We start from the raw sequence: 117,747 nt of genomic DNA, 5'->3' as shown, positions 1-117,747 counted from the left end.
TAGCTCAAGTTTCTTCTATTCTTTTTTTTCTACGGCTGCTGCAATTACTGAGACACACTAAACACAATTTATCTTTTAGGGAGTTGTTCATCATTTCCTCCAGTTGAGGTTATGAAGCCACAACAGCACTCAAAAGCCTCAATTTTTATGAACATCACACATTTTCCTGAAATTAATCACAGGGATGACTGGCAAGTTAATTGCTTCAGTATTTTTCAAATGCAAATATTCAGTGCTGCAATTAAGACAAAGCATAATAGGGTTAGCATTAAGAGAGCAACAACAGGGTGAAGTATCTTACTGAAAATCCCTGTAAGCAGTTGGTGACCATCCAAAAACAGTGTCCCACCATCGATGTTCTGCAGGAATAGCTGCACCTTTCTTTCTGTTGTCAGATTTCCCCCCCCCAACACAAAGTCTGGCTCTGCTCATCCTCCAGAATGCAAAAAAAAGCATCTTTTAAATCCAAAGCAGTCAAATAATTATTTGTCCATGATTGTTTTACTGCTCTTAAATCCTGTACCAGCCTGTACTGCTGAGAATGAGGCTTCTTTTCTGGGCTCTGATTCAGACTGACCCTCTCCAAGCAGCATTCAGGATGCCATTCTCAGGTTCCTCTGAGCTCTGGTTAATTATTAAATGGATTCAAGCCTCCCGTGCCTTTTCTTGTGAAATACATAGAGGTTTTCTGAAAAAGGTTTTCAAGCATTTAACTTGCAGAGTACATCTTGTCCTAACAATTAGGGGACATCCTGGCATATAGAAACTCGTCAGTTAGTTTAGTGTCTCCAGCTGTGCATTCCATGGGTTCTAAGAATGGCTGTGAAGCTCATTTTCCCATTACCCCAACAATCAGAACTTTAACTTAGCAGGCCCTTGCAGAGAGTTATTACTGAATGTCTGGCTCTGCTATCCACCAGAAATGCCTGGTTTCAGCTGATGTATTATCTTAAATTTCTGTCTTCTACTCTTTGTTTTCTATAGCTGATGCAATTACTGAGACACGTTAAACATAAGTGCTCTGCTTGGGATCCGTGCATCAATACAAGTGATTAACTTATGAATTTTCAGCAGTGCCTTTGTTACGTGATCAGTTTTGTTTAATCACAGGACTATGTTTCAAAAAAAGGAGGAACTCTGAGCAGTATCACTTGCTGTGAAAGGTGAAATCAGGGTTCTCCTTTCTCCACACATCAAGTGCTTTGGTTCTCATATTTTGTCCTGAAACAGCAACATAAAAACTTGAGCCCCTTAGTGGGAAATGTTTTAGTGTAAGGCACTGAAAACAGTTTTCATGTTTATGTAATGATTTATAACAGCTTGTTTCACTGGCAATACAGTTCTACAGATTAACACAACACAACAGGGATGTTTAAAATAGACTAAGCAAAATTTAATTCAAATCTGAGAGCAGAGAGTATGTTTTGAAATAATTTTAATGGACAGAAAAAATGGGGCATGATGCAAAAGATGAATGACCAAGCATTTGTCAAAGCCATTTCACACCATAATTTAAAAAGAAATCAAAATATAGTGTAAATGCAGTAGTTGGCAGGATCCTTATGTGACATAAACAACTAGGCAAAATCCTTACTCATAAAATTATGCAGATATTATACAGGATGCTGTCTAGTCAAACCTTATAAATCAAAGTGGTTCAGACCATGTTGCCTCAGGCTTTATCCCAGTGAGTCTTGAAAACCCTCAGGTATAGAAATTCCACAGCCTCACAATGATATTCATTCAAATGACTTACTAATGACTTTTTTCCCTTCTTCAGATCCAGTTGGATGTACTCCCCATGTTGCTACCCCCTGTCTCTCATTCCCTCACTGAGCATCTCTGCACAGATCCCAGTGCCACCCCATCAGACAGGGGTGCTGGGGGGCTGCTACAACCCCACCCCCAGAACCACCCTTCCCCAGTGTCCTGAATATGGCTGGGACAGAGTTAATTTTCTTCCTGGTGGCTGGTGCAGAGTTGTGTTTTGGAGAATAGTGTTGATACCACACAGCTGTTTCATTGTTGCTAACTACTGTTTACCCTCAGTCAAGGACATTTCAGTTTCCAGTGCTCTGCCAGTGAGGAGAGGCACAAAAATCCAGGAGGGAGCAGAGCTGGAATGGCCAAAGCGATATTCCATACCATGGAATGCCATGCTCAGTGTTTAAATGGGTAGAGTTAGCCAGAGGGGTCCTACTGCTGATCAGGGACAGGCTGGGCATCAATCATGGGTGGTGAGCAACGCTACTGTGCATCACTTGGGCTTTATTTCTTTAAATTTCACTTAGTAATTATTACGATAATGTTTTACTTGTTCCAATTATTCAACTATTCTGATCCCAACTCACAAGGGTTTTTTGTGATTCTCCTCCCCATCCCACTTGGGGGGGATAGATGAGGGAGTCACAGCTCCTGCAGGAGCTTTGCAGCTCCAGTGCAAAGCTGGTTCAGCGCAAGCAAAAAGCAGCATGTCCCACGTGGTGGGAAGGAGTGGGTGGGGATTTGAAAGGCTTTAAAATAAACAGAGGAATGGAAAGATCAGAGAGAAAATATAACTGGCGGAGGGTGCATTCTTGGGGGGTGTGTGTGCATGAAAGGGTCTGAAAAATACAACATCAGTGGGTAGAATGCTCTCCCTGGTTTGGAGCAGAGAGAGACACTTAAAGCCGAGCCATTCTCTTTAGTTACGTGTTCCTGAGCCTTGTTCTTCTCTAGTAAGGGATGAGCTATAGGGAATTGGGTGATTTGCTGTGTATGAACTCTTCCACATCTTCCTGCAAATGTCTCAAGTGTATTTGTCTGCTGTTTGACTTGGCTGAAGTTTGGGTCACAGTGTTTGACATGCAGGTTTCATCCTTACAATGAGAAGGACAATCCTGAAAAGTGTGAAGGGTGGGATGAAACCAGTCCTTGTTCATGTGAGAATCCATCCCCGTGTGGCTTCCTGTCAGTCACAGAGAGGGAGCCAAGAGTGTCTTTGTCTGAGTGTGGTTTGGTGGGGTCTGACTGCCTTATGTAAATTGGATATTGTAATTAAGGGGATCTTTTGCCAGTACAAAAATACCTGAAATTTGAGAGATCCAAACTACTTGAAGCAGTCAGAGCTGCTGACATCACTAATACCAGGGTAATCCCATGTGCATTGGACTGTGCAGGTAATGAGTTTTCTGCAGTCTCAGGTCCTTCCTACCATCGCCTCATGGGCTGTGTTCTCTTCAGCTGCATGCAGAGACTTACGGCTCCCATTACCTACTCACTGTCTGGGGGCTTTCCCTTCTTCCAGCTTTCCTGCACATTTGTTAGGCATTTCTGGGCAGAGGGGGTGGTTCAAACTGGGCAGGGCAGACAGGTTAGACATAAAGAAGAATTTCTTCACTGAAAGGGTTGTTAAGCATTGGGAGGGACTGCCCAGGGAGGTGATGGTGGTGTTCAAGAGACAATTGGATGTGGCACTCAGTGCTGTGGTTTAGTTGATATTATGGTGTGTGGTCAAAGGTTGGACTTGATCTTGGAGGTCTTTTCCAACCTAATTGATTCTGTGATTCTGTGATTTGTTAGACTTCAAGCTTTCTGGGCAGAGGGGTGGTTCAGGCTGTGCAGGGCAGATAGTATCTCTCCTGTTTTTACTGCAGTGATCCTTCCTTCCGCCTGCCCTCCCTTCTGCCCCCTCCTCTCTTCCTCTTTCCCTTGTGTAATCCTTGCATGGCTCCCCCCACTTGGAACTTTCCACCCTGTGGCATGCTAGCTACTATCAAGGCAGACAAAGAACACCACAACAATGAGTTTTGATGTAAAAAGTCGTCGTCTTCGTCTGGCTTTATTGCAACATCAGCTACATTTATACTGGTTCAATATACATACTGTTCTAAAAATAGCATAGCATTATTTCCAAACATGGCATAACAATAACTCATTAATTAATTTCAGCATCTTACACAGTTGTCAGTTCTAACATCCTATCTTATCCCTTGCATCCTGTCCACAGCAATTATCCAACAGTCGACCTCCCTGCTTCTCTTGGCTTGCTTCTGCTTTCTAGTTCCTCCTCATGTCTCAGGGGTAGATGATGATCTGTTCATGGTCAGAGGACAACTCTGCAAGGTCATTGTTGGGGTTTCAGTTTAGTCCTAGTTTTTTTTTCTGTTAAAGGAATTTTTTCCCATAGCATGTTGCTAGGAGATAAATGGCCATACTTGAGAGGAGATAGCCATACTTAAGAAAGACAAAAGGGCCCGGCCAGGCTTTTGTTCTCACCTGGCGGGCAGTTCAGTTCGCTCTCAGCGTCTGGAGAGAGAAGCCGCGGAGAGAAGAGCTGCTGGTTCCCGTTTTCGGCGTCTTTCCTTCTGCTGGGAACAACACCGGGGATCCCAAAGCTGCTTTTCCCTGCCCTGCTGGAGGCTGGGCTGTGGCCGCCCGCCCCGCTGCTGCTTCGAGCCTTCGCTACGCTGTAGCCGTGCTTACCCTGCCTGCCTGGAGCCCCGGGGGGTTCCCCTTTTGGATACATCTCGTCTGCCGCCCGGGATTTGTGTTTGTGCCTGCCGCTCCAGCCTACCAGTCCAGCCTGCTGTTTCCGAGACTCCGGGACCAGCTGCCCACCGGTTTGTGAAGCTCTTTTGTTCCATCCTTCCCCGGGATCCCAGGGCATCAGAGCAGCCGCGTGCTTCCCGAGCTCGCTCCGGAGCGCCCCCTGCAGCCGCGGGGGAACCATCGCACCTGCCCTGCTCACCGGGAGCCGCCAGCAATCCCTGCCGGCTGCGAGCGGAACTGCACCCGAGGGGAAATAGCCTGACAGCCGAGAAGGCTGGGACTGGGTTTGTGTTTGCTGTTACTGTCATAGTTGTTGTTGTTTTGTTTGACTAGTTTTATATATATATATATATATATATATATATATATATAGTAAAGAACTGTTATTCCTATTTTCCCACATCTTTGCCTAAAGACCCTTGATTTCAAAATTATAATAACTCAGAGGGAAAGGGGTTACATCTGCCACTCCAAGGGAGGCTTCTGCCTTCCTTAGCAGACACCTGTCTTTCAAACCGAGACAGATCTTGGCGCCCAACGTGCGGCCTGAGGGCATTAAGAGAGAGAGGTGAAAAAGGAATAACAGTTCCTGGATAACTTAATTTGGTGTGTTGGATATAGGAACCTTGGTAGGCAGCACTATGTGGTCTACTTTGCCCTGGTTCGGGTGGCATGTGGCCGTGGCTATATTCTTCCCCTTTGCAGCTCCCTACTTGAATATGGGTCCTCTCACTAAGGCTACCATTGCTGTTATCCAGCTCGTGCTGTGGGTCGAGAAGGTGAGGAATTCATGGGTTTTTAACTTCCTCCGGAATGTGGGCACGTGGATAAATGGCTATCACACACTGAGCGCATGTTTTTGGGGTTATGTTAACAATGGTACCTTCTGTGAGGAAATGACACCAGGGGAAGTTTTCCCCCAACCCCTCAACCAGTTCTTTGGACCCACCCCATCAATTTTTGAAGGGTTTAGATTCCTTCTGAATACTAACCACCTGCTGCTGGTAGGCCTACTCTATTTAGCATTCAAGGATAAGTTGAGACTGGCTTGGATAACTACCCAGACACCAGCCCCAGAGACTAGAGATCCTGCCCCAGAGCCTGACCCTGCCCCAGAATCTGACATGGCCCCAGAGAGTAGAGTTCCTACCCCAGAGCCTGATCCTGCCCCGGAACCTGACACGGCCCCAGACACTAGAGATCCTACCCCAGAGCCTGATTCAGCCCCAGAGCCTGACACAGCCCCAGACACTAGAGACCTTGCCCCACAGCCTGATACCGCCCAACAGCCCACCTCAGAAATGGACTACCCGAAATGGGTGGGGGTACTGGCGAAAGGGATGCAGGAGATGTGCCAGGAGATGGGCCAGGTGCGCAAGGAGATATGCCAGGAGATGGGTCAGGTGCGCAAGGAGATGTGCCAGGAGATGGGCCAGGTGCGCCAGGAGATATGCCAATTGCTAAGGGAATACACCTCCTCAGCTAGTGAAAAAACCTCTCCCTGCCCCAAAGAGGGTGAGTCCGACGGTGCAGCAGCGGAACCCACGGATGTTACAACCGCCCAGGTTTCAGCTGAACCCCAAGGACAAGTACAGCCAGCAGCAGTCGCCCCTGTGCAAAGGAGGAAGTGTAAGACCAAATCAGTACGACCAGTTAATGATGATGGGGAACCAGGGCCCTCACAACCAGCAGGGGAGCCAGAGCCAGAAATCATCATTGAGTCCCTGTCGTACGACAGTCTCCGTGGTATGCGAGACGACATTGTGCGAAGGGGGCGTGAGCCTTATACCACCTGGCTGCTTCGGGTTTGGGACCTCATGGGCACAAGTGTGCAACTGGATAGTGGTGAGGCAAGGTATCTGGGATCGTTGACCCAGGACCCAGGTGTGAACCAGGTATTTGTGAGGGAGCCAGGACCCCTTTCTCTCTGGGACCGGCTCTTAATGAGTGTGAGAGAAAGGTTCATTCACAAAGAGAGAATGCAGGAGTACCATCATAGAATGCAGTGGAAGACACTTGAGGAAGGGATCCAACAGCTAAGAGAGGTGGCAGTATTAGAGGTACTCTTTGGGAGGGATGGACAGCACGGTAATGACCCCGATAAGGTCAGGTGCACAGGACAGATGATGTGGAACCTGGCAAGACTAGGGCCATCGCAATACACCACCTTCATTGCAACCATTGATGCTGACAATAACCGAGAAACAGTGGGCTCTGTTGCCAACAAGCTCAGGAATTATGACAGCATGGTCAATGGTCCACTGAAAGCTCATGTCTCTGCTGTGGTCCAGGACCTCAAAGAGGAGATGAAGGAGATGAGGAAGGAAATGAGGGAGGAGATGGAGGAGATGAGGAAGGTCAGTGTGGCACCAGTGCGAGTCACAGGCCCCCAGGTCAGAGCCCGTCGTCCCCCTGCGAGAGAGAGAGGGTACACCCCACGAGCTGAGCTCTGGTTTTTCCTGTGTGAGCATGGGGAAGACATGAGAAGGTGGGATGGGAAACCCACTTCTGTCCTGGCAGCGCGGGTGCGTGAACTCAAGGAGGGAGGCACTAACCGAGGGGGTTCCGCTAAGGTGAAAGTAGCCTCAGCCTCCCGTGACCGAGCTGCCAGGTATTACAGACAGGAGGATGATATGTCAGATCCCCTCGAAGGTACCTCTAGTATGTATGCCCAGGGAAAGAATGATAACCAGGGCTAGAGGGGCCCTGCCTCTAGCCAGGAAGAGGCACGGGAGAACCGGGTTTTCTGGACAGTGTGGATCCGATGGCCTGGCACATCAGAGCCACAAAAATATGATGCATTGGTTGATACTGGGGCACAGTGTACTTTAATGCCATCGGGACATGTGGGGGCAGAACCTGTATCCATTGCTGGGGTGACTGGGGGATCACAGCAGTTGACCCTTTTGGAAGCTGAGGTGAGCCTGACTGGGAAGGAGTGGCAAAAGCATCCGATTGTGACCGGCCCAGAGGCCCCGTGTATTCTGGGCATAGACTTCCTCCGGAATGGCTATTACAAAGACCCAAAGGGACTCAGGTGGGCGTTTGGGATTGCTGCTGTGGAGGCAGAGGGCATTAGGCAGTTGAACACCCTGTCCGGACTGTCTGAGAATCCTTCTGCAGTTGGGCTCCTGAAAGTGGAAGAGCAACGAGTGCCAATTGCCACCTCGACAGTGCACCGCCGGCAGTATCGGACAAATCGAGATGCTGTGATTCCCATCCACAAGATGATTCGTGAGCTGGAGAGCCAAGGGGTGGTCAGCAAGACCCACTCACCCTTCAACAGCCCCATTTGGCCTGTGCGCAAGTCTGATGGGGAATGGAGATTGACTGTGGACTATCGTGGCTTGAATGAAGTGACTCCACCGCTGAGCGCTGCTGTGCCCGACATGTTGGAGCTCCAGTATGAGCTGGAGTCCAAAGCAGCAAAGTGGTATGCCACCATTGACATTGCCAATGCATTTTTCTCCATTCCTCTGGCAGCAGAGTGCAGGCCCCAGTTTGCTTTCACCTGGAGGGGTGTGCAGTACACCTGGAACCGACTGCCCCAGGGGTGGAAGCACAGTCCCACCATCTGCCATGGACTGATCCAGGCTGCACTGGAAAAGGGTGAGGCCCCAGAACATCTGCAGTACATTGATGACATCATTGTGTGGGGGAACACCGCAACAGAAGTGTTTGAGAAAGGAGAGAGAATAATCCAAATTCTCCTAAAAGCTGGTTTCGCCATCAAGAAGAGCAAAGTCAAGGGGCCTGCCCGAGAGATCCAGTTCCTGGGAGTGAAGTGGCAAGATGGACGGCGTCAGATTCCCACTGAGGTCATCAATAAGATCACTGCGATGTCTCCACCAACCAACAAGAAGGAAACACAAGCTTTCCTAGGCGCCATAGGTTTCTGGAGGATGCACATTCCTGAGTACAGCCAGATTGTGAGCCCTCTCTACCTGGTTACCCGAAAGAAGAACGATTTCCACTGGGGCCCTGAACAGCAGCAAGCCTTTGCCCAGATCAAGCAGGAAATCGCTCACGCCGTAGCCCTTGGCCCAGTCAGGACAGGACCAGAGGTGAAGAACGTGCTCTACTCTGCAGCCGGGAACAATGGTCTGTCCTGGAGCCTCTGGCAGAAGGTGCCTGGTGAGACTCGGGGCCGACCGCTGGGATTCTGGAGCCGAAGCTACAGAGGGTCCGAAGCCAACTACACTCCCACAGAGAAAGAAATCTTGGCAGCTTATGAAGGAGTCCAAGCTGCCTCAGAGGTAATTGGAACTGAGGCACAACTCCTCCTGGCACCCCGACTACCGGTGCTGGGGTGGATGTTCAAAGGAAAGGTTCCCTCCACGCATCACGCCACCGATGCTACTTGGAGCAAATGGATCGCCCTCATCACGCAGCGCGCCCGAATTGGAAACCCAAGTCGCCCTGGGATCTTGGAAATAATTACGAACTGGCCAGAAGGTGAGACTTTTGGGTTATCTTCTGAAGAAGAAGAGGAGCAGGTGACGCGTGCCGAAGAAGCCCCACCGTATAACGAGCTACCAGAGAGTGAAAAACAATATGCCCTCTTCACTGATGGTTCCTGCCGAATTGTAGGCGCTAGCCGGAAATGGAAAGCCGCTGTATGGAGCCCCACACGACAAGTTGCACAGGCTACGGAAGGAGAAGGTGGATCGAGCCAATTTGCTGAACTCAAAGCCGTTCAATTAGCTCTGGACATTGCTGAAAGAGAGAAGTGGCCAAAGCTCTACCTTTACACTGATTCATGGATGGTAGCCAATGCTCTGTGGGGTTGGCTGGAAAGGTGGAATAAGGCAAAATGGCAGCGCAGAGGAAAACCAATCTGGGCTGCTGAGGAGTGGAAAGACATTGCCGCTCGAGTAGAGAAGCTATCTGTGAAGGCCCGTCATGTAGATGCTCACATTCCCAAGAGCCGGGCTAATGAAGAACATCGTAATAACAAGCAGGTAGATCAGGCTGCGAAAATAGAGGTGTCCCAGATAGACCTGGATTGGCAACATAAAGGAGAGTTGTTCCTAGCTCGATGGGCCCATGATGCCTCAGGCCATCAGGGCAGAGATGCCACCTATAAGTGGGCACGAGACCGAGGGGTGGATCTGACCATGGACAGTATCTCCCAGGTCATCCATGACTGTGAGACATGCGCTGCGATCAAGCAGGCCAAGCGGGTGAAGCCCCTGTGGTATGGTGGGCGGTGGTCCAAATACAAGTATGGGGAGGCCTGGCAGGTTGATTACATCACACTGCCTCAAACCCGCCAAGGCAAGCGCCATGTGCTCACAATGGTAGAAGCCACCACAGGATGGCTGGAGACCTACCCTGTGCCTCACGCTACTGCCCGGAACACCATCCTGAGCCTCGAAAAGCAAGTCCTTTGGAGGCATGGTACCCCTGAGAGGATTGAATCTGACAATGGGACTCACTTCAAGAACAGCCTTATAAACACCTGGGCTAGAGAACATGGCATTGAGTGGGTGTACCACATCCCTTACCATGCACCAGCAGCTGGGAAGGTTGAGCGGTGTAATGGACTGCTTAAAACCACCTTGAAGGCACTGGGTGGGGGGAGTTTCAAAAACTGGGAGGTGCATTTAGCAAAAGCCACCTGGTTAGTTAACACCCGAGGCTCCACCAGCCGAGCCGGCCCTGCCCAATCCAAACCCCTACAAACAACAGATGGGGATAAGGTTCCAGTGGTGCACATGAGAGGTATGCTTGGAAAAACTGTTTGGGTAAAGTCTGCCTTGAGCAAAGACAAACCCATCCGTGGGGTTGTTTTTGCTCAGGGACCAGGTTGTACCTGGTGGGTGATGCAAAGGGATGGAGAGACCCGATGCATACCGCAAGGGGACCTTGTTTTAGGGTGAACTACCCATGGCTCTGTACTTGTATCAGTATCAGCATGTACATATGTATATAATTTAGGTGATGCTTGTATTTATATGGTTAAAAAGTTAAGTTTCATGTAACATGTTAGTATGGAAAAAAAATTCGGGGTGGATAATGTTGGGGTTTCAGTTTAGTCCTAGTTTTTTTTTTCTGTTAAAGGAATTTTTTCCCATAGCATGTTGCTAGGAGATAAATGGCCATACTTGAGAGGAGATAGCCATACTTAAGAAAGACAAAAGGGCCCGGCCAGGCTTTTGTTCTCACCTGGCGGGCAGTTCAGTTCGCTCTCAGCGTCTGGAGAGAGAAGCCGCGGAGAGAAGAGCTGCTGGTTCCCGTTTTCGGCGTCTTTCCTTCTGCTGGGAACAACACCGGGGATCCCAAAGCTGCTTTTCCCTGCCCTGCTGGAGGCTGGGCTGTGGCCGCCCGCCCCGCTGCTGCTTCGAGCCTTCGCTACGCTGTAGCCGTGCTTACCCTGCCTGCCTGGAGCCCCGGGGGGTTCCCCTTTTGGATACATCTCGTCTGCCGCCCGGGATTTGTGTTTGTGCCTGCCGCTCCAGCCTACCAGTCCAGCCTGCTGTTTCCGAGACTCCGGGACCAGCTGCCCACCGGTTTGTGAAGCTCTTTTGTTCCATCCTTCCCCGGGATCCCAGGGCATCAGAGCAGCCGCGTGCTTCCCGAGCTCGCTCCGGAGCGCCCCCTGCAGCCGCGGGGGAACCATCGCACCTGCCCTGCTCACCGGGAGCCGCCAGCAATCCCTGCCGGCTGCGAGCGGAACTGCACCCGAGGGGAAATAGCCTGACAGCCGAGAAGGCTGGGACTGGGTTTGTGTTTGCTGTTACTGTCATAGTTGTTGTTGTTTTGTTTGACTAGTTTTATATATATATATATATATATATATATATATATATAGTAAAGAACTGTTATTCCTATTTTCCCACATCTTTGCCTAAAGACCCTTGATTTCAAAATTATAATAACTCAGAGGGAAAGGGGTTACATCTGCCACTCCAAGGGAGGCTTCTGCCTTCCTTAGCAGACACCTGTCTTTCAAACCGAGACAGTCATCAAGCCAGTTGACGGCCTTCACACCACCCCACCATGGAGCCAGGCACATGGAGCTCATCATCCTGGAGACCCTGACTCCTGAACACCAGAGGGGATCTGCAGGGAGCAAAGGGACCAGACCCAGCTGTCACACAAGGTTGGTGTGTGAGGACTCCAGTGGCTTCTGTGGTGGACAGAAGTGATTCCTATGTTTGAGTGTTGAGCAGTGGTTCATTCCATATGAACAGGACAGTTTGAAGAACATGTGGATCTTCTTGGGGTCCTTTACTGCAAATTTTGTGGTCATCGGAAGTGATTGCGGTAGTGGGTAAAGCAAAGTGAAATTCAGATGTTCTGCTTGAGAGGCATGGAAGAGACTGTGGTTCCAGTTGATTCTTTATCAGAATGTTGAGTAAATATACAAATCTAATGATGTAGAAACTTGGGTTCAACTTTTAAACAAAGAGATTTATGTTTCCTTTCTGCTTTAAACAAAATATTTCTTTATTTCTCATAAATATTTATGGAGAGTCCTGTAGCTAGTCCCAACTCCATGTGAACTCCCAGGCTGGTTACTCTTAGCCAGAGCTGGATTCATCAACCAGAACAATGATTTCACCTGAAAATGCTGTAACTGTTGGCTCTGTTTACAAATTGTCTATGCTGGTGTGTTTGCCAAAGCTATTTTGCCTGCCTGGACACTGAATATTGACCTAGGGCTTTTCTTTTTTACACTATGAAAACCTCCACTCCTGGCCCAGAAGTAGCTTAAAAAGAGAGTCTGAAGTCAGTCCAGGAACTAACATCTGAACTCCCTCTTAGTTGTTGTTGTCCAGGCTCCTGAGCTTGTTTTCAATTACATGTTGCATTTTTTTATCTCTTTCGAAAATGATGAAATTTCCTATTGTACAGGGAGTAGATGGTACAAACTTCACTGAATAAAGGAGTAAAGATTTGCTGAGAAGCAACAAAGAGCCTAATCCACCAACAGCTGATAAGGTGATGTATTTTTCTGTCTTCAAATTGCAAGGTAATCAGAAGTAAAAACTGAACTACTCTATCAAAAAAAGAAATAAGAGCTTTAACTGTGCAGTGGATTGGACACTCCCCCAAAGCAAATTCTACACAACAAGAGTCCCAAAATTAATTAAATAACCCCAATGAGTAGAAGCTATCAAAAATGGGGAAGAGGAAAAAATGAAGAAAAATATCCCCCCTCCAAGACAGGGACCATTTCTTCAATTTATATAGGACAGTGTGACTAAGAATTAAAACTTTGTTATCTAGAATATTAACCCTATTTGTTCAAGGGGTATTGAAATCTGTTAATGATCATTATGATGACAGTATTTAAACAGTTGCCACCAGGACATTTACAAGTGGTGATATTTTTCTCTAACCATTTTTCTACTTTCCTGGTTTCTGATAATGAAACAGGAATAGAAGAGTGCCATCTGTTACCCATAAGGCAAATAAAGGCAGTTCCTCACAGCTGTTTAGCATTAAAATATTGCAATTTGGGTGGGGCAGGGAGAGTCTGAAACCTAAAACACAGCACGTAGTGTGTTTGATTGTTCGTGAACCGCTCAGGTGCAACTGGCTTTGCATCACCTTCCTCCTGTCGGTCCCTTTAATCTTGTTACATTAAAAATTACAGAGATGAGCTCCTCCATTCATGTAAAATACTACTGTTAACAGGAAATTAAATGGTAACAAAGGATCCAGCAGAACAATTGTTGGGAGGCTTTTGTATCCCTCGAGGTGGATTAAGCACGTTTGTGCTTAAATGCAAAAAGATTTAATGAACAATGTCCAGAGCAGAGTCCTACTGCCATAACTGGTTCTACAAGGACAGTGCAAAGATGTGGCATGGGCTGATTCCTTACATTTGCCCTGGTATCCATCGTGTCAGTGTTGGCACAGGGCACCTCATCCCTGTGGTCCAGTCCCCAGCACCAGCTCTGCTTCCCAAAGGTGGCTCCTGAGTGCCCCCATTGCACCACTGCTACCAAAATGCTGCAGCGTTTCTTATCTCATCACCCAGTGGAAACTCCCTCCCTCCCTCACAGGGAGCAGCCCTGGCATCCCTGCCTCCAGCCAGGGTAACTCTTTCTTGCCCTCATTCTGTCCACACCAGAACATTCCTTGGTCAGGAATGACCATTGCTAGGCAGTTACAATTTGAATTATCCCTCCTATGCCGTACAAGAAAACATGTTATGGACTTAATTGATGCTCACTCTTTGCTATGAAATACGTCGGTATTTCCCTGACATATTCACTTCACTGCAGTAAAATACAATAGTGGTGCAGACACCAAGCAGTGGACTGTGAGAGAAGGAAAATGCTTTCCCCACAGCACAGAGTTGAGGAATACAATCAGTGCAGGTGGCTCAGGATGCAGCTGCAGGAGTTGCAGGTTGAGCTCTGGCGGGTGGGAGCCCCAGGCAAGAACTGGCACTGACCCTTTGCCCCTCAAAGGTCACAGGGACCTGTGGCACCAGCGAGGGGAATAAATTGCTTTAAGGATCCAGATGCCTGAGACTCTGCTATGGGAAACCTGGGCTTGAGCTGCCAAGTCCACAAGCAAGCCATGTTATCTCAGGAATAAACATGGGAAAAGAGCATCATGAAATGTGCAGGGTCATATCTGAATTGCACCAGTTCTGCCTTATAAATGTTCAAGAACACCAGAAACAGTCTTTTTCCAAGGAACAACGTGATCCCCGACTGATCACATACACGTTCCACTGATGTTTTCTGGCTAAACATATATATACATATATGTGAAACAAACCTTGTAAAACTCTAAATGCAAATTTCTCTGTGGGAAATCCCTGGGATGTTAGACATCAATATCAGCAGCATTAGAAAATGATGGTCATAGTGAAACATGCATAAACAAGGAGTATTTATGCTCTTCTGAGCAGGGTGAGGAAGCCTTCCTTTCATTAGTTTTACTGCATCCCTAAAGGAGTTAGAGCCAGCCCAGATAGATAAGGGATATGTTGCATTCCTGTTGAGGTGCCGTGCAACAAAAACTGTGGGAAATTGTATCTTAGGAAACTCTTGAGCCCTCATTTCTAGTACAGTGCTATGAAAGTTTTAAGGTAACAACAACAAAATAAAACCTCCCCTTTTTTGTCCATGGGATTGTTAGGCAAGGGATCAGAGGAGTGTACCATTGGACTGGGGTCCTATCTGACTGGAATGTTACATAATCCAGAAGGGAAGAGTTGGGAAATTTACTTTGTTGAAGTTCCCCGGGGTGTTTAGGAAAGTCCTTGGAGCTGTACATGGACATGGGGTTTGTGACAGGGAAGCCACGAACTTTCTGTGATCCTGGCCCACTTCCTGAAATGACACAAAAAAGCCCTCACAGTTCATCCATATGAGCTCTGAGAAGTGGGACTCAGTAAAGAAGAAGAGATTGCTCTAAATCAGTTGCTGGTTATGTGCAGAGCTGCTCTCAGGCCAGTGCTATAGTTGAAGTGAACAGGGATGCAGGGCGTTCTGGTGAGCTCTGAGCTCCACACATTTTACATATCACTAACAATCATCATTTGTTTATTTGTGCAGGAGCTGTAGCTGTGTCCCCCAATCCTGTCTGTCAAGATGAGCAAACAGTTCCTAAACCAGGTCTAACTATAATGTACTTGAACATGCACATATACGATGAGTTGTAAGTGAAGGAAATGAAAAGCTTGATCAGGAGATTCTCCATGGCAGGAGAAAGCAAGCACCACAATAAATGTCAGATTCCCTGTTCTTTAATATTGGGCAACTGCAGAACAATTATGGGGTGTGTCATAAAAAGATGAAAGATTTGTGATGAGTCACACAGCAGTGATCTCTGAAGGGCAGGTGAACATTTGTTTTTCATTCATCTGTAAAAAGGGATTGCTTTCATTTTCCTTTTAACACATCAGCTCCTGCAGCACAGTGAGGGAGAACTGATTTTCTGTTCTGATTTATTTTTGTAGCTCCTCTGAATAAATATTCCTGTAGATAGAGTGAGTATTTGGCCTCCTGTCTCTAGACCAGGATTTAATGGTTGCTAGTGGAAGGGCCTTAAAGATCATCTAGTCCCAACTGATTATCTTCTGCTCTGAGACCTCTTTCCTATTTCTTTCTATCTCTCTACCTCCCCTTTCTTGGTAAATAAAATCCATATTAAATAAAATCCATATGTTGTCCTCATATGGTCTCCTTTGCACTTTCATTCGGGCAGAGGCATCTCTCCCTCATGGGATCCTAACACCTGTGCAGGGTCCCTTCCAGCCACAAGCATTCCCGGATTCTGCCAGCTCCTCGCTTCCCTTTTCTTCCCTCTGCTTCGAGCTGGGGATGTGCTTGGGAATGTCCAGCAAAGAAGCCTTTGCTGTTTGCTCTGGGAGCCCACAGGGCTTCGGGACCTTGTCACCTGAACGTGTCTCTGTCACACCAGAACACCTCTCCTGGCCTACTCTCCCTAAGGAAAGTGCCCCTTTTTGCCCATCCTTGGCAGCACTCTTCTCGTCCCATTCTGCCCGTTCTGGATGGTGGGGCAGAGCCTGCCTTCAGCGAGTTTGCTGGTGACACAAAACTGGGAGGTGTGGCTGACACGCCAGAGGGTTGTGCTGCCATCCTGAGGGATGGGGACAGGCTGGAGAAATGGGCTGAACCTGGCAAAGTTCCACACAACAAAGTGCCAAGTCCTGCACCCGGGCAGGAACAACTGCAGGCACCGGCACATGCTGGGAGCAGCTGGCTGCAAAGGAGTTTTGTGGAAAGGACCTGGGGGTCTTGGTCCACAGCAAATTTCATACGAGCCAACAACATCTCCTTGCAGCAAAGAAGGCTAAGGGCAGCCTGGACCGTATTAGGAGCATTGCTGGCAGGCTGAGGGAAGGGCCTTGCCCTCTTCTCAGCCATGGTGAGGCCACTGCTGAAGTGCTGTGTCTCCACTGGAGAGGGGCCACTGAAAGGCCATGAAGATGATTCACAGGCTGGAGCATCTCTCAGAGGCAGAAAGGCTGAGGGAACTGGGGAGGAGAGGCTACAGAAGTCCACGGGGGTGTAATAAATGAATTGGTTTCAGGGTGTTGGTTATTACTGTTTAGATGAGATATAAAAGAGGGGAGTTGAGGGTGGAATAGATGGACATGTTAATTGAAGGGAAGTTGCGAGACTGTACGGGTGTAATGCTGGAATGTAACCACTGGATGGGGATATAACAAGGACCCAATGGGTTTAAGAGAAGGAACTTTCTAGTACATTGCTTCATAGGGTACAAGGGATGAGGACGATGCCCTGGACTGTGACTGGAGAACGAGCCAACCAATGAAGAGGACTTGTTTGAAAATGATTGGTGAGGGATGCACGGAGGTATAGATCAACCAGCAAGCAGGAAAGGGACCAATCAGCACGAGGATTGAGAAATGCACCAGTCCGGTGGCACCAGAGACTTTAAAAGCTGCGGAACTTGGAGTTCAAGGGACCTAGTGGGTCTCAGCGTCCTTTCTTTATGTATTGTTTTATTCTGGCTTGTCGCGCGGAGCCTGGCCTTATCCTGGGTTCGCGCTCTCAGCAGTTAATAAATAAAGGAGTTGACTTTTCTTTTCAAAAGTCTCAGCCTCATTTCACAACAGGGCGGCTTGATCAGGGTATAGAAATGCCTGAAGGGACGGTGCCAAGAGGACAGAGCCAGGCTCTTGGCTCTGGTGTCCAAGAGACAGAACAAGACCCAAAGGGCACAAACTGAAACGCAGGAGGTTCCCTCTGAGCAGGAGGAAAAGCAGCTCTTCACTGGGAGGGTGAGCAAGCACTGGAACGGGCTGCTCAGAGAGGCTGTAGAGCCCAAGGAGATGTTCAGAAGCCATCGGTGTGGCCGTGGTCCCGCACGAGCGGCTCTGGGTGGCCCTGCTCGAGCTGGGGGCCGGGACAAGGGGCCGGAGCGGGCGGCGGCCGCCCCTCAGCGCCGGCCCGGCCCCGGCGGGCGGGGAGCCCTGGGCAGCGCCCTTGGGGCAGCAGGGACCGAGCCCGGGCCGGGCTCTGGCCCCGGGACACAGCGGGAGGGGCCTCGGCCCATCGCCCTCAGCCCCAGCCCCCTTTGCCGTCCAGCGCGGGGCTCGCCCCCGCTGCTAGCAGCAAGTGCCGGGCTCCAGCTGTTGCTCAGCCCCGAACAGGCGGGGCCTGCAGGGCAGAGACTCTTCGGCCCTGGGCTTTCCCCGGCCCTTGGGGCTGCGGGGACATTCCCCACCGCAGCCCGCGGACAGCGGGCCCAGAGGGGCTGTGGGGCAGAGGCAAAGGCTGCGGGTGCTCCGCTCGGAGCAGCCCTGCTGGAAGCGGGGACGGGCAGGGCAAAGCCCCAGGGCCCAAGCAGGCGCTGGTCTGGAGGTGCTGGGAGCGGCCGGGGAGGCAGCGCTAAACGGAGGCATTTGAAGGTCTCTTCCGACCTGGATGAATCCGGGGCTCGGGGATTGCCCCAGGCCAGGTGCAGGACCTGGCCCCGGCCTCGTTGAACCTCGTGAGGTTCTCATGGTGCCTCTTGTGAAGCTTGTCCAGGTCCCTGTGCACGGCCCCCGCCTTTCGTGGTGCCCCTGCCCTGCTCAGCTTCCCGTGCCCTGCAAAGGTGCTGAGGATGAGCTGGATCCACTGTCTGTGTCCTTGGGGAGGCCAAGGCAGAGCCCTGAGGGACACCCCTTGTCCCCGGCCTGCAGCTGGACATGGAGCCAGTGCCCAGAACTCCCTGGCTGTGTCCATCTGGCCAGTGGCTCGTGCCCCGAATAGCCCAGCCTCCAAAGCCAGGGCTCTGCAGGGTGGGGCTCGGGCTGTCCTATGGGACCGTGTCCAAAGCCTCACAGGGCTCCGGGCACATCAGGGGCTACAAGTGCCCAAGTCTAGGGCTGCTCCATGCCACTTCAGTGGGGTCAGCTGTTGTTGGGGTGCCGGGGTGGCCCTTTGTGACACAGGTGTGTGGTGTGCCCTGGGGTGCCCAGTCCCAGGAGAGCTGCTCTCTCAGGAGGAAGCAGCTCCCGGCATCTCTCTGCACCAGAGCACAACAGAGATGGAGTAGGACAAAGTGAACCCCAACTCCCAGCCACCCAGCCCCTTGCCCAGCTGGCCAGAAGACCAGGCCCTCAGTGGGCACTTGGTGGGGGCAGTGGGTGGCTCAGTCCTGCCCCTGTCAGAGAGTGAGAAGAAGGGGGCCTTTGTCAAGGTGGAGGAAGAATGGGAATCAGAGAGGGATCACGAGCTTTCCCAGTGGGGGATGTTAGGAGCTACCAAGAGGTCTCCAACTGGGAAGAGTCTCTTGAGCAAGAGCTCTCCCAAGGAGATGTCAGTAGCTCTGAAGAACTCTCCAACTGGGACGAGCGCAGTGAGCAGGAGCTGTCCCAGGGAGAAGCCTTTAGCTACTGAGAACTCTCCAACTGGGAGGAATGCTTGGAGCAAGGGCTGTCCCAGGGAGAAGTCAGTAGCTCCCCAGAACTGTCTGACTGGGAGGACTCTGTTGGCCAAGAGTCGTCCCAAAGCAGTGATAGCAGACCCTCCATGCAGTCCAGTTGGGAAGATGACAGCGACAGAGAGCTCACACAGGACAAGTGGGAACATGTCAGTGTCCACAGCATCGGGGTCAAGCCCCTGCTGCAGGAGGAGGACGTGTGGGACAAACTGAGCTTTTTTGAGCTGAGTGAAGAAGACAGGGAGCAGAAACTGGGAGTTTTTGCAGAAGACGGGCTCCCAGTGCCTGTCCCTCAGGAGGCCTGGGCTGAGCGTGGGGCAGCTGAACTGTGCCACCAAGTGCTGCTCTGGGCCTCGCCTCCCCACCTGGCAGCCCAAGGGCTCCTCAGAGGACACGCAGCTTCTCCTGCCTTCGAGGAGCAGGTGCCAGAGGCAGGGACAGAGAGCCCGGTGCGTGCCTCGCTCAGCTGCTTTCTGTGCTTTTCCCAGCTGGGAGCCCTCGGGCAGCGGCCGGCTCCCCCCAAGGAACGCCCGTCCCGCTTCAGGCGGGCGCTGCGGGCGCTGCTCCACTGCCCCTGCCTGAGGCCACGGCCGGACAATCGGTGCCCGCTGCCCACGCCAGGCCGGGCCCCGCAGGTGGCGGCCGGCCCGGAGCCTGCCCGGTGTCCTGAGGGAGCCACACGGGCTGCCTTTGATGTCCAGCTGTCAAGGACATCAGCTCCTTGTCGGGAGAATCTCCTGGCTGAGGCTTAGGGCTTGACAGGCACCAGTGGTGTCAGAGCTAAGGGCAGGTGCCCAAAGCCTGGGGAGAAGGAGCTCCTGCTCAGAGGGGACACCAAGGATGCAGGAGGGACAGGCCACAAGGACATTCGGCAGAACTTCCCAGATGAGGAAGAAACTCATAAAGCCAACTCAGCAGCTGTGCTGAAATCGGCTCTGACCGGGGATAAAAGTACTTCAGGCACGGGGAGACGGCGACCACCGACCCCCAGCTCAGTGACCCCAGAAACCCAGCGAGAACAAAGGAAACTCTTCAAAAGAAGAGACAGACTGAGCACAGAGAAGGACTAGTTAGCATAAGGAGCGGGGAAACCTTCTAGCCAACAGAAAAATAGTAAGAAATTAATATTAAGATATTGATACTAAGGTATCAGTAAGTTATTGCAATTCCATATTAGTTAGTAAGAGAAAGCATTAATTTAATATTCAATAAACAGCAAAACTGGCTAAAGGGTCTATGTTCTCATCTTCTGAAGAAGGAGCTGCTAGTGTAAAGCCTGTATTTTTGAGGAGAAGCTACTAAAGAAGCTGCTAAAAACGTCTCCCAGAAAGAAAAACAAAACAAAAAACCAAACCAAAACAACCAAACAAAAAACCAAAGCAAAACAAAAAACCCAAATCTAAAGCAAAACAAAAACACAGCACAAAGAAAACCCCCAAAACAGAGCAGAGAATTGAAATCAAAACTTCAGAGTCCCCAGAAATGAGGAACTGCTGTCACTCAAATGTTATTAAAACCACCTATCTCAATCCCCTGAATTCTAGTCATTGTTCAGCATTTCACTGCAGCTAAGAAGAGATCACATAAATCACAGTCATATATTACTTCCCTCCCGCCAGGCACTACGTTTAAGTAAAAGCATCAGCTTCTCTTTGCTTGTCTGGGTGGATTGCACTTGGTCAGAGTTTTCCTTTAAGCACAGCCTGCCTCAAAATGAGCATCTTTCACCTTTCTTTCCTTTCTGTATTTTGCTTTTAAATATAGTGGAAACTTTCCACTTTGAGTTAGGTAACACTACACAAAGAACATGAAGAAATGGTTGCCACTGAGAAACTGAAAATGTTACCTATTATTTGATCAATATTTCCTACGGCTGCCATTGAATTGGACCGCCAGGGATCCATGGATTTTTAAGAGACATGTCAGGACCCGGAAACTCTTCCCATGCTCTTAAATGGAGAAATAAAAAAGGAACTCTGTCCAGGTACTTTGTTCTTTATAGGACTGATTGTCATGTTAACATAGGAGATAAAAATGGGAGCATCTAAAATGTGTTTCTACATGGCCAGGGGGTACGAGGGACCTCTTCGTGTGGAATGCTCTGCTACGGATATTTGAAATGGGAGCCTGCCCCTGGCAAAGTGTAGGAAAGGAAGGTCTGGCACATTAGGGACAAAGCTGCTGGTGTCCATCCAGGGTGACCGCCACCCATGTCTGTGGCTTCCATTGTCTGCCCAGGACAGGAAAGCACCGAAAGGTTGGGTATTTCTAGAAATGTAGAGGATCTGGAAGCCACTGCTGCCACCTGCTGTGCCATCCCGTCTTTAAATCCACAAACCCACGCCCTGAGTAGTGCCACAGCCTAAAGCTCATGGCTACCCATGGGATTTACCTACTGGGGTTAGAAGAAGATGGATTGCTGTGCAGGCTTTAACCTTATTGCATGGTGGTGACCCCACGTGTGTAATAAGCACCCAGAGTTATTTCCCAGCCCTTTCCTAGCTCAGGAGAACACAGGAAATCACTTCCTACCTGCTGCCTGTGGTTGGAAGCGTCACCTGGCATGGAGAACATTGACCTCCACCACTGCAGCTGTTTTTTTCCCCCCAGATTAGTTTTTCAGAATTAGGATTCCGTGAAAAAGCTTTTCACTTTTTCCTAGGAGGCAGTTCCCTTGAAAGTGTTCAAGTTGTGGGTGCAAAGTCAAAATCCCACTCCAAACCAACTCTGCAAGATTGCTTCTAATCTGAAAAGTGATTGAAAAAGTGGCAAGTGGTCACTTTTCCATGATTTCTTCAGATCAGAGGGTTACCAAAGTATTTGAGGGTCCTCTGCCTGCCATATTTAAGTACTGTGTCATGAACAAATGAAAACAAAGCTGATGATGGCTATTCAGCCCTGCAGATTATCAACACACTTCAGTCCAGTCCAGTCAGCTTCATCTCTGAAAAAGTGAAAACAGCATGGAGTTAAAGACCATTTTTCAGGAGTTTGTGCTGTGAAAGGTTCTCGGGGTGGTTTGATCTTTGATTCAGATGACTTGGATGATGATTGCTTTTACTGTTGCAAAGAGTGGAACACTTGCACAGAGCATGAAGAACAGAGCAAATGGAAAGCCATACGAATGTTGTACTTCATGGTAACTGCTCAACAGAAATTGAAGTAAAATTTAATTGTAATTGATGCGAGATTAATTGTGGCCTGGAGCAGAAGGCAGTGACTGCCAGACTGCACAAAGCTCGAGGGCTGTCTCAGAGCTTGGCACTCTGAGGACTGCCAGCCATTAGCACTGTAATTATGTTATTCTTATAATTCAGGCATGTAGCAGAGGGTGACTATGATGAAAAGGAATAAACGTCCTGCCAGTAACACAATCACCACCAAAAGAATTATTATTATTAAGAAGAATTACTTAATGTGGAAAAACATTGAGACAGCTATTGAAGTGCTCAGTTTGTATCCACCTCATCAGCAGCAAGGTGCTAAGGAGCAACCACTGAGTCTGCCAAAGTCAAATTGAGTCAAACTAATTTGTTTGTTTGGTAGTGCCCCTGGGCTATGGAGCAGTTTGCCAACCAGTAGCAGGAAACTTCAGGGACTGGTGAGGACACAACACCAGAAAGCTGCTGGGAACACAGCAGTGACCACAAGTGGCAGCCATGGTTGGAGACTTGAAGCTTTCAAGCTTCATTTGACGTTTCAAAGGCGGCTTCAAGCAGGAACCACAGAACTAATGTTTTAATGGTGAGAAAAATGTAAAGAAAGATTAAAACAGGTGGGTTCAGTCTAAGGAGGAGAGAGTAGATGAGGACAATCATCAGACACATAATGGACCGGTATAAAAAGAATAGCGATGAGTTATTCTCCTTGTAATGGGCTTGGTCCTTTTTGGCTAATTCCATATGTTTGGGGAATAACTAGAATAACAGTGGAATGCTGCAGGAAGCAACTTAAGTTAGGGAATCAGCCAAGTGGGAAACTTCTGAACAACAGGGACACCACTTAAGGCCAGTCCAGATGCTGTGCTTCAAAAAAAGGGAAATTGAATAAATGTTTCTACAGCTTCCTTTCAATCATGTGCTTGATTCTATAGCTAACAGGAACAACACTTAAGCTTGCATGAAGTCACTGCAGTTTTTAAAGTAAGTTAAACTTACAGGAAGAAAAAATAATTACATCAAACTATGTAGACTTGCAGCTTAAATTTGGCAAAATAATTCAGGTAACTGGCTCTTTACATGTTAGCACTGCTGTTCTGTGTTGTCAGCGTCACTAAAATCAGCTCAACAGATACAACTGCTCTTACCATACTTTCTCCAAAGAGATGTTATTAATAAACTGACATCAAAGTAATTTGCTGTATTGCTAGTGATCTTATATTACAATTTACATTAAGTTCCATTTGCATATTAGTATTTAAAGGGAACCAAAAGAAAAGACATACTAAAAAGAAACAAGTAAAACCAACCCCCTAAAAGTATTAGTGACAACGTACACTCACTTTCAAAAATCCCACCATTTTATGACTGACTTCCTGAACATTGTCATTTCAAACCAGTCTATTCCAATTCCAGACGATTTTATTTCCACTTATCAAAATACCTATTTCAGATTAGAATAAAACCACAGAGGGGAAAGAAAGGTTAAAAACTGTGCATTTGACCTGTTTTATGTGGATACTAAAAAGCTAGGAGCAGAGGAATTTTCCAGCTGCTGCAGCATCCTATGAAGTTCTTCTTTCTCATGCAAGCTAACTGAGAAACAGTTTGAGGTTTTTCTAAACCAAGGCTTTATCTCACAGGTGCAAACTTGTACACTGAATAAAATATTTTGAAATGGGTGTCAGAGCAGTTCACCAATTACCCTGAGAGGTGGATGGTCAAGTGACCAATGGCATCATGCCACCCTTGAGAACAAAGCTATATAAGCTGATTTCTATAATTAAATATAGCCACTTATCCTGAAACTGGACTCGTGTTGTCTTTTGCTGTTCTCGGTACAACAGCGACAGTTTTACAATTGGTGTTGGGATGCTTATTGAGTTCTGGAGGCAATTTAATAGAGCCATAGATATAAAAATATAGAATTGTCTTTATTAATGAGGTATGCGTTTGTTCAGATCAGGTTTCTTGGGATACAGCCTTCTATTTGGATTTCGGCTGGCCAGCCATTGTATCTGTTCTTCTTATGGTCAGAGTGGTTTATCTGTAAAAATAAAATAGTTTTTTAAAAAAATCAATATTTAGTTTTTTCTATTTACATACCAGTTTGTCAAACCTCATACAAGAAGAGGGGGTACTGAAGGAGGACTGGGAAGCTGAGGAGAATGTTGCACATTTTGCTTAATATAATGGGTGAAGATTCTGCCAGTTTCTCTCTTACACAGAGTGCTTTATTTATTTCCCTGATGGCTGTCATGATATACACTAAAATGAATATCTTTGTCCAGCAGAAGCTCTGGAATGTGAAGAATATTGCAACAATATTCTGCACCAGCACAAGCTGGGGGTGACCTGCTGGGGAAAAGCTCTGTGGAGAGGCACCTGGGGGTCCTGGTGGACAATGAGCTGTGCCTGACCAGCAGAGGCCAAAGAGGCCAGTGGTGCTCTGGGGTGCATTGGGAGAGCATTCCCAGTAGGTCAGGGTTATCCTGCCCCTGTGCCCAGCCCCGGAGGCACCTCTGGGGTGCCGTGCCCAGCTCTGGCTCCTCAGCCCAGCAGGGCCAGGGAGCTCCTGGAGCGGGGCCGGCGGAGGCTGCGCAGCTGAGGAAGGGCCTGGAGCAGCTCCGTGCCCAGCACAGGCTGAGGGAGCCGGGGCTGCTCAGCCTCGAGAGGAGCCCCAGCTGAGAGGGGCCCTCAGCCCTGGGTGTCCCTGGCTGCAGGGAGGGCTCAGGGCAGGGCCCGGGCTCTGCTCCGGGGCCCGGCAGCGGCACCAGAGCCACGGGCAGGGCCTGAGCCCGGCAATTGCCCTGCACAGGAGGCAGAACTGCTGCCCTGGGCAGGGCCAGCCCTGAGCAGATTGGCCACAGAGGCTCTGGGGTCTCCTCCCTGGGGACATTCCAGAGCTGTCTGGACACAATCCTGTGCTCTGGGATGGCCATGCTGGAGCCACCGTGGGAGGTGGCACCAGAAGACCCAGCGTGGTCCCTGCCTGCCTGACCCATTCTATGAGTCTGTGATATTCTGGGAAAAGAGCCCCATTGTGGAAGATTGACATGACTGTGCAGGGAATCAGCATCATCCGTGGACCTGACCTCTGTGTTGGGTTTTCTTGTTTGTGTCTGCCTCAGTCACACAGATGAATGTGACTGGGCTTACAGAAAGTGAACACAACAAGGGCACAGATGGAAACAGAAATCTCTGTGAAAAACAGTATCTTTAGTCCTCCTGAAACCTGCAGGCAAGTTATTCCTTAAGTTTTTGTTTTGGTATGCACACAAATATGAAATGAAAATAAACCAAATCTGACCTTTTCTTTTTGGATATTATCTGGCAGCTTGAAGCCTTTGGCAGCTATAAAAACCCAGCTTGACCTGAACTTTATATTCTTTATTTCTGTACTTCCCAGTTCTTCTACTAATGTTTTGGCGTCATCTTTCAACCTAGGAGAACATAGTGAAAAAAATAAGTGTTAAAAATTCAGGATGTGAAAAATGATGAAAAAGATCATGGCTGATTCATGCTTTACATTCAGCATTAAGCCTGCAGAAGCAAAAATGAGACTTAAATAGTCCTGAGAGCTGTGGTAGTAGCATGACATTGAATTCACAGAGAGAATTGAATTTATCAATGCTTTTCCTTCTCACTAAGTTCCTGATGTTAATACAACAGCATAGTAACAGCATAGCAGAAAGAAAAATGTATCTCAAAAACTATCTGATGTTTCAACAGAACGAAGGACAAGGGCATCAAACATGGATTAAGTCTTTTCCTGGACAATTATCATATCATGAGTTTAGCTAAAAACCCCTGAGATTCAAAAGCACCTGAATAATCAGGTTAAATGTAATAAGGAACCCAAACTAGAGACATCATAATTGGGGGTGTGGATAAATAACATTTCAGAATAAAGAAGGTTATAACCCAGAGGTAACAGCAGTGCTCTTTGGGGTGCTTTTAAACAATGTAATTTCTACCCATCCTAGGGAGCACCAACACACAGATATGTGCAATCATGGGAAAAGACATGGAATTAAAACTTTTAGAGACGAAATGAGAGAACAACTCTGAGTATAGAATGGAATTTACCATTCCTTTATACCAATTCACAACAGTAATTTCCCAGCTTTTAATTGCTCTGCACCTCAGCCTCCATAACCTCCTTACTTGGTGCTTCCGTCATCGTGAGTGGCCATCAGAAGTAGGGTCCCTTCTGGTGCATTCCTGACAAAATCCATCATCTCACTTGAGTGGTCTGTGGAATCAGTCACACAGCTGGTTATTCATGGCACACACACCACACTCCTGTTCATGCACCCATGGTCACGAGCATTTTTAGGGAGTCAGGGAATCAACTTCCAGTGCCTCGGAGCGTTCTGTTTCTCCTCACTAACAGGTGAGGAAACTTATTGTTCAAAGTTTAGAAAATGTGTTAAAAGCTATTCTTTAAGTAGATTATCTTTCCAGATATGTGGAAGGATGTTAAGAGACAGATTAGCAAATTTCCTATGATGATTTTGTAACTAAACTAGTACATCAGGAAAAGGAATTTTGCTGAGTGAAGTATCTGGATGTAGTATCTGGTTAAGTTCTATTCCTACCACAGTGAAATAAAGAAAAAGACAAAACAAAAAAAGGGAAAAGAACAAGATAGTTAATTTTTAAAAAAATTATCTCAGAGAGAAATTCAGCTTTTCAGGCAAAATTTGTCATCATAGCTGGCCAGAATATATTTTATGAAGACAGCAGCTGTTTGTTTCTAGCTGATCCCTATTGATAATACAATCAAAGTCAAGCAGGAAAGAGGAGGATAATGATGTGAATATAAGTCTTATTAATACTGAAACACTAACAGAAGCTCTATTACCCTCTTTTCCTTACCTCCTGTCCACATTTCAAAAAATTTTGTCGATATAACTTGTCCTGTTTTATCTGTAATTAAAAAAAAAAAAGTCTAAATATGAGGAAACATTATTTTATTCAATCTGCAAACATAGCATTTTCAGCTAAAGCTAAGCATCTCTACTTTTGTGTATTATTTGGCTTCTTTTGTTTCAGTTCTTAAATTGGAAGAAATACGAAATAGCACAAGTTTAAGATTTGGGGAGAATATATTTTGTTTCATGTAGTCTCCAAATCATCAAATGCAACTACAAAATTTGCATTACTTTTATTTTAAAGAAAAATTCATTTTTTGGTGCGTGCTTCCATGTTTTTATATCTAAAAGCACTATCCTAGGTCACAACAATAGATAGGAAAACTGGTTAAGCCAAAGACTATTTGAACGAGCTTAATTCTGTGCAGTGTTTGAGATGTCCAACCTTTCATCCCATTTGAATGCCACAAGACACTTATTGAGAACAGTCATTATCTTGCCTGATCTAATTAGTGGACATGTGAAAAAATACATTTTACTACAGACTGGTGCAGGATAGTGGACAGATTTACCTGCTCCTATTTGCCATCATTTTTCTTGTGCATTCAAGATGAGTATTTCTCCTCTTACTCTCATTTTTAACTCATTTTTATCTGTAATACCTGCCCAGTAAAGATTTTATGATTATTGGAAAAAAAGGCAGTAGTTAACTGGGAAAAAATTTGGAACAGATTCTTGTCCATGGTTAATTTAACCTTCAACAAAATCATGCAAGTTTAGACAAAGCCAAAAGCTTAGCAATAGTGAGACAAAAAAATTGGAATATAAGTATTTTGTAATCAAAGCCAACTTGACTGTGCCTGTGAACTCCCTTTCTTCCTCTTGCCCACAAGATTTAGGGATTCATTCTTCCCTGGATCTGTTGTTGAATACACTGCACTTCATCACCATTCCTATTCATCTAAATCAAAATTTAGGATTTAGGTGCCTCCAAACCTGGAATAAAGTACACCTGCTGCTTTCCAGTGGCTTTTACTATAAGCAAAGACATGTAACGACAGTTTAATATTAATTAAACTTTGAGTTTGTCTTTCTGTACCCTGACTAAGTCTGGAAAAGGAATTTGTGCCATGGCTACACCTTGAGGCAGAGCTGCAACTCTCAGTTCCTGCTTCCTCCTTCCTTATCAGTGGAGCAGCAGATGTATTTTATCAAGGACTGAAGCTGAAAGTTGAGTCCTACTGCTGGAGATCACAGATATTCTTGCTGTGCTACAATTCTTTTGTCTAATAAAATACACTTACACTACTTCTGTGGACACATTTTCTGTTCTGTTTTCCTATACTGATTATGGACATGTTTCTTTTGTTTACCCAGAAGACTGTTTTTATCACACAGATTTGTTTTTCTTACATTAATGTGAATTAAGTTTGCAGTATTTTCCCTTCCATACTAGCTATTAAAAAACCCCACAAAACAAAATATCCAACCCCCCAAGAACATTGTTAATTTATTGCACTACAAAAGTATGTCTTTCTCTAACATTTTTTTCTCGTACTTACAATTCACAATGGCAATGTTTATACCACTTCCAGCATCATCATTCCCTTCACTTACAAGCCTGGAATTGAAATTAACACAATATCAGTAAAATACATCTGTTTGGCAGGGCTGGTGCAAAATTATGTTTACCAGTGCTAAGTAATTTTCTGATATTTATGTTTTCTTCAGTTATTTAATTCAAGAGTTTGTTGTAAACAAGAGCTTAAAAATCTTGCACAATGCATCAGTCAGTTTCCTTCAGTGACTCTTTCAAAATGGGCCATATAAAGAAAATATTCCTTACAAGTGCAGCCAGAAAGATAAAGGAGAAAAAAAAAAACCCAAAACCAAGATAAAGTGGTTTTGTGGCTGTCTGCTCTGTGGATTGTGTCTCCAGGAAAGGTCACAGCAAGGTTTTGAAGTTATTCCACCTGTCCAGTAAGAAAAGCCATGAAAGAATCTGACTTTCAGAAGGTGCTGAGCAATCAACGTTCTGTAAATCTGCTATCCTGCACCATGAAAATTAAAAATCCCACTGAAAGCTAACAGTTGTCTGCAGCTTATGTAGAGGAACAAAGAAAATCACTGGAGATTAGGTTAAAAAAAAAAAAAAAGACAGAAGCAGAAGAGTTAAATGTTGTCAGATAAATTCTGATGTTTTCTACCAGAATAGGAGCCCCTGGTTGGAGCTCAGTTGCTGCTACTGAACCAAACCCAAACACCTTTCCTCACAGTACAAAGCACTTGCTGAGATGCAAACGTGGAGTGGTACTCACTGCTCATCCTCAAAACAAATTTTAGCCCTCCTCTGTTTGCCACCGCCGCTGAGGATGCGATAGGCAAAGTTCCCAGGTGGGCAGGGAGACCAGTGGTCACACTTCTGCCTTTTGGGGGCTGGGGCTGCAACAGCAAAGATGAAAAAATGTTTTATTGGATCCTGCGTGAACAATTTCTACATGGGATCAACCCCCAAAAGTCAAGGGGCTAAACTCAAACATCGAAACACAGAATCCTGACAGTTCTCTGGGATCGTGGCAACATTATCACAGGCTTTTTTGGGCTGGAGGTTATCACTGATTATCAAATAGATGTTGGGTCCAAGTGCAAGCTTATCCAGGGAAAAATGCCCCATATAGTAGGATCTGGTATGAATATAAGGTAATTATTATCTGTTATTCCATCCATAAGGGCTACAAGGATAAACGTTTCCTACCCACAGCTTGAAGTGAATAGTTATCATTCTTATTTTAAGCCCTTTTTTTACATAGTAACTTAGTTGTAGAATGACAAAAATATACACATAAGTCACCTGAGCTAAAAAATAATGAGAGTTTAATCACAAAGTTTAGTTAGTGGTTCAACTGCTTATCATAAATATAAACTACACGTGATGGAAGCTAAAGCTTTGCACTTCTATGCCAGCAAACAGATAAAGTGTTCTTATATCAGTGTTCAATTAATTACATTTGCACACTGTCAAATACAGGCTGACATTGTGTTTCTTCAAAAACAGTGTCTAAGAAAAAGTTTAGCTTTGCTTTAATTAAGTTTACAGTCAATTTTACTCTTACAATAGCACATAAGTAATTTCTTAGCTAACAAGCCATCTGTCATTTAGCACATAAATAAATACACAATATCAGATATAAGAAAAAAAAGAGGAAATAAATACAGCTACACACCCCTCAACACTGGTTTCTTTCCCATCTCTTGAAGTATAGCAATAGATACTGTGTTTTGGGGTACATGAGCAGCAACAAAGGACCCCAAATACCAAGCAGCCAACGATGTCAACAGGAGTCCGAATAATCTCCAAAGAGCTGTGAAGGCAAAAATAAAAATAAAAAACCAAAACACCCCACAGACATAAAAATGTTTTCATAGCAACAAAAAAATCTTGTAATATTTTCTGGGATTGCTACCCAAACTGGCTGTTTTCTGTCTGATTCACTGTGCTAACCACAGCCTTCAGAGATGTGGCAAATAGAGTATTTGTGGCATTCCTATCTAGGACAACCCCTTTTATTTCTAAAACTTGATCTTCAAGCAGAAAATTCCCCCCAACACTCCCTTTAATCCACATCTATAATACCCCAAAGAAACATGAAATTCAACTTAATCCTAGTAGGATTTTGACTCTGAAAAGTAAGTACCAGCTATTACAGAGGTGTTTTGCAGTTACTATTGATTTTTTGAGACAGGCAAACGCTCCAGGAATGGTTTTAAATGCTGACCACACAGGGAATCCCCTGCACCCACCCTTTCAACACACAGAAGGCCCAAACAACCCCTTTCACACCATGAGCTCTGAGTGCATTCAAAGAAATCACAGAATAATTTGGATTGGAAGGGACCCTCACAGTTAATCTATTTGACCTCCTTTCAATGAGCAGGGGAATCTTCAACTGCCTCAGGTTGCTCAGAGCCCTGTCCAGCCTGGCCTTGGGTATTTCCAGGGATGGGGCAGCCACCACCTCCCTGGAGAACCTGTGGCAGTGTTTTACCACCCTTGTTTTGAAAAGCTCCCTCCTCATATTGAATATCTACTTTTCCTCAACACCAGAAGTGCTAACAGGCTTTCCTGATGAAATACACCACCTAATTTATGATGCTAAACGAGGAAAAAATCACACTGCAGTAGTGGAACAGGCTGTTTGAGGCATGAGTCACTTCCTGATGTGTAAAGAAACATGTCCTTGAAAACAAGGGTCTGTTAAGTGGAAAAAAAGAAAATTATTAGTTTTATAGTCCTGAAAACTGAGTTTGACAGGACCAATGTCCAAAAACACCCAGTATGTTCACTTTGCCAGCCTTCTAGAAAATACTGTGTATTATCTAGTCTAAATCTTCCTTTTAACAGTTTACACTCATAAGATACTTCTTTCCTTTCCTTCTTGGAACTGCCTTTTATAAACATTAAGATTTCTGCCCTACCCTTTCTCTAGGATAAGGCCAAATTTTTCACTTGTCCTCGTCAAGTCCTGTTTTGCTAGTTCTGCCACTTTCCTGTAAGTTCTGCCCATCTGGTCTGCATCCAAATTCTGAAAAATTCTGCAGAATGAACACACTGCTCCAACACAGACATTCCTGAGCCTTTGCTTCTGGTTATTCATGCCAAAAGGAACTTTGATTTTTTTTTTCCATAAGAGGAGACTTTACTGACTCAGGTTCTGTTGATAATCCACCGCAAAGATTGAATTTTCCCTCTCTAGCTACTCCCTATTTGTATTTGTCCACATGGTTATTCCTGCATTCTACCAGCTTTAAAAATAAAAAGCCCAGCAAAACATTGCAGAAACATTTGTGTGACTGTAGGGAAATATTATGAGAAACTTGCTGTGTTTTCATCAAAGGATTAAGATTGAGAAAGTAATATGCATCTTTAGATATTATAAATTTCCCTGAGTATTCCCCATGAGAAATCTCTCACTCCACCATGAGCAGTGGTGCAAACCCACTCTGAAATAATACTGAAGATTACTCTGACACTTCATTTGTGCAGTGATGTGAACACAAACACTGCCAAAGTACTCATGCACAAATCAGGAAGCTGCTGGAACCAAGCAGAATGACACCAAACTCTGCTCTTTCTGAACGTTCAAAAAAATTACCAGATTTATACACAAAATATATTTAATTCATAAAGGAGGCCAAGTCACAAGTTTCAAAGACAAAATCCAGGAAGAATGACGTGAAAATGACAATTCTGTTGAGAGATTTTAGTGACTGTTTTCGGGGAGGGGATGGGGCGTGGTACATTGCAAAGATCTATGAGAGCACGAGTCAGATTTTGTTTTGCTCATTCCATAGTTGGCTTGGCAGGTTTACCCTAACAGTGATTTTGCACTGGTTTTTATCCTTATTATGGAGCAACTCTGTTGCAAAACAGGCTCAACAGTGCATTTCACCTAAAGAGACAAGAAAGTATAAATGTCTAACTACTGTTATGCCTGATGTTATTCCCTGGTGGCTGGGAAAACCATGGAACAAATCATCCTGAGCGTGATCACATGGCACAAACAGGACAACCAAGGGATCAGCAGCATCCAGAGCACGGGTTTAGGAAAGGCAAGTCCTGCCTGACCAACCTGATTTCCTTTTATGACCAGATGACCCCCTTGGAGGATGCAGGGAAGGCTGTGGATGTGTGTACCTGGACTTCAGCAAAGCCTTGGCACCATCTCCCACAGCATCTCCTGGAAAAGCTGCAGCTCAGGGCTTGGACAGGTGCCTGGGTTAAGAATTGTCTTCATGTCCAAGCCCAGAGAGTGCTGGCGAGTAGTGCCACACCCAGCTGGTGTCCAGTCACGAGTGGTGTCCCCCAGGATCACTTCTGGGGCCGCCAGGTTCAATGTCTTTATTGATGATCTGGGTGAGGGGTTTGAGGGCACATTCAGTCAGTTTGCAGGCAACACTATGTTGGGTGGGAGTGTTGATTTGCTATAGGGCAGGAAGGCTCTGCAGAGTGATCTGGGCAGGCTGGATTGATGGACTGAGGTTTGGATCAGGAATAGTGTGGCCACAGGACCAGGAAGCACCTGTGCTGGGCACTGGTGGGGCCACACCTCGAATCCTGTGTCCAGTTCTGGGCCCCTCGCCACGAGAAAGACATTGAGGGGCTGGAGCATGTCCAGAACAGAGCTGGGAATGGAGCACCAGGAGCGGCTGAGGGAGCTGGGAAAGGGGCTCAGGAACAGGGACAGGAGGAAAGGGAACGGCCTCAGGCTGTGCCAGGGGAGGCTCAGGGTGGACACCAGGAAGAATTTCTTCATGGAAAGGGTGGTCAGGCCTTGGAAAGAGCTGCCCATGGAGGTGGTGGAGTCCCCATCCCTGGAGGAACTCAAGAAACAACTGGATATGGCACTCAATGCTACTCTCTAGTTCACAGGGTGGTGATAAATCAAAGGTTAGACTCTATGATCTTGGAGATTTTTTCCAACCTAAATGATTCTATGATTCTATAATATATTCTGTATTTTACTTAAAACACAAGCTTCTTAAATGTTTTTGAAATATGCCTTTTAAGGCTCATACATTTACCAGCCCTCCTGCACAGTTTGTACTTGGTTCTCAAAACTCATGGCGTATTTTCACTGTTGATCAACTTTTGGTTTTGCTTTTGAGGACTCAGAAGGCACCAGGGGACCTCACTGACCCGAACTGCTGGGTCCAGCTGGCTCTCTTAGGTTTACTGAGGTTATTTATCCTGCACACGTCCATTCATTTTTGGGTTTCTCCATAGACACGTGCAAACCTCTACAAAGTAACAGCAAAGCCATAAACTCAGACAAAGTTAACATAGTCAAGAGAGCTTGATATTTGTGATTAAGCAATTAAGAGTTATAAAGCACAAAGTCCAGCCAGCACGCAGGAAAGTCAGACTCTGCTTTTGCTGCTAGCAGAGGCTGTGGCTGCTCAGCAACAAGGAGCAGTGTGGGGACTGTGAGCTGCTTGCTGTGCCTCCCTCACTCCATTTCTGCCACGGAGGAGCTCCCTGGGAGCTACTGCTCTGTTACTGTCATGAGGCAGAGATACTCAGCAATACTCACAGTGCAGGCAGAGAAGGCGGCAGAGAGGAGCCGGGAGGAAGGGCAGTCAGGACGGAGGTGTGGCAGGACACATAAAACAGCAGAGCACAAGGAAAAGATGGCAGAAGCACAGAATAGCCTGAGTTTAAAGGGAACGACAAGGATCATCCACTCCAACTCCTGGCCCAATACAGGACACACCAACAATCCCACCCTGTGTCCAAACACTTCTTGCTCTCTGCCAGGTTCGGTGCTCCCCACTTCCCTGGGGAGCCTGTTCCGTGCCCAGCCACCCTCTGGGTGAAAAACCTTTCCCTAATACCCAGCCTAAACCTCCCCTGAGAGAGCTTCCTGCCATTCCCTCCGGGTCCTACGCCGGCAGTCCCACCTTTCAGCAGCTCCCAATTTCCCTTCTCCCTCAGGTGCCCCTTGGCAGCAACTAAATCACCAAATATAAGCCCAGGATTGGGTTATTTTGTGTTTAGCTGATTCAAAACCCCCACGTAGCCACACCTCGCTAATACACGCACCCACCCGCACGCAGCTGGGCTTGAACAGAGGAAAAAAGCAAAAAAAAAGAATATATTTAAGACTCGAGCATGAATTATTCCAGACTAAGAGCTGGGTTTTAAGGCAGGATCCGCCTTCTCGCCCCTTCCCCATGGCGAGGGGGTCTCAGCCCGCCCGGAGCGGCTCCGGGGCGCATCCTACTCACAGTGCCGGATCAACTTCATTATTCCCCGTCCTCCTCCTCCTCCTCCTCCTCGTCCCTCTCGTGGCCTTCCCGTGCCAGCACCGGGAAGGGAACGGGAAGGGGAGCGGCCGCCTGTCAGCACCGCACCGCCCCGGTTAAAGTTAAATCACTTTAAATTATCTTCCGCAGAGAGCACGCAGCTGGCCGGCGGCACACAAGGAGGGCTCATATGCCACTCACTCACATGCCCGTTCGGAAAGCTAGACTTTTTCTTTTTTCTTTCTCCCCCTCCCCTCAATGTTAAAATCATACAATCACGGAATGGCTGGGTTGGAAGGGACCTTAAAGATCATCTGGTCCCAGCCCCGCTGCCATGGGCAGGGAACCTCCCACTGACTACATCAGGTTACGCAGAGCCCCGTCCAACCTGGCTTTGGACACTTCCAGGAATGGGACAGCCACAGCCCCCACTGTTCCACTGCCCCACCAAGCTCACAGGGGAGAATTCCTTCCTAATATCCGATCTAAACCTTCTCTCTTTGAGTTTGGATCCATTCTCCAGATGATCCAGTTATTTCTGCGTTGAACCCAACCCAGGACTTTTTCCCACTGGAGACCCCTCCTCCTTCTCCCACCCCTTGCCACAGCATTGGGATGACACCAGCCCACCCTTGGTTCATCTTTTCTTGTGTGCCAGGTGTTACACACCATCAACCTGTAGGTTTCCTTCCTGCTGGGATAGCTGGAATTTTCATTTAGAAAATCGCTCCAACTACACTGTGATTCTGTAGTTGCCCTTAAAACCTCTCAGATTTAGTTTCCATTTTCATCCCCTCTGCCTCTAACAATGCACAGGAATTATGTTTAGCTCTGCAAAGAGATGAATAAAATCCTACAGGAGGGAATCCATACAGGAACAGAGTGGGGCTTTTGCATTCCTCCCAGGACACCCCTGAAAGCTGTAAATGTTTGCAGTCCCTGGAGGAGAGCTGTTTCTTGTCCTTGTCTGTGAGTTTTATGTTATAATATCCCATCAATTGCAGATGAAACCTAAGGGAGTAATTGCTGCTGGTTATTTTCAAATGTACTGGAGCTTGCAAATGAAAAAGCAACGTCCCATAAAAACTGGGAGCGTGAATAATTAAAGAGGTAGCATGGGACAAATAAACTTAAGGAATGAAAAGCATAGGACAGAAAAGAAAAAGAGTTCTAAGAGGGCAGGAGGAAGTTAAGGACAACACTAGTCTGGCATACTTTCCAACATACACAATTATTTCTGCAGGAAGTGTTATCCTGCAAGCTGGCACATCAGAAAATTATGCCTCTGTTAATAAATGATTGAAACTGTTGAAGACTGCAATTCTAGCCCTTAAAGTAACAATAATCCATCTCTAAACCCAAAACCCTGTGTGATAACCAAATGAAAAATTCCTCTATTTTTATTAAAGCCAGGAATATTAACTAAGACTTGGAATAATTTAATTTTGAAATAAATTTCTTGTACGAGCATTGGTGGGTCACAGATTCCATAGAGAAAAATTTTAAGCCTTTAGGAACTTTGTCACCACCTCAATACGGTGAAAAAACCACTTCACTGGCAATCAGTGTCTATTGGAAAACGGCAATTTTACCTGCTTTTACCCACAAGAAAAGTGTAGCAGGTTACTTCCTTTTCATTACTGCCTAAACTACATGGAACTACAGCCAGGCATTTGCTACAAATCCTGGTTTGCTGGCCTGCCAAATCCCAGGGATCCAGTGGCTGAGGGGATTTTAAGTGCGTAAGGATGAGGAAACTCTAAAATGTTTTACTTCAGGTATCTCAGTTTTGCATCTGCAAAAAACCAAACGACACTGTCCTTTCTTTAGTGATTAATAGAAGATGTGGGGTGCAGAACCCTTCTGAAATACCATTTCTGATTTTATCCTGCAAACATTCATTCTGTCATTTGAAATCTTAGAGAAAAACTTACAAAATATTAATCTTCACTCTCCATTCACACGAAGCTGTAAGACCCTTTGGTGATAAGCAGGACAGGAAATCTATTCAGGAAACAAATGGCACTGAATGGAGCAGGTGAATGTATCTAAAAGGTCTTAGTCTTGTCTTATCATCACAAAATCCAGTCAGCAGAGGAAGTTTATGGGCTAACACAGTTCAAACTACACCAGAGAGCAAGTTCCTGCTTTCCCTTTGAGTCGTGGCACCAACAGAGAGCTTTGCTGCAAACACCCCACTTGAATAACAAATGAGCAGAAGTGTCATTGCAGCCCTTGTAGGAATTTAATTTACATGTTTTCTGCTTGCCCACAAATGGCCAACAGTGCACTTTCAATCCTCCTAGGACCAGTTCAAAGAATTTAATGATTTGAAATGGAGGCAGAGTTTGCAAGGCAGGGAGAGAATGCTGGACTAAATCTTTGCTTGTAGAGCTCACAAGAACTTAAAAAAACCAGACCTCCTACATAAAGTGTGCAGCTGATGACTAAATTAAGTAATTTTACCCAAGACTTGGGGCAGACAGGAACATGCACATGGACAGCAGGGGCAGCAATGTGGAAGAGCAATTATTTAACTCACCCGTAATTCCCCATGTGCCTGTGCCATAATTCAGGTGGAAACTCAGCATCCTGTGTGGTGGTGGCATGAAGAGGAATGTGGAGAAATAGAGATGTAAATGTGTATTGTAATACAATTACTGGTTTTTGATTGTTTTTTTTTTTCTTTTCTGGTATACCTTGACTGTCTTTATGAAATCCAGGAGCAAACAATTAAAACGAGAACTTTCAGATATTTCTTTTGTGGATATAAAAGATTAAAATCACCTTCCCCAAGATATGCAAAAATGGATCATTTAACAAAGGGAAAAAAGCAAGCCTTGTTACTTTCAGCTGATAAGGTGGAAAACCTGTCATGCTTGTGAGCCTGGGACATTGCTGGCCTGCTAACAACACAAAGGTGGGGCTAATTTGTGTGGTTTTCTTCTGCTTTGATAATTCAGAGGAACATGTGGAAAATATATGGAATTGCACTTCATCCAGATAGAAGACAGTTACATCAGCAATCAAAAATAAATCAGCAGCTAAAAATCAATATAAACCACCAGCCTAGAGAATGTTCAAGATGACCAACAATAAAAAGAATCTCATACAGTAAGAATACAGAAAGCTGAAATTAATGTTAAATTTACAATTAAAAAGCACTCAAGGGAAAAGTAAATAGTATTCATACTCATAGTATTTCAGAACAATTCTGGGGGCATGAAAAGAAAGAATCTGAAGAATCACAATACCTTGTTTATTGAAAAAAAGCAGTCTTATCTAGCTAACAGCTATAAAAATCCAACACTAACATTTGTGTAGGTACTGGCAGCACAGATCCTTGCATTCTTTACAACAACCTGTGTTTCTTGGGGTATGCTGTTGAATTCCCTAGACAAACAAATGATGAGTCAAGGTGCAGGCAGATGGTATTTGTCAGCCTCTAGAACAAAAAAAAAAAAAGAAAAAAAGAAAAAAAACCCCACAAGCCATTTATTTTTAAAGAGTTTCTTTTGGTGGAGAAAGGGAAGAATAGTTAACGTTTACTGTTTAAGTGACACGTTGTCCTGAAAAATTACACTGAGCACTTGCATCGTCAGCCTTCACATATTTTTCTACACTCCACTGTCATTATCAAAAAAAGCCGTATTCTTGCAATGAATTCTTACTTTTGTGTTTCACACACAAAGTGAAAAGCTGTTTTGTTTAAACAATCCAGTTTTCATGGGCAAAGATGAGCAAGAGAAGTGTGAATAAACAGTTCTGCAGCTTTGGATTCCGTGAGCCTGAAGTCTGGAAGGGTGCCCTGAACATGATGGTGATTTCAAGAGCTTAAGAGAAGTTTAGGCACAAGTAAAAGAATGAAAAGTTGTGAGCAGAGCTGTGTAATAATAGAATCATAGAATGGCTTGGGTTGGAAGGAATTTCAGAGACCATCCACGTAGTCTCAACTCCCATGCCATGGACAGGGAGGACACCTTCCACTATCCCAGGTTGCTCCAAGCCCCATCCAACCTGGCCTTGGACACTGCCAGGGATGGGGCATCTGGAACTTCTCTGGGCACCCTGTGCCAGTAATGGAGAGGCTTCACTGAATATCAGGACAGAAATAAGTAAAACCTGCCAGTTTTGAAGGAAAAATATTAAACAGTTGGTGCCACTCCATCGTACTTGACCAACACCCTTAATTTGCAACATAAACAATAAATACACCCTGCTGCCTTTAAAAAACTCAGGGCTTAAAATAAGGGACTCTTTAAGGAGGCCTTTAGGTGGAGGGAAGAGGGAGATGATAAACGATCAGAAGACCCTAAGCTAAGGGCCTTTGAGGCTGGATATTTAGAAAAGAAAATGAAAGTACTTTTAATGGGATTCGGTCAAGGAACAGAAAGTGCTGGGAGGGCTCCGGAGTTGGGAAACGCCCCTCGGGCTCCACCTGGCGGGGAAAGAGCGCGGAGCAGGGCGGGCCCTGCCGTGGGGACAGGGATTGGGATTGGGATTGGATTGGGATTTGTGTCCCTTCCCCGCCCGCAGTACAGGGCAGCAACAGCCCAGGTATGAGCCGAATCCACCCCAAACCATCAGCAGCTTCGCCTTCTCAGCTTCTTGCTTTCTCTGCTCGATGCTGCCCAACACTGAAATGAAAAGCTGAAGCAGAAGCATCTGTTATTTGGGAATAAGCAGGGAAAAATCACCTCGGAGCTAAATTTGCACACCTCCTCCTCCTGCCAGGGTCAGATGGGACCTAAAGCAGCTCTGCTTTCCCCGCAAAGCTACAGCCAGAAGGTGGAATCGAGAGTCACAGGAGGAATCTGGACCGATATAAATGATCAGCTTTGAAGTTCATCTTAACCGGATTTAAAAAGACACACAGAATAGGCTGAAAGAATTAATAATTTATTTTACGCAGCATAAAATTTGATTTTTTACATAGTGTTTATCTGAAAATGGCAAGACCTGAAAGTACAAAGTATCAATTTTTGAAAAATTGAGTAATGAGGCTTGACAGTAAGTGGGATAGAGATCCTAACATAACCTGAAGATTGAATTAGAAAGACTATACCCCTTTTTTCAAAGTTTTGATCCCATTTTCTTTTCAGTCAATGTTAAAAACATTGTCTAATAAAAAAACAAACCAAAACAAAGCAACAGGTGAAGAAATGCCTCTCTAAGTTGGAATAATTTCCTTAAAGGTGAAATCCTTTCCACACTTCCTGAATAACTATCAAACAACAGTTAATGTAGTGTTAAAACCTTAAAAGATCTCTGCATCTCCATATAAAATTTGCAATAAAAAATGTGAACTGCCTGTTTCAGGTAGGTCTTAAACACTGAACTTTGTATAGTTGATGCACACACACAGAGTATTGGCTACCAAAGCAATTTTTTCCCAGCACATATTGCAGTAATCCACGCCTTTGTGCTGTCAAGAAATTGTTAGTTGTCTTTTTATTTCCTCTTCAACATTCTCAAGTCCATTTTTTTTACCACAGAATTTTCCAAAGGACAACCGTGCTGCAAATACAGCCATCTAAACATTGAGCTCTATAATCCCTCTCTGAAAACACAGGAATAAACATGCCCTTTGCAGGTTTGACTTGGCCCTGTGAAAATTTCCCTCATCAGAGGGGGATACGATGAGAGCATTGTTACAAACAATGTCATTTGTTCAAGTGTTTTGCCTAAGTACACATTGCTGTAAAATCAGAGCAAACTCAGTTGCTCAGCTGGAGTTGTTTTTAGGACAAAAAATGTCACGGAAGGAGCTCTCACAGCTCCTTGTGGTCCTGCTCTCCACCCTTGTATTTCCCAAGGGCAGAGAAAAAGGAGAATGTACAGGAGCAGGGAGTATTTCCAAGTGGGAAGTGAAAGAAATCCAGGGAACGTAGTCAAATGCACAAAGGAGTTCTTGGCACACAGTAAAATTCAGGGAGCATTGGCACAGGTAAAGCTTTGGCTCCGATTCTTCTCCTAATGGCACTGCAAGTATTTTCAACCTGCAGCTAATTTTTCAAGTGCTAAGGAACTACTTTAAAACAGGTCTGTGAAATGGTAAACAAGAAAAATGTATCTTTTGTTAGAAGGCTGAATTTGGAATATGGAGGTCGTCAGCTTTTAGGAACTTTTGGTTTTTTGGGAAAGAGAAGGGGTGAGTGGGCCAGAAGACAAATCAGAAAAATCAGATTTGCAGCCAGAAAATAAGTAGGACAGCAAACATACTAAAATATATTTAAGTGATTGTTATAAATTAAAAAAAAAAAAAAAAAAAAGAACACTTATTGAGGGCTACTTTTTAAATTCTGAAAATTACCTTTTGTGTTTTACTCATTGGCTAGCTCAAAAGAAATTCTGCGTGTGCCTTCATAGTCTAATCTAAAATTCCCAGTATTTCAAAGACTACCTGACCACAAATATCCAGCCAAATGCAAACCATTTTTATATCACTACTGCACAGTCACTGATGTCAGCATGTTTTATGAGAGCCTGTCCTGTTGCTTACAAACTGGCCACTGCTGGGGGTGAGAAACAGCTGTGTGTGCCCTGTTATTTGGAGAGGGGAATATTCAGCAGCTGGGCAATGATCCTACCTAAAGATGATCGTGCCCTTTGTTCACCTGGGAGTGGATAATTCCCAGTAGCACCAACAGGCACCTTGGAGTGCTGGTTTCCAAAATATCCAGGCAAGTGGACCCTTATCAAAGGAACTGGGGACTGACTGATGTTGCACCTACAGCAGCTTCTCAGCAGCTGCTGTTGCTCTCTGGCTTTTGTGTTTTGGATCCATCTCATCCAGAAGTTTGGCTGAAGCCAAGTATTTCTGCTAGCATTCCCAAAGCTATAAGCAGGATGCTGGATCGCTCACAAGCCTGGATTAGCATCTAATTAGGCCTCAAAAGCCAGCAAATCTAACTGGCTCAGAAGATTGCTTGTATCCCATTACCAATCTGTCTTCACTTCTCTCAACAGCAGCAAGGGCTTTGGCAGCCAGAAATGAACAATTTATCAATCAGAGAGTCAAGTCTGACAGCAACTAATGTCTTGGTAAAAAGTACAGTACTTCTGAAAAGGATCAACCTGTTATGCTCTTGCCATTTTTAATGAAACTAAAGGCATCCTATTTATTTTTCTTTCCATAATTTCCTTTACTTGCACCTCCATAGGTCACTGTACCAACACCTTTCATTACACAGCTCATATTGCTATTTATATTCAGGGCTGAGATGAGGATATGACAACCAACCAGCCCAGCTGCTGGAAACCCTGCAGAAATCAAAGAAACTTCCAGCAGCACAATCATTTTGTAATATCGGAAAATTTAAAGACTTCTCTCTCTCTCTCTTTCTCTGGAAATGTGCTGTGTTAAGCAACTCTCACAAGCTTTTTAATATTTAAAAGGAAAAGGTTGGCAGACAAATGGCTCATCCTTCAGTGAAACAAAGCCAGCATAACAACAAGGAACTGGGTGGGTACTCACAGGTTAACTTCAGACGATAAATTTTACAGTTGTTGAGCACAAGAGATACCAAAACCCCTTATACATTGCATTTAGGTTGATCCAACATGCACATCCTAAGCACAATCCTTCACCTTAAAAACGGAACAATCATCTACCTAACTTCTTTTACAGCACCTGAACAAAAGCCTTATTAAAATGCCTCATCTGTTTCCCTCAGCATTTTAATTGCGCCAAAAACCCCCCATGATAATTCTAAAACTTGCGAAGGCAGCGGGATAGGATTAACCTATTCCGAGGGCTGGGCTCAGGTTTAACCACTCGAACTCAAACCACACCCCCTCAAATCCCTGGCGATTGCACCGATGGTATCAAATTACCTGCAGGGCTGCAGCCAGGGGCACACGGCTTTCTGACACTTTCCTGGGACGTGGTGTAACATTCCCATCAGAGGAGAGCTGGGGCAGCAAGAAATATGGACACGATGGTTTGGAGTGCTGTGATTTGGAGCATCCTGCCTTCCATAATAAACAAAGGATATTTTCCAGTATCATCTTTACTCAATGCTCTGGTTTTTTTCACTCCTCTTCCCTCCTTTTTTTATTTATTTATTTTTTAAGGTGTGGTTTATTCTTACACCTGAAGTTGGTTAGCAGGAGCATAAAATACCTCACAACATATGTATTCTTTGAAATATATCAGGGAAAGGGATCACTACAAGTTACCAAGTGATTACACTTGGTTATAGTGTAGTCTGTCACTGCATTTCATCTTCTGTACAAAACTGCTCAAGAGCATTATTTTTCTTAATGTGTTGTAGGCTAAAAAGGAACCCTCAAGGGTTTCTATTGCTCTCTTTGTTGCCAGAGCAACAGAGCAATGCTCACCTGAATATCTGCCAGTGTAAGTATCAATTTACAAGCCCAGATGAAGTTTGTGCTGCTCACAGGTGTCATTCCCAGCATTTTTACTATAAGCCACGTTTTAATTGTGAAGGAATGGCAGGAAAACTCAAGAATATATTAGTATTTCATATGTGCTACTTGATTATTGCTCCTCTTCATTCAAGTGTTTCTCTTAAAATACCTTGACCAATGATATTCTAAGGGAAAGAGTAACACTTAAACCTTCTAAATGAAATCCAGTGCACTAAGAAGACTTTGTTAACCAACTCAGAAGAAACCTCAGCTGTCATTAAAAACCCTCCTCAGAACCTTTCCCAATGAATTCCTTCAGAAAACTCCTTGTGGTGAGGAGATAAGAGGTTCTGGGGTGAGGGGAGCAGTGATGAAACTTTTTAAGAGCATACAAGTTGTTTTTACTTACTGAAATGAAAGAGGGTTTATTGTTTAACACTGTATCCACCCAAAATCCATACTGTGTTTCTGTTTGAAACAAGTGACAGAAGAACAACTCCTATTGCCATACTGTAGAAAAAGAAGGAATACAACTCTGAAATTATTTGTTACGTGTAAAACCAAACCCAGGAGGACAACGTGGAACTCGGAATTAAAAGATATTAAGAAAGAGATATGGAAAATAGAACACTGAGAAAACAGCTAAGCTCTATGGCTTATTTCATGTAATTCACAATTTTTCTCCTCTTAAAAACTAAGAGGCAGAGGAAGAAGGAGAAAAACTCAAGATTCCTTCCTGTTTCCAACTCCGAATTCCAAGAGAAGTCATTTTCAGATGTTGGATCACAGCATCAATTATTTTACTCTATTGAGCCAAGCAATCTGAAAGTGCAAGAATTGAAAAGAAAACCACAGGCACTTCCAGTTATGACGTGAAAGACACAAGTCAGTTAAAAAACCCCCCACAGTGTTTTATTTTTGCACACATGACGTGCACCTCTGTAAATGCACCATTTCTGGAAAAAAAATTTAAAAAATCTTTCCTTATTCCATGCAGAGTCAGATGCAGAGGCAGTGTGAATCAGAGCTATATGAAGGGATTTTGGGCAGAAAATCGTCTAGGCGAGGGATTGGGAAATTCAGAGCTAAGCTTTTTTTCTTCTCTTCATTTCCCATACAGATATGCAAACTGCTCTGCTATCAAAATGCAAAAGAATACTTTTTCCTTTTTCTTTTTCTTTATTAAAAAAAAAAAAATCCTAAATGTTGCATTGTTTATCTTTCCAATCCAAACCCTTAGGCCAGTGTTACAGAGAAGCCGTGGAGGTCCTGCAACTAGAGAAAAGAAAAATTGTCCTATCTGCAAAGCAAACACCTCGTTCTGACCTCAGCATGACGATCTGCACTTGCAGAATGGAAGCCTGGTCAAATACATTCTGCCCTGCTCTCTCCCACTGTTGTTTCCAGTCCCACCTACATGTTTGTTTTCAGCCAGGCAGGACACACACACTTTTCATATGACTGACACCAAAATGAACACCTCCAACTGCTGCTCAAGCTGCAAAACAAGCCAGCATAAAGACTTTCACTTCACAGCCTGTCCATAAAGACAGGTACTTCTCCCTTGAATTTCTAGGTTGCTGAGCTCAGCCAAATTAAAACAAAAAACCCGTGTCTTATTTAGTTTTCTTTTTGTTACATGCTCTCTAGAAATACAGCAGAACACAGACCTTGCTCTCTTGTCTGTCTATACATAAGCAGATCAGCCTTTTCTAAATAACTCAGAAAAAAACCAACAAACCCCACATGAGGGGGGGAAAACTGAAAGGTTTCTTTTTTTTTTTTTTGTGCACCAAAGTGGAAAGTCATGAAGTATTAACTTTTATAAAATCCAAAAAAATTTCAAAGCCAAGCAGTTCTGTTTGGTTCTATGGAGCATCTTTGTGCTTCAAGACCAGTTCTAATCCACACACTTACCAGTGGTAGCATCCTTGTAAATTAAGAGAGGTAGTCTTGTTTTACTCTAAGGCTGAACAAGTTTGTTTCCCAGTTTTCACCACCTTGGACTATTTTGTTACAATTCTCAGGGAGGGTGACCCTCTCAAAGTGGCAGCAGTGATCTTGAGGGCAAGAAACCACAAACCAACATTTCTTCTTGATCTCACTTGCTTTCCTCTGCTGCTTAAGTCTGACTTTCTCCCTCCCCCATACCATAAGCACAGTTTCAAAATAAACTGATGTAAACAGAAAGCAGTATTCATTTAATGCAATTAATAAGAAAGATTATTATTTTTTTTTCTCTTTTCCTACAGTCAGGGCTTGATTAGTTAGAAAATACTGACAGCTCCTTTTTCTTTGTGAAAGAGAGATGGACAATTTTGTTCAGACAGTGGAAGAACATCATGGTGTGGTTTTTTTATCTTTTTTTTTTTTAAAACTTTTTTTAAAGTTTTTTTTTATTAAACAAGGTACTGTAGAGACCATAAAGGCTCGTTGTACTGCAGTAGCAAATCCAGTACCGTAGCACTTCAGAGGTGGTTAACAGTGCTTTGGTTCAGAACTGGTGTTAGAAAATAAAGCTATAAAAGTCACGATGCAGGATATTTGGTGGGATTTTCAACAGCGTTTTGTAAGGAACGTAGAAAGGACTGAGGAGGCATTGGCTTCTTCCCCTTGGCAGAGCTCTTTGTCCTTGGTCTTGTTTTAAGTCTCAGTTTTCAGGATCCAGCCTCTCATTTCCACCGGTGGCGCACGAGGGAGGACTCGTCGTTGACCACGTCATTGTCCGTGTAGCGGTGCTGGCAGCGGGGTGGGATGAGCAGCAGGATGATCAGGACGAGCAGGATGATCCCACACAGGCTCATCAGGGCATAGGAGGCGATCCACAGCACAGGCTCGTGGAAGGAAAGGCTGGAAACGCAGTTGCTGGCGACGTCTGCTGTCGAGAAAGGGCCTTCGATCTCCGACACGGGAGAGCCGTCAACTTCTGAGGAGACACAGACAGAAAAGGATCAGGTCTACAGACACCATTTACAACCACTTGTGTATCCCTCTCCCTCTGTCACCGCACATCTCAGCCCATTCACGTTTTACTGCATTTCTCATTGCAATAAAAATGCAAGAATCTCATGTTTATAAAAAGAAACTCTGAAGCATAAGGAGACCGTGATACTCCCTCATCTCCACAGGCTGTCTAGGAGAGAACAGACATTTCGGTCAGTCAAAGCCCAAACCACTGGATCACTTTTTTCTCTCTGGACTACCTTTCAGAGATGTCCTTTTAAATATCCTACGACATCCACCCTGGTGTAGGGCAGGGCCTGGGCAGTTTTTTGTTTGTTTCTGGTATTTCCAACAACTGGAACAGCACCACAGATGATACTGTGATCGTCTGTGTTTGCTGTCTTCTTAGGGAGCAGCAGGAAGGTTCATCAGTCCTTAGAGGACTTTATCCTAAACACAAAGTGCAGCGTGGAAAGCAGCACAGATACTCTTGGGGGTGAAAATCCAGAAGGAAGGGGAGGTGAGGCAGGAGAGCTGGGTGACAGCTGTCCATGAAAGGGGAGTGGAGGAGAGGAAGGTCAGTGTCAGGAGCGAGGAACAGGAACAGGAAGGAGCAATGGTGCTGGGCAGGGAGAGCTAACCCAGCTGCTCAAAAAATGATGACAAAGTTAAGGCAAGAAGCAGTCATAATTCACTTCTCTAGTCAGCCACTTCCAAGACACATCTGAGTATTTTTTTATAAAGGCCTCAGTTTTAACTGTCCTGCTCAATTTCTCGCACATTTTATATACAGGCACACTCTTTCCTGATTGGAAGTGATCCCATCTACTGAAAACTGGATTTCTTATTTTCACATATCTTAGTCATGACTGCTGAAACCATGGTTGAAGAGATTACCATAAAATATCCCTTGGAAGGAAGAAGGGAGCCTGGATTTGCAAAGGCAGGAAGATGGTCTTTAAGGTTCTTTGTGGACAAAAAAATGCAGAATAGGTTGGTTGCTTTATCTGCATAGATTTTAGTCGTCATTCAGTCCCTGGCCTCATAAGACCTTGTATTATTTTAAGATTTAGGTTTTGTTAGACTTAATTCAACTTAATTGTGGGCTGGTGTTGAAAGGGACAATCCTGCACCCTCACTCCTGTCTCTCAGAGCCTCTTTTGTGTTGGTGGAGGGAATGGGAGGCTGCAACTCGCAGATCAGATAGGAAACCAACCTTCACAACAAACAAAATGCCCAAACAAGGAATTTTCTGTGGAATCACTCATCTGAACCAACCCCTTCTCCATCCCTAAGTGTGGGAAGACTCCTTTAGCAGGAATATGCCGTGAGAGCAAACTGGGGGAACCCGAGGCTGCACCCACGAGGACCCTGGCACTGGTGAATAACCAAACACCCACTCCCTAAACTCATTAGATGGTAAAATTCTGCCTAGAAGGTCTGTGGCAGAAATCCTTTTTGTCCAGAGCCCCAGGATTTCACTTTGTCTGCCATGCAATTATTTCTTCTGGACATCTCACCCCGTTTGTTTGTCTCTACCAAGTTCTGCAACAACACCACTCAACCACATTTAACACCACTCTGAAATGCAAGGCCTAAGTATCATTACTTAGTAGTATTTTGAAAAAGTGGGGGGAAAGAAAAAGCAGTACAATTTCCCACCTTGGAAATAGCTTTGAAAATAAACAGTCTCTAATTACTCATTATTTGGCTTGAGCACAGTAATTACTCCTATTAAAGAAGAAAACACAAAACTGTTTCCATAGTGGCTGACATTTTAAACTGCATTTTGAGAATGCTTGATAGCAGCACAGACTCTGCTTTCTCCCCTCCAAAAGGCAAAAAAGATTTCCCTCTCACTCTTCCGCCCCCAGAGAAATTGAGAGGAAATTTGCCTAAATTGCTCAAAGAAGCCCTTAACATAAACTAACAGTCACACTCAGCATATTACACATTAACTAAATTAGAGTATTTCAGTGTATTATTTTAGAATATCTGGTGGTACCTAACTACAATACTTTTATAACCTTGAATAAATGAGATTTTCTTCTCTGTTGATGATCACAGGACAAAAAGGCGCCTCTGGAAAAAAGCTATTTTCTAAAATTTATGTAGAACTCAGCACATGCTAGCTCACCCACCTGGGTGGTTACAAAGGAAATAAACCTGGGATTAGATCAAATTCCTCATAAAATTGTAAAGTACAGCTTGAAAGGGGCCCCTAGAAGTTACCTAGACCAGGATCCTACTCAGAACAGGACTGTCAGGATCAACAGATCAGTTCTGCTGCAGATTTTATTTATCCAGCCAGGCCTTGTAAAACCCTGAGGATGGGGACCTGTTTCAGTGCTGTACCACCTTCCTGGTGAAGAAAAAACTCCTCATGTCCAGTTCCTGAATGTCCCTGGTGAATGTTGCTCTCTGTTATGTAATTTCACTTTCACCTGCCTTGGCTTGCATTCAACTTAGGGCCTACCAAAACTTTCCAACAGGGCTTTTTTTTTTTTTCCCTCCTTATTTTTTTTTCTTTGTTTGGGTTGGAAGAGACCTTAAACATTATCTAGTTTTAACCCCCTGCCATGGGCAGGGAACTTTCCATTAGACCAGGTTGTTCAAGCCCCACCCAACCTGGCCTTGAACATTTCCAGGCTGCTTCAGTGAAACCAACTCGTTGATCTGAACATCCTGTCTCAAGAAGGGACCTGATCCAAAAACCTGTCCTAGTCATCCTGTAAACAGTAGGTTATCAATGGGCAACTTGAAATTATTTGTCTAAGTCTTAAAGGGTTTCATGTAATGAGGAAAAGGCAGATTTCCTGCTACAATGGAGTATCTTCCTGCAGCAGTCTATCTAACTTTCCTCACTCTTCGTACATCCTGGAGAATTACAACAGTCCAAGGAATATTGTGGGATAAGCCAGTTCTCATCTCTAGCCAAATCTGAAAAAGTAACCAGGAAGTTCAATGAAATCAAGGTTTTTAGTCCTGTTCCCTTAATTATTCTATTAATCAAGTACAGCTTTAACACCTTATAAAAAGCACGGATTTAACTCAATATTCACTCCAAGAAAGCAAAGGTCACTGCAAAGCCACACCAAACTGTCTTTAACGTTTCTCCATTTCTGAAGATTCAAGCCATCAGCAATTCAGTTTAATTTATGCCCATGAACAGCCTGGAAGGCTCCAAATAAGTGGGATGAATGTAGCTGCTGTGGAGGGCATGGCTGGCCTCCATGGGAAGCCAGTTCTGCAGCTCAATCCCTCACCCTGCACCGAGGCGCTCCACTCACAGCCGTGGCTCTCTGAGGAAAGTGCTGTTAAATATGGAAACCACGAGCTGTGAAGAAGTGAGGCTCAGCAGAACTGGCACATCCAGTGAAATGTCATCTGCCCCACGTGAGTGGAACCTGACAACTCCGTGCATCTTGTCCCAGCCAGTGAGATGATTCCTCAGGAAGCCGAGTTCATGTGATGCTGGGTTAGACATATGCAGAAAACGTGGACCAAGAGACAAGGAGGAAATGCCTTGGAGCACCAGCTGGGTGTAACCACGTGTCCAAGCTCATGTAAATTCCAATGGCAGTTCTACTCAGCAAGCTCAGTTCTTCCTCTCTGGCACAGCTACGTGAAGTGCTCAAACTACGCTTGCAGGTAGCAGTATTAACACCAAGGTGTTACTATGCTTCCCCGATTATTTTTCTCAACGAAGAAGGGCTGTCAGAGCAGTTCTTATGCACAGCAGCTGCCTCGTGTCCCCTGCTGACCACACGTGGTCAATATGTTCTGTTAAATGCCCCCTCCTCCCCCCACTGATGGCTGCAGTGGGGCAGGGACAGGAGGCAGCTCCACACTTGCTCAGGCTGCAGTCAGGAGGCACCAGGAAGAATGAAAGGCAGTGAAACCTGGCCTGCATTGTTTGTCCAGTTACACTCTCCTGCCAGACACATTCATGAAGTGTCTTTCATCACTGCATGGCACCTCACAGGGGTGTCCATTAAGCAACTCTCATCAATATCGAGATTTTCTTTGGGAACGAGCTAAAACCTGACAAGTCTGAGCCTGTTAACAATGTAGAGATCAAAAAAAACAAGCTTTAAAATTGCCCTAGAGCTACAACTCAGCCAGCCAGTTCTCTCTTCTTCCTCTCTATTACCTGATTGCATTAAGCACTCCAGTCCTAACTACCTTCACCCTCTCTAAGAGCTTAAAGAAACACTGTCAGTTCCAGTCCTTTTCTCATGCAAACCTCAGGTGAGACAATGTTTTTCAGGGCACAGACCACTCCTGTTTGGGACAGAGACCTGCATATGGGTGCACATCCTTCCCCTCCTCTCCCACTTGGATGTTCTTGTCATGTCAAAACAATGTCTGAACAACAAGGGGAAGAAACCCCAAAATTTTTGGGTTTAGCTACCCTTGGTGAGAAAAGAATAATCATGAAAGTTACCCAGCACAGTAAAATCAGCCAAAAATTATGGGCTTTTATATCTCCTCAGCAGCTAGTTAAAAAATTAATGGCTTTCTGCTTACACTGAGAAAAGTATTTGTTCAGAACTAACACAAACACTGCAAGTCTAAATGTGAGTCCAATTTTCACCTCAGCTCTTTCTTTGCAAATTTCTGACGGGCTGAACAGGCTCAATTTACATGAAGAAAAAAGTGTGAGTAAGGCACTTCACTGCACACTGCAAGAGCTGGTTGAAGAATCCATTTATGCACAGCCCTGAGCAGAAACTAGCCCAAAATGAAGCTGCATTATAAGCAGGGACTCATTTGATGTAACTGTTGGGGAAACTGCACACACAGACAGATGTCCCAGAAAGATCATCTCTGTGAGAGGGAAGAACCCAGCACAGATACCCAGAGCTGAGGCTGATTCACCTCATGCCAAAAGATGTTGCAATACAGTTGGGTTTTTTTGGTTTTTGGTTTTTTCCTTCCTTTGAAATGTGAATAGCTTGGAACTTCTTTAAAATACACCCTTCACCCTGCGGGAGTCACCACGCTTTTCCCCAACAGATAAGTGGCAAAGGTGTTTCTCTGAGTTTCCTCACTCAAGTCCTGAAATATGTTTCTCTTACCTGCACAGGGGCTCACTGCAAAGCCCACTCTCCTCTGGGCTCTGTCAAAGATGACATAGAATCCTTCCATGACTGTAGCACCAATGACCAGAGCGTTTGTGGAGGAGGAGATGCCGAATCGGTAGCACTGCAAATTATCTCCTATCACAAGGATGGGTTGAATATAAAGCTGTTAAAAAGAAAATTTAAAAAAATAAAACTAAATTAAAAAAAGGAAGCCAGAGTGTAAAAAGCAACACCTCACAGCAGGCAGAAGTTCAGACTTCTTCATTTTTATAGTTCAAGCACACCAATCCCACTGGAAATAGAGAATGGATTGGGGCAAACAGATTTCTGTACATGATTTAAAACCAGTCAAAGCTTACAGGCAGGTAAGAGGTAAAGCTTGTGGATTCTAAGATAAAGTTGAACACAGTCAGTCACTGCATGCAGGTCAGCAGCAAATTCTCGAGATTCTCACTATTTACCATATTTTCCATAAGGGAAGGGTGGCTGAGGAAGAACTTGGGATATGAACTCAAATTAGAGAATAATTCAGTTATTTAAAAAATTACTAGGATGGAGTTGATTCAGAGAGCATTCAGTGTCAGCTTCAAGGTTCTAGATCTTACAAATTCAAGTCACATTTCACCCCCTGTCTCCCTGAGGAAGATGAACGATTGCCAAGCTACATGATCAATACAGAAAAAGCTTATCATAAGGCTGTACTATATTTCAAGTTAAAATGTACTTAATAGGTTCATTCTTTCCTTTGCTCCTGCCTGTCCCTTGAGGTAAAATAATGTATTAGTAATGTTGGAGGATACCAGCCTGTAGTGCACCTTATACTGGGAGGAGAAGACAGAGAAGAAAAACAAAAGTGGCACATTATATTCTAAAAGTTGGGATGGAATATTAATAAAAGATAAACCAAGTGAGTTACAGAAACTGGTGAAGAGCTCACAAAGGGTCATTGCCAAGATTTTCATATTCAGAAGAAGTGCTCCAACTCAAAATGCCTGGAGAAACAAATCAATTTCCTTCCCAAAATGAGAAGATCAAAACGAGCAGAGACATTCTGTATTGACATCTGATGTGGCCAAAGCTCATGAAAACAAAACAAAAACTTGCCTCTTTTCCCGACAAATTGAAAAAAAAAAAAAAAATTCCCAACTAGATGGACTGCACTGAGAGGGAAATTGTGCTTTGTGCTTTTCCTTTTTGCTTTTAGGTTTGACAAGTTTGTTATTTTCCTAATTTAAAAATTGATTTTAAAAATTTGATTAAAAAAGGTTTCCCTGACATGCAATAAGCCAGTCCCCTATTACTGCTAAAAATAGCTCCTATTTTTTAAGAGCTTTACAATGTGCTTTACAATACTAAAAATAAATGCACAGATGAATAAACAAAGAAGGTTGAGACCTGTGGTAGGATAGAGATCCGAAACGACCTACTGGAGTTTTCATCCCTCAGGTAAATGGAGAGTTTGGGAAATAAGGACCAGGGTTTTTCAGTTCTATCCCAGCATGCAAGCTGTGAACCAGTCCAGAAACCGGAAGAGAATTCTTGTATCTGTAAAACAAACCAAGCAAACAAAATTACACTTACAGATTACAGACATTTTGATAGATTTTTGTAAATGATCACTGCCACTTGGATACTTCTTTCACTCCCATGGAGAAATTCAAGCATGAACACAAATCTCAGCTGCTTCTTTAAGGACCAAAGCAAAAACCCAAGCCCCAATACCCAAAGTGAGGTGTGTCATAACCCATCATGACTTGGGAGAAGGGGGAAGAGGCAAAAGCCAGTTTAGCTCTCCCTTCCCCCTCCGTTTGTGTCTCACTACTTCCACTGCTGCAGAGAACATGTGTGGTGCCACAGAGCCAAAGCATCACTGGGATTCCACTGCCTCCCTACCTCCTCTCTGACCAAACACCAACGTTTTGAAGCAGCATGTTACATTTTACAAAATACACAAACCAAAATACAAACCATGGGAATATATAACGAGGTCATCCCCGCTCCTCATGCACCTACAGCTTCTTACTCAGCTTCAGAGTTTTGAAGCCAAGGGCTAAGCCAAAAATCTCCTGGCTTCTAAGGGAACCAAGGTTTGCTGGAATGGAAAAGAACACATCCCTCTGTCTCTTTTGCTGCCCTGTCACTCCCTACCAGTATAACCTGACATGCTTTTGAAATAAAATTGATTAACAGCACTTATTATATCCGTGGAACTAACAAAACAAAAAGCAAACCCCTACAGAGCTTGTTTGGCTAAGACAAACATCTTGCTCAATGCTCCTGCTCCCTGAAGCTGACCTGCTGCCAGATCTGAGCAAAAACCTTCCTTGTTTCACTGCATTACTTTGGCTGCTGGTTCTTGTTCCCCCACAAAACAGCATTCAAGGGAGGAGCTTGATCTGAGGCTGCCCAGCCAAAGCCTCCCATCTGGGTGAAGAAAAAGATGGAATCCAGCCTCTGCACTGTCCTCATTTGTATTTATCTGTGATATTGATTATTCTGCAAGCATCAGCTCATTCATTAATATATGGCATTTTACTGCTGACAGGCACTCGCCACACACCTGCCTGTGAAGTGTTTGTTAGGGCTGCACAGAGACATTTTCCTATTTCCAAGTGCTCTGCTCTATTCTTGGGCCAACAAGCACAAGCTCATGTGAACAAGGAGATTTACCACCACAGACAGGCCTTTTACCCGTGTCCTAGGTTGAGGTGTATTCTATTACCATCCTCATGAGCAGTGGAAATCAGGTGGGGCAGTGTTTCCTTGCCTCCTCCCCCCAGATCATCTTGCTGTTAATGGCCCATCATTGTCCTGCTGCATGACTCAGAGATAACTCCCTCCGGACTATCTTCTGTTAACGAGCCTCATCAACACTTGGCCTCATGACTCATTACCCCATTGTGAGATGCTCCACCCAGGGGGAGGAACCAAGCATCCCATCATGGATATAATCTGGGACTCTGAGCACCAAAGACTGGCTCCACTGGATTTCCAGAGGACAGGAGCCCCACAGCCACCACTGGACTTTCTGAGGAAGAGCAGACCCCTTCTACTACAGGATCACCACTTCAGAGGACTGCAGCCACCATTCTACCAGACTGCTACCACCACCCTGCCTAACAGGGACTCAGGTTGTATCTTGACTCTGTCAGTGTTTTCTTTTACTTTCTTTTCCTTTTCTTTAATTTCCATTAAGTTGTTATTCTGACTTGGTGCCTCTCACTGGTTTGTTTTCAAACTAGCACAACCCGTAACTCTCAGCACAGGCTGAAGTGCATCCCTTGGCAAGGGGCAGAACACTCTTCCCTCACAGCTAAGTGCCAGGCCAGGCCTGCTGAGAAATACAGTTCTTCTCTCTTTCCATTTTGTCTTGAAAAGCAGATCTGAGAAAAATCACAAGATACCACCCAGACAGGTCAGGCCAAGCCTATGAAGTGCTCTGCTTTAAGTGCCTGCTTTAATTTCCCAGAAAGATTGCTTAATGCACTGCACTTCTTTCCCTTCCTTCTGCACGCTGCAGCAATGCACTGGGGAGATGTGAGTGCATGATACCCAAAAGGCTATTAAAACAAAGATTTTAGGATTATCTGAGCCTTCCTTTGTTCAACTTTTTAACTCAGCATTGTATTAATGCTGTCCTGACTTCAGCTTAGTGAGATGTAGTAGGTGCCCAGCTCATCTCTGCCCATCTGCCGAAATCACCACCCTGCAACACCAAACTACATCTTAACAGCTGCTCCCTAAAAGACTTCAGTCCACAGTAAGTGGGTTTAAAAAACCATCTGCACCACTAAAGAGCACAGAGCTCACAGCCTTGTTTTTTAACGGAGCTGAATACAGGGATGTGTCACACACAGTTAACCCAGCGTACCTGAGGGGGGAATAACTTCTGGCTGGGATGCTCATAACAAGCTATGAGGAGCAGGAACATGTTAACCTGGCTCACCTGTGGTCAGAAAAGTGTGTCTGACTACAGCAGATGATTTTTTTTTTTCAGTGGTACATCTCCTGCCAGAAGCACAGAGCTGCAGTACAATTGCTGAAAATACCCATTTTCCTGACATTGCTCCTACACAGCTGGAATCCCATCCTTGCACCCTGTAACTACTTTCTTATTTAGCCAGGCTATCTCCTTTGTTTAGAGCTGTCAGAGGAAATTTTGGGGTGTGTGGAGGGAAAGGGGTACAGCAGGAAGGTCCTTGAGATTAAAAAGAACTCTGAAAAAAAGCTACTTTATGCATTTTCTATAGGAACAGAAAAAAAACCATTAAGCAGAGTGAATGGTTCCCCTCTAACACCTTAGTGATCTGTCCACTATTTCCTTGTCAGGTGGAAGGCCCCAGTTCAAATGTCCTGACCAACATCAGAGAGGAGTGTGGACCACTGTGACCCACTTCCCAGGAAGATTCCTTATCCACAGGGTGACGTTACAGGAGCCCTTGGGGTGGCTTCTTTCAATTCCACCCCCATGGACTGAACTTGTTCCAGTCAACACTTAAGGGTTGTGCAATAGAGAAGAACTTGTACCTGGTACATTTATTTCAGATACTGGACATCTGCAGGCAGAGAAGAACACTTCATGCCACATCTCTGCTCTCAATCAAGTAGGGAAAAGGATCTCAATCTTGAATTGTCAGCACACAGGCAAATGCTCTGTCTTTGGGGCAGCTGCTTACTGTGTTTCCTGGGATTTGCATCAACAGCCACTGTCTGACTGTGAATCCATGACAAAAATACCAAGTTTGTTCACACTGAAATAGCTGGTATTTATTCTTCCTCTTTAACCTTCTTGGTGCTTTTCCTTGTATTGAACAAAAATTTATGAATAGTTTTTATTAACCAGAAAATGCTGCTTCAGCCACTCTACATACAGAGAGCTCCACCATCCCCATGCCCTACTTCTAAAGCCCACTCTATTTCCAAAGAAAGATGCTTTTGAACATAAATAATTCAATAATGAAGGTCAAAAGCAGCTTTATTGATATGAATAATCCTAATGAATGGCATTTATTCTAGACAGCAGTAAGAATTACGCTTGGAAAGGAACTGCTTGCAGCAGCAGGTTCTCCTACTTTACAAACACTCTGTTTTGAATGAAATGACTGATTTTTGCACTCTTAATACTTTGACTCGGAGCAACAGGGATTATGTCCTGTGTTTCTGAAATGCTTAGAATAAAATACTCCATCTCTGACCTATTTCTGATGCATTTCCATACACACACTTCCCGTCTGCACTTGCCCCCCCCCTTTTCCCTCCCCCCTTTTTTTTTTCACCTCTTCCTTTCCATCAAAGGCCATCAGTCATTCCTGCCTTATTAACAGGGCTAGACCAAGGAAGATTCTGCTCCCCTCAGGTGAAAAACCCACGACTTGCAAGGCAGGCAGCAGAGATGACACTCCTTTCAAAGACCCTGTGATCATTTCCCAGGAATTTCACATTTTTGAGCAGGTTTCATGGCGTTATCTTACCAGGGACGTGCGAGCTATTGCCTGCACCACAGCACTGAAGACTTTCTCTGGCAGTCGAAGGAGAGTGGTTCCACTGTCTACTATGGCTTTATCAGCATTGTACTGGGGAGGGGAGAAGAAAAAAGGAGAGAAGTTGCACGCTGTAGTTACTGTAATGCACATCCCACTGTCTCCTAACCAGAACAAAGCTGCTCCTTTTTGGCAGCTGCCTTCCCAGAACTGCATGTCACACTTGTCAGCAGCTCTCTCCAGCTGATAGCTTCAATTCCAATGAAATCTGAGAGCAAAAAAAGCAAGATACTATCAGCCCAGACGCAAGAGTGGGTTTATCTGCACCAGTCAGGAAATTACTGTGTCACCACTGCTGGTGCAAATGGTCACACTGCTGTAAAAAAGTGAAGTCTGGCCCCTCTCAGAGGGGGCAAAAGCACTTTATTATTCAGTAGAGAGGTGCTGAACATCCTGATGCAGCTTCCTGAATCAAGGTCTATGCTAGCATGGGTACAACTCTAGTTTAAACACAGCAGCCTCTTTTAATGGCAGGCATATCTAATGTAAGAATAGTCAGAAGAAAATTAGGCCTTATTACATGTCTGTACTGGCTCAAGAGTACAAACGCTACACCTTCATCCCTTGACTGCTGAAAACTGCTAAAACACAAACAAAAGCAAGAAACTTGAAATTTCAGTCTTGCTGCCTTAAAATCTGCACCACTCCCCCCAGCAAACAACACTCTTATTATTAAAACTTCAACCCTCAAATTAAGAGATTTCAGCAAACTTCAGATATGGTACATGAAATAGAAACTTTTTAAAGGGTAAATCCTTTTTCATGAACTCTTTAAAAACTATGATTAATTGTGGGGAGAAAAAAAAAGGCAAGCAGCAGTGGCAGCTATTTGCATTAACTACTTTTGCTGCCAGCTTAGGCAGCAGGATTAATATAACTGAACTGTGACATGTTTATGGCATAATCATAAGACACAGGATGATATACACCCTAAGCTACTTAGGAAGAGGTCAAACAGCAAGTGAATTTAAAATACACTGATTTAGATGTTATCAAGTCACATGGAGTCCCTTTAGTGCAGTGACGAAAATAAAACACACCAAAAAAGTAAGAAAAAGTAACTCTGAAGGTGATTTCTACATTTCTTTTTGAAAGAGCTGCTGTAGGGCTGCCATACAGAGCTGACAAAAAAGCGAACAGGAAACCATTTATTACACACTTGGAAATATTGTTAAAGAGCGGAGAGAAATCCCATGGCAGTTTGGAGTCTGTTTTAACAGAGTTGTACCACAAAATACACAATCACTGGCATCCTGGAATGCCACCCTTGGAGAAAAATAGTTAAAGAGGGTCGACCATTAATATAAAACTGTGCAAAAATCTGGGTGTAGCGGGATTGTTCACACTGGGGCTGAGCACCTGGTTTTGCCTTCTTGGCTCTCCTGGTTAATATTTACCAGTGCAAAGTGCACTTTTGGCAGCTCAGGACTTCTCCCAGCCCCGGCTGCCAGGCTCAGGGCCACTGCTGTGGTGCAGCTCTGGACAGATTCCCAGCATTGAAGCAAGGGAACAACTTTTCCCTGGCAAGGAAAGGAGCAGTCCCTGGTGAAGGCTGCAAAAAAATGTTCCATTTCCTAGAAAACAACAGAGAGGAGACAACAACATAGCTCCTCATCCTAGAGTGAATCATGCATCCTCTGCAAGCTCCTAACCAGCCAAAATTTAATTGTACTACTCCCATGTTACTGCTCTTCCTCTAAATTTCTGTGGGAAGGTCTCCTTTGATCCGGGAAGGTTTGATCCTTCTGCACCAGTGAAAGCAACCCCTGGCTCAGAAGAGAGCAACAATTACAGGAAACTTTCCTAACACACCACTGAATTTTTCAGTGAGTTGTTTTCTGGCAACAGCGTGTATTAAACCACTGAAGGGCTCCCCTTCAAAAACATGTTGACTGTTTTTTAAGGCAAGAAAGAAAAGCAAACATTTGTTTTAAAGGACCAGTGGTTTTGCTTTCCTAACAGCACAATAGAGGCATTTAAATAGACCTTGTTTTGCTTATTCAGTTGAAAGATGCTGCGACTAATTTTAAATAATTTATATGGGATTATGATTTCAATATTTTGCATGGAAATATAATATTTATGCACATGTAATATTGTAATCATGAATTTCACTTAATTTATATGAACTATAAAAACTTGAAACTTATCATGTCCCATTGATCTCCAAGTAAGAGCACGAGCGTAAAATGAAATTTGGATGCCTAAAGAAATCGGGGCATAAAAATTACAGAACCAAAATCAAAACATGAATAGCAACAAGCAATAGTAAGAAAGAGATAAAACACACACATACACATATATCCTCCACAAAAAAAATAAAAAAATGAAATGGCTTTGGAATAAAAATTGCAACAGCACGGTCTCATTAGACCGATCCAGATACAGCAGAACATTATTCCTAATAAAAACAGAAAGCTTATCCATCAGGAATAATAACTGCCAACCACAGGAGAGCAAAAGTTGATTGCAAAAATATAAAATCGAAAAGGAGGCATAGGATGAGAACTTGATGAAGCAACTCAGGATGACACCTGTGCACTGCCACCGTGAGCTGTGAGCTTAGACAGCTCTACAGGGGTCAATCCAAAATCACCCACTTCCTTTGTTAGACCAGAACTGCTTTAATTTAATTCTCAGGAGACTGCGATGCACATGTGCTTGCCAAGACAAAACTGATCAATCAGGGGTTTTTTCTCGGCCAAACTTGCATTTTATAGAGACAGGAACACAGAAGAGCCAATACCTCCCTGCAGTCCAGTTCGAGGTTCTGTCCCCCGACCTCCAGTTTGAGGATTTCAACCTGGTAATACCACTCCTCTTTGATGGGTGTGTACCAGATATCCCCCGTGTACAGACTTGGCTCAATTCCACCCAGGACCTAAGGGAGAGGAGAAAAGAAGTCACATACTTTAAAATCCCAAATGTTCACTTTTGGGGCAAGTACACGCAGAAAGGGGAATATTTAATTATGATACCCAGGGGCATCAAAATTTTAATTTAGCATCATTTGTAAGGATTTTACTGTCAAGTTCTCTGTCAATAGCAGAGCAGTATGAAACATCTAGACATTAAACAAACTGTCCTTCAAACAGAATTCCCATACTGGGCCAAATTAGCAGCATCTTCATCTACAACCTCACACTGATTCTGTTGTGAAAACTCCACTGTTGAAAATCAACACAGTGTCTTCAGTGGTTAAATCTAGGTAATGTATAAAAATGGGACAGAATATTGAACTTACATGTGAAAAATTTGCTTTATCAGATCAGAAAAGCTTTAACACTGTCCAAGAACATTTCATTTTTTCTTACACACAGAATGGAATCCCATCCTGTCACTGCTATCACTATTAGCTTCCATCAAAACCTAGGCTGAGGATGGCTGGGAGCATTTGTGGACTCTCAGACTCTGAACTGAACATAAGCAAATTCTCTCTTGGTCTTCAATTATATGAATAACATTTACAATATGCTAATTCTCTTCAAAACAAGTATTTGTGATCAGCTCCTGTGCTGAGATGCTTATTTCAGCATCATTTGGGAAAGTCATTCCATCTCCCAGTTCCAGATACATAATGGCCAATTCATGGTCCCACTACAGCTGATGGAAAGACTTTCCAGAGTAACAACAAGCAGGAGATCTGATCTACAGATTTCTCCCTTTAATATGTTGTCGACAGAAAAAGAAAAGCCCCTTGATTCCTCTCCCCCTTTTCACATCATGTACAAAAAAAAATTACTGGAGCATTTTGATGAGATTGAACAAATTTATCAGCTGAATAAGGGACTACTCAGTTTGAGAAATATAGCAGAATCTGCCCTGAGGAAACACCACAACATTCATGTTTTCCTTTGTTGAAAGATGAAAAGTTTACTCAAACTTGAGAGAGAAAAAAAAGAATCGGGAATGAAAATAAATAACACTCGAATTTTGCCTAAGGGTTTAATTTTCTTTAAAAAAAAATAAAAAAGCGTTATTTAAAATATGAAAATATATTTAAACACTAAATTTGGCAGAAGTAGGGGATAGTCAGAGAAAAGAGGGAGAGAGATGAACAAAGATACATCTTCCCTCTCCTATTGACAGATACCCACAAGACTACCTCCGTTGGTACCACTTCCAGAAACAGGGAGTCCAGCACCACACATCTGCAGGGAGAAAATGTTGGGGATCTTTGCCTGCCTCACGAGGGAATCAAAGAATGTCTCCACAGAACTCGAAGGCTTGAAGGTGTTGAAAAATAAAACAAACAAAAAAGAATTGCAGGGTTCATTAGAAAGTTTCTCTGCAGAAATCAGCAAATCATTCAAACAAGACCACTTTTCATGAATAAATTGAATTTCTGACAACCAGCTGATGAAAATTCTAGACATAAGTCATTAAAACCTCAGTATCTGTCATTTTTCTGTTTCTGTTGTTTTTAAAAACATTTTTACTCTTGACCACTGTCAGTGCTGCTGCCACCAAATCCCTAAAACACAAGAGTAATTTTCAATTGCAGTTTTTAAACCCAAACACCAGTTTCAGACAGAAACTCTCACTGATAATTTCTGTCTGGAAGAAGCTTTGTGTTATTAGAACAATCAAATGTAACTTGTCTTTCACACTTTTCCATAGTTAAAAAGCAGAATTTTAAAGTCAAGATTTTCAGTTTTTCAACACTACTGAATTCTAATGAACTTTGAATTCAGTGGCCCTTATTTCCTCTCTTTTCTTTTACAGAACTTCATGTCCAAGCACACTCTCTTCAGCTGGTTACTGGCCAACAGGCTCTTCCCTAGGCTGCAGGTCCTGTTTTCCCTTGCCATCACTGGAGTGCTGCAACTTCCCTGTAATTCACATTTCTGTGCACGAAGGTCTCATGATGGGCAGAGCCCCTGGCTCCCTCCGAGGGGCCAGGTGCTCTCACTACACAAACCCAGAGCAGCCTCAGAAGCCAACAACCCTCAAGTCCTTGGAAGAAGGGAAGAACAAATGCCCTGAGTACTCTGTTTTCCCAAGCCAGAGTTTGAGAAGAAGCTCTTCTCTTCCTGCTGACAGCCCATGAAGTCAGTAAATACAATGCTCACACAACTCTGGAGTAAAGCAGAGTTGTCAGGCAGAGTTGAATTGTTTGTTCTGTCTCGGTAGAACTCACTTTGAAAATTGTAACTATGTAGTATTCCAATCACATTTTCAGTTTGCCATTTAAGGTTATGCATTTTGGACTAAAAATTTCAGGTTTTAATTGAATCTTCTACCTGAATTTCCTACCTCCAGAAGAGCAGGATGTGCTTGGTTCTGTGTTCCTGAAAACACTTGTAGCTAATATTTGTTCTGAAATTATCCATTCACCTCAGCTTTTACTTGATGAATGGAGAATCTCCTAGAATGAAGTGCCAAGGGCTTTACCTTGGACCAGTCTTGAGAAATGTCATCAGAGCTCCAACACCTCCTTCCACACACATCCCAACACCACACTCTGATACTACAAGCTCTTTAAAAATGTATTCCTTCCAGAGAAGCTAAAATCAGCATTTTCAGCACCAGAAAAGCCAAAATCCTCACATGGGACTGTGGTACCATCACAACCCAATTTATTCTTTCTGGAACAAAGACAGAAGATCCGTAGGAAAGAGTGGCTGGAAGGGTGGAGTCTAATGCTGACAGATCATCTGCTGGCTTTATTTTAATAGATTTCTGTTTACTGTCCTTGTGGAAGACAATCAGTGGGGAAGGGATGGTTTACCTTGGCTAAGGCATCGTAGGCAAGACCAAGGATCCCGTGCCATTTAACCCCTGGCAGGAAGAAATTCTCTGACTCGAGGATAGTGGCAATGTTGATGGTGTAGCTGCCATAGAGTCCTTTGGGCATGGTAATGACATCTGTGCCCAGCACTCCAGTCCAGCTGCCTTGGCTGTACTTCACTGTGACTTCAATCCCTTCAGATCTGTATGTGCTTGACCTTTAAAAGGAAAGGATACACTCATGCACGAGCTGTTCATTTTCAATGCAAGGCAACAGAATATATTTGAGCTCAATTTTGCCCAGAGAGGGGAAAAAAATAAAGTGTGTAAAATATATATTCATACTGTTTGTAAAAGCAGTAAAAAACAGAAATTTAAAAAACCCAAAATTCAAGGCCCCATTTTTATGCAGAAGCCATCAATAACTCAAATCTTTACAATGTGTATTTTAAAAAAAATAAATAATCTAAGGTATTATGTCACCTAGTGCAGTGTCCCTGGCTCAGACTGGTCCATCACAATAGGAGCAACACTTTTAACTGGAGAAGGAATGCATTAGATGGCACTAGGAAATGAAAAGCTGCTGAATTCAAATCTAAAATTGAAATGCCAAGCTAACTAAATAGCTGTAGACTAATACCTCATTAATATTCTTAAAAGGTCCATTTTGGGTAAATTGGGATATTATTGTGAGTATCAACAGCAAGACAGAGGTTTCCTAAATCTGCAGGCTGGCTTATCTATGACCAAGTAATAGACTTGGATATTATTAACAAAAGATTCACTGACTTGGAGGAGGAAAGGAACTGATTTTTTCTAGACCAGGGAAGCAAAGGAAAAGAAGCAGTTAAGTATGGCAAGCATAGGAAGGAACAGAATCCTGTTTAAAAGGCTTAACAAAAACATTAGTAAAAGCTTCAACAGATTTCTCATTTTAAAGACCTGTAATGTGTAAGTATTGTAATCATATTCCACCCACATCTCTGCTGAAGAGCTACAAAATTTCTAGATCCCTTACAATTTATTTTGGAGCCACTCCTTGGCATACAGCTTCCCCTTTTGAACAGACAGATGACCAGACTCAGTTCATCTGAAGAGACTTTTCACAGCAATCCAGCTTTAATCTAACAGCCATGTGAAGTGGCTTCACAGCCCCTGTGCCTGAGCTCGCCAGCATGAATTTGGTGTGATTTTCATTATTATGAGGAACAACCTTCAGATGGCAACATGGACAAGCCCCGTAATTCAAACACTTTATCCTGAGGGACACTTTGGCCATATGGATCATGCAACTGACTCTTCCTAGCTGAGGGAGGGAGGGAGGAAGTAATAAGAGGCCAGGTTCTAACCCTAAGAAGTTCTGGATACTCCCAAGACCTAACCCTTCAAGGGTTAACATCCAAGGCAGCAGAAATACATGAGATAATATTAAAAAATGCAGGAGTTCCAGAGATATTACCTGTATCTGATAATTTCCACTGCTACTATGTAATTCTGCATTTGTATGACACTTACACAAAGGGACATCTCAGCTCAGGCAGGGTCTTCAGAACACCGCTGTGACACTGGCAGTACATTTTATAAATCAAAATAGAGTCTGAATAATTAGTGGCATAAGGGAAACTGGGGGGCAGGAAATGAAAGGGAGAATACAGGGTTCTTCATGTAGAAAAGTGTCAGGCTGGGCAGCAGAAGAGGAAACATCTGAAATCAGAGAGAAAATTGAGTGCTGGGAGAATAAAGCGAAGCAAATCTGCAAATACAAGCAGTGCATGACTAGAACAGCAGCAGCACATGGCTCTTCTTCCATAAGCAGGAAGAGCCTGATGGATCAAGCTGTGGACCAGGACACAGAAAGACTGGATTCATTTTCCAGCACAGCTGGTGACCTTTCTTGTGGAAAGGCACGGCAAGTCTCTTCCTCACCATTTGTGCCTCAGCTTCCCCACCTGTAGAAATGGATATGAAGACACTCATCTCATTTGTAAAGCTCACAAATGTCATATTGAAGAGAAGACTTTATTACTTCCTTCAAGGAGTAAAATTGCTAACGTGGGAAGGGATCCTGCATAAACCTTGTGGCAGTAAATTATATTCTGTTCTGCAAAACCACCTCCTGTCCCATCCTCTTGCCTGTAATCAGCCACTTTGAGTTTTTTCACCTTTCCACCTCGCTGATCTAAAGGAAAAAAACTTTAGAGGTCAAAACTAGAGACTTGTAATTCATGGGCAGAGTGTTTTAAAACAAACACACAGCACAGAAAAGAAAATTATAAACAAGCTGTTTTGGCTGTGATGAGAAAAGAAGAAATTCACATCTTCCAGCAGGACAAAGTGTATCTTAGCCAGAGGCAAAGAATAAGGTCTCCTAGATCATGGTGCTGTAGTGACCCTACTCCCTCCTCCCTCTCCTTCCCATTTCTATCTTCTCTCCAAAGCAGCCACCAGAAACCTGGTCCTCAAACCTCAAATGGATCTCAAGCCTCAGCTGAGCAAACCAGCAATGGGGTAATTTTCTCTTGCAGAGTTAATCCTCATTACCAGCACCCAGCACAGAACAAAACACAACCAAAATGTTATTTCTTATGTCACGAACCCTTTGCAGCAAGCTCAACACGGCAACAGCAAATCCACCACCTGCAGTAACACCAACCTCACCAAACAACTTTAAGACAAAGCAAACATGAAAATACAGCAGAAATTATTGATTTCTAACCAAGAAGTCCCATTTAATCTGCAGGGTTCCCACAACAAGTTTATAATTCACCCCAAACCACCAGCTGTACAGTGCACACAACCAACGCCACAGGATCACACTGCAAAAGCAGCAGGTTTTTTTGTTTGCTGGTATATAACTTATTGTATTATCTCAATTTATTGCCTATATTTCTCTTACCTCCCTATCTCTTGGAAAGATCAACACTTGAGCAGCTTGCTTTTGAACCTTCAGATGGTGAGGCAGTAGTACTCACACTGAAAAAACTGAATACTGTTCCTGAATAGTGAAAGCCCTGAGCATGTCATATTTACATATTGCTGCAGAGCCATTACTGATCACTTGGGTTCAAGTGTAAAAATCCCTTTATATGTCTGTTTAAGTAGCTCTTTTATCGTAAGTAGAGTACTCAACAAAACTACTTGTTATTTTGAACGGCGTGAGAAACAAACACTGTGATTTCTTTTCAGTTCAGGACAAATTTTGCAAAACCTTTTACATTGTGGTGACTGAGAGAGCGTGATTATCACAGCAAACTCAAAACTTTTCACAGCAAAGGTTTGTCAGAGCCACTCAAAAGCCAAGATGTGAAAGAGTTCATGGTAACAGCTTTACTCGCCTTGTACAGAAAGAGCCAGGCAATTGAACAGCAGGATTATATCACAGAGATTATATGATACACAACATCATTTAACAGGTTAGTTCTAGAATTGCTCCAGGAGGGCTCTTCCTGAAAAACACACTCTTCAGGTCCTTTGAAACAGAGATAATGCCTTTCCCATGCACCCCCCTCAATTTCAGTCAAAATAGAATCATGCATTCAATTTCTGATTTCGATCATCTGAATAAAATTAAACTAAGAGTGTGGCATCAGGAAATTAAGACCCATCACTCTCTCCAACACAACATGAATATTCTAATAAACACACATCTATAACTCATAACCCATTAATTTAATAAATTACTAATCTTTCTTTCCCCTTGTCTTCAACTTGCAGTTTAAGACGTCGGAAGCACTCCATGACAATATAGGGAAAAACTGCAGGAGTGATTACCAGATGAGAGGAAACCTCTTTATCTAATCTTGAAGTGTTCCACCTAGGAAGGAAGAAAAGTGCCCATAGGTCGCTTTTCTCATTTACACATGGGCAAAGGTTGCTCCTGGGTAATTTTACAGATCCAGCTGATGTGATATCAGTGCCCCTGTTTACCATCTCTGCAAAATCATGACAACCAAGTGTGCTGGTTTGGGCTGGGGATAGAGTTAATTTTCTTCACAGTAGCTAGCACAGGCTGTGTTTTGGGTTTGTGCTGAGAACAGTGTTGAAATATAGAGATGTTTTTGTTATTACTGAGCAGCTCTTGCACAGAGCTGAGGCTTTTTCTCCCTCTCACCCCATCCCACCCTTGCCAGGCTTGGTGTGCACAAGAATTTGGGAGGGGACACAGCCAGGACAGCTGACCCCAGCTGACCCCAGGGATATCCCACACCATGGTGTCATGCTCAGCATATAGAGCTGGGGAAAGAAGTGGAAAGGGAGGGATGTTTGGGGTTATGTTGTTTGTCTTCCCAAATCCCTACTACATGAGTTGGAGCCCTGCTTGATGGCTCAACACTTGCCTGCCATGGGAAGTGGTGAACCAATTCCTGGTTTTCCTCTGCTTGTGCACACATCTTGGGCTTTACCTGTTACACTGTCTTTATCTCAACCCAGGAGTTTTACCACTTCTGATTCTCCCTCTGACCCCACTGCTGAGGGAGGGAGTGAGCAAGTGGCTGTGTGGGGCAGAGCTGCCATTGGGGTTTAAACAACGACACCAGGGAAGGTGTTCCGACTGCCTGGAAAAGTCTGTCCTAGGGCCAGTCTTCAAAAGAGACAAGCAGCAGGACCCAAGGGACTGGAGCTGACTGGGCTTCACCTCAGTTCAGAAAAAGTCTCCAAGAACAACCTCCCAGAATTGTTTCCAAGCACCTGAAGGACAGTAGTGCAGTCACAGGCACTCAATGAGGAATTTCACAGGCACATCACACGTGACCAGTCTCACTGCCTTCTACAACAAGACTGGATGAACAGATGAGGAGAACAGTGGCTGTAGCACATCTTGGCTTCAGTCAGGCTTTGGACACCGCCTCTCATGGCATTCCCATGTGGAAGCTGAGGATGTGGGGCTGAACAAATGAGCCACTGTGTGGGCTGAAGATGGGCTGCACCCCTGGGTCCAAAGGGTGGTGATCATTGACTCATGACAAGCAGAGAGCCCCACTGGTTGTGAGTGGAGGAAAAACTGTCCACAGCCTGGAGGAAAGGAGGCTCAGGAGAGACTTCCTGACTCTTTACAACTCCATGGCAGGAGGGTGCAGGCAGCTGAGAGTCAGTCTCTTCTCCCAAGCAACAGCAACAGCAACAGGACAAGAGGACATAGCATCAAGCTGTGCAGGAGAGGTTCAGGCTTGACATCAGGAGGAATTTCTTCATGGGGAGGGTTGTTAAACACTGGAACAGGCTGTCCAGGGAGGTGGTGGACTCATCCTCCGTGGAGGTGTACAAGGAAGGCCTGCATGTGGCAGTCAGTGCTCTGGGCTGGGTGACAAGTGGGGATTTGTCACAGGTTGGACTCAATGACCTTGGAGGTCTTTTCCAACCTAAATGATTCTGTGACTCTGTGAATGTCTTCATCAAGAACCTACATGAAGGACAGGCTGCACACTCAGATTTGCACAGGTCCTACATCAAAGGGAGTAGTTGACATGCTGACTGCCAGAGCCATGAGTTGCATTTTTTGAGGTTCAGGTTGTACAACAGGAAGTATTTCCTCCACAGGAGACTGTGGCACGGCACTGGAACACGCTGCCTGGATAGAGCATGGATTCTCAGAGGTTTATAGGACTTGGCTGGACACAGCCATGGCTCACCTGCTCCGGTGACAGCCCTGCCTCATTTAGGATGTGTGCTAGGTGACCTACAGAGCTTTCTTGCAACCAGTGTTTTTGAAACATGATTTCACTGGGACCAGGATGCCTCCGAGACGGCATTTATTTAAATGTAGTTAAAATATTTAAAATGAAAGCAGCATGGTGTACCCAGGAGTCTGTTGATGTTTGTATTCTGAGCACACTGCAGGACTCCATCAATGCAACCCAAACCAGAAACTGTTGCTGCAATTGCTCTGGAGTGTAATGACTTGATTTGGAATTTTACAAAGCACTCTTAACTAACTAACTCTTCAGGGCGTAGACTCCAAGGTTTCATTATCAACCTTATATTAAAGTTCTCAAAACACAGTGTCCACTGAGAACACCGACCAGAGGCTGTAACCTTCACATGATTCCACAGTCTGTCCTTTTCCCCACACAAGCTCTGCTGTTGCTGTTTCTAATGGTTTATGTTTCTTCTGAAAGAGTCCTTGTCCTTCCAGTCTCAATAACATCAATTAAGAGACAAGGGAGAAAGAATGCTTGTGCTTTTAATTCCTTGCAATTAAATTTTCTCTAGCCACTGCCTATGGAAGGGGATAACTGGCTGGCAAGGAATACTCTGCAGTAGCACAGAAATAGTTATCAAGTGCAAATTCTGGATTTTCCAGACCCGTATCATATCAGTGTGATGTGAAATATCTCTGTTAACATCTAAATATATGACAGGAGGTGAGGCTACTCTAGTAAGCAGTATGGAAATAATGGATTTCCCTCCATTACCAGTGCATCTTACTGGAAAAAAGTGTAAAACCCCATGTTAAAACACATATGAGGTAGTGAGAAGGGTGATACTCTCCAGTTTCCCAGCCCTCTAAGTATTTTTATCCATATGCTTCAGCTAAAGATAGACACTGCATTTTGGAGAAGTTTACCTGAAATAATTGAAACTAGAAAAAGGCAGAAAGGGAGGAAGAAAAGAGGAAGAGTGATTCAGACAGACAAAGCTGTGCTTGGCTGTGATTAATGTCAGCTTATGTTAAACACAGCAAATTTAGTGCATAACAAACACCAGAACCACCAAGCTGTATTTTATAAATAACAAGATTCATCAGGGTCTGTCCAGATCACTGACTGATTGAGGCCTGAGGCCTCAACTAAACAACAAATTAGGTTTTGACTAAGTAATTTTGCTTCTGGATGAAATGTCAAGTAACTGATACAATTACTGGGTTTTAATTTTTGTTTTCAAACCAAGGCAAAGCATATTGAAACTTTTAATTCCTTGCAAGTCTATTCAGGTAAGAAATTGGCTGAAATTGGTGTGATTTTGCAAATGATTTTTAACCTTCTCTTTTCTCCAGCCCTAATTAGTGCTGCTGATGTTCAGCCAGAGCTCAGCTGCACTGCCATCAGTGGGGCTGTTCATGGTGTCAGGCAGGATTTTGCATCAGGCAAGGCCAAAATTCCCACCCAGGCAACCAACACCCACTCCCACGGGATGTCACAGGTGCCCCAGGAGCTGCCTTATCATCCTGTCTTGCATGGAGGAGCCAGAATCCAAAAGACCCGCTAATCTCCACCACGGGGTGTTGGGGTCCCTTCGCCCCTGCCATGGGGTCCTGGGAGAGGGGCCCTGAGGGCACAGACGCACGGGGTTTCCCTGCCCCTGGTCAGCCTCGTTCCCCATGGGTTGTTTTGTGTTCCCCTGCGCGGGCAAGGACCCTCGGGTCCCGTGATTGCCTCAGTTCCTCGGCCGATCCCAGCAATGCGGCTGGAGAAATAAACATCTCTGAAACATCTACCAAGAATCCGTCCATATCTATTTCTTTTCCACGGGCCTTGTTGTCTGATACACGTGTTGCAATATCCCCACTGTAACAAATGGTGGATAATGCGAGCAGAACAATCCCCAATCCCTAAGGACAGCGACTGATTTGTGAGTAAACTCTGGATTTCTCTTCTTGTTTTTGTTTTGCTGTTCCATCTCTAAACTACGGAGGAACCGTGGGAGGACTCTTGGCTCTCCGAGCTGCATATGGACATTTCTCTTAAACTTGAAAAGATTCTTGAACAACGATTTGTAAATTTTAGCTTAATTCAAGCTCTAAAGGAACTGAAACATTTCCTTTCATGGTTGTTTAAGAACTTTTTCTACATTTCTTGGGATTTGATTCTTACCAAAGACTTTTGGAAGACTGTTTGGATACAGTTAATTTCTGAGTCAAAATACATGCCGATGGAAGAATATTTTCATGAATATTATTTAATTACCGAGACTATTGAGCAATGTCAGCTGTGTCCTTGCGAAGTTAAAACTGCTTCAGGGACTGTGCGACCCAGGCCACGTGCACCGAGCGCTCTGCGAGCAGCAGCGAGGCGGTTCCCGTGCGCGGGCGGAGCCACGCGAGCCGCAGTGTCGGTGGCGGAGCGAGGCGCGGCAGGAGCGGCGCGGCCCGGCAGTGCCCGCCCGGCCCCGCGCAGCGCGTGGTGGAGCGAGCCCCGTGAGCGCCCGAACGAGAGGGACGGCGCGCGGGCGGCGGCTGGCGGCGGTGGAGCGGAGCCGTGCCCAGCCGAAACGCGCGCTGGAGCAGGGCACGGGGGGGTCATCGCTCAGGGGCCCGGCTGAGATGTGGGTGCAGCCCCAGGCAGCAGCAGCACAAATGAGGGCAGAGGCAGCGGCGCGCGGGGAGCTGAGCAGTGCGGCCCGGCCCGGCCCGCGCGGCCCCGAATGTAACCCCGGGAAGAGCGCGCAGGCACGAGCAGCCCCGACAGCCCCAGCAGCTCTGGCAGCTCCAACACGGAAGCGAGCAAAAATGAAAGAGAAAGCAAAAATGCAGCGAGACAGAAAACAGCAGCCACTTGGAAAAAGGAAAAAATCGCCGTAGCTAAGGTTTTAGGAATAGTAAAATGGTAGAATGTTAAACAAAATTATGGTTTTATAACAAGATGTTATAAAGAAGGAAGACATATTTGTTCACAGACCTGCTATTAATACATCCCAAGTTTAGGAGATGGAGAAGTAGTAGAGTTCAAAATTGTGCAAGGTAGAGAAGGGTTACAAGCAGCAGAGGTCACTGGGCCTGATGGTGTTTTTGTGAAAGGCAGTATATATGCTAAAAATCGTAGCCATGTTAGACAATATCCGCATTATAAACAGTCCCTACAGTCTCCCTTTCCTAATCCCACCTTTCCGTTTTAACCTATATCCTATTACCCCCAGTGTATTCCCAATCCGTTTTTTCACCCGTGGTTTCCCTCACAAAACCCTGCCTTTGCCAATTGTTTCCCCAAAAATCCCTTTCCAATGCCGAGTGGGGGATGAAGAGGGGGAGGGAAGAAATTAACTATTGTTGTTTAGAGTTCCAACAGGTACAAATGGAAGAAACCGTCTCCTGCCTCAGTTTCCCCACAAAGCATGCTCAGGGAGTCCTGTCTCCTTTCTGTCAGCCTTAAGATGTTCCAGAGAATCTGTTTGGACATTTAAAGACTCAGGAGGGTGGCTTGTATTGTTTTAAAACTGTTCTTGTCATGTTTATCCAGTTGTTTTCAATGTTAAGTTTTAAATCTCTTTTTGTTAAAAATAAACAGGTGAAATGTCGGGGTCCCTCCCCCGCCGAGGGGTCCTGGGAGAGGGGCCCTGGGGGGAGACATGGGGTTCCCTGCCCCTGGTCAGCCTCGTTCCCCATGGGTTGTTTTGTGTTCCCCTGTGTGGGCAAGGACCCTCGGGTCCCGTGACTGCCTCAGTTCCTCGGCAGAGCCCCGGCCATGGGCTGGAGAAATAAACATCTCTGAAACATCTATCAAGAATCTGTCCATATCTATTTCTTTTCCACGGGCCTTGTTGTCTGATACACGTGTTGCAGTATCCCCACTGTAACAACGGGGAGCAGAACAGGTACTTACAGCTCAGGATTGAAGTAGGACGTGACATCAGGATCAGGCACACCTGCTACAGCAAAATTACTGCTCCCAGTGTCAACCAGAATATTTAACTGCCAAAAGAGAAGAAAGGAGAGGTGATTTGCATATCCAATTAAACAAACGAACCAAAAAGATAAAAAAACAATCCTTGCAGTTTTTATCTAAACTCCCTTCAGTTTTAAAATCATGGTGAGCATTGCCCTGAGAAATAAATTTAGTGTCACTTTTGGGAAAGATATGCTGCTGCAGCCCCTCCAAAACAGCTGATCATGCTGAAATGCTTTAAAATAGTCCTGTTCCTGGAAGGGGGAAAACCTGCCAAGCCCACATTTGCACAGAAGATGAAATCTTGATCATCTCAAATTTCTTTTTGGCCCAACCCATGAGTCTTGGCAACCTGTCCAGGAGATAGACTGAATTATGGACTGCTTAAAGCACTGTTTGCCTTAGAGCTTATGAGATTCCAAGGTAGGGGCTGAGTGCAGGTATGGACAGAAATAAGCAGGAGCAGGAAGCTGCCTCGTGGTGTGGAAAACACGGGAGCGATGCCCAATTCATCCCAAACAGCAGCAACCTTCCACAGCCTTCACCACCTTTAAATATGAGGGTGGCAGATTTAACACCGTGATTGAAAGGTGGCCTAAGAGGGGGCCCCTTGTTTGGTTAATTGGGAGGGTGATTTAGGTTGAAAACTGCCTCACAAAACCACATGGACAAAACAAGACACCTCCTTTCCCCATCTGGCTCAGGTAACCAGGCTGGTCCATCACAGCTGCACAATGGCAAAGCTGAAGGAAAACACAGCCACATGCAGGATCACTTCTTTCAGTGAGACCTGGAAACTACACTAGGTACAGAGCCATTAAATGGTAAGTTCAAATCAGTCAGGGACTCTGCTGCTACCAAAAGAATGGTCACACTTCTCTGCTCTTGGCTGAATGCTTCCCGGGGCTCCCTGGCGCAGCCAGGGGGCTGTGATGCAAATCAGATCAGGTTCCTCATCTACAGGTACCAAAAAAAGCCAATAGCAATCTGCCCTATCAGGCAGCTACTCAAATGGAGATGGTAGGAGCAGATACCAGAAAAAGGCAACCATGCCTCCTTTGGTGACAACACGGTCTCAGATTGGCTTAAAACACCTGTCCCCAGAAAAATATTAAGGAATTAAGAATTTTCCTGTAGGAGGGAGTGAGACACGAAGATTTGGTTGCCCATGGCTTAAAGCCAGCTCAAACCAGCCCCTTTGGTTGTCCTCATCACTCCTTAAGATGTGATGTAGCTTGGGATCTAGAACCAGAAGGGGATGTGGGAAGGGCAAGAGAGAACAATCAGGGAAACAGGTTTGGTGTTGACAAGGGAAGTGGAGAAACAGGGCTGAGCTGAGAAATGAGTGTAAACACAAAGGAGAAAGCATTTGAAGAAGACATGCTGAATCCTTCTCTAACAAGACTGAGTGTAGACAAAAAGTGTGAGTCAGTGCTCAAAAACATCTTTGGTTTGCTCATGGAGGGGGAGGGAGGTGATAGTTACTCTTGTTTTACCCCCTTAAAGTTTTACCCCCTTAAGTATGGGAGTGAGGATCCCTGAAATTTAGACAAGAACACAAAACCAAGCAGTAGTTTCTGGGATTCTCTTCTCAACTGCACACACACTCTGTCATTGGTATTCCCAGCCCCAATCTTGCAGAAATTTAAGACTAAAAAGAAACAAACCTACAACCTTAGCCAAGCGCCTCGCTGCATCCCAGATTTTAGATTAAGCAAAGACAATACATTAAAATTTATTTTGCACCCACACGAGCGAGACAGAGACATCTAAAAACAAAAGGACATCCACAAGTTCACCTGGCTCCAGGAGCTGGGGCTTTAAAAGAAAATAAGAACCTCTGAGACACTGCAATAAAATCCAAAGTTTGCTACATACTTCATTTCAATGATACCAAAAACCAAACTACCTAACAAAGTACAAACTATTCATTTCCACCCCCTCTTCCCTGGCATTGAAACCATATGAAAAATAAATAACAAAGAGCAGCTACAATGTGTGCATCTATCAGGACCGACAAAATTTGCCTCAAAGGGGTGCTGCAGGGCTTAAATTAATTAGCCTTTCCGAGGTAGTCCGTGATGTTTGAGTAATGGGCACTATACATCAGCTACATAAATACATGTAGCCTCAGTGATATGCATGGCACCGTACACGGAGAACTTGGGGAAAAAAAAAAAAACGACCAACCAAAACCAACCAAAAATCACTAAATATGACACATACGAAAGATATTTTACCCCCGCACCTTAAATACAATGTTATCGTCAAAGAATTCACAAACCATCGGAGGAAAGAGCAAATTTACTACCCACAAGACGGAGCAAAATCAAGATTTCCAGAAGAAAATAGATATCCCCCACAAAGAAGGAGGGAAAGCACAAAGCCGGCTAACCATGCAAGCTGCAGCCCACTCGGACACAGCAGAGCTCACATGACAGATGCTATTGAGGCTGACATTCTCTATCCACATGTTTGTGCATAATGAGATGCAGGCGGCCAGGGCAGACACTGATTTATTGTAGTCCTCACAAAAGCGCCAGTGATTAGCAGCTCATTTTGGGGTGGGTATAACTTACTGAGTTCTCTTTCTCTCCTGGCTACCCTTCGGGTCTGAATTTTCTTTAGTGCCTTCACGTCTCATTAAGAGCCACTTTCACGTTGTGAAGGCTCCACTGGAGCCTACTTCATTCCACGGTGCCCGCCGGGCTCATGGTGCTGCTGGGGCAGCTTCAGGCAAGCTCTGGAGAGTCACAAGGTGGCCACTGAAGGAGCCATGGTCCAGGGCTGTCCATCCTGTCCTGTCGTGGAGAGCAGCCCTGCCGAGAAGGACTTGGGGGTGCTGGTGGCTGAGAGGTTGGAGATGTCCTAGGAAATGTCAACTTAAAGCCCAGAAACCACTGTGTCCTGGGCTGCATCCAAAGCAGTGTGGGCAGAGGTGAGGGGGGGTTGTGTCCCTGTGCTCAGGTGAGAGCCCACCTGCAGAGCTGCCCCAGCCCTGGGGCCCAGCACAGGGAGGACGTGGAGCTGCTGGAGAGAGGCCAGAGGAGGCTCCAGGATGAGCAGAGGGATGGAGCAGCTCTGCTGGGAGGAAAGGCTGCCAGAGCTGGGATTGTTCAGCCTGGAGAGGAGAAGCTTTGGGGTGAGCTCAGTGTGGCCTTGCAGGGCCTGAAGGAGCTGCAGGAAAGCTGGAGAGAGACAATTGCCAAGGGCTGGAGGGCCAGGAGCCAGGGAATGGCTTCACACTGACAGAGTGGGTTTACATTAGATATTACAAAAAACTTCTTCCCTGCAAGGGTGATGAGGCACTGGAACAAGTCACCCAGGGAAGCTGTGGCTGCCCCTGGATCCCTGGCAGTGTCCAAGGCCAGGTTGGACAGGGCTTGGAGGAGCCTGGGACAGTGGAAGGTGCCCTTGCCATGGCAGGAGGGTTGGAATTGGATGATCTCTAATTTCCCTTCCAACCCAAACCATTCTATGATTCTGTGATCTCCAGAGGACAGCCCTGCCCTCTCCTAAAACACGAAGCCACACTCTGTGCTCACTCCCCAGCTGCTGCACTTTGCTGCCTGGCTCACAAACAAAAACTGAATTCCATGGCACCTCAGCCTGATTCCCTGAGCAATCCACTTCGACAGCTGGAGGGTGGCCACACCTCTGTGCCTTCACCGTTCTCCCACAGGGACAGAGGACCCTGACACCGAGGCAGAGCCAGCAGTGGTGGCACGGTTGGTAAATCGGAGCTTTCACGGGCAGGCAGAGCAGCTTCCTTGGGTTTATCATGGCCATCCCGAGTGGAACACTTCCAGTCACCCAGAGATGCTTGTTTAGTGATCCCCCTGTTCTGCCACAGACTGTCAGATGAAACCAGGTTTTGCACAGGCCATCTTAAGAGAGACTTGGCTGGATGAGGCTTTGGAAGAAAACTGCACAAAGACTGCTGACTGATCATGTGCCCAGCATTAAAACCAATGAAAAACTACTTTCCTTTTTCTTTTGGAAGAACCAAAGCTTTGTCTGGGATTTTTTTTTTTTTTTTTGTGGTTTCCAAGTGCAATTTCAGATGTAGACAGCAGACACTGAGAGCAAATGCACTAAATTGTTTCTTCCCCGCAAAGGTCATCTTTACCACAGCTGTGGGGCATGAAACCTGCACCTAGTAAAGCACCTGGAGATTATTTTGCTGTCTGCATTTCCTATATGCAAATAGTGTTGTTATTATTAACAGGAGGTTCACAAAGATCCCTACTTTACAGAAAGCAAGACAGGAACATCCACCCATGCCATGACAAACTTACAGAGGGAATCTGGCACTATCTATATGCCATTAAGTTGTGGCTATAAAAACAAGCAAATCCAAACTTGTTTACTGAAAGTCACAAACACTGAAAGCAGAAGCCTCGGAGGTCATGCATTCTGCATTTTTTCTACTCTGAAAGGGTAGAGACAGTAAAAAAATCCCCAGTCCTAATGATTTCTTTCCACTAGAAGTCAAACACTTTGTCAATACTTCAAGGATCCCTTAAACTTCCCACTGCTTGATTTAGCACCAGCATCAAATAGCACTTACTGTATGCTATGCTGCTTCAATAATTTAACTTACCACTATGTTTTTAATATTTCTTAGCCTTCCATTGCTAAATATTGTTGTATTTTGCTATCAGAAAAAAAAAAAAAAAATTGCCTATTGATGTGTTATCTTTTTTTCATTCAGCAAAGCTTTGGCACTCTGTGCTTCAGGCACCTGCCCTGGAACAGCAGGTGATGTCAATATGACGACATCCACACTAGACTGGTTATTATTCATGCCTCATTTAACTGCCTGGCATAAAACAATTTGCAGTTATCCACCATGCATTCAGAAAGTGACTTCCTTCACATTTTCAAGGGAAAGTGAGAGCAGCAATCATTCATTTTTTGCTGCAGAGAGGTTGCTTGTATCCCTTAGCTGGGACAGAAGGTGCCTCTGTTCTCATACACGGCCCGCTCAGACTTTGTAGAAGTTTCTCTTCCCTCTTTTAGTTTGAGGCTGGAAGGTTTTGGTAACTTCCAGAAAAATATACAAAACAAATCCCACAGGCTGAAAGTGCAAAATGCACTTTTTTGAAGCAGCTGTCTGCATGATTTAGCATCCACAGCCTTTTCCAGGTGTGGAATCCTAGGGCTTGCCATGCAAACCTTCTGCTTTTGATGTGATTCCCCAGGTCACCCACACTGAGCTAGGGATACTCTTCATCCCCACTAAAAGACTGGTCCATAGAAAAAAACACTGTATTTTTTTTTTCCCAAGTTCACAGGTCTGAACAATCCCTTTAGGTCAAGCAGTAAAGTTCCACAACTGGACAGGCTGCAATTTCTACAACTGCTTGAAAGGAGGTTGTAGTGAGCTGGTGTCAGTCTTTTCTCCCAGGAAGCAAGTGACAGGATGAGGGGGAATGGCCTCAAGCTGCACCAGGGGAGGTTTAGACTGGATATTAGGGAAAAGTTTTACTCGGAAATTGTTGTAAAGCACTGGACCAGACTGACCAGGGAAGTGGTAGAGTCACCATGCCTGGAAGTGTTCAACAAACATGTGGATGTGGCACTTGAGAACATGGTTAATTGATGATCATGGAAGGTGGTGCAGGGTTGATGGCTGGACAGAAAGGTCTTTCCCAGCCTTAACTATTCCATGAGTCTGTAAAGAAACCAGATTGCAAAAATGTATTTGGCTCTTCATTCCTGCTTCAGCTGAAGCATAGGCAGTAGGAAGAAAAATAAAAAAAGGAATAGGATTTGCACAGAAAGGGCCATAAATGCAATAAACAGTCTCATTCAGCCTTACATTTACTCTGGGATTCAGACAAAACCTTAATGATAATTGATAATTTTCCTTCACAAGGCAGCAGAGCAAAGAATCTGGCTCTGTAAGAATTCATAGAATCATTGAATGGTTTGGGTTGGAAAGAACCACAAAGATCATCCAGTCCCACCCCCTGCCATGGGCAGGGACACCTTCCACTATCCCAGGTTGCTCCAAGCCCTGTTCAGCCTGGCCTTGGACACTTCCAGGGATCCAGGGGCAGCCACAGCTGCTCTGGGCACCCTGTGCCAGGGCCTCACCACCCTCCTCAAGGAAGAATTTTTTAAAATATCTAATCTAAACCTACTCTCTTTTAGCAATGATATCTCTTTTCCTGATGAAAACTACAAGCCATCATGCCTCCTCTGGGATTTTAACTCGACCCAAGGGTGCCCCTTTCTTTTCCCTCTTCTCTTGTCCTCAGTAAAGAGCAGCCATTCCACACCAGTAATGTTCATGTGCCACTCAAAATCTTGTCCTGCTGTGCTTTCATGATTTCTCCCAAAGCACACACTCAAAATAGGGCTTGTAATTCTACTCTGCTTGCTGGAGCATGTCACACGGTGAACTATGACAAAGTAAAAAAGTTTTTATCCCCATGTAGAGAGCAGAAATAGGAACCATCTCATTACCTGCTCAGGAGCTGTTACCACACATCACAATGTACTGGCTTAGTAGAAGTCCACCCCATCTCACCCCTCAGCTTGTACCATCTCTTAACTCTCTTTCTTATTTTGTCCCACACATAATAAACCCCCCAGAAAATAATCTGCTAGACAGTACTTAAAAAAAAAAGAGTTCAAAGAAACACTGTTTCTTGTTAGGGATTAGCAGCTAGAAATCATTTGGGTAACAGCTCTTCTTTTTCAAGCTGGTTAATAGATAGGAAAATTAGTTGGCAATTTAAATGCTGCCTCATTTAACACAATGATTCCTAATTACATTATCAGCCCATCTGGCAAGAATTGCTTACAACCATCACACAGAAAAGAAAACACCAGTTACTATGTGCTGTGTTTGCCCACAGTTATTACGTGTTATTATTGGCACTGACTGTCAGGTTATTTCAGCAATTTGTTTCTACAAATTAGAAATGTTACAATATGCGGTGGCTTTTTAAGCACAGACACATTGTATGGTTTTTTTCCCCTCTGTGTTACTCAGAGTTAGCATTTACAGCCTACTTTCTAATAAAAAAAAAATATCAGAAGGCTAGGCTTTAATATAGATTCTTCATCTGTTCCCCTAAAGATGCAGAAATAAAAGCAATTTAAAAGACAAGTTAAGAGAAATCTTTGGAAGCATCTCTAGATGTAGAGGACTGCAAAGTCAGACATAAAACTTAAAAAGCCTCTACAGAAACACATTTCTGCTTGCAGAATAACATGTACTTTGTTTAAAAGGTAAGACTGAAAATAAAAATAGGTAAACTTGTTGGGCTGGCACACTGCCCATGAACATTGGGGCAGGGATGGACTCTCCCATTTCTCACTGCTCACAAGCAGTCCCTGCAGCAGAGGAACATCTCACCCCAAAGCCAAATGAGCCTCTGCAGCTTGGATGGAATTATGCTTCACCTTGGAGAAGGAGGAAGAGGAGGAGGAAGGGCACAGACCCACATTTTACACCAAGTCCAGGAGGAGAAGTATTTCCAGTGTTGCTCTGAGTGAGGTCACCTCACCAGAGAAAAACAGACCTATCTGCTCCTACCTCCAAAAAAAAACCCCTCCAGTGGTCATAAGAAGGGCTCACCCATGCAGCCAAGATAAGAGAGGCATTGTGAGGAAGGAAAAAAAAAGAATGGAGATTAATTTTCTAATGACGTTTGTTCAGCAGGTGGTGCCCACATTTCACTGCAGCTCCGGGGATGCAAAGGAAGGTGATTTATTGCTGCATGAAAACATGGGCAAACCAGAAGGTCAAGTTTATCACCAAAGATAATTCCTGCTTTCACAACAGCAGAAGTTTGTCACAGAAACTGTGCTGTGTTTGTAGTCTGGGGAGTCAACAGGAGAACAAGTGGCAGCAGCAGGCCAAGCTCTCCAGAGTGTGTTTGGCCTTTGCTCCATTCCCCTCACTCCATTCCCAGCTGGTGCCAGGACCTGGGATTTACATTGTCTGCCTTTACATTTGCTACCTTCACATTTACCACCTTCACATTCACTCTCTTCCCCAGCCACTTAAAACATCTATTCCCAGAAACTCTGACACCCTCACTGGGCCCCACAGAAGACCAAGATTTTTTCCCCTCAATCTCTTCACGATCTGCACTGCTAGACTGGGAGGAATACTTTCTTTTCCCTGCCTGAAAAGCAATAATCTCTTTGCCAGAAGATTACAAAGTACTATCTGGATTAGCCAATCTATCCGTGCTTAAGAGCACTGCATGCTTCTGTAGTGGAGATTTGTATAAAAAACACAAATGCTAAAATGACAGATTGCTCTGAAGTATAAACTTGCTAAACTAAATTGTGAGTTGAAATATGAGCATCTGACTGCAGGACTGATGAATAGTCATTTTGAAGAAAAATATTACAGGAAGTGCTTTATATATATTATCATTTTGACAATAAGGGAAGGCTATTATGGTTTAAAGACAAAAAAAAATAGTCAGCCAATCAATCCTGGTAACAAAACAAAATATCTATTCTTCATTTCTATGCTCTCCTTCCTGCCAGTGCCCTCGGTTTCCTAAACATTAGCATTCTTTCTGCACATGCCATCTCATGTGCTATCTTATTTTTCAGGCTGAAATTTATTTGCTGTGTCTAGATTTATCATACAGCACATCCATCCTATTCATGCTATATGAACATGCTTTGCTGTTGAACATGAGCCATTACTTGCTTATCTTAGAGCTGTGTGAATCGTAGCAATTTTGTCTCATTGCCTTTTCAGAAAAGATTAACCTTTTTTTCCTCTTTTTTGTATTTTCCCCCCAGACACAAGTCTCTCTCCCACCTCACAACCCAGAGCAAAAAAAACCAGGTGTGTGAAGCAATCCTGTGGTTCACATAAACCAGCTGCAGCTGAAGTCCTGCTCTAGGCACTGGGTTTTGAGTAAAATCTGGACTCATTAGAGAGTAACAACAATGATCTAGAGAGCTAGAAAAAAACCCACCTGTAAATAAGCATTGTCAGGCTTTAAATAGCTTGAGAAGACTAAGAGAAAAGTGGTAGTCTTTTAACAGATGTAGGGTGCCACAGAGACCCCCAGGGAGCCAAACCTTTCAGAAGGAAGGGGTTGCATGGAAGCCAAGAGGTGCCTTCATCAGCCTTCCCCAGCGCAGCCACCAACACTTAACCACAAGTAGAGTTAGTGCTTACTGAGAGCAGCAGGTTCCCCGAGGGCTCCCAAATCTGAGTGAGGAAAATCTGTAAATTCACTGTACTTATACCACACACGTTCTTGAATGGAAAGATAATGAGTGCCTAGATAAATGAAGGATTAAAAAAACCCCCACAAACACTCTGAAATTCAAGAATGAATGCATGAGACATCAGCTATTTGCGCTCAAGTGCACACAAAGCTCTTGTTAAATACAAAAGCCTGTTTCCACCTGTTAGTAGGTGTAAAGGAACTAAATTAATCAATTTCTTGGTAATTACAGCACAGCACAGACGAGACAGGGAGGCTGTAAGCCGAATGCCACTGGGAGCCACTCTCACATTTAACTGCAAGCCTCATGAGGAATCCCAGTGCCCACGCAGCCTCGGTTTAGAGACGGGCTATGTCTAAGCTCTGTGCCACGTCCTAAATTAGCAAGAGTCTCATCCAGAGCTCACCCCTCCCTCCCTGGAGAACAGGGTGACTTAAGGTGCAGGAGAGATAGCTACTGATTCAATAATTCCCCAGCTAGAAAGAGCCTAACTCTTGGAGATGTGCTTGTGAATGGCATCACCCATCTCACAGGCTCCTTCTCAGCATAAAACTTTCTCACTTGGAAACCTCAGACTGTACCCACCTCAGAGCAGGCCTGCTGGGCTCCAGCAGGATCTTGAGCTCTTTGGGACAAGGGCCAGCCACATCAGATGGAGCTAAGGGTGCTGTCGGAGGACCTGAGGAGAGGGAGAGCTTCCAGCTCCACAGTAAACATGGCACTGTCTGAGGTTAAGTGTCTGCTGTGGCTGTTCTGTTCACCAGCACTGCTTAGGGCATGCTCCTTCTAAAAAAGCATACTCATGTCAAAGAATTTTAGAGGTTGGGCTTTTTTAAGGGAGTAAAAAAAAAAAAAAAAGGAATTATGCTAATGCATTACCTTTCAGAATACAATATTAAGGAGGGCTTTTTGCTTTGTTTTTTTTTTTTTTAATTTTTTTTTTTTTGGTTAAGGAAATGAAATCAGTAAGCCTACATTAATGTATTATATCCAGTGAATGATTACAGTTAGAAGCTGCATACAGTTCAGAATTTCAATTTTCCGAGGCTTTTGCTCTCCAAAATTAGCTTCCAATTTATTTTGTCAGGTCATTCTTCTCTTTTCCTCTATTGCTCATTAGACTCAGAGAAACTGCTATCAAACTGAAAAAAAAACCCAAAAAGGCATTTTTAACTCTTCTTCTCTACCTAGCCTCAGAAGTCCTACACTACAGAAAAAAAAAAAGAAAGCTTGTTTTGAAACTAAATCAACAGCTCTCCAACTGCAGTGAGACCAAAACAGTTTTATACATATGTACAGAGCCAAGACATGCTAAGCAAACTCAAGAAGGCTTGAAGTGACTAATCTTTAAACCTTCCTCACCCTGTAGGTGAGTCACTGCCCATGTTTAATGTGCCATCTGGAAATAACAAAATTAATCAGGGGAATGAAGCCCATTCCCGATGTTCTTGAGCTTAGGCTAGGAGGCATCCCTAGCCTCATGAGCACTGCTCTTTTTTTGGTAATCTCCCTTTTGCCAAAGACACCACAGTCCCTTTGTCCTTCAGCAGCAGGCAGAAACCCTTCAGGAGAAGTTCAGTCTCACTCCTTTATTTCTACCTCTATTTAAAGGTCTGCCTCACACCACAGATCTGAGCTTCAGACTCAAATTTAAGTAAGACCCCAGCTTTCAAACTGCATTGGAGATGTGAAACCAAGTGCCAAAGCTGCTCCTTCAGTATTTAAGAAGGTGGTTTTTTTTGTTTTGTTTTGTTTTTGAGAGGGACTATTTACAAGAACATGGGGAATGGCTTCAAGCTGACAGAGAGTAGGGTTAGGTGGGATATTAGGAAAAACTTCTTCCCTGTGAGGGTGGTGAGGCCCTGGCACAGGGTGCCCAGAGAAGTTTCAGATGCCCCATCCCTTGCAGTGCCCAAGGCCAGGTTGGATGGGGCTTGGAGCAACCTGGGATAGTGGAAGGTGTCCCTGCCCATGGCAGGGGGTGGGAATGGATGATCTTTAAGTTCTCTTTCTACCCAGGCCATTCTCTAATTCTGTGATTTGAAGGCAGTGAAAAACTTTGACAAAAGGCTGTATTTTGGAGGCAAATAGAAAGAAAATGAAACTTGCACAGGACAGCAGTGAGAAAAATCAGATTTTTCAGAAGGCGGCATGCCAGGTCTGATCTCTCACCTCTCCTCCCCCCATCACCTCTCTTTTGTAGTGACACGATTCTTTCCAGGTTTTTTTTCCCCCTCCTCTGTCAAGATGTTAGGTTTGGAGATGAGGTTTTGTTAGCAAAGGTTTTTGAAAGCCTGGAGAGCTGTGAGGAGGAGAGGTGAAAGCAGGACACTCCTGACTCATCAAGTCTTATCTGTTCTCCCCAGAACGAGCTCTTCCCAACAGCACTTCCATACCCACACTGTGGGGCACCACTCATTAGAGAGAACATCTTCCTAGCTGCACTCACTGCCTGCTTTCAGGAAGTCCTCCTTATGTTTTTTTAGTGCTTCTCTTCAAGGGCACTGAAAGCTTAGAGACATTTTCCAGTCTGTTCCCCTAAACGCTGTAACAAACCCAAAGTGGATAAGCACAGGTTTCCCTGGGTCTCCTCTATCCACACACCACAACAGTGAAGCAACCAACCTCTCTTAAACATGAAAGTCAATGGATATGATTCTATGGGAACACCCACCTTGCTGCTTAGGTGAAGTTCATGGCTCTGAAAGCAGCCTGTCCCTCCTGGAGGCCAGGAAAGAAAGTACAAACAATCCCATGTTCACGCAGTGAGATCCCTGGATTAGCCGGGATAGTTGGGTATGGAGAGGTAAATAAAGAAGAACACACCTTGGAAAGCCAGCTGTGAACTCCCTGTACTTCAAGGCATGACCTCTGCTGTAAAAATGCCATGACTTGTTCTTCAGGACTGAACTGCAGCACTGCCAGATTTTATTTAACACAAGATCTGGGTTGTGTCAGCCTGAGGAGCTGAAAAGGCCCATCCCACCCTCTTAACTACCTTGAACCACCTCTTCCTCACCTGTCATAGCAGCTCCCACCTCTTTCCTCCCTTTCTGCCCAGAAACAGCCACCATCCCACACTTTCACACACCTACTGGGCTGGTAGGGTGGTAAAGGGACATGACTGGATCTGCCAGTGCAGGCGAGAGACGGGAAGGAGGGAAAGATCAGGACAAAACCCCCAAGTTCAGCTATGTCAGTCACAAGGACTGGAATTTGGTTATTCTGATTGTGTTTCCTGTTAAAAACGTTGTGCCACCCCTCTGGGGAAAAGGTGTAGGGCCAGGCAGCTTCCCAGTGCCCCGTGCCATCTTCGGTGTGCACAGGCAGTCCTAGGTCTCAGAGCACAAACAAGGTGATGCAACTCCAGTGGTTTTATTTCCCCGGCAATTAATAAAGGGAATACAACAGACGGAAGGCTTTTGCTCCCCATTGCACCTGACCTATTTAGGATATTGCCAAGCAGAATTTGATTGTCATCATGGGTGTTCCTTGGAATTATACAAGGGAGTTCAAAGGCACAAACAGAAAACAGCTTTATGCTCCGTATTATCAGGAAGGACTATTTGATTGAGAAAAGAAAAAAAAAAAAAAGAAAAGGAAAAAAAAGCTGTTAAGCAATGTCATAATGATGTGTTTGATTAATTAAAAATAAGAATCATGTTTTATATTCGTATCTGTTCTAACATTTTTACTTAAAAATTTGGCAGGACAATTTAAAAGGCAGTTTTGATTCTCACATGAAATAAGATATGCTTTTAAAAAAAAAAATTCTCTTTTTTAAAAGCAGCACTGTTCCTCCCCCTGCTATTGGAGTCATTTATTTCTCTCTCTCCTTCTCAAACATTCATACTTTACTCTTTCCCCTGGCTAATACTGGAGAGGCAGCAGCTCTGGGAAATGAACCAGCTTTGCCCGTGGCTCATACATCATTACAATTGTTAACCAAGTTCCACTATAAAAATCTTGATTACACAGGAGAACACAGAGGCATGCAGGAACACAGCTTCATTTCCAGATACCAGATTGAGTTTGTAGGGCAGGAAGTTAAAAGACTTTGTTATGCTCTGGGATTGATAAAGTCTGCCAGGACACACCATAACAGCACACGTCAGACTACAGCTTCCTACAGCCCATTCCTCCACACAGCAACCTGCAGGTAGGACTGAGCTACCTTCTACCCTGGCCAGGGGTTACCTCCTGCTGTGAGATGGTGGATGTGTGATGGGAGCTGGAATTGGATGATCCTGAAGGTCCTTTTCAACCCAAACCATTCCATCCATACCACTGGAGCTGATGGTGCTCAGGGCACTGGAATTGTGGAATTTCGCCCACTGGCAACAGCAAACGTTGTTGTGCACACCTGCCATGGAGAAAAGCTCCCAAACCTGGATTAAAAGCTGCAGGTAGTACCACTGGCATCTGGTCACTTGCCAGTGACCAAAAGTCATTCAAGGTTAACCTGAAGGCTCAGCAGAGTGCAAATGAAAGTTAATTTTAGCTGGAACATGTAGCACACACCAGCGTTCATAACCACAGCTCCTGAGCAATTTTGTGAATTTTCCCCATCCCCAACATTATTTATCTCAGCGGTTCAAATGCAAAAATCTGGCACTTTGGATCATGTGAAATGTTTGTGTTATTCCCTGAAGGACTTTGCTTCTGAGAAGTAATGAGAAGATTACTCTCTGACAGTTAAACTGAAGCACTGTGACTGCATCAGATGTTATATTGCTCCAGCAGCTCCCAGACTTTTGGGAAGTGTGACCACCTTTGAACTCCTCTGTCTTATTTGCAACCCGAGAGTCACTGAGAAGAAAAATGAATGAATTAAATAAAAATATCTTTAGTCACAGAAAAGGTAGGATTGATGAATCATTCTCTGACACGCCTCACACCTCACTCTTTCCTGTAGCAGACATCTACCAGGCAGCACAGCAAATAAAAGCACAGCCTTTCCAAACCATGCTTAAGCAGCACAGTAATACTGCCCTGAAGAGCTTCCAAGTTGGTGTAGTGTGCTCTGGCTTGAATCAGAGAATCATGGAATGGTTTGGGTTGGGAGGGACCTTAAAAATCATCTCGTTCCAGCCCCCTGCCACGGGCAGGGAACCTTCCACTAGAGCAGGTTGCTAAAAGCCCCATCCAGCCTGGCCTTGAAGAGATGCCACAACTGTTAATTCCTTATCCTGCAAACACTGACAGTCAGGGTTTCTGTATCAGCACGTATCATAACCGAATTTTGGAAGTGAAGTTTCCATTTACATAGGAAAAAAAATGTGAGGAAAAAATCCTCCCTCGAGATTTCACGAAGTCACAATTTTGAAAATAGATCCAAATCCCGCAGTCGAAACGAGACAGCCCAGTATTTTATTGTCTGTGTCAAAACTATTGCTGCCAATGGCATTCTTCAAATTCTTTTCTTCCCAAACAGCACAATAAAATTTTCAAGTTGGCATATGCAGGACCCAAAGCAGGTGAGCCTTTTGTTCCTGTAGAAGCCCCAAACCCTGATTTTCTCTGGTGTGAAGCTTCTTATAGCAGCAAAGTAAGAAGCAGAAAGAGCCTGGGTGGTGAGAAAATGCTCACATCTGACCTTGACCTGAGCCTGAGCACCAGGTGGGCTCCAAGGTGCTCTTCTGAGAGACACTCTCACAGGCAGATCCACTCACAAATACCAAGGAATTATCTGAGAGACGGCTGCCAAAAGTATCCAATTATTTTTCCCTTGTCAAATGGCAGGAGCTGGCCTTTAATCCTTCCCTCAAGTGGAAAGGTGACTCTCAGTTCTTGAGTTGTCAAGTCTTTTTCTTTAAAGAAAAGTGCCAGTTTTGGAGTTTTGGATCCCTAAGGATGGATTCTTCTCTGTGTTTAGGGAGGAGGAGCTTACCAAGTGTTACTGCAGCATTAATACCTTTCCTCTTTTAAAATAAGACCAGCCTAGGATGTGAGACCAGCATTTTCCCTGAAAGCATGCAATGTACCTCAACAGCAGTTTTTGCTAGTAAATAGGTACAAAAATAAGCCAACCACAAAGCTAAATAAAATCAACTAATTTTAGTACTTGCAAGCTGAGCAGAGAGGACAAAATCTACAAGTAATTTGTTTTTCACAATATCAAATTATTAGTAAGCAGCGGTGAGGGAAAAAAGGGATTGCAGAGTGCAATTACTGTCTTAACAGATTCCCTTCAAAAGGGCCTAATTATGACACATTAATTGTATTCAGTGAATTGTAATTTTCACTCGAATGAGATCTTTTTCCCCCATCTAGCTTGTTTTATTCAAGTTCCCTCCCCATGATACCTCACAGGTTTTATCTGTTTGAGAAGGACTCTTAAAAAACCCCCCAGAATAAAAGTCTAAAACATTTGTCCCCTGCTGCCCTCCCCAAAAAATACCCTTAGACATAAAAAGGCAGCGAGACCAGTAGGAAAGACAGGCAAAATGAAGAATGAGGGAAGAACTCTGAGGGAGGAGAGAGAACAGGGGAAAAAAGGTGCTATTTTATCAGCCTTTGGCAAAAGAGGAAGCAAACATTGATTCTGGCCCCGAGGCTTTCTGAAGGCTCCAGGGCTGACTTTGCTACGTGGCTGCTCTTGGATGTGCATGGCCACAAGTCCATCGGACAGCCACGCCTGGAGCAAGGCTGCTGAACAGGCTGGGCATGTGGGCAGCAGCAGCTGCCATGGCCAAACTTTCATCCTAAGAGGGAGAAGTTTGCAGAGCACCTTGGTGAGGCTCTCAGGTGATCCCAGGCTGCTGCATCTTTCACTGTGCAGAGCACGCAGGAGCTACCGCAGCAAAACCAAAATCATGGGGTTGGTGCAGACTCAAGCTCCCTCAGGGTGCTGCCAGTGGTAGAGGAGCTCCCTGAGTGTTGCAAGTCAAGGGAAAAGCACAGAGGATTGCTCATGCTGAGGTCCTGGTCTCAACTAGGCTGTTACTAGCCCGAGTGAGCTGGGTCCTGCCAGCCCAGTTCCTTAATGCCACGATCCAGTCACACGGCGGGCTGTGATGGAGGCACGTGCAGAAAGGAAAATAAGATCTATCAAGTTGTGGGCTGCTTTAAGTGCTTTGAAAAGCACTGAGCTAATGGATACAAATTCAGGTGCAAAAGTGACCTTAGAACAAGTTCTGTGTTTGCTTCATGAGCTGGATCTACAGAGCAAACCCAGGCTGGGAAGCACCAAGACATAGGACAGGCCCATCAATGGCAGGAAAAAACACTTCCTCTTTTAAGGCAGCTGAGCACTGCCTCCTTTACTTTGAAGATTTGATCTCAAGCCTTAATCTATGCTGAAATAGAAGCAAACAAGTTCCTTCACTTATTTACACAAGTTGTTTGCATGATTAAAACTGTATTTTACAGCCAGTAGGAAAAGGGAGAGAGGTCTGTTCATCTCATACTGGAGAGGCACACGTGCAAGCCATTGTACCAGCTTCCTTCTTCAAACAGAGCTGTACTTGACAATGACCAGACAACATTTCAGGTCAGACTCGTCTCACTTACACTGAGTGAGAAAATTTCAAAGATAATAATATGTGGAGGCAATGTAATAGCTAATGTGTCCTCACATACTCAAAGTCATAACTGCTCTTCAAGAAAATGAAGACTCTTGCAAGGTGTAGTAGCTTTTAAATCTCTCTTGGCAGACGCTGTCCCTAGAGCTCACAGTCCTCTAGTTGGGGGGGAGGGGAGGAAGAAAAAACAAAACAAAAACCCCAAAACAACAAGAAGAGAAAGATTTCTTCCTTAATAATCCAAATGAACCAAACACATGGAAATTCCACATGGGCTTTCTTTCGTCCACTAGTTCATTTTCATCTCATTTCTACTCCAAATCTCAACTAATTTACACCTTAATCAGGCAAAACAGTTATTCGCTCACCCTCTACTTTCCTCTTTCCAGATTTAACTGATGCTTTTTCCTTGATAGAGAATGAAATGCAAAGAGTGTAAAAAATGTGAGCCTGACACCTATTCCCACCACCCCTGCTGCTCACAACAGCTCTTCTGCACCAACCCACCAGGATCTGAATTCAGGATTGCCATGACCAGAGACCCTGGATAATAAAGCTTCCACTCATCCTCTGACGAGGAGAAAACACCTTTAAAGGAGCAGTTAGGGGGGCTCTAATCCCTACCTCTGGGAGAAGAGCACATCCTGAGGAATGACCACGGTGAGCCTCTTCCATTTACTGTAATTAGCACTCGTATTTTGGGTTATTCCATAGTACAGGCTCTACTCCCTCCATGCAGTCCCTTTTGCCAGGGCTAATTTTGAATGGAAGGAGGTGCTGGAATGCTCATTTGTAAAGGCAGGGATTTTTCTGTCAACCCAAACCTGGTATGTTTGTTTGCTTTGTCTTGGGTCAAAAATACATCACAGCCCACTAGGCCGCAGCTGTTCACTGAATTAGTCCTGAATTACGACTGCCAGGTCTTTGTCCTTTTTATTTTGCAGGTATCCAACAGCAACAACCACCAAAATCTACTCATCTCATCATTTAACAACAGGCATATTTTGCATTTCAATAGTGTTTCTGTGAGACAGATCTGGAGGGATTTTGATGCTGCCACCTCAAAACACTCCAGTGCACCACAGAACTCTGCTTCTCAACTCTTTGTTTTTTCAGCTTTCATAAAGAAATCATAAATAAACACAAAAGACCCTAGTAATCACTGAACAAAATAAAATTAAAAAGACAGAAAGAAAGAGAGATTTGAGATGGAAGCTGCCTTCTAATATTTGAACCAAGAAAGATCACATTGTAAAACTTGTATCTAGAAAGACAGTGAGCCCCTTTTCAGCAAAATTAAGAAAGCGGAGCTGAGGTTGTTGGGGAAGAGCACAACACCAGAAATCATATTACAAGAGCAGCTGAATCTTTCCTCACATCTTCATTCCTTCCAACACTCAGGGAATGAGAGCCACCAGCAATTAAGGAATAATGGCTGCAAGTTCAGAACTTGTTAATGTGTGTGTACATCACCTTCAGAACACGAAGCCATAAATTCTGAGTCCGTGACACACTAGAGGTATTTAATACATATCCTTCTTTATCATTCCTTTCTTTAATAGCTGGAAGAAATGGAAGGGAAGATAACCTCCCACCAATTATGTGGGAACTGAAGTTTGTGTTTTGCAGCGGAGGCCGTTAGACCCAACATCCATGCTGACCTTAAAACTTGGGAGCAAGTTTATAGAAGGGCTTTTTGCTCACCCCATGCACAGAACAAACTGCTATTAGGATAAACAGCAGATAGAAAAGCCTCTTCGTGCACAGAATGAAAAACTGACACTGAAAGAAAGAAGCAGTGGCATTCAGAGTACAAGTTGGATCCTTCTGTCGTTAATCAGACCGGAGCTCTCAGGGGCCACACACCCAGCCACTCTTTCACAGAGAAGTTGCAGGAGTAACATTTACCTGTTCTCAATAAAAACACAGCTCAGAAATGCAGTGGGACCAGCAGGACTACCACCACCTCATACAAGAGACAAGATGAGGCAGTGGTAGTGTCCCTGCAAACATTTAATGCAGTCCAGATGGACTTCAAGAAAGCTGTGAAAAGCATGAGTTTTTTTAAGAGTGACTATTCTTTTGGTTAAAAGCTTGTAGGAGAAACAAAATTAATATGAAGAGAACTGCAGTGAAGATAGCAAAAAACCCTAAGTGATCTTTGATTCAATTTCTCACAGTGCCTATAATCTCAGGGTAGGCAAAATAATAAAAGATAGAGCAAAGGAATTCTATCGGATTATTTAAAGAAATAACTAAGAACACTGCATACAATTCATATTGGGCTCTTGCCACCTCTTATTTAAATCTGGAATTGGAAGAAGCGCACCTATACAGACAGATATAAAGCACATCATCCATCAGAAGTAGGACACATAACACATCCATGAAATAAGGGACAAATACATCACACCCTTCAATTCAATAGACTGTTTTCACCTTTCACATAATCTTAAGCAGGTCTACATGTGAATGAGTAAGAATTAATGGGAGTAATAACATTTGACACCGACCTGGTAGCTGGTCTGGAGATCTGATAGGATTAGGAAGGATACTGTATCATAAAACTGGCAATGATCAGAAACACTTTGGCTGCAAACACTTTGCAAAACTGGATTGACTGCACTGAAGTTTCCTGTCTTGGAAATAAAATAAATTTTGACTTCACACAGCTGCTCTATTTTTGTACCATCAGAACAAGTGTTTCAGAACTGCCATTGTGAATTGCAGTTCTGTGCTGTGTTTATCTGCTATATGACAAATCAGAATTGGAATGAAAGCCAAAAAGTATGCCTTAAATGACCTGAAAAACGAAATTCTGTCATAGTAGCTTCCTTCCAAGAACAGAAATTAAAAAAGGAAAAATTTTAAAAATGCAGTTGAGCAGTAAAGCAAGCCCTGTAGTGCTGAAGCCTTTCACAAATGTTCATTCCCCATTCTGGCACAGCAGCTTCCAACACTTGACGCACACGCTCCCGAAGTCACTGGGCACCAACACTGATGTGACCACGACATCAAACCTGGTGCCTCTTCTCACAGCCTGCTACTTGGTCGTGGTCCCCCACTGCCCTGTGTGCATTTCCCCATCCCCTCTCTCTCCCATCCAGAGCAGCAGCTGTGCCATCAACCTTTCAGTACAGAAGCGCAGCCGCGCTGCTCCTCCGCTCTTCCTTGCCAGCATCCTCCTTCCTCCTTGGCAAAATGTCAGGGCAGTGTTCCTGCTCTCTGGGCTGGCAGTCCTGGGGCAGGCCTGGCTGAGGCAGGGAGCTGGGAAGTCCCAAGCTGGAGGGGTGCAAGAGCAAAGGAAGGTGTCCAAGCATCACTTAACAGCGCAGCTTCTGACGTGAAGCGCAGTCAGGTTGGGAGGAGCATTTAAATCAGGAAAAGATTTTCCTTTTCTACATGATCATGCACAGCCCACTCCCAGCTCCAGCAACGACTTGCCCAAGGAGCTTAACACAATCCAACGCTTGGCACTATCCAGACACTTGCTTTTAGTAGCAGCATGTGAAGCATTCCAGCACCAACAGTAGCAGCTTTGTAGCTTTATACTACTCATTGCAAAGCAGAAAAACAGCAAGTACATTTGTGATCTTTAAGTCTTCTGGTTTTAGCCAGGGAACGAGAGAACAAATTCATCCTCATCAAAAGTAGAGAATAAATTCTAACTGCGCTCCACTGAGTCATTACACACCAAGATCTGATTTGGGAAATAGAAGCATTTATAACCTTACTTACAACCTCAGTGGGTCTACTTGCAAATAAAACCTCACATGTGTCAAACCAGTGGTGGTCTTTAAAATAATTAACTTTGCAAGAAGTCGGAACTAGTTCAAAATAGTAAAAGCTTTGCAGCCAGATTCAAAGTATGTTTTTTTCATGTGGAAAAAACAAAAATCAGAGACAAGTTTAGCTGAAACCTTACATCACCCGTCATACAAGTGATACGAGCTGTTAAGCATAAGTGAAGCCTCTGGGTGTACTGAGGGCAGCACATTTCTCCCTCTTAGACCTCCAGTCATATCATTAAAGGCCTGTCACATTTTTCCTTCTCCACTTCTTCCAATTTCAGAATCCCCCAAGACATGTAAGGAGATTATATGCTTGATAGCCACTTTTTCTACCTGAATTTTTTTTTTTTTTCATTTAACACATGCTGAATTGGGTGATTAGTCCAATCAAATCTGGTGCCTCGATTCTGGCAGAAGCCAATATTGAATGTTTGAATGTTCCCTGGAGTTATGAAGCACACACCACGCCACACTAACAGAACTACTCAAATATGCATCACTCAACATGGAGGAAAAATTATTTCATGGCCTCTGTGGCTACTGGGCCACACCTTGATATGTCAGACCTAGTTAGATTTTTTTTTTTAAACCCTATTTATTGATTATAAAACAATGCCAGCCTTTCTCAATGCATGTATTGATCCTAGTGTGATACCTTTTGATTAGAGAGATGATGTGGTCAATCCTCATACATTCGAGGGTCAAAAAAAAGAAAGAGCTCACAGACGTCCAGAAATGCAATGACGGCTGAACACTCCCTATTGGCTGCGCATTTTGGCATTCATTGGCTTTTTATTACGTAGGGGAGTTAAGCAGAAGAATAAAGATTTTTTTTTTTTCCCCTGTCTACACTGGGGAACATAAGGACCCAAACTCCTGAAGCAAACAAAAAGTTCTGAAGGAAAGCCCCGAGGGCTCTCAGGAAATTAATCCCAACTCAGCTGACTAGTCATCCCCACCAGCAGCCCAGCACCGCTCCTCCTGGGATCTCATGACACAGATGGAAGAGCAACTACACGGCAAAAAAAAAAAAAACCCAAAAAACAAACCGAAACAAACTTCAGCCACTCTGCTGGAGGCAGAGAGGGAAGATTCAAGGCAACACGGTCTATTTGAAAACAATATTCAGAACACACACATTCTTTGCCCTGTTAATGAGCAACACATGGATTCCCGACCGAAGGGGCTGGTTGTGCCCAGCCATCACTTAGTTTAGCAGGAAGATGCCGAGTGATTCTCCCGGGAGCACCGGGAAGATCTTCCAAAGCATCCAATCACGATGCAGAGCAGCTTAAAAAAGCAAAGAATAATAAAAAAAGCACCCTCTGTCTCTAGAACACGGTCAGTTCGACTGGCAGAACAACTCGCTTCGGATCCAAACGCCGTGACACAGCCTAAAAAAAAGCCTGGGGACCAGATCCGCAGATTTCCAGAGCAGTGCCCGGGCAGGGGCAGGACAGGGCAGCCGGAGGCTGCTTCTCTCCTTTCTCCCCTCCCTGCCGGCCGGCGGAAAGTCTCTGCTGCCGCCGCCGCTCCCCCGCGCCGGGCACCGGCCCCGTCTCCCGGGAAGGGGGAGAAAGGGGAAGGAGGAGGCGCCAGCGCCGAGCACGGCGACAAAGTTGCGTTGGAACCGGGGGGCCCCGTTGCGCTGGGGGCCCGGCAGAGTCGCTCCCACCCCGGACAAGTTTGGCCCTCTCCTTCCCTTCCCTTCCCCTCCCCTCCCCGCGCCCCCAGCCCGCAGCCCCCGGCCCGCTCCTACCGCCTGCGGCGGGGTCCCGATCAGCATCTCCAGGTAGTAGCCGCGGCCGGAGTCGCCCTGAAGGTTCTCCACCATGGCTAAAAAGTTGAGGGTGCCGCCGGGATCCGAGGCCAAGGCCAAGCCGTCCGCAGCCCCGGGGGCATCCTGCTGCCGGCTGCCGCTCGCCGGCCGCAGCACCACCGGGGCGGGCGGCGACCCGGCGGGGGCGGCGGGGTGGGACACGCGGAGCGGGAGGGAGAAGAGCGCCCGGCAGAGCCCCGCGGTGCCGGCCAGGAGGAGCAGCAACCCGGGAGCCGCCAGCGGCGTCCCCATCCCGGCGGCAGCGCGGGGCCGGGAATCGCTTCCCAAGTGCGGCGGCTCCGGCCGGAGGCAGCGGCCGCCTGGCTGCCAGACTGGAGCAGCCGAGGGGGGAGGAGGAGGAGGAGGAGGAAGAAGAAGGGAGCGGCTTACCCACGCCCCGACTCCATCTCCCCCTCCCCCGAAGCGAGCTCCTCCTCGCGTTTCTCCCGCACGGCCCCCGGAGCTCCGGGCGCTCCGGTTGCCCGGGGGCCGTGCGGGAAAGTTGCTCCGACCCAGCGCCCACGGGAGAAACTTCCCGGCTCGGCTCAGCCCTGGCCGCAGCCCCGCTATCGGAGCGTGACGGCACGGGGGGGGGGGGGGAGAAAAGTTTCCGAAAGCCTTAAAGGGAGAGCGGCGGAGCGGGGACCCGCGGCTCCGGTCGCCTCCCGCGGCTCCGGTCGCCTCCCGCTGTGGTGGCGGGGGTGACCGGGGCTCCAGGCTCCTGCAGCCTCCGTGGGGAGCCGCTGCCATCCGTTCCCCTCGGGAGCGGAGGCTGTGGTCGGGCAGGAGGAGGTGGAGGTGGGAATTCGGGGTCACTCGGGGATGCGGGAGCGTGTCCCCGTGTGCCAGATCACACGGTGGCGGCTGGTGTGAGGAGCGGGCGTGTGTGTGTGCGCGTGTGGAAATTCATCTGCTGCACCGGCAGGAGCGAGGCACGCAAGGCGTCTGCTTGAGAGAGCTTGCGAGGCTTTAAATGTCTTCATCATGCACGGAATTAATAACGGCAGTCAAGTGCGGCCTTTTGAAAGATGGGAACACTTAGGATGGAATTAGTCTCGACATCTCTGGAGTAATGACAGTGCCTGATGGATCGTTGGATGGAGCAGATAGTCCAAAAGCCTTGAAATGTAACACTGGGCAAGTCTAAGCAGAGTCACTCTGTGGTTGTTTCTGGCTCTTCCCCCAGTCCTGGGTAGTAGATAAAAGTTGAAAAATATCCAGCTTAAGTCATGTGTTCTCTCGGTGTCCCCTGATCAATTTGCTGTCCTAGGCAGCCACCTGGTCTCTCCCTGTGTGTGAATCTGTGCCAAACGGCGTGGACTAAGATCCCTCCCCTGCCAGAGTAAACTGAAAGAGCTCCCTCCTTCCCTTCCTTGAGCTGGAGTAATCGTCCGCAAGATTTCCAGGTGCTTCACAGGTATTAAATGAAGTTTCCCTAAGAGGTAGACAGTAGTGGTGTTCGTTCCTGGGAAGGCTGAGCAGCCTGTTTGGGGGAAGGATACTCGAGTGAGGCTGTTAATCGTAGCCATTTGTCAGAGTTGCTTGAAGATGATAATTCTGACAAGGAAAGTGGGAGCCCACCTTCCCTTGCTGAAGGAAAATAGGTGTTTTCACATTTTTTCACTGATGTTTTCATTACTCTGGCTCTGCCACCTCGGATCTGGAGCCCTTGTGGTCACTTTGTAGGGCCTCCCTTGGATAATTTCAGTGCTTCTGGTGCAGCTGGATGCTTTTCCTCCTGCATCTATGGCAGGAGGGGGATGCAGACCCTGTCCTGGCCGGTGGAGCTCTCTGCAAGAAGGAAAGTGCTGCAGGGGATGTGGGAAAGCCTGCAAGGACCTTGGCCTGGCTGGGGATGGAGGAGAGGATGTAAATGAAGCTTCCTCTCAGGAGGTTGTTGTGCTTGTGGGAAACCACACACCTCACTAAGAGGTGAAATTGTGCAAAGTTCCCCTGCTGCACAAAGCTCTCTATTTGCCTGACAAGTAGGAATGTGAAATATCACAGCCCTGGTCTGTCTAGTCTCACCTGCTCCAGACAGAGGGAAAATGCTGCTGTGGGCTGATGGTAGCTGAACACCTGAGGGAGTGGCAGCCAGGCTCACACAAAGAGGTTATCTCCGGGGTGCTACAGGAATGGCTTTTCCCAACGTAGCTGGGATAGTGACAGGTTACATTGTGGGGTCTGTCTAGTCGCAGATGAAGCTGAAGGGGAATTAAAATGCTTGGGGCTCTTCATGGGTGAGCTGAAAACTGGAGAAATGCCCCCGCCCCTTTGGAAAAGGGAATGTGAAAAGTAATCAGGAGTATAATTGAACACCCCCTCAGAGTGGTAGGGATGTATTTAGAACAGTCAGCAGCTATGTGCATTTTGTTTTAATTCTTTTACAGTACAGTAAGTCTTCCCCCTTGCCGCTGTTGCTAAGATACGTTACCACACTCCTGGCTAAAGCAATTCCAGTCCAAGGAGTGTATAGTTTTCAGAGCATAGAAGATATAGCATAGCCTTTAAGTGTTTAAGAGAAAACTTGTCCTTTTTTTCATGCTGTTTGGTAAAAGTTCTTCACATCCTGTTTTCCACAGCCCCGGATCGGTCTCGTAGTAAATGCACATCAGGCAGCTGCTGCACAGGAGATGCTGTGTGTGAAACCTTCCTGTCCTCCCACGGCATCATCCCAGCAGGGCCTGTTGTGGTGTTTCTGCCTTGCCTCCTCTGTTCCTTTTATTTATTTAAGCATCTGATAAGGATTAGGCTGTGCCACGTACAGGTGAGAAGTTCCAGTGCGTTTCTGAATGCTGGCAGGAATGGGCCTTAGAAGAGCAATGTGAACAGCTGCTCAAGAAAGGAGATATAAAAAAAAGTCCTCCCAGAGAGCCAAATGTAACTACATCCAAGATGTTCCTTGGAGAGGAAGTCATCTGTATGCAATGAACACCACAGTCAACATGCACATTTGGTTTTTTATGTATCACATACAGAAAATAAATGAAATGTCAGAAGTAGGCACAAGTTTACGTGTCTATATGCTTTGTATTCTACAATATTTGGTGAATCTTGTTTTTCTCTATTTTTGTGATTCCAAATATGTGTTCTTCGAGTAAATAACGATAAAAATAATTTTAAATATCAGCCTCTGTGGAAAGGTTTTTTTTTTTTTTTTTTTTTTTTTTTTTTTTTTAAACTCAACTGTCCACATATAAATTTTCAGGTAAATCTTGACTTTAATCCAACTCTGCATTAATTTTATTCATTGGTACCACGGTGCTTTAAACCGTGAGGCACTTGACAGTGCATTAACATCTGTCTCTGTAACACGATCTTCCACCAGTATTTACAGGATACAGAGCATCATAAAAATGCAACTGCTCTGTGCTGTGGGCAAGGTGTCTGAACTCAGTCAGAGGGGACAGTTGCTCTGTGGAGATGTTAGATCAGGCCTGCTGAGAAAACAAGCAGGAACAGAGAAGGCATCTGAAGATGCAGAGGAAGTGCTGGAGCTGATCTGAGCAGAGGAACTGTGTGTGGCTAAAAAGAGATCCTCTCCTTCCCGAAGAGGAAGCTATTAGGGGACTGCTCAGATCGAAGCGCCTTCTGCTGAGCTTCTGAAGGAGTCAGACTGACCTGTGCTATCGTTACACAATGATAAGGGCAGACGGACACAAAGACCTCTGTCCTAAAATTGCTTTGTCTACTTTCTGTGTTCTTGCTCTTAGCATAATCAATACTTTGTTTTTAAGAAGCGTGATTGTTCCTTGCTGCTAATTCTGCACTGTTCTTGAAGGAAGCCCAGCTGGACCTGCAGCGTGCAAAGGGTTAATTCACAGACTTCAGCAGCCCTGGGAGAGGGGAGGTTTTGTTCTTCCTGAACCTTACTGGAAAAAGGTCTTCTCTGTCTGTAGTTGTCTTGCAATCAGCTTTTTCATGTTTTGGGCCTAATCCAGTGCAGTACTGCTTGTATGAGACAGAAGTGCAAACAATCAAGTGGCAGCAGAGGCCACAAGGTCTGGCTCTGTTTTGTGTCTGCCAAGGTCTGGCTCTGCCGTCAAAGGCCACGAATAAAACAGCTGCCCCATGGGATGAGAAATGTGCCACCCAGGAGAGCTGTTCCAGTCGTGTTCCTGGGGCTCTAAAATGTCCCCTGTGCCAAAGGGAGGGCAGGGACACTTCTGGGACGTTTTTAAGGATGGAGTCTGTGCCCTGTGTGTAGAGCTCATGCAGAATGAATCTTGTGGCTGAAGACTCTGTGCTTGGGGATGTAGGTGCAAATCCTTATCACCATCCATCTCTTTATTTTGGGTAGAGGATCTGTGGGTGGGGGTGTCTTCTCTGGTCACTGTCTGTGCAATGAGTTGTCTGAATGATGATATCACCCTCTGGCTGCAGGTGAACACTTAAGGTGGTGTAGAGCCAAGGTGATCAGAGGGATGGAGCTGCTCTCCTGTGAGGAAAGGCTGAGAGAATTGGGATTGCTCAGCCTGGAGAAGAGAAGCTTTGGGGTGACCTCATTGTGGCCTTCCAAGAAAGATGGGGAGAGACTTTTTGCAAGGGCATGCAGTGACAGGACAAGAGGGAATGGCTCCAAACTGACAGAGAATAGGTTTAAATTAGATGTTAGGAAGGAGCTCTTCTGTGAGGGTAGTGAGGCACTGGAAAAGGTTGCCTGGAGGAGCTGTGGTGGCCCCATCCCTGGAAGTGTCTAAGGCCAGATTCGACAGGGCTTGGAGCAACCTGGGACAGTGGAAGGTGTCCCTGCTCATGGCAGGGGGGATGGAATCATCTTTAAGTTTCCATCCAACCTAAACCATTCCATGGTTTTATGATCCTTTTTTCCCCTAACAGAGTGGTGTGTGACCAAAGGGCAGAGATGAAAAATACACTTTGTTTTGTGCTTGTGCCAGTGCTAAAGCAGAGGGGCTGTGCAGAAGCCACGCTCCCTCCTTTGTGGAAAGGAGTAGGAACCAAGGAAAAGGAGGCAGAAACAGCTGCAGGTCCAAGTGGCTCCAAGCAGGGCTTGCTCAGGCCCCACAGTCTCAAAGGGCAGCAGAGAGCTGAGGTTAAGGGAAGGGTTGTGAACACCCTGGTGCTGCAGCACCATCAATATATTTGGTATTATGTTTGTTCTGATGGTTTATCACGTTCTGTTTGAGTGTTTCTGGTCTGGTGTAACTCACTGCTGTCTGGGGAGCTGCCATTTGAGCTCCTGCCCCACATCTGAGGCAACCTGCAGAGCTCTAGATAAATGCATTGACCACTCTCACAAAAGTGTTATTTCTCCTCAGAAAGTTCTGCAGGCTTCCTCAACTCTGTTCTCCAGCTGGCACAGGGGAAGAAATAATTTGTGGGTTAGACCTTAAAATGATCCAATATCGACCTCCTGATTCAAGACCTTCCTACACCACAAACAGCAATGGTTATAAATTCATAAACTATGAAAAATTAAACATGCAGTGAACTATAACAGGGCTTTGAAAACAACACATTGAGAGCTGGCACTGCTGAGATTACCCAGACATAAATGTGGGGCTGCAGCCCACTTGGCCAGAACTGGTAGACTGTTCATTTATTGTAAATAGTAAGAGTAGTAGGAACAGCTTGTTACTGAATGTTCAGGATACCCCTCAGCTAGGTCAAGACTTTTCAGAAGTGCTTAGACTCCACAATATTTACTTGGAAGTGGAGGACATGGGATAGAGAGTCCTCATGGAAGTCTAGGCAATAGTTGCTGAACTGGAAAGTTCAACAAGCAAAGGAGCTCACACACAGCAAAATTAGTTCCTGCAGCCTGTCTTTATAACCTGCTGCTTTTTTCTTTATGACTCTGGTGCTGACGCTGGCAGAGCCTCTGAAGACTGGTAAATTTTGTCATAATCTATGAAAACCAGCAGTTTCTTTAACTTGGGGTCCTCAACTCAGTGACTGCCAGCTGGGCAGAGAGCTTCCTTCCTTTCCTCTCTTCCTGGGCCAGTGCATCTCTGGATTCTAGTTTAGATATGCTGCTGTAGTAAATCAAATCTGAAATGCTAAGGCTGAGCGTGAACCACGTGCCTGAGTGATTCTGGGAGGAAGGAGAATTTAGAGGGACAACCTAGGGACATGGAATGAGTAGGATTAAATATAGACTTTTTAAAAAGTTTGTTTTGATAGAAGATTATTTGCAACCTGACAATGAGCTCTTTATTTTTCGTTTTTGTCTTTTTGGTCTTGAAATGGTACTTTGTTTATGACTTTTGCTTTTCTTAAAGTTGTTTTTATTTTTTTAAATCCAAAAAAGCAACAAACACTGGAAAAAAATTGTTACACTCTTCCCAAGTGACCTTGATCAAAATAACTTATTCTGTATCCTATTTCTTTCTAATTAAAAAACCAAAACCATAAAAAAACCCAACAAAACAAACGAAATGAAACAAAACAAAAACAACAAAACAAAACCAAAAAAACCCCAAAAAACAAAAACCAAAAAAACCAACCAACCAACCAAACAAAAAACCAAAAAAAAACAAAACAAACCAAAAAACCCAAAAAACACACCAAAAACCAACCAAAAAGACCAAACAAAATTGAGCTCTGTTTTTCCAAAGCTCTTAGAAAGGTTGAAGTTGCTCAGTTCATGCATGTAAAGAAAAACATGTACATGACAAATGAAGATGTCACCAGCAAAGTAAGTCCACAGGCACTGAAATATTCTGGGCTTCTAAGCCATGGGGAAAACCTGATGCACCAAAGAGAGGTTTGCATCTATCAGCTTTGCAAAATAAGGTTGTCTTGTCATCCTTCTGGGCCTCTGGAGATCTCTGGAAATGCCAGAGAAAGGTGGAATAGAATTGTGTTCTACAGAGTGAACTTTGAGTTCAGGATGTACCAGGGTATATTTAGACTTTTGAGTGTTTGTGCTAACGATAAACCCAAAATGCTACTTAAAACTCATGCATACTCTAAAAAAAAGTGATAATGAGCTCTTTTCAGCTGTGAATGTTGGACTTTCTGCAGGATAGAGCTGAAAAATTGTTTAGGTGCTTTAAGGTTAAGTAAGTCAATTAGTAAAAGGACTGTTATCCTACATTCACCTGCTAATGACAGTAATGAAATGGTCCAGAAAAAAAAATATGTCCTAAGGCAAAACACTCTGATCCCTTTCTAGAAAGATGAGTAAAAAATGGTCAACTTAAAAAGTTTGATTTTGTTATTAATGTGTAGAATGTTACACAACTTTGCACTTCAGTTTTTCTCTGTCTTTCCAGCAGTTCATTATTCCTCATCAGACACGGACTTAGAGGTCTTCTCATCATTTATGTCTCCTGCCATTTGTTTCCAGAACCCAACAATGAGAATAATTATGCTTGCCTCTTGGAGTTCTTTGTTTTCAGGAAACAATGCATCAGGGAGGCTGTTTCAGAGATGCAGCCTCTGGCAGGCAGCCAGCCAAAAAGAGGCAGAAGGCTGAAAATAAAGCTTAAAAAACTTCAGGTGATTCTTCCCTCATTTGTAATGGTAGAGCCCACTGAAGTAAACCAGATTGATTTGCTGCTTGTAAGGGCAAGATCTGGTAACTTTACTTCAATTTGTCTTTCCTTCTTAAATAGTTTGCACTATTTCTTATGTTGGGCTTCAGAAATATATTTCTTGGAGTTGTTTGCATGATTTCTGATTAATAATGCACAGAACCTCAAATTAGAGAAGCTTGTAACTGCTAAACTCAGAGGCTGAAGTCCTTTGGGCTGCAGGTCTGCCAGAGACTCACCCTATTTTCTGCAAGTTTGTTCCAGGCAGTTCTGAGGAATGCACTGGAGAAAAACATATTGTACTGCAGTTTGGTTTGTTGTTTTTTTTTTTTTTTTTTTTAAATCCGTCCATTTGGGGTATTCATGTGTGAGAAGCAAATCTGGGATGTCCAGGTGCTAGAAAACAAAAAAAAAAAAGACTCAAAGGAAATTTGCTTTTGTATGAGGTATATATAATAAAACCAAATGTGACGTTATTTTCCTGCAAAAATCAGTTTACATGTGCTCAGTGGCAACCCATCTGGCAGCTCCTTTCTTCCCAGGGTCCCTTTTACACCACATTCCATTCCTCTGTTGGTCTGCACCCTCAGGCTGGAGGAAGCTCTTTGGTCCTGGTGTGGGGCTGGATCAGACTTTCCTTGGAGGTCCTGCTCTTGGGCACTGCAGTGCTGAACACGGGGACAGAAATCACAGAAGTGACAAGAGGCTCTCAGGAGAGTGCAGGGAGGGAGACAGCTTCCAGCTGAAGTGGCCTGGTGTGCTCAGGGGTGGACAGAAGAGCTGTGACAGCACAAAGAGAAAGGGACCTGTGCAGTGACGTGACTTGGAGGAGAAAAAGGGCCCTGTTGGAGTGACAGGAGCAGGCTGTGGACACAGAGCACAAGAGCCTTAGAGCACTTCTTACCCAGTGAGGGTGTGAGTGCAGGAATCCAATACGCCTCAGATGAAGTGGTTTGGTAACTAATTAAGATTTTCCATACAGGAATCTGCTCTGTCTTATTTTGAGAACAACGAGACCTTCTGGATTCTCCCTTTTCCTTCTTAGTCTCTACTGGATGAGTTTATTGACTGCATTTTAACAGTTTCTGAAGGACCACAAAAAAACCCTTCAGGGTTTCACCTTCTACTCTGGTCCCCATGGCAAAGGTTTGGCTGGTGTTGCTTTTGAATATGAATTTCAGGATTTAGTACTGATAATCCTATTAGTCTATTTAGGAAATGGAAAAAATAAGAAATAGAAGCTGACTCAATGTTGGAGGTAATCTCCTTTATTAGACTTGTATGAGAGAATACATGTTTCAAAGAGGAAAAGCACTCAGGATTTTCTGCTTCATCATTCTAGGGTCTCAATAGAGGTAGGCTGAATATAATGTCTGTGCAAAAGTGCTGAATAAGTTTTTGGTCACCTCATATTAGCAATACCCTTATCCATCTCCTGTACCCTATTAGCACTTGAGTAAATCTTACCCCTTTACAACAAAAGAGGGCTGTAACACGTAGTTCGGGTTCACTCCACCTTGTATAAGCAAGTTCTGCTTTAAATAGTTCATAATAAGCATTTGGATTTGAAGGGGAGCTGGCAGGAATGCCTTCTGCTAGGTGACCTTTGCAAATGTGTCTTCTGCTGCTACATGTGGTACCTAAGGAGATGGTGTTTACTGCGCTGGTTCTCTCCTGGGAGCTGGGAAAGAGGACAAAGCAGCTCTTTGAGGCTTGGCAGAAGATAACCAGAGGTGTCACTCCCCACTCCATTCCTGCCAAATGCAATTAGGACTTTTGCCGGGGAGAAAATCATTTAGGGGTTGCAGTTAACATCTTCGAAGGCACATGTGAAATGCTTCATTTTCGGCAGCTGATGCTGTTAACAGAATGTAGATACGAATAATGGAGTAGAATTTGTTTTTCTTGCAATGAATACAAGGTATAAAGTGTTTATTGACTTAAAAAGAAAAACTGAACAAACAGAATAAAGAAGAAAGCATTCACGGCTGCTTTGAAGGAAAGAATGTTTTTATTTCATACTTTGAAGAAATTGTTCAAGTAGTTCAGCTGTGTAAAAATGTGACCCCCTCTAATGCTGCCAAGGGCAGTGAGATCAGGGATAATCTGCTGAGGAAATGCAGCTCACGCAAGCCAAAGGCAGAGTTTTAAACTTACAGCACCAATTTTTTCCAAGAGTGAAGCATGGGCAGAAGGGGTTTTTTTTGCTTCCTGAAGAATCCCATTACCTGTTTTGATGAATGTTCTCTCTTTGCTGTAGATGCATGTGGATGTGAGGGACAGTCTGACACATCTTCTCCCTCCATGCTCTCTGTCTTCCCAGTTAAAAGCTCCACATAAGAGTAAAGGGGCTTTAGGAAAACTATATAAAAGTTACCTTTCATCTTGCATTACTCTTGTAAAAGAATTGCAGGGTAAGTGCCAGAAAAAGTAGACCAAACTGGTACTTTGCAGCACTTTTACATTAAGCAGGGACACCTCCCACTATCCCAGGTTGCACAAACCCTGTCCAACCTGGCCTTGGACACTGCCAGGGATCCAGGGGCAGCCTCAGCTTCTCTGGGCACCCTGTGCCAGGGCCTGCCCACCCTCACAGGGAGGAATTTCTTCCCAGTACCCAATCTAAACCTATTCTCTTTCAGTTTGAAGCTGTTTCTGTGGCTATAGAGAGATGAATGCTGTTGTCACTGCTGTGGTGAGAGGTGATGTGCACATGCCAGGCTCATCACGGTTCTGGGTGTGTGCAATTTACTCTTCATATTTGTGTGGTGCTGTAGGGTGCCCTTGGACACTGCTGCCTGTGCCCTCTGGCTCCCAGTTTCCGCTGGAAAATTTTGCCAGTGCTTCCCCTCCATAGGAAGAATGGATGGAGAACTTATCCTCCTCACCTCTCCCTTTGGGATCAGTGCTGCCAGGTCTGTGTGGTGCTGTGAGTACTGAAAGAGTGTCTGAAAGAAGGGTTCTGTGACACAGGTGGTCCTACAGTCCTTGCATTGACACGAGAGAGATGAAGTATCCTAGAGCAGGTCTATATAATTAGAGAGAGAGAGAGATACCACCTCCAACACTCTGCTGCTCCTAAAATGTCACTGACTTCTTGTTCCTGGAATATTATAACATCTCTCTTTGCTATTCCTGTTGTGAGAAAACTCCAGTGCAATTGCTCAGTAGTCCCTCGCAGTTCCAAATATAAAGTCCTATTTAAAACAGGCTGCTTCAGAGGGCCAGAACCCCCAAGTAGTTTTCTGTGCAGTGAGGAGGCACCCTCTGGCCATGCCTGGGATTGGGCTTTCAGGATTTCTGTCTGGATGGGCTGTGAACCTGACCTTCAGGATGATGTTTCCTAGGACAGTGTGGGTGTACGTGTTAAGAGCACTGGTGAGGCCACACCTCGAGGGCTGTGTCCAGTTCTGGGCCATGCAGTACAAGAGAGACCTGAGGGGCTGGAGCATGTCCAGAGAAGGGAACAGAGCTGGGGAAGGGGCTGGGGAGCATCTGAGGGAGCTGGGGAGGCTCAGCCTGGAGCAAAGGAGGCTCAGGGGGGACCTTGTGGCTCTGCACAAGTCCCTGACAGGAGGGGGCAGCCGGGGGGGTCGGGCTCTGCTGCCAGGGAACAGGGACAGGAGGAGAGGGAACGGCCTCAGGCTGGGCCAGGGGAGGCTCAGGGTGGACAGCAGCAGGAATTTCCCCATGGAAAGGGAGCTCAGGCCTTGGCAGGGGCTGCCCAGGGAGGTTTGGAGCGCCCATCCCTGGAGGTGTCCCAGGAAGGCCTGGACATGGCACACAGTGCTCTGGGCTGGGGACAAGGTGGGCATCGGGCACAGCTGGGACTCGATGGGCTGGGAGGGCTTTTCCAGCCTCAGGGATTCTGTGATTTCTCTTTCTCCATGTATTTCTTTGTAAGCTTAAAATGGTTCCCTACCATATGAGCAGCCATCAACACTTGCCTTAAAGCAATGGCATCACTTTCTGAAGCATCTTTCTGTCCCATGGACAACAGGCTGCTGGAGTCTTTACATCTTGTTCTCATCCTTGCCCTGTAATTTGTTTTGGCTGTTGTCACTGAGCACTTCCATTCTCTTGTTTTCAAAGTCTTCCCCAGTGCTGCTTATGCTGTAGCTGAAGTCTGTAAGGTCCAATTATCAATTTGCTTGAGTGGGCAGTGCTGCTGTAGCTGTTGTAACACAGAAGAATGGTGGTGCTATACTTCCCTGCACATCAGACTTTGTTCCTTCACCCTCCCCTGTTTCTGCTTTTCCCCTTCTGGGAAGAGCACCCCAGACACAAGTCAGTGGAATTTACCAAGTTAGGAGCGTGCCAAGTTAGAAAGAAATGCTGCAGGATGTACAGAAGGGTACAGAAATGTACCCTTAATGATAATCCTCAAGCATTAAGGGAGGAGCTGCTTTGTAGCACTTTTCCCTTCAGTGCTCTTGCTCTGTGTCATCCTGCTACCAGACATCCTTGCTTTGCTCAGGAATCACATCTCCAGGGCTCTGTTTGACCCAACAGTTTGTTCCTCCTTCTTTATCCTGGTGCTGGGGTTTCACTTCACCTCATTTCCAGCCTCAAGTTCTTAGCAGTTTTGAGGTGCCTCTTTTAGCACTGTGCCCAAGGTATTGTTTTGGCCTCTGTGTTGTCTCTATATTTACACTATCAGCAGCACTTTTGCTCCTGGCCAGTGATATTGGTATGCTCATAGCACCCAGGTGTGTTCCTTCTTTCCTGTCTGCTCACGTACTCATCAATAATTCTGTTTCTGCCTCCCTTATCTCCCTTTTGGAGAGATACAACTGCTTTAAAGATAACAAAACCTAGAAATTCTATTCTTCCCATCTGATTCTCACCACTCATCTTTCTCCCCTCACTAGCAACGGTTGTGTCATTTTTGTTGTCATTGCCAAGAAAATACCTTTTTTAAAAACAGTGGTGCTCTGCTTTGGACCCGTCTCGCCCACACTATCAAAACATGCCATGCGTATTTTTAGGCACAGTTCATCACAATTCTTAATTTTGGTTCAGTGGATAAGCCCTTCCATGTGCCTTTGTTTTGTGCCTCAACATCAGCCATATTATCTATGATTATTTCTTCATTTCCCTGCCCTGCACTCTCCTAAAGCTGATACAAACCAGACTGTTTTTTCACTTTTTTTCTGTTCCTCACAATCCCCATCTTTTCTGAAGACTACCTTTTGTAGTCTGATATTCTCACCTTATGCTTATTGTGGCTGTTCTGTTTATTTTTCTCATCTCCCTCACCACCTGCCAATTCACTTTATTTTTTTCATTTTAGCATACTTTTCTCATTCCTTGCTCTTTCTACATCAAGCTTTTCTCATTTTGTACTTTAGATTTTTTTTTTTTTTAATAATTCCTTTCACTTCTTGTCTGTTTCCAAAGTTTAAATCCCTTCTTAAAAGGACTTTCTGTGTTTTTCTCCTTAATCCCAAGCATATTGTCTCTTATAGATCAGCATTGGTTGTTTTCTTTACTAGGCTATATTGCCCTGGAAGATACTGAGCTTGCCTGATGTTTTTATGTTTTTGTTGTTGTTTGTTTCTTTATATAATCCTCCTCCAAGTGTCATATTAGAAACCTTTGCAAAGGGTATGGACCTTTTATTTCCAACTTCATCATTATTCTGTTCCTGCTCAAAACTGGCATAATTTTAAGACTATATTTTCCAGCAAGACAAAAACATAAGAGGGCTTCTTTTCAAAGGAATCAAAGATATAAGAACTCACAAGCAACTTCTTCAGAGCCTGAAAAAATACTGCATTGGGCAATCCAACTGTGGAAGGGAAAGGGAAACTTTGGAGAGGGTTCAAGGCCCAGCTAAATGTAACACCTTGGGCTGCAGACAGTTTCTTGGCCTTTTTTTATCTGATGTGTTTTCATCCCAAATGCCAAGCACAGCTGGTCACAGATTTCTGAAGTGCTGAATGAGACACAAGGAGAAAGAAAAAGACTACAAAACTGTGCTTGATGGGTGGCTGTAAGCATGGAGGCAACACCCAACTCTGAAAGCCAGAGAAAAATACTTCTGGTTTGGTGATTCAATGTGTTGTTTAGGGTGCTGATTCCATCTCAAGTCTCTCTGTGTTTGAGACAACACTCAGTTCCTGAAGACAGATACTTTTCGTGCAATTCTCCTCTTTCACTGGAAAAAACCCCCAAACATTATCTATCCTTTACATCTCTAGGGGAAAGAACATTTGATGTGACTGTGTCTGAAAGATTCATAAATCAGAATGTGTATGAAGTCTTTTAAGATTTAAAAAAAAAAAAAAAATCATGCTACAATTTTAAAATCCATCTTCTTGATTCGTGGGACAGGTGATTTGTCATTTGCCATCACAATCAGAATACAAATACATCTCGTTCCTACCAGAGGTGGGGAGATGTGGAAAGCCCAATTCCTTCAGAAGGCCTTTGTAGGCAGATGGACAGTGGGGAAGAGGAGTATTTCTATGGGAAAATCAAGGAAGCTGCATTTATATGGCACAACTACTGGGAAAAGCTCCATCAGGTACAAACTGAGGAAACTAGGAGAGAATTGTGAGAAACTGTTCCACGTGGGGGCATGCCTGGGAGGATGAAGGTCTCTTAAAATGCTCTTAGCTGTAGCTAAGCCTAGAGTGGGCTAACACCTCTGTTTCTGAGCTGTGAGGCTTGGAGATGTGTAAAAAAGCTCACAGGACCTTTAAGGACCTGGAAGGATGGTGATGTTCCCTGTGCAATCCAGTGATGCATGGCTGCAGGGATTTAGACCAGGCATTGGATTTCCTGTCTGGCTTACAGAAACCAGCAAGGGAAGAGGTGGGGGGAAGTGCTCCTGAGAAAAGGAAAGGTTATGCTTTGGGTAAGGGAAGATTGAGGGATCCTGGTCTTCACTGTACAGAGCTGCCCTGGGCTTTTTATGGGGGAGGACAGGAGGTTTCTCATAAGGTTGTTGTGATCCTCCCTGTCCTGGAAGATGAAAGCAGCCTGTGGCCCCTTTCAATATGTTATCAAAACAGTGGGTCTGGCTCAGGGGCTCTGACAGTGGATTTGCTGCTGCCTCCTTGGCACCCCAGGGGTGTGCTGAGATGCAGGAATGGTTCTGTCAACTTAGAGGGATTCTCTGGAATGTCACACTGCACAACACAGCTGTACTCCCTTTGGGCCTCAGCCAGGATGGGTAGGTGCTGCTGTGCTGAACAAGGCAGATTTGTTGGTCTGGGGAACATCTGCTTGGTGGTCTCCTGAAAAAGTAGAGACAAATCTGCAACTTCAGGATGGATGCAGATTGATGAAACTGGTCTGAATGCTGGACTCAAATGCAGACCCTTTTCTGTGTCCTGCGCTGCAGAGTGTTGTATTGTCTGCACTCCCAAAATAGCTCTGGTAAGAATTGTTCTCCATCAGAAAATCCTCTGAAATGTATTTTCTTCCATGCCATGGAAAAGCCTTCATGCAAACTCACACCTGGGCTGTATTTTATCAATAAAGTATAGAAATCAGCAATAGTCCATATGGGCTGATTTAAGGGGTGGGAAGAAGAGATTTTCATGTGCTTCCCACCTGGCTGAAGTGGCATGGGAATATCTGTGTTGAAGGCAAAAGTCACAATGTGGCACTGTGGTGTCAGTCCTGGATTCTTATTTTCCTCATTGTTTTCTCACACAGACACATTCAAAAGCCATAAAATCCTTACGTGGATTTTAGGTCCCAACTACGATATTGAGGACCTTGTTACCATATTAACTTGTAGACTGCTGAGGTTTTTTTTTTGTTTTCTCTTTTCCTTTTCCCTGGCATTTTGCTCCCCTGAAATATACCTGAATGAATGTCTCTGCATACACAGAGGCACAATCATTTCAATATCACAGAATCATGGAAAGATCTGGTTGGGAAAGACTTCTGGAGGGTACAGCGATCAGATTTCTTTTCTTGCAGTGAACCCAAAGCCCAGCTCCTCTCAGCTTCTCCTTGCAGGTCCTGTGTTCGTGCACCCTGAGCTATCTGGTAGCCCTCTGCCTGTCTCTCTTCTGTCAGAACCCTGCTGAACTGGGTTCCCACAGCTGTCCTCAGTCTGTGATCTCACCTGTGCTGACCAGAGGGGAAGAGTCACCTCCTTGGATACGTTGTCCTGGTCCTCCAGATGTGGCCTGGTGAGGAGCTTGCTGTGTGCCCAGGGTGAGTTGCCATGTTGGCTCTTATTCAGCCTGGTGTCCACCATCCCCCAAATCCTTTGGAGCCCTTTTCCATTGTTTCCCAGTCTGTCCTGATGCATGGAGTTGTTTCCTCTCAGCTCCAAAACTTTGGGCTTCTCCTTGTTGAATGCCAGAAGGGTTTTTGTTGGCCCAATCCTTCTGTTCTACAGGACTCTGAATTCAAGCTCTGACATTCAGCATGTGAATTACTCCCCTTTTCCTGGTAGCCAGGTCATTTTCCCTGATTGTCATGAATTTGCATAGATGGCAGACAGGGGCCTTGCTATCACATCAGCCAGCACTTTCAGCACTCCTGCAGGTCTGAGTGAGCTTTTCTGTATCATTTGCAACCAGTTGCTCTCCCACTGTTTGCTGTCCTCCTTCCCAGACTCCATCTCCATGGTAAAACACTGAGGAATTGAACAAGACTTTGAATTTGAATACTAAGGAAAAAAAAAAAAGCATTGAGCACGCTGCCACTTTCTGCATTGCCCATCTGTGTGCCTTTTGCTGAGGTACACGCTGAGGTTCACGCTGTCTGTGCAGGCACTGTCGGGATGTGCTCAGAGGGTTTTTAGTGTAAACTGCCCGTGGTGATTGAGAAAATAATACCTTTGCATTGCAGCAAATTGGCCCTGTTTGTAGTACTCAAAACTGCCTTAGCTGAGGCACAGCGTGTTCCGTCTGAAAATGTCACTGGAAACGACTCAGGCAGCCTTCACTCTGATGAAACAATCGTGCTCTACAACTCCATCTAACGCAAAAGAATGTGCACCGGTGTTAAATCCTTTCCCTGAGGATTTATGAGGTTTCAGAACACAGGAATGCTGGTGTAATGGCCGTGGCTCAGCTGGTACATGTAATTTGTTAAGGTGCAATGTGATGGAATCCCCAGAGGGCTTTGGAGGGGGATGCACAAAAGTAAGGGGATGGGAGACAGGCTAGTCTTCATACTCAGGACATTTGCTGTGTTTAGGGTATTTGTATTCCCATGAGGACAAAGGCAGCAGAACTGTGTGCGACTGACATCCTCCTGTCTTTTGCTTCTACTGACAGGCAGTGATCCAAACAAGAGTTGGGCAGGCCAGTATTAGAATCACAGAATCCTAGAATGGTTTGGGTTGGAAGGGACCTCAAAGATTGTGTAGTTCCACTATCCCAGATTGCTCCAAGCGCTGTCCAACCTGGCCTTGAACACTTCTAGGGATGGGACAGCCACAGCTTCTCTGGGAAACCTGTGCCAGGGCCTCACCACCCTCACAGGGAAGAATTTCTTCCTAATACCTAAGCTAAATGTCCCTTCTTTCAGTTTGAACCTATTACTCCTTGTCCTATCACTACAGCTACTGATAAATGGTCCCTCTCTTCTATCATTTGAAACAAGAAAAAATCAAATTATCTGAGACATCAGACGCATTTGATGAAGGTGGACCAGAACTGCCACGCTTCTGCACGAGAACCTTAAACACAGTGCTTGTATAACTTGCTAAAGAGTTCAGATTAAAAGATTATGAAACAAGCTTTTTTTTTTTTTGTCCTCTGAAACTCTCTCCCACTTCAAAGAAGGAGAAGTTTCCTTACAAGAATGAAAGGCGGTGCATTGATAACAAACAAGTCAAACCACAAGAGCTTTGTGTAGCAACGACCTGCTGCAGGCAGCAGAGATGAAGGGCTCATTTCCTTGTAGGAGCTGAGCGTGGCTGGGGAGGTGCACTGGACCATGAACCTTCTGAGCTCAGAGCCTGGCAAACTTCCACCCAAAGCCTGGCTGGAGCTGGAGCAGTTCTGGGGAAGCTCCAGTTACCTGGATCTACGAGCCATGCTTCTCCCTGTTGTGTCCACATGCCAACATCATCTCACTGGACCCTCCCTCAGCAGGGAGTGGGAGAAATGCCAGAAAAAGGCCATTGTGTTAGCTCTTCCTGGTGGAAAAGGAGCCTTGTGTAAAGCCTCATGTTGCCTTGCGCTACTTCTTCCCTCCGTAACATCAAAAAATAAAGTTTGTGTAAAAAATACAGCTGGGAGCAGAGCTGATGTTTAACATGCAGAATTCAGCTCTCAGGGAGTGCTTCCAGTCACAGAACCAAACTAATGTTGAGCTTGTTCTGGGTTTTGTTTTTTCCTTGGGAATATCCGAAGTTTAGTGTTGTAACAAATGCTGCACCTTGAGTCACAACTCTTCTCTTTTTGCCTATGCAAGTCTGTGTAAGTGTGTGAAGGTTGAAAAACACTTCCATCTCTTTAATAATTAAAACTTCCCTGACTTAATAAATGTCCAGCAAATCCTCTGTGAGGCAATTAATGTGCTGGGGTATTCGCTTCAAGACAACATTGTGATGATTTGTAGTGCCAAACTATCTCATCTGAAGGTGAAAATGCAGCAGGCTCTCACTATTCTTTGTCATCCATGCACACAAAAAACCCTGCACTTAAATACCCGGTAGTTTTCATATCTTTAAGTGAAAGGAAATAAGGAATAATGGTCTAAAAGGTGAAAATATTCAGTACTCTGAAAATACTTTTTGCTATTCATGAACTGTTTATTAACTGTATCTGGACTCTGCAAATCTGTTCAGTGGATAATACAGATAAACAATTGTCAATTTACATGTGCAAACTATCTTGTTTGACTTTTTGCCCTCTCTGCTATGTTGCTGGTTGTGTGGCTTCGTAGTTATTCATGGACTGGAGGACAGATTTTTGCAGTGGAATACCAAATAGCAAATATTTGTGCTGCTGCATTGAAAAACTCAATTATGTGCAGGCATTTTGCAGGGAATAGGTATTTTTCAAGCATTCACATGAATCAAAAAGCTATTCACTGGAATGTTTATGAACTTCAAAGCGGTGGTACATGAACAGAAAAGAGCATAAGAGTGCTTCAGAATTCAAAGAGACATTCTTAAACATCGCTTGGCAGTGCCAGCCTTAGGCCAAGTGTCAATGCTATCTCCCTGCTTAGTATTTATTATTCTGCTGATATATGCACTGAGCAGTTGGGATGGCAAAGTGTTCTAAGTTTCTGTTTTGCTTAAAATATTTGTGTCAGCGAGGGGTTGTAATCCAGGGAGCTGCTTGGAGCTGCAGGCAACCAGGAAGGGGAATCAAGACATTAAATCTCAATGCCACTCTTCATAAGAGAAAACATTTTTTCCTTATCCTCTCTTCACAAAGGATACCTGGAAACTATTTGACTGGGTGAATGATCATGGGATTAGGGAAGAGCGTGAATAAATTTTCATCAGTTGATTTTTGAAGGACTCCAAAAGAAGTCTGGGAGGAGTATGGGCTGATTTTTGGCTTGTTTACATGGAATTTCCCAAGTTGCACCAGCCTGTCTTGGAGAGACAGAGGAGAATAGAAAATAAGCTGGAGTTGGCCATTTATCAAAAGAGGTATTTTGGACTACAAATGTCATCCCTGAAGCATGGTGTAGCTGTTTGATTTATAAATTACCTGCAGACTTACCACTCACCTCATGATCCTTTGGTGAAGGATGCACTGGAATTGGGGAGGGATATCCCACACAGGAGACTGGTTCAGTAGTGGAACAGGTGCTTGGAGATGGCTGTGATACCTGCATCCTGGGAGATTTCCAAAACCCTTTTGGATGGGGCCTGGATCCATGTGATCTCACTGTGAAGATGGCTATGCCCTGAGGAGTAGGGTGGACCAGAAGTCTCATCTAACCCAAATTCTCTGTGGCTCTAGGTGCCACAGAAGTGTGTCCCCAGGGAAAAAGCAGAGGGAGAAAGGCATGAGATTAATATCTGTTTCCTATCTGGGCTGCAGGGCAGAATTCCTAAGAGCATAAATAGCTGGAGTCTCATCTCTGCGCAGTCAGCCTTGCACAGATTCTTTATTCAGCCTCGATTTTTCTCTTGCGGATTTTATCTCGCCTCTAAAGTCATGGGAACTGAAATTTCATGTTACAACTTTTCTCCTCTTATCAGAGATGCATTGCTTTGTGTTATGTTATCTGTCTTATCTACAACCATTTTACCCTGTTGTTTTTTTTTTTTTTTAAACAGCATAAATATCAGACCAGGAAGAGAATTATTGTGTAATTAGATATTACAGTATGAAACGAAGAGGAAGCTTAAGGGCAGATAACAAGGAACCCTTTCACTGCACGACTTCAAGGGATGTAGCAGCATTAAGTCATTTAAAACAAGTCTGAGCAACTTCTTGAGACGAATACTGTTGAGAAATACCCAAGATTTCTTGTCTGGAAACTACTGAGTTCTCTCAGTCCAGTTGTAGAGGACAGAGCATATATTCAACTCCAGTCTTTTTACAGCCCAACAATTCCCACAGTAACACACTAAAACTACTTTATAAATAACATTAAATTTTTTGTGTGCTGGCCTAAACTCTCAGTTTTCTTATCAGAAAGTATTGGGTGAGACCTTTGGTGGATCGATGTCCCGCGTCTGTCCCTGCTGGGTCCCTCGTGGACACGCTGAGGTGGCACTCTGCCAGCACCCACACGTGCACCCATCTCACCCTCACGGGTGGTTGTGAGCAGCCACTCACACACACAGGCTGTGCACGAACCAGAGACAGAGAGGGGTTCTCTGCATGCACTTCCGAGGTGTTTAATGGAACCAACACACCCAAAGGGAACAGAGGCAAGAAGAACCCAGAACTGAGAGCCTGCGCTGGTTTTATCCCGAAAACTCCCAAAGGCAGGCAGAGCATCCAAAACCAATAGTCTGAGGGCTAGGGGGCAGAGGCAAGGTTGAATGGCATAACAGGGGCCAGTGGGAAAAGGGATGGGAGGGGGAGAGGGCCAGTGACCAGCAGGATCTAGACAAAGGGAGAACTTTCCAGCACAGTGTTGTAAGGAGAGACCACTTTTAAGGCAACTTGAGGGGTGTAAAGGGGACTTAGCCACCGGAACATCTCCCCCTAATTTACCTTAAAAGGAGGCTTCCCCCAATTACTCTGAACTAACCAAGGTGGGAACCATTCTTCCCCTTTCTATGAGTGGGGAAAGTGTATTTTGATTTTAACAGTGAGGGTCCAGGGTTGTGGCAATATTTCAAACAATGAAAGGATGGCAGAACAACCAGAAACACCTGCAAAGCCTCCCTAGAGGGAGGCAACCCCTCCCCCAAATTCCCAATGTCCCAACAAGTCTCGAGTTCCTTCGATGGTGTTGGATGTGGTGGACCTTTTGGGGCTACTGAGGTTGCTGTTTCCGTGCTCTTATCAGCCACAGCAGCGTCTCTGGGTACTTGCTTGGGTTAGGGACATCTAGGAGATGGCAGGGTGATGGGTGCCAGGCTCCATGGGGGAGTTGGGGCCGGTGTCTCTGTAAGGGTCTCAAACAAAGTTCTTAAGGATCATGGCAAGATCATTGAAAGGTCGAATCATTTCATTCTCCCCTTTGTCAATTTCTCTTTTCCATCCCCTCTTTTCAAAAAAAGAGGGCAGGTATGGGGTGTAGGAAGGGGAAGGGATCCAAAACCAATGGTCTGAGGGCTCGGGGGCAGAGGCAAGGGTGAGTGACATAACAGGGCCAATGGGAGAAGGGATGGGAGGGGGAGAGGGCCAGTGACCAGCAGGATCTAGGCAAAGGGAGAACTCTGTAGCACAGTGTTGTAAGGAGAGATCACTTTTGGGGTAACTTGAGGGGTGTAAAGGGGACTTAGCCACGGCAGCAAGAAAGGACTTGGGGATATCTAAAAGCTCAGCCGACTCTTTTATCTGCACACGTGGGGGAAAAGTTTGGTAGTGTTTGTTTCTATTGGAATACAGAATAGAAAAATGAGTAAAAATCTTGCTTTTTGGGGGGCTAGACTGAAATGGCTTGATTGAAGCTAAAATATATTTAGGGTATTTAAAATACAGGGCTGGCTATGTTCTCATGGGAGTACAAGAAGTTTTGAGGTGGAAAGTCCAAGTGGGTTCCCTCACCCAGGACTGGACAAATAAGGGCTGGACTTCGTGTTGCTTCAGCTGCTGGAAAAGTGAAATTATGAGAGCAGAGCTTTGGTGTGACCTCTAATTCCCCTGGGGCTTTGCAGAGGGTGGTCAGCACCTCAACCATTGGGGTTTTCATTGGGGTGATGACAGTTCAGGACTGTCCTGATCCTGTGCTTGCTCAACTTTATAAATTCTCTGCTGTGCCAGGCCAGATGTCACCAGGTCTCTCTGAAAGCTGAAAGGCTGATACTGAGAGTCCTGGGTGGGGCTAGCACATAAAGACATAACATTCCCTCATAGAGCTATTACCATTAAAAAATAAATTAAATTTGAGGTAGTGTTGTCTCTTACTTCAGCCTTGAATAATGCCATCAACATTTTAAAAAGAACAGCTTGGAACTTTGTTTTGCAAAATATATGCAACCAATGTTCTTGACCAAAGAAAGAAATTAATAAATAATTAACCACTTCCATAGATCACAACACGTTCAAAGCAAGGGGGCCAGCTTTGAGACGACAGTCATAAATTGCAGAGCTAAGGCAGCTGAAAGCTGATGAGGACTGGGCTTGAACTTAGGCAGGGGTAACTCTGTGATCTATGAGAGTCCTTCAGTGAGACAGTTTCTCCACGCTTGTGCCAAGTATGCTGATGAAGTTTCAAGGGGTTACCAGTCATGCATAGTCTACAGATATTTGTACTACTGAGGGAATCAGATGTGAAAGATAGCTGTTGTAGTCAGGGAAATGACTAATGAGGAAGGTTACCAGGAACTTTGCATTTTAAAGCCTTCTCAGTGAAAAATGGTGTAGGAGACAGAGGCTCCTTGCATGCTGATGTGTCGGGTCTCCCCCCTCAGCCTCTCATTCAAATCATGAAGCTTCCTACACCAGTGCTTTGTTTGATGAGCACGATGTTGTGTGCATGAGGCAAGATATCCTACCCGGAAATGGAATGTTTCCCAGCATTTTGGTACATGCTGTGGTTTGTGAAGCAAGATTTTGTTGAAGCCCAGAGTGTTGATACAGAAGCTTGTGAAAATGGTGATTGTAGCAGAGGACAAGGCTAGACCACTGAATTTCTCGCTGATAAAAGCTCCAGACCAGCAGGAGTATGGCCTGATGTCAGGTTGAGGCAGGAATCTGATATTCTTGTTATGGTCTGAGGTGGTGAAGTGTCTGTGAGCCTGAAAATGGGAATCCCACTGTCAAACACCCTCAATACAAGAGCTGTCAGTCCCCAATAGTTACTGTGGCGATGTGCATGGAGGAGATGATAGCTCTGATCTCGACTTCAGTTGCTTTCAGTTACACAGGACTTTGCTCTGTGAATTCAGGCACCTTCCTTCTCCCTGGAATGTTGACTCCTCCAAGTTCTGGTCTTTCTGACCACTAATTACCTTTCTAATGGAACAATATCGTCCCAGGTCATGTAAATGAGATAACCAGTACAGCTGATAAAGAGCTCAGACACTCATCCCATAATCTTGTCCTTGCCACTTGAATGCTTTATCTTTTAGAAGATAAACAGAATCACAGAATCATGGAATGGTTTGAGTTGGAAAAGACCAAAAAGATCATCCAGCTCCACCCCCTGCCATGGGCAGGGACACCTTCCACTATCCCAGGTTGCTCCAAGCCCCATCCAGCCTGGCCTTGGGCACTGCCAGGGATCCAGGGGCAGCCACAGCTTCTCTGGGCACCCTGTGCCAGAGCCTCACCACCCTCACAGTAAATAA

At 44.9% G+C, this 117,747-nt stretch overlaps 2 protein-coding genes across 6 annotated transcripts; both read right to left on the bottom strand.

The window, feature by feature from the left end:
• Window positions 1-23,994: 23,994 nt before the first annotated feature.
• On the bottom strand, window positions 23,995-35,027 carry FAM3B (FAM3 metabolism regulating signaling molecule B). 5 transcript variants are annotated; one of them, XM_069016050.1, is made up of 10 exons: window positions 34,415-34,476; window positions 34,048-34,165; window positions 31,097-31,208; window positions 30,181-30,318; window positions 29,275-29,398; window positions 28,519-28,577; window positions 26,961-27,011; window positions 26,247-26,334; window positions 25,390-25,522; window positions 23,995-24,126 (listed from the first exon to the last, which is right to left on the bottom strand). In XM_069016050.1, the coding sequence occupies exons 4-10, from the start codon at window positions 30,203-30,205 to the stop codon at window positions 24,037-24,039; spliced, it is 570 nt and encodes a 189-aa protein (XP_068872151.1). In that variant the 5' UTR covers window positions 30,206-30,318; window positions 31,097-31,208; window positions 34,048-34,165; window positions 34,415-34,476; the 3' UTR covers window positions 23,995-24,036. The 5 variants fall into 5 exon arrangements, with proteins under 5 accessions (XP_068872151.1, XP_068872107.1, XP_068872046.1 ...); XM_069016006.1 differs by lacking the exons at window positions 31,097-31,208; window positions 34,415-34,476 and adding an exon at window positions 34,742-35,023; XM_069015945.1 differs by lacking the exon at window positions 31,097-31,208.
• An 8,500-nt stretch (window positions 35,028-43,527) lies between these two features.
• BACE2 (beta-secretase 2) lies at window positions 43,528-94,748 on the bottom strand. The gene is made up of 9 exons (XM_069015781.1): window positions 94,327-94,748; window positions 71,969-72,057; window positions 62,434-62,650; window positions 60,800-60,928; window positions 59,449-59,583; window positions 56,634-56,735; window positions 52,558-52,707; window positions 51,157-51,325; window positions 43,528-46,058 (listed from the first exon to the last, which is right to left on the bottom strand). Exons 1-9 carry the CDS (start codon window positions 94,636-94,638, stop codon window positions 45,805-45,807), a joined length of 1,557 nt encoding a protein of 518 aa, XP_068871882.1. The 5' UTR covers window positions 94,639-94,748; the 3' UTR covers window positions 43,528-45,804.
• Between the last annotated feature and the right edge of the window lie 22,999 nt (window positions 94,749-117,747).

Source organism: Aphelocoma coerulescens, chromosome 1 (genome assembly GCF_041296385.1).
Source record: "Aphelocoma coerulescens isolate FSJ_1873_10779 chromosome 1, UR_Acoe_1.0, whole genome shotgun sequence".
NCBI lineage: Eukaryota > Metazoa > Chordata > Aves > Passeriformes > Corvidae > Aphelocoma > Aphelocoma coerulescens.
Note: the sequence above shows the minus strand (reverse complement) of the source record. Positions and strands in the feature narration are given on the sequence as shown.

Coding starts and splice junctions, on each gene's coding strand:
- BACE2 (XM_069015781.1), bottom strand. CDS start 94,638: ATGGGGACGCCGCTGGCGGCTCCCGGGTTGCTGCTCCTCCTGGCCGGC. Junction 72,058..94,326: donor TCGGGACCCCGCCGCAGGCG/GTAGGAGCGGGC, acceptor CTCTTTTGGCAG/TTAAATATTCTGGTTGACAC. Junction 46,059..51,156: donor TGCAGTGAGCCCCTGTGCAG/GTAAGAGAAACA, acceptor GTGTCTCCTCAG/AAGTTGACGGCTCTCCCGTG.
- FAM3B (XM_069015889.1), bottom strand. Junction 29,399..30,180: donor AAAGAAACCAGTGTTGAGGG/GTGTGTAGCTGT, acceptor TTGCTGTTGCAG/CCCCAGCCCCCAAAAGGCAG. Junction 25,523..26,246: donor CACGATGACGGAAGCACCAA/GTAAGGAGGTTA, acceptor ATGTTCTCCTAG/GTTGAAAGATGACGCCAAAA.